The 106,886-nt window shown below is 42.9% G+C and overlaps 1 protein-coding gene across 5 annotated transcripts; it reads right to left on the reverse strand.

The window, feature by feature from the left end:
- Nucleotides 1-33,658: 33,658 nt before the first annotated feature.
- On the reverse strand, nt 33,659-79,753 carry LOC104926394 (fidgetin). Of its 5 annotated transcripts, none has more exons than XM_027291814.1 (3): nt 78,857-79,753; nt 64,916-64,946; nt 33,659-37,892 (listed from the first exon to the last, which is right to left on the reverse strand). In XM_027291814.1, the coding sequence occupies exons 2-3, from the start codon at nt 64,938-64,940 to the stop codon at nt 35,620-35,622; spliced, it is 2,298 nt and encodes a 765-aa protein (XP_027147615.1). In that variant the 5' UTR covers nt 64,941-64,946; nt 78,857-79,753; the 3' UTR covers nt 33,659-35,619. The 5 variants fall into 5 exon arrangements, with proteins under 5 accessions (XP_027147615.1, XP_027147614.1, XP_019112984.1 ...); XM_027291813.1 differs by lacking the exon at nt 78,857-79,753 and adding an exon at nt 65,892-65,898; XM_019257439.2 differs by lacking the exons at nt 64,916-64,946; nt 78,857-79,753 and adding an exon at nt 46,501-46,657.
- Nucleotides 79,754-106,886: the final 27,133 nt, after the last annotated feature.

Genomic DNA, 106,886 nt, shown 5'->3' on the forward strand with positions numbered 1-106,886 from the left:
TTTGTATTATGGTGGTTTTGCACGTGGATACAGTATGGGAGGTATTGTCCATAAAGGATGATTGTAAAAAGAGGTAAGTGGAATTGAATGAAAGTCTTAAATCTTAAGTCTCAAGGAAATCTTGACTTTTCCCTCTGTAAAGCACCGACGCCGTGCCACCAAATTCATTTCACTCGCTGTAGATCAGCTCGAAGGACAATCGGCACTTAGTATGGAGCAATTCGTTGTTGAATACAAGACGGTGAGTCCCGCCTGCAGGTTAGCTGTATGTGTCACAAGCACTGTGTGATTTGGAGCTACAGCAGATTTGACGGTAAAGACTTACAGCGACAGAGGCCGATGAATGAGGGAGGCATAATAAGCAAAGCGTGTTATTGTGCGTGCGTTTGAAAGGATGGAGATCTGTATTCTGTGAGCGTGTGCCGCCAAAAAGGCTTAGGGCTCTCTGTCCGCAGCACCTGAAAGCCTTATCCACAGGTGAACAATCAGCAACATAAGCAATAGGCCCCTTTACCCTAAGACCACATCATCCACCAGGCCAGCCATGCAGACCCAGGGTGCCGCTCGGAGCTTAGAAGGAGATTAAGGTCCGGATCTCATGAAGGAGGAAATGTATCATTCATAAAAAGCAACATATCCTAATGGTGTATGATCTCTACAGCATGTCTTAACCATTTAACCTCTGGCTCAAATTAATTCCCTCTCATGTTTGGCTGTAAAGATTTCACAGGGTTGTGCGGGGATTTTCACAAGAGGGTCGAACAAATCTGTGAAGTTATTTCTCGTCGATCGGTTCTCTCCTCAAATTGTTTCAGTTTAAGCAGCGAAGGATGTCACTGTTTCAGATGGAGGAATGATCCAGGCGTTTTCCCGTGGCTGCTCAATCAGCAATGGGGTCCAAAGAAACACAAACTTCTCTGCCAAAGTTGGAACATTTTGTGATTTGTCGCGTCTGTTCATGGGTGACTCATCTAGAAAAAGGTGACATTGCATATATCTGTGCACCAGCAGTTTTGCAACATTTGAAACTCTGATAACAGTGGGAACATATTGCCGGGCTGCTGTCTTAAGAATAACTTCAGATGTACTTTACATTTGATTGCTGCATATTAAATAATCTTTTGTCAAGATATTTAAGTTATATATTTATATATTTGAGACTAACACTCTTCAAATAGAGATTGTGTCAGAACGAATCATATCATTTTTTTTTTTTTTTTTTAATAAGATTATTTTTTTGGCCTTTTTTGATAGTACAGCTGAAGATAGACAGGAAGCAGGGGGCAGAGAGAGGGGGAGTGACACGCAGTAAATTAGCCGCCCGATGCGGGATTCGAACCGGGGCCAGCTGCAGCGAGGACTATAGCCTCCACACATGGGGCGGCCGCTTAACCCACTACGCTACCAACCGCCCCAACGAATCATATCTTTTGCACGCCATAGCATTTTGAACGCTTCATGTACTAAAACCTCCATATATTTCTCCATGGTTTTCTTATTTCCTACACTAATAATCATCTTCTGAGACTTCATCCTGTGACTCTTGTGGGACCCCAGGTCGGGAACCATAGATCTAGATGAATGTTTATGTAAGCATTAAAAACGAGAGAGAAATGTTAATTTGTGAAACATTTCTAGTGTTTTTGTTGAATTAATTAAATCATGTAATCTTTGTGTCATTTTAAGAACAGCTTAAATACATTATTTTAAACCCTGAGGGAGTATAAAGCAGGTTTGAGAGAAGGAGGAAAACGCACATTTATTCAACTCTGTGGGTTCGCACTCACTCTACAGTACATATCATGAAACCCACCTCGAGTGTTTGAGTGACAATCGGCAGCAGGGAGGTTTGTGGTGATGAGTTGGCCTTGATTTGAGAGTGGCGGTAATCAAGCTCTGTGTGCGGTTAATTCTATGTTCCATTATGTGCTTACATGCATAGGCACACCGTGAATGACTCACACACACACACACACACATACACAAACAGATAGAGCTCTATATGTGAAGCATCTCTGTCTCTCTCTACCTCGCCGTGAGTCATTAGCCATTCCAGACGCAGGGTGATCAGCAGAGCCAGCCTGGCCTGAGACAATTAGAGACCCCAGAGGTGGCTGCACATCACAATGAGCCCTGCGGCCATGATTAAAACATCAGCCGCTCTCTATGCAACGCTGACGGGAAGAGAGAGGGGGGGGATCGCAAAAAAAAAAAAATAGATGAAGGGATTGAGAGTTTAGTTCTATCAGCTGCCTATGTTCCTGATTAAAAGAAGGGTTTGTACATGATTTTATGAGCTGGAGAAAGTCATGAAAAGGGGGGTCTGGCTTCATTTATTCTTTGTACATACTGTAACCATCCCTCACACGTGTACTGTACACACACACACACACTAGAGGACTAGAATCTGATTTCTTCTCACAATAGTCAGATTCAAAAACTAAAAAAACCCAAAGACGCACTTGCATAAGACTACAACAGCCAGTGGATTACCAATGCCGCAATGCTGCTATCTCCTTTGACATTTGTGGCTTTGATATGTATCTCGGTGAAGGGAGATTTAGATAGCAAATCCCTCAAGTGCTTCATGAGCCAAGGTGCATACTAGCTTACAGAGACTACAACTGGAACACCACTTGAAACAGGACCCGAGCTTTGAAGTGACTAAATCATAAGAAAAAGAAAAAAGGAGGCCTGTCACTGCAGGTCAGGTCCTTAAAAAGGCCCATATGAATACAACTTCAAACCAGCATTTTATGTATTCATCTTATAATAACATTTCGAAATGTCTCAAAGTTATCTGGAGAAATTTTCCCATTAAAGCGAGACTTTGAAAACACACAATGCCACATTCAAGGTGCACAGCACAGTTGGGGTTTGTGTAATTCTATGGCGTTGTAGCTGATATAGCTGTAGATATAGGTTTGTTCTTTGGTGGTTGGTAAAATCTGTCCACAACAGTGGACGACTATGCTTCTGTGCCAGGATCCCAGTCTGCTTCTCCAAACCAGGACTCTCCCTTTTAAAGACATCTTTACCTGACAGAGGATTAGGACACAGCAATGAGGTAAAATGTCTTTACTTGTTGATTTCAATGAGCAATAAAACAATGAAATGCTTGAGACAGCTGACATTATCCACCAGAAACCTGTATACTGAATGAAGGGTGCATTTAATAGTGTATGACTTCAACTTTTGATTTGTAAGAAGAACGTTAGCTTTGAATGCAGCCTGGAATAAAGACAGGACACACCGACGCTGCATTATTATTATTTTTTTGGCTTTTTATGCCTTCATTGATAGGACAGCTGAAGATAGACAGGAAGCAGGGGGCAGAGAGAGGGGGAGGGACACACAGTAAATTAGCCGTCCGATGCGGGACTCAAACCAGGGCCAGCTGCAGCGAGGACTAGAGCCTCTACACACGGGGCGGCCGCTTAACCCACTACGCTACCGACCGCCCCGCGCTGCATTATTTTAAAGGATCCTCATTGCAACATCGGTGCCAGTTACTGAGAGCATGCTGTATTATATTATATCACAATAGACTGCTCAAAAGTTATAGTCCCATCCACGGCTGAGGATCCCCCTCACAGAGAGTTTTGACCAAACGCCAGATATGCGGTCTCTTAATTCAATACTGAATATATTCTGTTTTATATCCCAACATTAAAAAAAAAAAAATCCACAAGGCCAGAAATAAAATTCCCTGAGTCTTTAATTTTGTAAATGACCTCCATATATAGTGTGATTCACAATCAATGTGTTTTATGGCTCATATTTTAACTCTGTTTCGGTCATGTTTGTAATTTGTTTTCCTGCCTTCAGTTTGTTTACTCGTCGGCTTAATAAACTGCAGGGCACACAAATAAATTGCATTAAACCATCAGTCAAGGCTCTTTTTTAAAGTCGACCGGGATGCAACATATTCAACGAGGTCACTTTCAAAGGGCACTCCAACAATTTAACAATGCACTCTTATTAGGAAAAGGATTTTTTTTTTTTTGGTCAATGTTCAAAATTGAAGCAGCAATTGGAAAGAAAGAAAAAATCTTATAATAAAATTTGCAAGTGTCTTTTATTCTGCCATCTCTGAATGGTCAATGCCCACATCAACCAACAAGAAGTCCACATCCTGGGGTTTGTGTTAAACGTTCTCATGTCTTAAAATGTTCACTGTGTCAGTTTTATGGTGCTCTATTGACAGAAAGGCAGAAACTGTAACACCACTGTGTTTTCAATAATCACCTAAAATAAGAATCGTTATGATTGTTACCTTAGGACACCGCAGTTCCTCTGCCATGTTGAACCGTCATTGTTTCTACAGTAACCCAGAATAGACAAACTAAACTCCATTTTTTTTGCATGTTTTGCAGCCACCATACTTTTTTTCTTCAGCACGTCTCCATCACGTCACAGCCACAGCACTGTTTTGGTTCAAACCCCACAAGGAGCATTTCTGAAGCATTTTGCCCACCCAGACTGTTAACTTGCTCGGTTGTCGTCATTTCGTGGTTTGTGTGCTTCTAAATATGTTTCTCTTGTGGTTGTTTTTACGATCATAAACTGAATGGTGTTTTATTTTGAAAAATCGACAGCATTCTCTATGCCATTTCTGTGTCCGACTTCCAGCTCGAGCTGCTCTGTGCAGATTGAGATGGGCTGTTCGTGGCACTGCTTCTGAACCGGACCACTACTGGTCCAGTCCGGTGGCAAAAGGGTTGCAATCAGAAAGTACAACGATAAAAATCATACACACTGGACCTCTGAAGGTTCTGTTGAACCCAATTTGAGACAACAGATGACGACATCAGGGTGAGTTATCTCAGTGGTACTTATTATCGCCATTATTTTTAACTGCTCACATGCCTTTTTAGGATGACTGAAGTGGATTTGAAAGTTTTAAACAATCCTTAACGTACTGACATTTGAATATCGGCAGGTGTTTCCATTATTTTGTCCATCTCTGGTAGCTTTTCAAATTGTAGTGTTGTAGTAACAGAAGAAACGCTTGATATGACATTTGAAAACTAAATCCTACATCAGAGGCAGCGTTCAAATTATTATTGTGTCGCTCAAACATGCATAAAAAAAAAAAAAAAAAAGTCAATCTGTGCACCGTCAGCCAGCGCACCAGCTCCAACACTGGCTCCAGTCAAAGAAAAATCAACCTATTCACTGCTATTCCCACTGTGATCTGCCCTCGTATCCCCGGTCCTCACCGCCTCGGCCGACCCTCATCTCCCCCCATCCACCCCATCCTACTCCCCCCTCAAGAGCCTCGCTGTCCTCTGATCTGGAGCGACACCACCACTTACCCAAGGCAGCGGTCCTCCCAGAGTAGGCTGAGCTATCCCAGAGTCCCTGTGGTGTGCAGCCCTCTGTCCCTCTGTTCTTATGGTTCAGTCACCATTGAGCAAAGCCACATGGGAGCTCCACTCCAGCGCCTGCCTAACCCACAGTGGTCCCACCGAAAACTCCCAGCACGCCCACTGTGTGCAGTGTGTTGTTCTTTCGTGGAACCAGAGGGGATGAGATGCTGCAAGTTTCAACTTTTGGAGATGGATAAAAAGGAGGGAAGTGTTTGTGATGTGTCACACTTTTCAAAAAAACACTAATCCTAACGAAGAAAAAGCAATAAACGACGCGCAATTAAGCAGAAGCTCGCTGCTTAAACCCAAATGAAGGGAAAATAACGCTTGTCGGACGCAATATCCAATCTAATGCGTCTAAGTTTGCGGCTGCCGATGCTGTCTTGTTGCATTTGAGATGTTGCTGCATCCCCTCCTGTTCTGACACATGCTATAAAGGCTAATTAAATGTGATGGCTGGTATTATTCAATTCGGAAACAGTCGTACCTCAAAGAGCAAAGAAAATTACAAAATTGATTTGATGACAGCTAAATTGCAAGAGAAGGCCTTGATTTAACCAGCCAATGTAAATGAGTCCAATTTAGAATCGTGTAACGCGGCCGGGAGAACGCGGCGGAAAATGATCAGGCCGGGCCAGTCACAGATATTAAAATGAATTATATCTAATCGGAATTTTAGTCACGCTACATTAACTAATAGAAAGTTATTAACATTTCAAGAGCGTGGGGAGGAGGAGGAGAGAGAAGGAAAAAAAAAAAAAAAAAAAAAAAAGCTTTTGCCTGCAAAATTAACAGTGGCTGTGCTGACCCGTGGGCCTGCGGATGTGAACACTGTAATGACAGCATAATGGCATATTTACATTTAAAACCTCGCTGGCTAATATTCAGATTCGGAATTAGACGTTAAGTCAAGGAATATTTGGTTTGCCCTCCTGGCCTCTCCGCAGAGGGTTTTCTCTGATTTCAATAGTACAGTCTAACTTTTAATTTCCTTCACCATTTCTACCTAATCCACCCACGCACACCTCCCCCCCCCCAAGTCCTCCACCCTCCTCTTGTCATGCCGTCTGTGCTGTGGTTGTACGTCTTTCATGTGGCATGCTACACTAAAGTGCCATCTCCTACCCTTGTTCCTTCCTTTCATCCTTCCATTAGAGTATATCTATAGAAATATTGTGTCCCCAGCTTTGTTTGTCTCTGTCTCTCCGTCTCTCATGATGAGCCCAGTCTGTCATTAGGCTAGAAGGCCATCCCTAACAGCTATTTTACCTCTGGCAACGGGGACTTTTGTATTTTAAGTGTTTCACTTTTATATTAATTTTCTTTTGCTCACCAATATCACTTCAGTCTCTTATGTGTCTTCAATCCACTCCATTTTTTTTTTTTTTAAGTTCAAGGGCTGTGCAGAACAGAGGAGTGCTTAAAGACACAGCTTTTGAGGCTGTTGATACCTGCCAGGTTTTTGCTAATTTTCAAAGTACGGTGAATAACCATAATGAAACAGCATCCAACAGTCAGCCAAGGACAGCGCAGCATTCAACGCCGTTTCATCACTTATCACACACACTGCCCACCGAGCCATTAGCATTCACAACATATTAGAAGTTTCATGGACATCATACAAGACGATTCAGATGAACTCAAAAGCGTAGTCAATCCTTAATAAAGGCATCAAAATCTTTCAGTATTCACAGAGTTTGTTTTCATGACCGGGGGGTTATTCAAATTGCAGTGTTTTTTCCAGTAAGTGAATAGAACAATTTACAAGCACACAATGTGAACGTGTGTGTGTGTGTGCGCTTGCATCTTTGTGTGTTATTGTTTCTGGGTTTTTTCTGCCGGAGTTAGGCTGACCTCTGGCTCAACACGTTCAGCGCCAGACATCACCGCTCCTCTGCTCTCCCTCATTTCCACTCCTCCACTTGTCTGCAGCCAGCTCTGTTCATCCACAGCGAGCGATGAAATTTTTACATAGGACAGACTGTCTTTTTTATAATTTAAACGCAGTATGGGAGGAAAGGAGCAGGGATGGATAGCTGAGACTAGTGATGCGTTTAATGTTTGATAAAAAAGAAAGAAAGAAAGAAAGAAGAGGGGCTGTGCTACAGTCCGCAGGGTGGTCGTCGTGGTTTTGAAAGCATTCAGGTTTCCAGGAGGGAAAGGGGGGCTTTTGTTTGCATGTGGGAGACACACACACACACACAAGGAGGGACAATATCCTGGCTCATGTGTGTCAGGGTCGAATCATAAAATGTTCCCTTTGCAAAAATGTACGATGGTATTTGAGGGAAAACGTGAAGGCTTGCTTCTCGGTGTCCTTTCAGGTTGACACTTTTAGCTTTTGACATTCATATGGCGTCTGTGTGTGTGTGTGTGTGTGTGTGTGTGTGTGTGTGTGTGTCACTGTACAGTTAGTGTCTGTATCTGTGTGCGCCATGCCTGTGCCAGCGGTGGTCTGTTAGGAAAAAAAAAAGCAACAAAGAACGTCTTAGGCTCTGACGTCCAGCCAGCAGACCTTCCTCTCAGCCCACCATCTGCTCCCCAGGTCACCAGACCCCCTCCTCCTCCTCCTCCCCTCCCTGCAGCCTGCGAGCTTAGTAACTGGTTTCAATATGCACTGATGTGTGAAGCGCTTAGAGACTGAGCTCTGATTTTCTGTCGACTTAAAAAACTTCCCCCCCAATAGCCATTTAAAAAAAAAACACATCCCTTAGTGCAGGAAATTCTGCTGTCCGGCTACTTCCTCCGTGCCCAAACACCTCGCGCTGACCTTGGAAGCAGGCGTTTGACATTTTCAGATTCCTCAACAAAAACAAAAACATGAAGACACATAATGATCTGAAGCGTCTCTGTGGATCACTGAAGCTCAGATTTGTGAAAAATAAATAAATAAATAAAAAAATCACAGGAAATGTCCAAACAATGTGTCCTTGATTTCAGACAGAAAGAGACAAAAGCAGCCGACCGTTTTATGTCCGTGCTGGATTTTGTCGGCTCAAATGACAAAAGTCGCAATTAGATTTCATCAGCTGTAGTTACTGTAACTAGCGTAAGCTAAAAAAGTCCAGAGTGTAAGATTAGGATTTATTGGCAGGAAGGGAACACAATATTCATTAACATGTTTCTGTTAGTGTATAATCACCTGAAAATAAGAATTGTTGTGGTTCGGATGCCCTAAAAATGAGCCCTTTATATCTACAGTGAGAGCGGGTCCTCTTTCATGGTGTCCGCCATGTTGAACCGCCATTTTTCCACAGTAGCCCAGAACAGACAAACTAAACCCTGATCTAGATAAGAACTTTTTATGTGACCACACAGATGCAGTTTGAGGGTGAGACGTAGGAGAGCATTCAGTTAGTTGCGAATATGTAGTCATCAGACTGACTCAAATGACATCACTTGAGGCTTCGTGCAGCTTCCTCTGTAGCGGCTTTATAGAACTTTTTCATAATGAATTATACTCCCAATAACTGGAAATAAGTGTACAATTTGTGGAAGTTCCTCTTTAGATATGCACATGATGGCTAAGTAAATATGAGTCATCCCTCGCTATAACGCGGTTCACTTTTCACAGACTCGCTGTTTCGCAGATTTTTTTTGTGTAATTTTGCTTTTACTGTACAGTATGAACGCGCATTGTGTTCTGCGTCCTAAATTGGCTAAGGGAGAACCGCACATGTGTTCAGCGTCCTGATTAACTAAGGGAGTACTGTACAAAATGCGTGTAAAAGGTGTATAAAAGTGTGTGGTTAGGGGTTTTACGGCCTTAAAACCTTAAAATTTTTTTTTTTTTTTTTTTTTTTAAAATATAAAGACTGTGATATATATATATATATATATATATATATATTAAATATAAAGACTGTGGCTAAAGCTACATGCTACAAACAAACATGATCTCACAGGAATGTACACTAAAGTCTGATTATGGCAGCACAGTGATAGGTTGTTACTGTATGTAAGTGCTCAACGTGCTACTAGAACCTGGCCTATGTTAGCTAACATCCAAGCGCACCTATTCAAGCAGTTATCATTGGTCCCTGGCTTCTAGCTAAATTGGTGGGGAGTAGCTGGATTTATGAGCAAAATTAATAAAGAAGCCAAAAGCAGCACATGGAGAGAGCTTCTCTGAGGTGGTAGCATTTATAGAGTGTGAGGAGCACTGGGACCAGGTGCTCCCATTTGCACTAATTTGACAGCCCCGCCTACCAATTACCTGCAGGGCAAAAAGAACATCCGACAGGCCACGGGGCTGACACACATAGTCAGAAAAATACAGAAATACAGAAAAATGTGATTATATGAGGCCATTATAAAATAACAAATGAAGTGTGAAATGTTTTTTTTTAATCCAGATATCATCAACAGCATGTAAGATGGTGATTAAACTGTTCTGGTTGAAGCATGTTTTGTTAAAAGATAATAATGAACATACATTTAGCTTAGAAGAGGTCACTGAATATGTTGGAAAATAATTGCTGAAAACACGTGAAAAGACTTTGAATGATATATTTCTGAAATGTGGAGTTGGTTCATATAGTTTTTCACCAGTTTTCAGTCACAGGATTTTGTGGGCGGTCCTTAAAAGGTGGCTCGATGACACGCTGAGGGCACCCTGAGCAGAGAGATAGACAGTGACTGCTCCCGTGAGTGCTCATTTTTATCCCATTTTGAATTTCATAAACGTATTTTTAATCATTCAACTTTGGCTGGGTGGTTAATAACACTGTCTTCTTTAGTCCGACAAACTCATAACACATATTTACTCACAGACTTCCATGAAAAACAGGTCACTAGTGAGTAAAAATGGCACTTTGTCATCAAACTTGCCGGATAAAAACACAAAAACCCTCACAATACGAGTTCATATTCGTGGCTGCTGGCTTTCAGAATGCGTCAGCTACTCTGTTGCTCAGGTGATAAATGTGCAGACAGAAATATCTCCTATTTTGCTGCAATTGTAAAGCAAGCTACAGGCTGAGAGCGAGTCTGAATTTACCAGCAAACATCTTTAAGATGTTCAAAGTAAAAGTGCGCGCGAGGATTGATGCATCCTGCGGTCTCCGAGGTACGCCGTTGCAATTTAATTGTTGTTGTCTTGATGCTCTCTCTCTTTTTCAGCTTGAAAAGAAAACCATCTTTCTGTTTTTGCTTCCTCGCTGAGGTAGTTTGGAGATGTATGCAGCCCGTCGTAGTTACTTCATATAATTGCTTGTAATGGCAGGTTGAGGGGCTGCAGGAGCAAGACTGTGGAGAAAGTGTGGGCATCTGCTGATCTATTTTTTATGTCTCTGTGTATGTGTGTGTGTGTGTGCGCTGCAGACCAAGGTGAGCAGCAGGGCATGTATACAGTGTGTGTGTGTGTACAAGGATGCCTGTTTGTGTTTTTGTGTGTGTGAGCGGAGGTGTCTGCATCACAGCGACCACGTCCGTTAGCACCCTGTGGAAAAAAAAACACAAAAAAAAACAGTTTGTCTCCCCCCACCACTTTACAAATGAAATCAGTGCTGTGAGGCGGTGGATTAATATCATAAGGAAGGCCAGAGTGGGCCATTAGAGTGGTGTAATGTTGCTCCGGGGCCTTGTGATGGATGGCCATCGGCGCTACGGCCCTATTTGCACACAGTCACCTCTGTGGTGGCCGCCATTAGCAGGACATGGGAGGTAAGGGCTAAGGGATGGTGGTGAGGTGCCTGGACCCAAGGTTTTATTAGAGGTGTGTGTGTTTGTATTTCACTGCGTGAGTGTGAGTGTATGAGCGTGTTCATATTCCAGTGTTTGCGAGCTGAAATTATGAATGTGTGTTTGTAAATTGTGTGTGTGTGTGTGTGTGTCGACTCTTCAGCAGACAGATGTTGCGCTCCCCGCCCTCCACTCTATCTAACGTGTCTGTCTCTCTCAGTGGACGCTGGTGGTAGGCAGCAACCACACTCAGCGTAATTAAGACAAATTAGCCCGGATGGCAGCTTGCAATAACACCAACATATGTTGGGAGGTTTGTGTACAGAAGAATACAATCAAAATCATCATTAGCAAATCACTTATACTAAAGTGAATCACATTTTCCACCTTGGAGCTCTTGTAGATTAATATGATGCCTTGATTTCCCCTAATTTATTTATCTCATACTTCTTTTTTTTTCTTCCTCGATCTATCGCTGTCCATGATTAACCATCAAAAATCATCATGTTTTTTTTGACACAATGTGTCCCCTCTGACCTTAAAACTTGTTTCAGTCCCACATTTGTGTTGTAATTTGTAAAACACAGTCATATTTCATGACAAAACCTTTATTGATATGACGAACACAGTCATATTTCATGACAAAACCTTTATTGATATGACGTTTTAAGGGGGTTTCTACAGAATAAAGTAGTATTTAAATCGCAGATTGTTAATTGTAGAGGAAAAGACAAGGCAAACCCTTTATTTTATACAGCATTCATGTGGTGTTTTCATGTCAGTTATATATATATATATATATAAGATATATAAGTGTGTTTTGATGGGAAAAAAATACTTTTATTTTGCAGTAAAATATGGAATAAAACAACAACCTTAAACGTGAAATCAACAGTACTAGTCTTTTTACCGTAATGTCAGAAAAAGTTAGACCGCTGTAGCAACCCATGATGTAATAAATCCATTAATGTAATACCTGCCGATAACGTAATAATTTGGGCCATTTTGAATGTAATCAAGCCAATAACGTAGTAATATGCCAAAAATGTAGGTCACATGACCACTGTTCTCCTCCGTATTCCTCCATACATGACATTATGGATTTACATATCTAAGCCAATAAACAATAGTCTAAATAAAGATTTTGTACAACAAATAATTCTCAGATTGGCTCTTACAACCATAATTAATGAGCGAGTAATAACTTAATAACTTATTACATTATTGGCATGTTATTACCTTATTGGACTTTATTACATTATCGGTTGCTACAGACAATTCTACAATTCTGCTGTCAGTTTACCATAAAAACAACTTTTTTTTTTTGCAGTGAGTTGTAGATAGCTTGCATGAGCTCCTCCAGCTGACGTGTTTTTGAACGGAGAACCTGGTAAAAGGTTCCTAAATGTGCACACGATGGTTGCACACGATCGGACTGAGACTGAATCCACTTTCCACCTTGGAGATGAATTAAACCGAGCCGTGATTTATTTAAATTCATTTCTCTCGTTCTTCCCTCGTTGCATCATCTTTGTTTTTTTCGCCGTTGCCACTTTCTTTTTTAACTCATGCTCTCTTTGTTTCTGCTGTCTTCTTTCATTTTTTGCCTTTCTCTGTCAGCCTCCACGATTTTATAGTCGACTGCCATGTTTTTTTGGTCATTCTTTCAACTGTAGCAAACTAACACAAACTGATGCTAACAATAAAAAACGCCTTTAATGTGCACGCGATGGCAAAATACACCATGTGATGCTTTTTCTCTCTCTCGTCCTCTTCCCTCCTCTTCCTCTCCATCCCTCTCTGTCTTGCTCTATCGCTCTCCATGTCACTCCCGTTCTCCTCACTCCTCTCTCCATCTCCCTAAACATTTCAAAAGAATGAATTACTTTGGGCTGTCACTTGGCCCTGGCCAAGAATTCATTTTTGTGGGTCAAGTGTTTCAAACTGTCATCTTTGACAGGAACCATCTCATACAATAACTACATGGATGGACCTTGACTTGGAGTGCTTTCATTTTTTTTTTCTTCCCCTCCCCTCCCTCGCTCTTCTTCATATACATGCTAAAAAGATCTGGGCTTTTGTTTGGTAGAGAAGAAGGGAGGGATGGAAGCGATGGGAGAGATATGGAAGGTGGAGAGCGTTAGCTGTGAAAAAAGCCGAGATCAATACTGGATTAATGGATTCAACTTGACCACATGTAAAATGACATGAGAAGTGAGAATATAAAGGTAAAACTCCAGTGAGAGGATAAAGGAAGTCACGGTTCGCCAAGGTCTTTAACATAATTCATTAAAGAAGAGGAAATGGATGAAAAGATCCCGGCTCTGCATGTGAGATGCAGTAAAGATTACATTGAAGTGAACATAAAGCCTGTGCATGTATGTGTGGGTGTGTGTGTGTGTGTGTGTGTTTGCTGGGGACAGCAGGGCTTCAATGGCATTGGACTTGAGCAGACAATCTATTTACAGTGTGCTCAGGGGAGCTTATAAACAAATGTTGAGTAATTTCAGCCAGGAGTAATTACCCTTGCCGCTGACAAGGAGAGTGTGTTAGCACTCCCCTTCACCCTCGGCCCTGTCCAGAAGGCTTCGAGCTTGCGCGCAAACACATACACGCGCGTGCACACACGAGCACAGGCATGCACAGATGCACATTCACAAAGTGGAGAAGTTCCTCGCGAAGGCTTACGTGCAGCGTTTGTCTCCAGCCTCTCGGATTCACCTTCCTGCACGTCGCCCACACACCGGCGAGTCTGAGGTTTCCTATCAAGTTACTTTTAGAGTAACTATTAAGCAAGCTAATTTGAAGTGAAGCAAGCAAAAGTGCCAAAGTCTGCAGTTCCTTAATCGTCCACTAGAGGCTGACTCCAGAAGTGAGTCAGTCTCCATAAGTCCCCATGTTGAAATGTCCAACTTCACAGCAGAAATAAACTGAAATGTTTACAGCCTGGTACAAAAAACACTTTTGGTCCCTATAGATAATTTCCCCGTTCATGACAACTGTACTGAGGGCGAATTTATATACAACTCACCTGTTCACATTATATTAAGACTTAAAGTTATGTATGCTTTGACTGACAGGTAAGCTGCAGTTCCTCAATCGTCCACTAGAGGCTGGCTCCAGACGGAAAGAAGTGACTGAAGTCAGTCTCCATAAGTCCCCATGTTCAAATGTCCAACTTCACAGCAAAAATAAACATGTTTACAAACCTGGTACAAAAAACAGTTTTGGTCCTATAGTAATTCCCTGTTCATTGTACGGAGGGTGAATTTATATACAACTCACTTGTTCAGATTATATAAAGACTTAAAGTTATGTATGCTTTGACCGACAGGTAAGTGCCATTAAGAAGAAGAAGATATACTTTATTAATCCCACGAACGGGGAAATTCTTTTTACACTCTATTTTTATTTACATGCATTTTAACCCAGATACACACACATGCAGTACAAGGCATAGACATGCAATTTTGGAGAGAGATGGTGGAGTGATGGGCCCCCTGAGAAGCACCCAGGGAGAAGTTGGGACGGATCGGTACCTTGCTCAAGGGCACCTCAGCAGTGCCCAGGAGGTGAACTGGCACAGGCGTCTGAGTAACCCGGCTTCATTCGCCGCCACACTGAGCTTCCCAACAGTTTTTCAGAAACTCATAAGTGACATCACAGATACAACATCCATGTTTGATGCTGTCTATGGCTACAGCTGATCATCCTCCAGCAGCAAAGATTGCTGTTTAACCTGGAAGAACCAACGTGTCCCATGTGTCCGACACAGTTACACGTATGTTGGCCTAAGGATTAAACAAATCCGATAATATGTTAAATGGTAAAATCCTGCAGCGCTGGTAGGCATATTATTTTTCTCACTTTGGACAGAACCAGGGTAGCTATTTTTCCCCTCGCCGCTTCCAGTGTTTATGTTAATTCACGCTCAACGACCTGGCTGGCTACAGCTACATATTTAACAGAGTGAAAGATCTCATAATGTGATCTTTGGTGAATTTCTAATCTAGATAAAGCAGATCCGCTTAATTCACTTCTGCTCGTTCAATATTTAATTCAGATAAAAAATATATATAATTAATTAGCAGGATCTTTTTAAATGTTATCAGTCTCCTAAAATAAAGAACAATTAGTCTCAGTTTTATATAATATTACCCTTTAAGACGTATTCTTTGCCCACTAAAATCAATCTCCGATATCAGAAAGACACTTTAAAGCTCATTGTAACAATCGGCGTCAAGGATAAATTAAATAAAACACAATCATGTCTGCAAGAAAATGAACAAAACAACGTGAAACGAGGTTTCTGTAAGACATCAACAGCTTCATTAGGATTCTGTGAGCACGGTCATCAGATCATGTTATCGAATGGAAAAAAAAAAAAAAAACAAGCAATCAAAGTCACATTCATTGCTCCATTGTTTTACATTTTAATCATTTGCAAGACTTAATTACAGGATTGAAATGTAACTAACGAACAAGCAAATTAATTTTCACCTTAACCTTTGAAAGGCAAGCAGGCCAGATACAGGCTTTATCCCATCTGATCGATTATGATCTCTCGGGCTCAAACGGAATGGATTCCCATGCAAATTCAGACCCGGATCAATCCGCATTCCTGCGGGATCGATGGAACAGCTTTTCCAGACCTTCCAGAGACGATTGTATGATTAGGAGATGAGATGATAACGACCAGAGGAATAACGCGAGCTCAGAACAGATTATATTAAATCAAAACAGAGGAAATGTATCCGGTGCTAAAAAAAAATGTAAACTACTTCTCAGATTCAGCTCTTTAAATTCCAAACAGAGGAGCTTTAAAAGTCACAGTGGAGGCCCTTTCCTCCCTCATCCCGTCTCTGTTCTCCCTGCCTTTGATTCCTGCTGAGCAGAGTAAAGACGTGAGCGAGGTGGCTGCTTGGAGTGGCTCTCTCGACAACTGAGCGTCACATGTATTCCTGTGTCGAAGCTATTGAACAGCAATGGAGGTGTTGCATGTGACAAAAAAAATCTCCGGGATGCACAGAGTGGACAGGATTATATTTCTCTGCCATGAGATTTTGATTTTTTAAAAGTAAAATTCAGAATTTTGGGCAATAAACTTTTTTTTTTGTTGTTGTTACTTTCTTGCCAACAGTTCTGATGAGAAAATTGGCGCCACTCTCTTATCTGTAAGCTAAATGTAAAAGCTACAGCCAGCGAGCTCCAGGCAATGCTTCAGTCGAGACTTATTTATTTTTATTTATATTCTCTGCACAGAGGCGAGCGAGCTGTTTACCTGTTTTCTTTATGCTAAGCTAAGCCAAATGCCTGCCGGCTTCACCTACATACTTCAACCTACAGACATGAAAGTGGTGTCGATCTTTTTGTCTAAGTAAAAGTAAAAAATAAAAGTAGATTTTTTTCCAAAATGTCAAATTATTTCTTCAAAAATGGATTCTCTGACTGTGGAGCTCATTAGAGAGTTGGCCAAAATTTCCAGATATGAACATCTGGGAATCTCACAATTAAGGTCAAGCGTTTGCAATTACTATTGTTGTGTAAGAGGATTTTAGCATCGCCTCTACCTTGCAAAAAATTCAAATTTTATATATTATGTACATTTACATTTACATTCACAGACTTTTTTGGCATTTAAGGGCAGTTAAAACATGTACTGACATTAACTTTGATATGGGAAACACAGCATTAATATTTGGAGCCACTTGGCGCGTCCAGAGATTAAATTGGGCCGGAGCCCTCCAGAGCTCCCTCTGTTTCGGTGTTTATAATAATCATGGGCGTAGCTACCATTATACGACTTTTTAAAATCATTAGTTTGGACCGCCCCTCTTTTACCATGTCAGATATCATTATATATCGATATAATATGTATTATATTGATTTGATTGGTGTAGATTTATGGTGTGAGATGTAATTAACCATGTGAATTTATTGTGTGAGATGTAAATAAGTAAAGCAAATAATAGTGTAAATTGATGGGATGTTAATAAGTATTGTTAATATGTGAATTGATTACAAATTGCAGTGTAGATTGATGGTGAAATGTAGGCTAAATAATTTATCAATGTGTGAACTAATGTGAGATATAAATAAGTAGTAGTTATAAATTGATAAAATATGTATTAAACCGATGGTGCGAGGTAAATACAAATTTTTTGAGAGATAATGACCACTGTGAGTGACGAAGGGCTCCTCCTTCTTACAAAAGCCAATTTAACCACTGGGCGCGTCCAATATTCACTCTCCTTGTAGTTCAGTTTTGCAGAAAGAATAAAAAATATCTGCCTTTTTAGCTGCTAAATGCTCCACTGTGTACATTTGATTGGTTATTAACATAAAAAAAAATACTCATCGTAGCAGCTTTAAGTACATTTTGAGGATAATGCTTTTCAGCTCGATTACATATTCTGTCTCAGAGCTTTCTTCAATGCCAGTAGTAATTCTCAAGCAGCAACACAAAACACTTTTATTTTATTACCTTTGCCCAAGGGCAAACAAATATAAAAATACTAACTGATACTGAAAATATCATAATTTGTGTGTCACTGTACAGCACTTCAGATCATTAAAACCCATACCCATTAAACTCCATCCTGAGGACATGTCTTTAAAAATAGCTCCAGTCTTGATTTACCCGTGTCACAATGCTTACAGTACCTGGTTTACACATGTTGGGTTCAGACAGCTGAAACATATGTTTAGAAAACCTTTGCTCATTGTAGAAAACTTGCATCAGTCGTACCAGCTGGGAATGAAACTGAGGTCATTGGAAGGGAAAGTCACATTTTCACATTCCACTGAACCATTTCAATGTCAAACCTCTCCGCTTTGTCCTCCACATCATATACGGGAGGGGAAATATACACTATATCTCCCACTTTCCACTTTTAGAGGATATCATTTGCATTTTAACACATTGTGCTCGGCTCACATACTCCAGATCACTGCGTATACCTGTGTGTAAACGGACCGTTCCTGTATGTTTTCTGGAGAATGAAATGTGTACTTCTTTGTCCTCTCTTTGAACAACTTTTTTTCCCCAGCTGATATAATATGCTGGGAGGGTGGTGGGCTACGTTTAGCGCCATTGTGTTGCCTTGGCCGAGGACTGCAGGAAGTTGTGCTTGGCACCAGGCCCAGAAGCAAGGTGAGGACAAACACTCCCAGCAAACACTCACTGACATCCACAAATCTACTGACGCATATCTGCTACATATACACATGGGTAGTGTGTGTGTGTGTAGTAGGGATAAGTGTGGTGGGATGCATGTGGGCAGGTGTTGGGAGTGTGTGTGTGCACATGTATGAGCAGGTCCACCTTTCATCTGTGCCGAGATTTGGAAAGGCTTCACTTTGCACAGGCTCCTTAATTCTCCCTTAATTCATTTGTGCTCCAGATTCACTTGGCTGCTGGGATAACCTGGGAATGATAATGAAGTGGAGGTGGAGGAGGGGGTGGGAGAAAGAGGTAGACTGAGGCAGAGAGAGAGAGAGAGAAAAAGGACATGAAAACATCACAGCACATGGCTCCTTCTCCTATCTCCCCTTTGAATGTGTTCAGGAATGGATTTAGGGCTTTTCACCGAGTCTTTTAAAAGAAGATGGATCTTATTAGTGCTGATTGCTAGTCATAGGACGTTTTCTGCCGCGGGAACCCACCTTACTTAACCCTTTCACAGATGAACGGGGGACTGTAGCTTTACTCTGGATAGCATTTTATCGCATATGAATCCGGTATTGACTCCACTTATCAAATATGAGTCCTTTTCAAATGCCTATTGTATCCACAAGAGTCTGTGAAACCCTGACAACTGCCTTCTACAATAGTTACAACATACGACAGGGACTGATTAAGGCGAGAAAATTATATCTAATGCACGGTTAGGACTGGGCAACTAGAACACTTGGTTATGGTTTGGGAAAGATCGTGGTTGGAGTTAATAAAAAGGTAAACATTAGCTGACCTCCACACCTCGATTTTCTGCCTCACTACGTAAAGGGCACGCTGATGACTGCGTTGGCAGACTGAGCCGTGAGCTCAGCTTTCAACATTTGTAAGTAACTCAAAAAAAGAAAGAAAAATGGATTCAGAGATTCATCTGCCATCAGCTTTTTGTTGGCTGACCTGAAAATGAGACAGGCATCACGAGACGTGAGATGTTGACTTACTTTTGATAACCTTAAATTTCACAAGCCAATTTAACTAGGCTGGCTCCACACAATTCAGAACTATTAAGTTAATATACTGAAATCATTTTTTTTTTTTACGACGCACTTTAAAGTTTAACCGGAAGATTGGGATCATTTCTGTAAGGAGGAGTCATCACTCTGCGAAAATGCAGCGTCCAACGCTAGAGAGAACTATTTCAACTGAAGATCAAATGATCAAATCAAATATCAAATTCCTTTAATCGCCACTGTTTAGTCTGTTTGTTGGGAAAAGCCAACGAATATTTTCAACTTGAAGGAACTCAGATTTGAAGATTGATATTGATAGCAGGCTTTCATTACAGAACTGTTGTGAGTACAATACAGTAAGATACTCACTCGTATGACGGCTTGTAGGTGTGGAAATCAAACAAACATCTACACAACACTGAAACAAGTCCTTGTTGTGACTGAGATATAGTTTACTGGTGTTCTTTTACCAAGAAACACTGGGAAATCTACTGAAATGTTCCAATACAAAATGTTTAATTGGATGTTTGTTCAGCAGTTCCCCTCAGAACTTTTTTAGCATCTTTCAGCTCGTTGTTTTGGTTTTACTCGCTGCCTCACTTGTCAGGATCCAGAAACCCCCTCACTCACTACAACAAACAAATCTTTATTTAAATTATTCAAGTTTATTAAACAGCTGGCTTTTGTCAGGCAGCAGGAAGCAGATACTGATCATGGATTAGTGTTTACTGATCATGAAGAGCCTGAATAAAAAACTTGGATTATAACTTGTTATCCAAGTAGTTACTGCGTTTCTGTTATTTTGTCCACCCCGTCTGGAGCTTGTAATGAACATAGGAATAACAAAAAAGGACAACAAGGGACTGGAAATAGCACAGGTGCTTTGTAATAGTGTTGAAATGTGTTTTTAAGGTTTTAATTTTCCATTTAAATCAACGGCTTGTTGGGCTGAACCACAAGGCACATTCAGAGGGGGGTGAGGGGACGGTGGAAGATCTACCAAACTGTAAATATTTTGTTATTTATGCATGTTCTATGTTATGTTCCTGTCAGAAAATGCATTAAATGTATTCCTAAACTCTGTGTCGGGTTGTAAAAATCACATTAGTACATGGCGGCGGTGGCGTTGGAGTGACTTTAACGTTTTGAATCACTCTCCAGACGTTTTCTGTGAAAAAAGCTCCGATAAACTGGCTGTTTATCTGCACACCTGGCACAATGCAGTACAAAGAGTACATAAAATGTGCTTACTTTTTAATATTTCCATTTTGGGCAAAAATAGTTGAGGGTGTAGTCCATTTCAGCGTGATCCTTAACTAACTGTGAAAGCACAATTACATGTAGCTCTAATTGAAATTTTGCACACTCAATGATTTGGTCACTTTTTAAGGATGGATGTCGTGAATCACCTTGAATTTCCTTGCTTCGCCTTAATTGAGCTGTATGCATGTCTTGGTTAAATAAGTATTCAGAACGGGTTCAATTACTTCTCTGTAACTAATTGATCTCGCCTGAAACAATGGCAGCAACAGAGTAGTCCCAGCAGGACACAGGCCTCCCCTCCAGGAAAGCGAGCCGCAAACGCCGCCACTAATTGAAATTATTTCGATTAATGTGGAGCCTAATCGAGGCTAACTATGCGGCATCACAGTGGGTCATGCAGTCGGAGCGTATTCCCCGTTCCTCCTTGTCTCCGGTTTTGTACACCTCTTGTGTTTTGACAATCTCGGGGCCCCTCCTCAATACACAAAGCAACAATTCATCCTGCGGAGAAGAACGAGCAGACGCGCAGGAGGGGGAAAAAAAAAGAGAAGAAGAAGGAAAAAAAAAAAGCTGGCAGCGGGGCCGATCGATAAACAGAGTCGGAGCTGTGATTTATTTACCGCTGTGTGTTATGTAGAGGCGAGAGCAAGGGAGAAGAAAAGCCTTCTGATATGGCCACAGGCAGCCGACATAATGGGGCCCTCTCAATCTTCAGTGAGTGGCTTGTTGGATTGTCAGGCAGGTTTCCGCCAGTGTTCAAAAGCGCTATCCGATCAAACCCCTGAGACGCGAGCGACCAGACAGATGATTACTCACTGTAAACGATCCAGGAGGGGGGGGGGGGGGGGGGTAAAAAAAAAAAAGAAAAAAGAGAAATAACTACAGCAGATATTGATGACTCAATAGACTCAGTGACAGACGATTCCATTTGTGTCTAGATAAAGTGTTGACCGTCTCGGATCAATCATAATACAGGCCTCTTATTGAGCATAAAAACCATGTTTAATGTCATTAAATCCAGATCTAGCTCCCCCCCTTCCTATCCTCCTTCCTATCCTCCTTTCCTCGGAAGTGTACACATATCTGGCCGCCTGCCTTTCTACAGTACGAGCATGCGAGAACGAGGCAGAGACAGTGGGGGATGGGGATATGAGTTGTGTTGTTGTTGGTGGTGGAGGAGGAGGAGGAGGAGGAAAGGCATGGGTGAACAAGGGGAGATGGGAGAAGAAAAAAAAGAAACCTCGGAGGCAATCATTTCTGGCAGAGCGGTGGCAGTCAGTTTGGGTGTGTGTATGTGTGTTCTCTCTCTCTCTTTCTCTCTCTCTCTTTTTTTTTTTTGTAATTTCAGACACTTTGGACGTAGCCGACGCTCAGCTAGGGCCAATAACAGTTTACAGACTGCTGATGTCATCACATTTTGACAAACTTCTCAATCTGGAGTGACCTTCCTGGCGCTCACACACACTCACCTCTCTCTCTTTCTCTCTCTCTCTCTTTCTCTTTCTGCATCTACTCTACTCCCCCTCATCTCTGAAGCAGAAGTCGCCAGTAGTCAGGGGATGCTTGGGTTTATTACAGGGATTTCACAAGCGGAAATATACAATTTACATAATAGCCTGCTTTTATGGAGTAATGAGGAATATAGGCTGTTAGATAGCCTGTGAAATCTCTCCCGGAAAAAGTGTTAAAAGTTAAACCAGATCTACGACAGAGTTAGGTATTCCTATACAAATATTTCATTTCTTTTTTTTATTTATTTCTGGTAAATATCTCAAATGAACACATAAACAAAGCCATGATCTGCATGAATGCGGCTTGTTTTTCTTGAAATGACTGACCGCGCTCAGCTGTGTGACTGATCACTTTGATTTATTACTGATGAAATTATTAACCGTTGTAAAGCTGCACTGGTTGCACAGTCAGTCAGATCACATATAATTATATATATATATTATTTTTTGTCAAAACTCATCATGAATGACTTCAACAGCTCCTTCAAAATACAAACTTCTACTCCCACCATGTAAGAAAGAGCGCAACCACAGGTCCTTCATTCCAACAGCTGTCAGACTCTTTTTTTTTACTCCAAGTCTTTTTATACAAGAAGATACATAGATACAGGAACTTAAAGTGGTCAGAAATAATACAAATATAAACATCACCCCCCCCTCGCTCCAACAGAGCCCCATCCCTGCAACAATATTGCTGTACCAATTGACAATTCAATACCGATTGAACTTATAAGCAGACACTTGTACATATCAAAAGTACATATACAAAAATGTATATTGAAAAAAATGTATATAAATATATATATGAAGAAAAAATATAATAAATAATAAATAAATAATTAGAATAAAAAATAAAAGTAAAATAAATAAGTAATGAATTAAAGTTAAAATTCAATATGTTATAAGAAGCGGTCCTTATGGGTTGCAGATTATACACAATACAGGACCAGTCATATTAACACCGATATTAACGATATCCAGTTTTCTATATAACTTAAAAAGGTTTCCATGTGAGTAAAAATTTTTAGTACATCCCTTGTAGAGTAATGAATCTTCTCTAATACCAAGTGGTGTAGAAGGTCATTGATCCACATTTATAGGTTGGGGGGAGTTTCTCCTTCCACTTAAACAATATCAAACAATATCATCGAGATGCGAAAGCCATCACACTCTTCGCCTGGCGGTCAAAGTGAGTGTCGTGAGGAGTTACTCCAAATATGGCAGTAATGGCAGAAGGTTCTATAGGTACTCGGAAAACATCTGAAAAGGTTTTAAATATTGACTGCCAGAAATTGTCTAGCTTTGAACAAAACCAAAACATATGTGAGAGGGTGGCTGGTGTTTGCCTGCATTGATCACAAATGGGATCAATACTAGGAGTGAATTTTGCTAGTCTTACTTTAGACCAATGCAGGCGATGCATAACTTTGAACTGGATAACCGTATGTCGTAGGCAAATTGAAGAAGAATGTATTCTATCTAAAGCCCTTTCCCAGATATTCTCAGGAAGTTCAAGCCCCAAATCGCCCTCCCATTGAGTCTTTAATGATGCCAAAGGTTCCAAAGTATATGTATTTAGTAGGGAGTATATGTTCCCAATAATCCCTTTGGAGCCAGACTCTTTAACACCAGCATGACTTCGTGACTTTCTTCCATGTATTTCTTATCCGCCTTGTGTACACGAGCTGCTGTGACAAGTGAATTCCCTGGCGTGGGATCATTAAAGCCTGTCTTTATCTTAGAAAAGTACGATCTGGGACCGTATTTATCAAACTTCTAAGATAACACAAGGTTTGTCCCCTCTGGCATAGCATCACTCAACATATCACCTTGGTAACTGTGCATATGGGATGTCGATAGGAAGATGGGATGTGATCATGTGGTGTATCTGTTTATTTATGCACTGTGACAACACATTTCCTTAAAAGCACGACAAAACAAGTGATCTATGAAGTGTTTAAAGAGCCAGTTGAGGAATAAAGTTGTCTAAAAGTGACTTACCTCACTGTTGATGATCACATGATTAATCACATGCGAGCTTAGAGGAGGAGGAACGACCAATCAGACGCAATCAACATCTCCCAAATCCATACATGCTGATTCTAAACAGCTTTTTTATCATGTGTTGCGTTCGCGCTGGATAGATGACAAAATACAGTCAAAACAAATGAAGTACGGCTGATTTTTGATTGTGCTGTCGTCTGGCACTGTTCTCCCACAATGCCACCGTGCACAAAGGAAAATGGAGGAGCTGCTCACAGCTGCAGAACGTTCAAGTAAATTGTGGGCGGAGGTGACACAGCTCCAGAAAGGATGAAATCTTTGGGAAAAACAGTTAGATCTTTGTGAAGTTTAATTGGCAGTTCCAAAGTTGGATTACACACCCTCCGTACTGTTCGATCATTTCGACAAATGCTGTGTTTTTTTCTGCCCGAAAACGTGTGTTTTCAATTTTTCAAGAAGCCCGTTCATTTGTTTGAAACTAACTTCTCGTTAAATGTTCAAATCAAATGCAAACGCGTGTTTAAAACCGCCTCAAAACATGTCTCGGCCGCTTCGGATACCTGTGGAGCTCTGAGGTTTTGAAGCCAAAAGATGTATGATGAATGGAAGTGATGAATATGAGACAATAATTATGGAAGTGCTTCTGATTTCTGACGATGCAAATCACTACTCAGATGATGTGATAAACCTGTGGAGGAACCGAGGCTGACACTCACCCCATCAGTCAGGCCCTGTCCTCGCCAACCCCAACCCCCCTCAGACTTCCACCAGATCTCCCCTTTCCAACCCGGCCCACATCCCCAGCCCTCCCCCCACTGCCTCAGGCCTTCACCCTGGGGCCCACCTGACTGACAGCTGTTGATTTGGATCTCTCCATCACACACCAGATAAAAGAGGGATTCAGGACTCATTCCCTAGCTTCTCCCTCTGCTTCATTCCTCCCTCCAATCCCCGGCGCAAACGCAATTCCCAGGCACCGGACTTTCTACAGGGCCTCCTAATGAAGTCATTCCCAGCACACATGATTGGGTGAGATTGCCCGCCCCACCACCACCACCACCACCACCACCACTACCACCACCTCCACCATCACAGCCACCACCACCTCCACCACCGCCGCCTCTGCTGCTGCTGCCGCCACGACCCCCCATCTCCTGTGAGTGTACTCATGCGGAAACAGCAAGTGGTTGTGTGCATTTTTTTTTTCTCCACGTGCATCCGTCCCTGTGTGTAGGTGTGTGTGTGTTTGTACATCTGTGACACGTGCAGTGTGTGTGTGTGTGTGTGTTCTTAACTAAGCTAACACAGCCTGACTGGCTACTAATTGGATGTCTCCATCGGCAGTTATACACGATGTGGCATTATAGCCGAAGAGAAAATCACATAGGGAACTACACCTCCAACACCATACGCCGGTGGAGAAAATAGAACGAGTTCAGCGGCGAGGGATTTTCCTTTTGCAGTAAGAGGGTGGGAGAAAAAAAAAAATCAGATGATGATCAGATGATGGTGTTGGTACAGTATGTGCTGTTCTTAAATCAATCAGAGAGGCAGGAATTGAGTTATTTCAACCTGTCCATCACTGTCGACGGAGATGAAAGGCTTTGATGAGTAATGATCAGAAAAAAAGGTAGACAGCTAATGAATCTCACACAAAAAAACAACAAAAAAACACCCCCACCCACTTAAAAACCAAAAAAAAACTCTTTGTAGAGGTCTCTTGCACAGCCTAATGCACATCACAGTCCCTGATAGTTCACTCAGCGACACCTCCTCAGTAGGAATCCTCCAGAGACAACCTCGCTGGCTGTCAGTCGGTCGGTCTGCCACTCACCGCTAACACGACAGCCCATCCCAGAGTGCCTGTGAACACTCCACAAGCGTCGGCAATCTGACAACACGCACACACAAAATAAAAAAAAAATAATAAAAAAAGCAAGTGTTTCTGAAGGTACCCTCCTGTGACGCCGGAAAGGCTTGTTTTAAGTTTTTTTTTTTCCCCCGCCGAGGGAGGTGGGCATCGAGTGAGGATGACTCACGTCTGACTCCCTGTTAGCGAGGGGGCTGCGCGATCAAATGGATCTGATTTTTTTTATTTACTTCTTTTTTTTGCCGCCTTTGAATCTCGACGATGGCTGAACAGCAGCTTCGTAAGAGAAGCATCGATAACAGCCAGCTGTTAAACCCAAAGAAACATCTCTGATGTCGAATAGTGAGCGATACCCTTTAGATAAGACCTAAATGAATGGATGCAGTATTATGTGGCAGTTTAATTAGAAAATCACATGAATTATTATTTGTCCTGTTGTGATTTAGAATTTCTGATAAGTGTCAATTAATAAGCTTCAAACGTCGGATTTGCATGACAATAAATGCAATGCGTTATCAATATGCCAGAATCATGCATTATTAAAGATGAACACCATTAACATAATAATATATTAGCATAATCAAGAGCAACATTTGCATGAGGAATGTTCTTGTAAAAGCGCACGGGATCTCCGTGCATCAGCAAAAGGATGAAGCGCAATTCGCTTTTCTGCACGACGTCTTCGTCCTCGGCTTTGTGAGATCTCAGCTTCGGTTTCAGTCACACCGATGGACAGTGGTCGTTATTCTAATTCAGAGGATTCCCGCCGCCCTACTCCTTTAAAAAAGAAGACTTCTGAAGTTATTGCATGTTGGAAATGCTGCCTGAAAGGTCACGCTCCGACGGCAATGCCTGTGCTGCTGCAGCAGCAGCACCAACACTGAACTGCAGCGGTGGAAAGCACATTTAGTACCATTTCACGCTACTTTATACTTCTACTAGTTCACAAGAAAATATGTAGCTATACTAGATTTATTAGATTTTTGCAAAAACATGTGACAACAATGTCAAATCTAATGCATTATTATTGATGGAACCATCCAACCGTGTATAAAGTAGTTAAGGCTAGTGCCACCACGACAAGTTACAACATTATAATTCCACTTAGACATTATGAATCGCTAATAAAAATCAATACATTCTGCCTGCGACGTTTCAGCATGAGGCATGATCACTTTTTTCAGCTGCTTTGTGGGGAAAAGGTAGTAAAACAACATTTACATAGATAATTCTGCACAACATGTTGCATATTTACACCTGCAGCGGATACGGTATAACATTGGCATTGATTTGTAGTCATGTTTGTGATGAATCTAAGTAACATTCACTCTTTTTTTCTACCAACTCCTGAGAAAAATATCCGCTCGGTGCTCTGCTATGTTCACCACCTAGTTGCTACTTAAGGCCAACTCACACCGGACGCGGAACGGAAGCGGAACGGCACCGCCGCGGTCACCGTAGCAAATAGAATCCAGTCTAGTCAATGAGAGCTTTCCGCAGGATTTCAATTTTTTTCCGCGAGCCGCGGCTAAACCTCGTAAATTTCAACAGAGCACTGCGCACCAGACAGGAAATCCAACACAGAATCAACATAATAAACTTCCGCCCCCTTTCAAAATAAAACACAATACTCAGTTCATGTAGCTTTTTACAACTTCACATCAACGTTACGTCATGACCGGTGGCACCAGGTGATCAAAGATCGATCAAAGGGTCTCAACGAGAGACTAATTGTTGAAGTGGAACAACACACAATCATTTATGACACAACAGATGCTTTTTATAATCTCCTCCACGTCGGAGAAGCAAAGTCAGCTGTTTGTTGTTGTTGTTTTTTTTATACCCGGGGTCTCGGGTATGTCCAGGATTCTCGCGTGATCTCGTGATCTCGCGTGAATACGGCCGGCTCGCTCCGCTGCCGTTCCGCGGCTGATCCGCGTCCGGTGTGAGTTGACACCGGGCAAAGTACCGTTCCGCTTCCGTTCCGCTTCTGTTCCGCGTTCGGTGTGAGTCCCGTGTGAGAAAGCTTAAGGCCAACTCACACCGGACGCGGAACGGAAGCGGAACGGCACCGCCGCGGTCACCGTAGCAAATAGAATCCAGTCTAGTCAATGAGAGCTTTCCGCAGGATTTCAATTTTTTTCCGCGAGCCACGGCTAAACCTCGTAAATTTCAACAGAGCACTGCGCACCAGACAGGAAATCCAACACAGAATCAACATAATAAACTTCCGCCCCCTTTCAAAATAAAACACAATACTCAGTTCATGTAGCTTTTTACAACTTCACATCAACGTTACGTCATGACCGGTGGCACCAGGTGATCAAAGATCGATCAAAGGGTCTCAACGAGAGACTAATTGTTGAAGTGGAACAACACACAATCATTTATGACACAACAGATGCTTTTTATAATCTCCTCCACGTCGGAGAAGCAAAGTCAGCTGTTTGTTGTTGTTGTTTTTTTTATACACTGTTTATTGCGGGGTCTTGGGTATGTCCAGGATTCTCGCGTGATCTCGTGTGAATACGGCCGGCTCACTCCGCTGCCGTTCCGTGGCTGATCTGTGTCCGGTGTGGGTTGGCGCCGGGCAAAGGACGGGCTGCCGTTCCGCTGCCGTTCCGCTGCCGTTCCGCCTTCTGTGTGAGTCCCGTGTTAGCCATTCGTTGCTGGACAGGAGGCATACGGTTGGATTTCCAAAACAGCTACCGCCAAAAAGACAGTCACTACTGGGAGCGGTGAGCGTGAACCAAAACATTAAACCTACAGGGACCTGACACCAAAACAATGAGCTGAAAGGTGCTAAAATGCTCTGTAGAGCTGAGGGGAACTGCAGAATTTCATCTGAGGGTGACATCTTTCAAGACAAGTAGTCATGTAATATTATAAAATATTGATTGTTGCATGCTTTAAGAACATTATTTAATCTTTGTGAGTAAAGAATTCGAGAACTTCTTCGACAACAGCTGAATTCTTGATCTATAGTTGGAGTTATGAATATTGTTAATGGACTATTGTACTGCACAATATAGTTCTATTTCCCATACTGTTGTCCTGCAAGGACAGATCAACCACACGTGATGGAAACTAAACAATGCGATTAATTTCAATTGCACGTTAGAATCCACATTGGGATTTTTAGGTGTGGTATGGGTTTTCAAGTTATATTCAAAGTGAAGCAATGCGCCCCTGATAAAACAAAGCAAAGGCACTTAGCATGTGTTCGCCTAGTTAAGATTCCCTCTCAGCAGTAATACAATGTTTCTGAGTGTCTGCTGGAAAACAAGTGGAAGGTCAAGAACATGAACAATAGATGTTGATTCCAATTATGTGTAAAGCATTGAACAAGATGCGCTAATGATGGCGTTGTCGGGAGAAAAAAGGTGTTTATGTGCTACTCTCCCAAAGCCGGTGGAACAGTTTATTAGGCAAAGGCTTTATTTCCATAAAGGCTGATAAGACTTCAAATGATTCACTGAAAAACAGTCCTGGCATCAGCACAGCAAAGCGGCGTGTGTATTTATCTCTCCCGACGCTGGGAGACAATCAAGACAAAGATGATAGCACATTTTTTGAAATGCAGCACAGAGGCATAATGAGATTGCAGCTACTTCAGGAACAAAACCAGACAAAATGCTTTTTTTTTTTCAAAAAAGCCCCCTTTTTTTTTTCCCCCCCCAAAAAAAAAAAAAAAAAAAAAAAGGCCATCGTTTTCAATTAATGAAGCAGGGAATTGAGTCCGAGGTCCTGCGGGATATGGATTAACCATGATGGCTTGAGGGCCCAATCTCAAACTGAGTCTGCGCTGCAGTCCGCATGGAGGAATTTCTCATTCAAGGCCTCGACCAAGCACCCCCCCCTATCCGCAACACCACCACTAGCACCACCACCGCCATCACCTCCTACCTCCAACTCATCCATCCATTCCTCATCCTTAGGTGAGTTGCTTCAGCGCAGACCGCTATTAGTGGCGGGGGGAGATAAAACTGTAAGTGTTGCTCCCAATTAGTGCATCAGTGACCGCTCCGTGCTCTCCTCCCTCCCTCCCTCCTCGTGGTGAGGCCTGCGAGGAGGGAAGGGGAGAGGAGGTGGTGGTGGTGGGCCTCACAGAGTGAAAGATCGGAGGAGGGATGACAGGAAAGGAGAGAGAATGGCGTGAAGGCGGCGGTGGCGGCTTTGGAAAGGAATAAAAGAAAGGGAGTGGGTTATGGAGGTAGGCTAGATAAAGAGAGGACAAGAGATGAAACGAGAGTGAGGGGGGGGAGAAGTGACTAAAAAATGGCTTAAGCATTCATTTTGAGTGGCGAGACAGGTCCTATTAACATTTAACAGCGTTTGCGCAACTTGGTGTGGAGGTTAGGATGCAAATGAGGAGGAATTAAAACTGGCCAGAGGTTTGTCATTGATGGATTGCAGTCTGGCGGTACTCACCACTTCCTAGTGTCCATCACAGACGATTACTGTATAATTAAACCTTATTTCTGGACTCTCCCGACGCATAATTACTTGTGTGGGAATGTAACCATCATCTAAAAGCTCCAGCAAAATGCTTTAGCATTTAGTCTGGCAGGCTGCAGTCATTTCACAGACCGGTGACAGATAGAGCCATCTGATGATCGGCAAAAGAACAGTCACTTTTAATAAGAGGTGGGGGAAAAAAATATTAGGTGACAGTGTGCTGATTATAGGAAAATTAGGCTTTCAAGTGGTAAAGTCCTTTGTGTTATTTGCATAATTTATTCCTTCTTTACCCCCCTGTTCAACCACCTCTATTTTTTTTTTTTTTTTTTTTTTTTGCAAGCTGTGGGCAATTTCCTCTCATATTTGAATGGATCGCACATTTAAGACTACTTAAGGAAAATGATCACTTAGCATATTTTAATTGTCGCGCGAGAGGTGCGAGGCAAAGCTTATGGAAGGAGGACCCCTTTAAAGTGAAGAGGACACAGTGCATGGTGTTGTGGCGGATAACCTCAGGCTGCACATAGACATGCATGGGCTCGTCACACACACATACACACACAGACGCTGTGCTATCCAAACCTTTACAAATAAAGCTAAAAAAGCCTTTCCTTGAATGTCTGGCTGCTGCGCCGTGATTTGGATAAAAAAACTCGCAGGTCAGTTAGTCGATAATATTTCCTGTATCACTCCCCCTGCTGTGTCGAGCCGAGACCAACTGCAGCTGTGTGAATACAGGTTATTTACAGACCAGCTTGCTGCTACAGTATTTATGAAGCTCAGTGCAAAAAAAGGTGAGCGAAATAATCAAGTCTCTTCTCGCCGTCTTGTCTTCTAGGCTCAGAATCTGAAAGGAAAAAACATGACGTTTACACGCTTTATAAGTGATGGACAAGGAAAACAGAAAAAAAAAAACTTGTGTCATAAATTATTTCTGATCATGGCTATAGCATGTTTCAAAGTGGAAAAATAAAGAAAACAGCAGCCCTCGGTCACTCTAACCTCTTGTGAAGCGTTTGAGTGTTCACAGATAATTATAGAGGCTATACAGCAGCTTCCCACACCTCACCGGCAGCTATATAATGATACCTTGGAAATGTAGTGGGCAAATGCACATCATTTTCATTAAGAGTACTCACGTAACCCAAATTCTTTGCGATGGAGAAAGATAATTAATGCTTTAATGTTTTGGTCTTGCCACTCGTACCACAGCAAGAGAAATGAATTGTTACATTTTAATGAGAGAAGCGACAGCGCCGGCTTCCCGCGCAACACGGATGATTTTATAATTGCACACAAGGGTGACTAACTCAAGGCTCATTAAGGCGATTTTTCAGCTGGGCTATTTTTTGGCAGGACAATACATATATTTTCCCATTTTTACCGTTAAATAAATTCCGTTATTAATCTTTTTTTTTTTTTTGGAAATGTTTTATCCATCCCTCAGCGCTTTAATGTGACCGGCAACACACACACACCAAAAAAAAAAACAAGATATACAAGATATAATCTCCCAAGAAAATGTCTTTAATGAATCGTTTGTTGCTGCTTGTACCTAAGATTACATGAAAATACATTTAAGTTGACTGCAAGTATGGCAACATATTCACACATATAAACAAGTGGTGCATTTTGTATTGTATGTATAGGTATGTACAACAGAAACACGTTACACTCTGGTTTTAAAGTTGTGCAAGTGTGTTATATATACTAACAATTTATAAAATTCAACACACTAAATAAAAAAAAGAGGAGTGTGCCCACGTATATACACATTCACACGCGCACAACCACAGTAGTTCACAAAAGATTAAAGCAAATGTATTGGATTATACATTTCCAGGTCGCCTTCAGGTCGACCCCGGGCTGTTCCTTTCTCACAAATCGCTTGTGAGTGTGTTTTTGACGTCAGCGTTATCAGGTGTGTGCGTGTGCGCGCGCTTTTTTTTTTTTTTTAGCCTATAGCTCCAATCTGACACACAGTGACAGACGCGCACGCACACACACACACACACACGTACACACACTAGGCTATGCTGCAGCCTGCGGTTGCACCATCAGCTAAATGTTTTAAGTACAGTCATCTGAGGTAGACTGCGCAAAACTTCATGGTGTTATTCTCTCCATTTCTTCTTCTTCTTCCTCTTCTTCTTTTTTTTTTTTTTTTCATTTTCAATGCATTTTTCACAAATGTCTGACATTTGGAAAGACGTAAATCAAATACCACGTGTGTGTTTTTTGTAGCCATGAGGTAGAAATGCTTTAAAGAAGAACTTTAGCGTCTGTTCAAAGAAAGGTGTTCCCAAAAAAAAAAAAAAAAAAGGGGGAAAAAAAAAAAAAGCTAGATTTAAACACCATGTAGAAAAAGGTCAAGACACAAAAGAAGGACCACAGAACACGTAACAAACAAGCGTAGCGTTGACCGACGTGTTTCAAGTCATTTGTTCTTGGGCTGTGTGTGGAGAGAGAAAACGCCTGTGCTGTTGATGTGTGCTCTGAAGTGCATTAGTAGGTTTTTCTGTCTAAAGGGACTCTCTCTCCAGAGGATTTGCTGACAGAAGGAATTCTGGTACAGATTGTTTTGAGGGTGGTTTTCTGACGGACCACATTGCCTTCCCCTCTTGTGCTGCCGCCGCCACACTGCCTGGCTTGTCTTTCCTTTCCGTCAATTTTGCTGACGCTCAGCAGAAACCCCCCCCCCACCACCACCACCGCCCGATCCCAACCCACCCCACCCCTCCATGCCCACCCACCCACCCACTTCAGGTGCTGCACCTAGACCAGAGATAGCAACACAGTGTGGGCCTGCATGTACAGTATGTAGCTCCTATTTTTCAACACTGATATTCTAAAAAAAAAAAGAAGAAAAAAAAGATGTACAATAAAAAGTGTAAAAGTGATCAAATGAAAACCTCCTTCAGGATAAATATCAGACAAAACAAAACAAATCAAGCGCTGCCAGTGGCATCGGTACATTTAAACAATATCACACACAAAATGCTTTAGTGCACGTACAATAAACTACCTTAAGTTACCCCCCCATATCACAACAGCAGAGCTCAAGGACGGCGTCTTACACGGTGACAAAGAAGAGACAAAGATACATTCCAATACAATGGGCGACAGATGACTCTCGGGTAGGACTTTTTAAGACTAGTGCCAAAATTCCTCGCTCGTGTTACAAAGCTTTTCCATCAACTGAAGGATGAACCTGTGTGAATATAGTGAAAAATAAAACCGACAATGCGATTACAGATGAGAAAAAAAATGGGTTTGAATTGGATTAGTTAGTCTGGGGGGGGGGGGGATACATCTTTCATTAAAATCAATTTTAATTGTAACTTAAATAAATTGTATGTGTCTGCTGGTTGGACAGGACTAATCATAATACTAACTGCATTACAGAGATGTCAACCAGTCAGAATTGTTATTATCAAATGACTTCTGACCTCTGGCAAAAATAGTAATTTACTCTTGATTTTCTAAATTATACACATATATGTATGGACGGTTGACCTCGCCTGATTTAAATGACATCCCATTCTACAGCTAATCCAGTTCAAATGCAGCTGAACAGCGTGAGTGACAAGGCAACTTTGCAAAAAATCAAGTTCAAGTGAAATCTATCAAATCCAACTGAAAAACTTAGAAAGACGTCTGGAATTATCCCCCTTGATCCTCGTTCACTGTTCGTAAAACATGGTCCCTAAACAGACGAGCTGCTTACTTATCCAATACAGCATTTCTGGCTGAAACCAAACTAGACCAAATGACATTTAAGTCCAACATTTAATTCAAGACCCACACAAAGAGATACAATAAATTGTCTTTGATATCGCTGTGATTTAAAAGAACAGCTTGACATTTTGGGAAAATACGATTTTGAGAGTTAGATTGACACCACTCTCATATTGGTCCGTTCAATATAAGGCTACAGCCCGTTAGCTTAGCATCGCATTAAACCACAGATTGTTGTTTGAAACAAACAAAACATAAAAACAATTTTTGTTGTGGCAGCCGAGTTAGCTGCCATGCTATGCTAAGCTAAGCTAAGCTAAGCTAACTGGCGGCGTAATTGCCAAAATGTCGAAACGTTTCCTTTAAAACATTTTTGGAGGTGTTTTTAGCATCTTTACGTCAGAGAATACATTAAAAAAAATGAGCTGACTTTTTTTTTTTGCGCAGAAGTTTAGCTGACAAACTGATGGAGCCTCCATGCAGCCTAACCATATAGCCTAGATCACATAATATAAACAATGTTGATTATGGTTGTTTTTAATAAATATACAACTCCCACCACCCCGACTCCTGCCCCGTCTCTTAAAACCCCCAAACGACAAAGCTGGGCAACACGGTTTGAAATTTTTTTTTAAGAGCAATGGAAATAAGCTTCAGGATTGGTCAAGTAGAAACAGGTACTCAAAGCACCTGCTGTGAGGAAAAAGAAAAAGAAATAATGTTTTTACTCTCACTATTGATTATGTTCCATCATTCCAGAACATATCTAGTACATTCATTGTCACCTCTTTGCTATTTATCCCAGCTAGTTGAGGTACACCTAACACTGCTTCGCTAAACTGCCAAACTGCCTCGGGATTCTCCAGGTCAGATCTTAGTGCTTTTTCGTCAAAATATCTTGAGGTACTGTACAATTCACAAACGCTTTCCTGAGTTTTGTTTGTTACGTTTGTTTGTTTTGCAGACACGGGATCAGAAGAGATGAGTGTGAGTCAGGGCCCAGATTACTGTCGCCCCGATGGATTACTGCTCTCAGCAAGACAATAAAGAATGATTGACCATCGCCGATGGCGAGTGTCAATCTCTGTTTTTCAGACTCGCCGCTGAAGTTTTAAAGCTCTTAATAATCATCAGCTCATGCCATGGATGTAGATTGTGAGGCAAATAAACAATGAAAGAAACTCAGAAAGCACCACTTCAGGCACTTGGATAGCCAACTAAATCTCAAGAACAAGAACATAAAGATATATACACAGACACTGGGGCGTCTCTTCTGAAGCCAACTTGCTTGCAATGTGTAAACAATGCCTGGATTTCTGGAGTGTCAAGCATTCAAATTAAAATTCTTGCTCATTAACTGCAAAACTGCCAGTTGTCTCATCAAACCAGGTCTCTCAGTGCGTCTAAACCCTGCTTGTGAGAACTCAGTGGGCTTGTGTTGGCCTTCTGTGTGCCTTTCCCTCCAGCACACTGCTTCTGCCCTGAGGGGAGGAATTGTGGATGCCTCTATTTCTCAAGGGCGGAATCTATCATTTCACTGGCTGCAGCCGAACATTTTGTTCCACTCAGTGTACGTGTCAATCTCTTTCTGCGATATACTGGCTTGGAATTTACAAAAGACACTCTCAAAGTCCTGGTAGGTGAGGGGCCTGACCTGTCCCCTGGGCATCATACCCGTCATGTCCATGCCCTGTGCAGAGACATGTAACAGACCAACGAGGGCCTCCTGGCAGAGTCTGGCCAGGTCCAGTCCGGAGAAACCCTCGGTACGCTGGACCAGCAGCGCCAGCTCCTCCTCGCTCAAGCAGTATTTGTGCTGAGATTGAGCCAGGAGCTGGTTCACGATCTGGTGTCGGGCTGTGCTATCCGGCAGGGGCACGAGGACCCTCCGAGCAAAGTACCTGCGCAGCCCTTCGTCCATATCCTGGGGTCTGCTTGTGGAGCAAACCACCAACACTTGGTTGCCTCCGTCCTCTCCTGAGCCCATGAGAAGCGAGTCCAACTGGGCAAGGAGCTCCCCCTTCAGCCGGTTGATGGGACTTTCTTCACTGAGGTGGGCTGACAGGAGCATGTCCACCTCACTAATGAACAGTACTGAAGGCTGCCGGCAGCGAGCCACCAGGAAGGACGCTCGAATAATTTTTTCTCCGTCTGACAGCCACTTCGTGGCCAACGTGGAGCCGCTGAGCTGGAGGAATGGTGCGCCCAGTTGGCTGGCCAGACAGCGACCCAGCAACGTCCTGCCACTGCCCCTGGGGCCAAACAGCAACACGCAACGTGGGGCAGGTCCCAAACTGCTGAACATGTCCGGGCGTAGGATGGGCCACAGGACTTCCTCCTTCAGGGTTGCCTTGGCCAGTTCTAGTCCTGCAATGTCACTCCAATCCACTGGGGGCCCCTGCTGAACGATTTCAGAGGTAACCATGTCGAGGAGGTGAGGGTCACTGGTTTTAAGCTGCTCTTCGGCAGGTCTGGAGGAGGAAGTGGATGAGGAGGAGGTAGTCCCTGGTGCTGAGTGGGAAAGGTGAAGACGGTGATCATCAGCACCTTGCTCACTGAGGGAAGGGGAGGTGAAGCTGACTAGGGAATCTGCAGAGCGGGAACCCCCCAGGGTAGAGGAGACGTAGGCTGGTGGAGTCAGTGGCCCACCTGATGCCTGGGTGCTGTACTTCCTCTGCTGCTGCTCTGAGGACATCGTGGACTGCTTCTGAGGATTAAAAGGTAAAGACGACTTTTCAGCACTTCTGTCAAATCCACCACCGCTGGAGCCTCCGTTTGCACTGCTGCTGTCCGCTATCCGGTACATGGGGCTCTCAGCCGAGCTCCGAGCCTGGCCATAGCCAAAGTTACCATAACTGGAGTCTATTTCTCCTTGGCCCGTCATGTAGAAGGCTTTCCTCTTCAGTGAGTTGGAGGAGCTACTGTTGAGAGGAGTGGGAGCAATTGGGGTCAGGTTGTGGCTCTGGTATGGGTATCCAGGTAAGGTAGATGAGGGGGGGAGGGGCGTAGGTGCAGCAATGCCTGAGGGGAGGTATGAAGAAGGAGGGGGCGCTCCCCCAGGGCTGTATCCTGGCCCAACTGAGCTCTGAGCTGGGTAGCCTGCTGGGGGGTAATTATAACTAGACAAGTTGGGGGAGCCTCCGTTGTAAGCTGGGACTAAAGTGGGGTGGGAGGGCGGCGGAGGGGGCGGCTGCAGGAGCCCAGAGCTGTGCAGTGGGGAGGGAAGGGCTGGGGCGGGGGTAGACTGGGAACTGTAACTACTGTGCAGGTAGGAGCTGCTGTACGCAGGGCCGTATTCCTGAGAGGGCATGGAGGAGGAGTGGAGGGCGGTGGCAGTGTGGCTCCCACAGCTGCTGCTTGAGTAGCTGGGCTCACTCAGGGTGCTGGAGGCCAAGCCCGGGGAGCTGCACATGCCAGACACCACCTCTGACGCCGCTGCCACCCCTCCCTTTCTGACAGAAACCCCCTCTGGGATGCAGCTCATGGGGTAGACACCATCCTGCCACGGCTCTGATTCACCTTTCCGACCGTTCATCACTCCCGGGACCCCTGGAGCTTCAGAATAGGCCCCCGGCATCTCCAAGATGCCGGAATACTTCTCGGCATACTTCTTGAGCAGGTTGGAGGCGGTCAGGGCCGAGATGTCGTCATTGGCCCAGGCGTACTGGTAGGTCGCAGAGCGCTGCAGGTGCCCGGGTACCGCCCTGTAGGCCTCAGCCTTGTGGGCTGGAGAGCGCGTAGTGGAGGAGATGTCGAAATGCTGTTCGGCCCACTGGCTGTGCTCGGGGGTCCACTGCATCTTTAAGCCTGAGAGAGATGGAGACACAGACAGCACATGTGAACACACGGACATGCTAAAATCATTTTTAGCAATAATTAAAATGACAACACCTCAAATTGGCTGGGATGGAAGGTGGTCAATTAAAAAGGTGACATTCATCTGGAGGCCTGTTTGGCGAGGCATCCTTTATTATTATTTTTTTTTATGTTTTTGTGTCCAGCTCCACATGAAATGTTAATTTCTACACATCATCAGGAGGACAGAGTGTGTCTGCAGGTATAGTGCAGTTCAGAGGGATGCTGGGGTGGCTGGTTACGGCAGCCTAATGCATCCCGGCCAGACCAATAAGACAGAGGCATTGAGGGTCACTCTATAATCCCCGGCTCATCTGAGGTGGCTGGAGATGGGTTTGAAAATGCGCCTCGCCGAGTGCCACAAAGCAACACACACACACACACACACACACACACACCTCCACCCCTCCCTCTGCTCGTGGTGCTTTCATCCAACACACACACACACACACACATGCACAAACACAAACCCCTGCTCAGACACACAGGCGTTTAAAAAAAAAAAAAAAAAAAAACTATCTATGCCTGCACTCAGGCGTGCTGACGTGCACGCGCACACACACACACACACACACACACACACACTCACATCCACTGACCCAGACGGACAAACACACGGGCACGCACACAGGAGCTGTAGCGAGCAATGAATTACAACACATTGTGTCTCAAGCTTAGTTCCTGTCTGCACAGCTCCACCTTGACCCCTTCTCTCTGCGTTCTCTTTACCTTTCTGTCTGCCTCTCTTCTTTATGCCTCCCTGCTGCCTTGTCTTTCCTCCCAGCCTCTCCTCTTTGCTTTTTTTCTGTCGTCCATTTTCCACCTCCCCTCCTGCCCGCTCCTTCTTTATTCCTCTCCTCCTCCTTTTATTCACACTCCCATCTATTTCGATATATATCTCTCCTTTTCATTCCCTCTCTGCTCTTTCTTCGCGGCCAGCCCTCCTCTTATTTACTCCCCCCTGTGTGCGGCTCGCTTCGCCTCCCTCCCCTCCTCCTCCTCCCCGTCCCCTTGCTCCCATCTCATCTCAGACACACTCACCTGGCTCTCCCCCCTTTTATTGCCTCGGGAGGCTGGAGAGCCACTGTTTCCTTTAATCCCAGCCAATGCCATCTGCAAACACTGACAGTCACACGGGCGACTCCATCGTTGTCTCACTATCAAAGCCGTGGCGCTATCAAAGGCTGGACGAGGGGCGCAATCACAGCAGCCCGCGCGGCAGATTGAACCCCCCGTTTGATTTGACTTAGCGCACACAAATAAAGGATAATATCGGTGTCATTTAGGCTGCTTCCTCCGACTTATTGACTGGCAGCGGTTTGCGTGTAGGGATCCACAGTTGGGGGTCTAGTGAGCAGTGGCTGCTTCAGAATTGGTTTATGTGTGTTGTTTTCGTGCTTGTGCGAGTAGTAGTAGCAGGCAGGCAGGCACAATAAAATCCATTCACGGAGGAGCAAATCTTCCCGTCCTCCCATCCATTTATGTTACTGCAAACACAGACACACACAAAAAGAAAGGCACAAACACATAGACGTTCACACTCCCTTGCTCTCTTTTCTGAGGCCCAGTGTTTGTTTGGTAACAACACAGTGTAGGGAGGGGGGAATCCCCAGACTCCTATTTCCTCTCTGATTCTCCTCTCTAGCCATCTCTCGGCAGACGCCAGTGGCTAATTAGCAGAATGGCGATCTGCTAATTGTGTTAATTTACAACATTTTAGCCGAGGGGAGTCTAGCAGGGGCTGGCAAGCCTGTCACCCTCCCAGTGTAGCGAGCGGGGAACGCCTCAGACAAAGAGCTGAGGCGCGGGAGGGGAAAGTTTTGTATTAGCTGGGAGGCTCCTTTAATATTGAGAATATATTAAGAGGAAGCAGCGCTATGAAAGGGCAGTATTTCAAGGAGAAAATTACAAGTCTGGGAAAACTAGACAAAATAAGAGAAAATGAGGCGTTAGGCCAAACACAGGCTTCACAGCAATCCTTCACAAGCAGCCTAGTTTGCATACATTATTGTTACGTGCCTTTTTTTTAAATATTAAATCAATAATAATACATTACAAGGACCCAAAAGAGGAGGTTTTTCATCCAGTAACTGGCAGGCACGCTTTTATTTTGTTATCCCTCTAATACTACTAATAATATAATCCAAACACGGTATGAACAAAAAAAGATTCATAAATAAATGATATCATTGTTGACCTGTTGAACAGTAAATCAAACATTTTTAACGGCTTTTAAAGTTCTCAGGATTCTGTTCTCAAGCTACGTGTTTGATCCGCAGCCAGAGAGGCAAAACACTGGTTTGGCAGAGCACATGGAATCTCTATTAACTCTTCAGCATTAATAGAAAAGATATCTATATATAGCTTAGGAGAGAGTGGAAGACACGCGGCTCTGAAGCCACATCCGGCCATCATGCACAGTGTCTAGTCGTGGAGGTTTGCAGAAACAACAACTGGCTCCACTGACCACCATTGTTGAGTAAAGACCTTGGCTCATAACTAACATAATCCTGTTTTTATAATGCGGACCTGACAGACTTATGAGGTGAAGTTGTCATGTGCAGTCATCACTACAGAGAGTGGATCTGTATGAAAAATATGACGCTAATGTATATTTTACATGGACGTGGCATTTTATGTTTGCATCAACTACAAAAGCTGAATCAAAAGAGCAAACCCTAAGTCAAAATAAACAGTAAAAGTACAAATATGATAATACACATATGAAATGTGAACTATGAAGTTCAAGTTTATTTTCAGAAAACTGACTCAAAACATGTAAAACATTCACCAGTTTTTTTTTTGGCTTAATCTCAATCAGTCTAAATAATCGTCCTAAAAAGGCACAGTTAACTTGAAACACCCTTCAATCTTCAGTGTTACTATTTCTGTAGTACAAGGCCCCGTTTACACTTACACGGGTATATTAAAAACTGAGACATTTCCCTTCGTTTGTACCTATCTTTTACACGCAAACTGTGAATTCGCCTCTGAAAACGAATATTTCTAAAAACTCCGGCTAAAGTGGGGATTCTGGAAAACTACGGTTTTGCGTTTGCGTGTAAATTGAGATAAACGGAGTTTTAGGCAGCTGATGCGCCAAAAGTGCGACCAATGTTTACCTTTTGCTATGACGATGATCATGGAAGCAGCCGGCCATAGGCTTGGCGTAGTTATGATGCCGTGGTTATGCGGGTTGATGTAGACGAAAACTTTTTTGAAAACGATGCTATGTGCACGATGTTATTTTGGAAAACGGAGGGAGGGAAATATTCGTTTCTCAACATACCCGGCTATGTGTAAACCAGTGCTTCTTAACCTGGGTTCGATCGAACCCTAGGGGTTCGGTGAGTCGGTCTCAGGGGTTCGGTGGAGCCTCCGCCCTGGAATTTTTTATACCATTTGTTACAACATATCTTTGTGAGCAATCGTTTTTGGAGGATGCTGGACATAAAAACTAAGAAAAGGAACAGACTTTGCTGTGAAAATGACATGAGACTGGCACTTGCCAAGGTGAAGCCACGCATATCTGAACTGGTCTCTCAAAGGCAACAGCAGAAGTCACACTGAGGTAAGTTGTTGTGAGTTCATGCACTGTGTTGGTTTTGTTATTTGAACAAGGTGATGTTAATGCACGGTTCATTTTGTGCACCAGTAAAAAAAATCATATTTTATTTTTTACTAAAGAAGGGTTCGGTGAATGAGCATATGAAACTGGTGGGGTTCGGTACCTCCAACAAGGTTAAGAACCACTGGTGTAAACGTAGCCTAAGACTGACCACATTTTTTAAAAGTCTGTCAATGCACTGAGGGGATTTTTGTCTGCCGTCCTCACTGACTTGCAATCAAGGCGAGAACTTCGAAACCAGCGTTACGCTTGTTTCAAGACAAATATCGGTTGATTTCACACAAAGTGAGAACAAACAGCTGCACTTGGCGGCAAACAAGTGAGACTGGATTCTTTGCACCGTCATGATGAATACGGCCCGTTTAGGCTTCATTTTAAAGTGTCAGCACTGTGGTTTGACTTTCCGGGAGCTGGGATGGAGAATGAAGGAAGTTCTGGAGGGAGAAGAACAAAATAAAACAAGCGCACACTCTTCTGACGCTCCATCAAACTCCGATATGTCCTCCATTTAAAGAAACATGAATCTTTCTAATTCCGTCATTAATAAAGATAACATATATAAAAGAGTGTGTCAGGCTCCATCAGGGCTTTCATCTCTTCTATAATGAGGTTAATGCAGAGACGCAGTGATTACCCCAGCAATGCAAATGAAGGCCAAATGATAACTTGCACTATTTAAATAAGGTAATAGCGATTACTCTACGTTATTCAAATGAGGACAGATGCTTTGAACTGAGCGCTTTGAACCCGTTGCTCCTTCTCCAAAACATATGAAAGCGATGGAGGAGGATTGACTTTGGAATCATTCAGTGTGTACCCTCTAATTCAACGTGATGTAAACCAAGGGCAATGAGCGAAGCAAAGTCACTTAATGTGGTGGTGCAGGATGAGCGGGGGGGGGGGGGGGGGGGGTCAACTAGGAAAAACATTCAAGGTAGTCTGACTTACTACACTCCTTTACTCACTTTGAAAGACATTGAGAGTCGGTGAAAAGCCCTTGAATTCATTGTCAAAGCGGGGGGGAGAGAAGAAAAAAAAAACATATTTCAAATATGAAAAGAATTCTGATACTTGAGGAGCCCAATTTGCCTGAGCTGTACTGTTGAAATTAATGTTTTGGCCCTCATCAGGGTTACGTGTTTAGTCCATGCAGTTAAAATCCAAATGTTCCGAAAGAGTAGCCATTCATTCCTTCTTTTATTTTCTGATTATAGCACCTCGACGGAGTTGCGAGCCTTGCAGCATATCCACTTATTTGATTTCCTCCACAATCTTTCAAGGGTTTCTTTTTTTTTTTTTGTTAAGGCCTGAGGGAGATTTGCAAAGCATTTTGGACGGACACATGCAGCAACGTGTTTGAGTTAAAAAGCAAAGAGGGATGTGTGTTTGTGTTGCAGAGAGAGAGAGAGAGAGAGAGATCGTGCACTCAGCTGAAACAACATCCAACAGAAATCTTCTCCACCTTCTGAAGCATCAAGTCTGCCAGCGCTTTTTTTTCCCCCCTCCTCTCTCCCTTCCCTCCCTTCTTCCTCCCTCCTCCAGCCTCCACATACAGAAGCCTAATCATTCTCATTACACTCGGCGTCCATCTGCATCAACAGAGCTGCCTATTACCGAGTGTGTGTGTGTGTGTGTGTGTGTGTATGTGCAGTAAACAGCTCTTTAGAGAGAGCTAATGAGCTCTTTTAAGTCTGTCCGCTGTGTGATTCTGCAAGCGGGGTGTCAGAGCAAACTGCCCATTTTGGTAACGTCATAATTAAGCCATGTGTGTGTATGTGTGGAAAAAAGAGATGCCGGCACACGTCAACACCAACATGCCAGCACATACAAACACACGAGCGAGCGCCGGAGACCTCTAAAAAACAAACTATCATGTCATATTTTTTATAGAAATCTGTCTGCGGGTTGAGTGTGGGAGGAGGAGGAGCTGCATGACAAGCGATAACTTCATCAGGAGAGACCTGTTTTCACACACCACCGGGGAAATCTAAGCAGCCAGTTATTCAAATCCTTATCAAATACACCAGAGGGCATCTTTTAACCTCTAAATCGCTGCATGTAGGAGCACCCCAAAATTTTTTTTAAAAAGGATGTGCTGCGTATGTAGCTATTGTTTTATGAGCGTGTGTGTGTGTGTGTGTGTGTTTGACAACCTCCGGACCACCTTGTTAATGAGTCCAGCACACTGTGACTAAGCCACGGGCTACGCTGTATTGGCACACAACCTACAGTAGAGAGTCAAATAATGTGATTAGGTCCTCCAAAAGGCAATTAATTATGAAATTAGTCATGAGCTGGTGTCACACACACACACACACACACGCAGCAATCAAAACCCTGCGTTGGTGAATTCATCTTCTCCTGTGAAGAGACAAAAAGCTTCAACACACAATGTGTCACACAAAATGAATTTAAAAAAGACAAATGTGTGTTAAGAGAACAACTAAATTTTCTCTCCCGTCCCCGCTGACAGACAACAAAACTGTTCCCCGGGTCGACTTCTCCTTCTGAAAATAACCAACAAGCTTCCGAATCCCGTCGTCTTTGAAGGCGGGCTATCCGAGCTCAGCCCCGCAGGCTTTACCGCTTACAACGACTAGTCTGTCGCAAAGGCAACAAACAACAACAACAACAACAACAACAACAGACGAGGGAGTAAACAGAAACGAGTTCAAAGTCTAGACGGCGAGCAGTGACCGGCAAGAGATGAGCTGTCACTAACTCAAAGACAGTAAAGGGGCGAGGGGATGGGAGAGGGGGGGCGAGCGCTGTAAAGATGACAGCTCCGATCCGCGGCATAAGGATATTTGACAAATGACGGCATCTTTAAAAAAAAAAAAATCAAAATATTCATTGTAATCCGCGATCTCTGACCCCGTGATAAGTTTCCCCCGAGCGGCTTTCGACCATTAAACTTTTGAAACCGTCGTCTTTGTTGGATGAGAGTGATGAAGCTTTAAAAAATCAAAAAAATATTAGGGTATATTTAATGATGACTCTAAATTTAGCTCGCAGGAGGAATCAGACTAAACCGCCGTAAATCTCTCTCACTAAATTCCAGAGGCGTATCATCGTCGCCCCTGCCTGCCAGTATCAGATCTTCCTCAGAGCTGTATAAATTGACACTGTCTAAATTTCCTTTTACTAGACAGACTATTGAATGGGTGGGTTAAATGGGTAGGGCGCAGTTAAACAAATGCTCCGGATCAAGGAAATTGTGCGTGGCTTCTTTTGTCATTCAGAGAGGAAATTGAGAGATATTCGGCGGGGGCTCGGAGCCGCTAACGCATGGCATTCATCTATAATGCACTCGGCCTGTCCGTCAGCTACTCCATTTCCTGTGACTAGCGCAGCGTGCCTAATCACCCGGCTCGATGCGGGGTTCCTTTTTCTCAAAGACAGGCCTGCACACACACACACACACTCAAGCGTGGTCACACAAGCAAAGAAGGAAGGCAGACACATGCAGGACACACAAACACGCATAGAAACATCAGGCCCGCTGAGGCAAACACATTTTTTCTTTTTTTTTTTTTATCTGCTGAACAAAACATCTGTAAGGACTCACAGTGCCACCGTGCCAGGAGAACACACACACACACACACACACACACACACATACACACACGTGGCTGAAGGACACATCTGTCTCGCGGTAAGTGAAGTGTGATCACTGACTTCATGTTTCATTTTTCATTGAATTAAATCAAGACAAACCTGTGAATAATATTTAAATAGGATAAACTGCAGCTCTTATTAATGGATTATTACAGACCTGTGGAGCATTAATAAACAACTTCATGAAGCCAACAGTAACAACGTCTAAACCCTCAATAAGGCATGCTTTATGAAGGGGTCATAAGTCACTAATGTGATTATCAAGTTAGCTGCATTATAAGCATTAACAAACTGTTGACATTAATAACATTTCAACTTCTACTTATTCAGGCATTATTAAACTGAGTGACTTTATTCAAATCATATTTTTTCTTTCTAATCTATAAACATGACATCATTTATTATCTCTTCACCAGTGGTGACGACTTACAAACTCTCAATAAGGCATGCTTTATTCCGAGTTATGAAGCCATAAATTGTGGTCAGCTTTAACACTTTATTAACTGAATAAAGACATTAGTAACAACTTATGAACATACTAATTCAGATATTATTAAAAGGTTATAAGTCGATACTAATGGCTTTATAAGTTGAAAATTCTTATTACTTATCTATAAACATCAAATCATTTATTATATAGCCAGTAGTGACGACTTATAAACCCTATAAGTTTCCACTACTGCCATTATTAAGTCAGTCAATCATTTAAATCATAAACATCAATCATAAGCCTTATCACTGATCTGTAAACCTCAATAAACAATTCATTCAAGTAACCACCACTGACTTTATTAAAGATTATAAATAGTTACAGATAGAATATGTTTTTAAATAATTTATGAATTCATATTACAGTTCTATAATCATTAAGAAAACGTTTGTCATCTTTATAAAGCATTTATATTCAAGCATTCACATTCCTATTAAAGTTTATAAGTAGTTAATAAAGTCTTTATTAATTCACATAATGATCTATTAACGCTGATCAACGATTTATTAACTTAATAAAGTATCACTAACTAATGAATCATTCTTGATTGAATGTTTATGACTTGTCATTGATGGCTTTATTAACTTATGAAGCACTAATGAACTTTTATTTATGAACAGACTAATAACAAGCTCTAAGGCCTGAATAAGGTGTACTTTAATTCATCTTTAATAAATAATTAAACACTAATAACTAAAGTATGCCTCAGTAGAGCGTGGTACCATTCTCAGCTCATACGACGACAGTCTAAAGTAATGTAACTCTGCTCGCAAAGTAATAACTTCCTCCTGCTCAGCTGTCAATCAAAGCTCCACTGTCCATACCTGCCGTGTTTGTCACGCCACAGCTGGAACATCTGTATTCCCCCCCAAACAGGGCTGCCGCCGATGCGCTTCCACCCGAGGGGCTCTCTCAGAGTGGCCCCCGAGGTTAACACGGGGCCACGTGCTATCAATACTCCTCTGACGCCCGGATCCATACCTGCGAACCACCAGCACTTTGTTTACCTGTGTGTTCGGTAATTAAAATAGATTTCTGAGAGGGGGTCTAATCCTTTTAGAAATGACATCGATCCTCCCTCCCTCAACGCTCCCCTCCATACGAGCAGCGGCGAGGACGTTACCCCCCCCCCCTTCACACACACACACACACACACACACACACCGCCTTCCTCCTCGATTGGAAACTTTGGAAAGTCCTCGACATGAAGGACGTCATTTAGGGCCAGGCTGGGAAGGGGAGGAGGGTGGCGCGGCAGAGAGGGGGTGTCAGGTGGAGATAATAGAGAGGAAGCCTCTAACCTCGTCTAAAGCTGTCTGTCTTCGTAAATAAAATGAGATAATTATTGAGTGAACAACATTATACGCCGACGACGCACTCTTTCTTCTGCCCCCCCCTCCCGCCGGCGCAGTTGTAAATCTCAACAAACACGGTGCTTTTGGACATTAAGTGCTCACTAAGCACAGTGGATGCATCATATTTCAAGAGCAGGCGTTGTGTGGGTGAGGAGCTGGGGAAAATGGAGTGTAATGGTTATCCATTATCTTATACGGCAACGGCGGCGATGATCATTTTCAAGTGACTCATTTCTGGAAGTACCTATCTATTGGCCACTTCGAGAGAAGACTTTGATGGCTAATCCAAAACAACTATTCAGAGGTCATTTGCTGCAGCAGCACCCGAGACACTCTGCACAAGAGAACGCTCCAGCCTCCCTCATTATTCAAATACAATCCTCAGGAAAAGATCTACATCACAAACAGCGGCGCCCGCCGCCGCCACAGCCCCAAGAGTGGGCGATTACCTACACAGCATACTCAGGTCCAGAGTGGAAACATTAACGGTGCATCAACAAATGAATATATCACGATCCAAGTAAAGAGTTTGAAAAGCGCACAAGCGATATTTGTCATGGGAATTAAATAGTGATACTGTGAGTGTATTAACATATCAATGATCCCGCTCGGTAGTCAATAACATCCAGATACAAGTCGCGTCTGTGAGGGAACTTTCATTTTTATTCCGTCTTATTATATTTTTCCCTGCCGAGGTAAATATATTTTTAGAAGTGTAGGTGCGATGTTTGTTTGTGTGTGGTCTCGGCTCCACATGAATGGTTACTTAACACCACACTGATTTCCCCTCAGCAGTTAGAGAAAAACCAGCCGATGCTCAATGATGCATCACCGTGTTTGTTGCCGCCAGGCTGTGTGTACGTGTGCGCATATGTCTGTGTGTGTGTGTGCGTTATCATCGCTGGCACGTAGACAGACAGCCTAGGAGTGACTGCCGGAGTGTCACCATCTGTGGATGCATTATGTCTGTCTGCACAGGGCTGTGTATGTCTCAGTGTGTTTGTGTGTGTGTGTGTGTGTGGGTGGGTGGTTTGGAAGGAGAAGGGAAACGGTGTGTGTGTGTGTGTGTGTTTGTGGGGGGGGGTTGCACTCAGTCAGACAGTAGACTGGACCACGGCTCCATAGTTTGCTGCTTCTGACAACAGCAGGCCGACTCGGTGCCAAATACTAACTACACTGCAAAAACTGTCAATTTGAAAACAACTTTCCTTATTTAAATGAAACTCTTGAAGTCATATATCATCAAATTAATTCAAGGACCGAGCCAAAAAGTTGAGAAACTGCACAACTTTATTTCAAAAACATCTTGAAACGAGACAAATCTCCCTACTTGGACTAATAAAAATCATATTTTTAAACTGTCATTTCATCCCCGAGGATCGAGCTTTCAGCTAAGTTAAATGACTCTTTAATGTGAGTTTTTGCAGTGCACGAAACACTTGGCAAGTAAGCGAGATTAGAGTTCAACAGCAGTTGGTGGAGATTAACGCCCGCCGCGAGTAGAGCACGTGCAAGAGGATGTGTGTGTGTGTGTGTGTGTGTGTGCATGAGCCTGTGGGGTGTGTGTGTGTGGATTAGAAGAGGCCCTGGCTGGGATAACCTCTACCCCCAGCCTGTGAACTCGCAGAATCCTTCACCGTGCATGTTTGAAGAGTCAAATCCTGCACACTTCGTATAGATTCTGGCAAGATCTGCCAACTCACACCTTCTCTCGCTGTGTCCCGATAAACAGGAGAAAAAAAAACAAAAAAACACACACGTTCTTTTTGGCCTTTTTTTTTTTTTTGCTTTAATATCCCACGTGGAATGAAATCAGGAGGGAGGGGGAGGTTAAAGGTCGTCGTTTATGTATTCAAAAAGGGGAATTTATTACGGAATATTCCTGCTAAAAATTGAGTTTGGAAGTAACTTTATCTAAATGTCACACCTTTGGCTTTGTGTGACGGTGCGGTATACAGGATGTAGCGCGGACTGACAGGATAGGTGAGAGGGGAACAGGAGGACATGTCGCTTAAGGTCACAGGAGTTGGGATTCAAACTCAACCCGAGCCACGAGCTCCAGCCCACGCTGAGTCATCAGGAGGCCGTGCTCCAGCTGCTTATTCTCCGTCTGAACTCACACATCTGGAGGTGTTATAAGAAGAAGCTCCGGTACGGACGGACGGTGACGCGTGCACCTTGAATCCTAGGCGTGCTTGCGTCTTTAAATCCACTGTGGCTCGCATTATGCTGGAATTCACACAGGTTGTCTAAACAGTCAAACAGCCCGATCAATACGCCCATCGATCGGTGGCATTGAGACTGAACCGGTCGTGTCGAGGGGGCAGGAGATTCTCACTAGAGCTCTCTGCTGGAGGACGCACGTACACACACGATCGCAGTGGGAACACACACACACGCTGCACATATATATATAGATATATATATTACACACCGCTCGAGGATGCGGTGTTGTAATCAACCGCAAATATTTGTGTGCACTATCCTCACGCCAACACACAGCGGTTGCTCCATCTCATATGAGCAAGATTCAGGTCCTGTCTGCTGAAGTCGAGCAGTCTGCCAGCAGTTTGTCTCCAAAGTGAGGGCATCCAGTCAGCTTCAGCAGCGGAATATCAGGCTGGCTGCCGCCGCCGCCGCGCGTCCTCCTCTCCGCTCAACTGACACAGTCGATGCTCTGCATTATTCTGGGGGGGTGGAGGGGGGCGATGAGATTGGGCCTCTCTCTCTCTCGCTGAAGGGCTGGATTTCAGCGGTCTCAAACTTTACAGGGGGCTGGCGGACGCGTGACACCTTCAACAACTGCTTATCGTCAGCGAAAATGACAACGCGGAGAAGGGGGGGAAAGGGCAGCTTTAAAAGGAGGGGGGGGGGGGGCAAATTCAAAAAGGCAAATTTGTAGGATTTCAATGAGACTGTGAGTTTGACATGATAGTTTGAAGACCCCCCCCCCCCACCCCCCCCCCCCTTTCCTTTGGAATAAAAATAGCCTCGCTCTGAGAAATAAAGCACATATTAGGACTCTCTTGTCAGCCGCGCTTGTTTCCTATCAAGTCAATAAACACGGATCACAAAGTTAACACGAAAACCCGAAGCGTCTAATAAAAAGAAAACAAATCATGATTTCAAATGCTGCTCATCTGCGATTTCCATTACACAGACTAAAGACATCAATTAGCCAAAAAAGAAGAAGAAGAAAGACAGTTATTTGGAGTAAATCAAACAAGAGAGAACCAGAGGCGATAAAACACGTCAGGCTGCTTGATATCAGATCTCGGAGGAGAAATTTGATGGGCACCGATGAGCAGAAGGCATCTCAGGAGGATTGGACAGAGGAGAGATTTAATGTGATCATAGGGGACGCTCATCTTTCAGGGAACGAGGTAATAATGAGCAATCAATAACGTCCTTAACAGAGTTAGAGCGAGTGGCTGACAGCAGATGTAAGGCTCCGGCTAACAGGCTACGTCTGATCTCACATTACCACACTGGATCTGGGTTTTAAGACGCGCACGTACACACACGCACGCATGGCAACACGCGTGCACGGACGCCAGCATATGGACCACGCACCAACATATGGACGCACGTACACACTCTGTTTCTTTCTGTGCGCCTTGTTTTTCTCAGTCACACACACACACACACTCTCTCCTCAGGTGACATCCAACAGCATCGTGTCATTGTCTATCGATCAATAGCTGTAATCACATTCACAGGCGATGAACACGGCGGTGGGCTTCTCGTTTTTTTTTTTTTTTTTATTTATCCGCCGACCTGCTGATTTCACGGGTTTCAAATGACAACCACCGCTGGCAGATCCTATCAGCTGCGCTCGTGAGGTAATAAAAGGAAACATACAGTATTTACTTATGAGGCAAATAAAGCTGTGTACTCGGTGTGCCGCTGTCGAGGACACTTAGGCTCAGCTGACATCCAGACTCAAGAGGTTCAGGGTGGCTACGCCTGAAAATGTCATACAATTTGTCACATACGGATTATTAATAACAATAAAGGCTAGATGTGCTGTTTATGTGTCAAGAGAGGGTGAGGGGTCTATATAATAATGTTTATGCCCTGTATATATTAGGGGTGCAGAATAAAGGCATTGAATTCCACTGTATTTGTGTTATTTAAAAAAGATGGGATATCATATTTTGTCAAATTTTAATAAAGTGTTTGTTCAACCTCTTTTTTTCCATTCCTTTAGGGTAACTGTAAACAATGATGAGAATAAGAATAATTCTTTCAAACCATACACCATCAAACTGGAGTATTTTCTTAGACTGTACCATAGAAATCTAAAGAATAAAGTTGTAAACCTTGTGTATATTTTCTACGGAAGCCCCAAGTGGTCATTCATTCATACATTTTATTTCCTCTTATTTTCTCGTGATAACAGGTTAGTTTCATTTCTTTTCTCGAGATCTGTGTCGAAAAAACAAAGTATTGTTATCGAGATCATTTTCTTGAGCTCTCAAGATAGCTAAACTTTTTTCCCCAACCACATAACGACATAATTCATTTGTGATCTCAAGAAGGCAAAAGGAGAGTGCAGTATATTAAATCATTGCAGGAAATTCAGAGTAGCAATTGCAATGATTTAATATACCTATCCTTTAGTTTTAGAGAGATCGAGATCGAGAAAATGATCCCGTTATATCAGGATAACAATATGTGTCATTGTGACATAATGACATAAATCTGGAAGAAGAAGAAAACAGATGAAATTAACTTGTCACGAAAAAATGGATGAGATAAAAAGTACGAATGAATGACCGCTTTGGGCTTCCGTAATATTCAACAATATCTTTAATAGTAAAGGGGGGAAAAAACACCATTGCCATACAGGATCACTGACTCTAGTACGACAGTCTGTCATTTAATATTTATATGTAATGATCTGTTTCAGTTCGTTCTCAGTGTAAAGCTCTGCAGGTCGTGCCTCGACATACCCACTGCATGACCTGTGATCTGTTTAGGCTTTTGTTCTCTTGGCTTCACGCTGAAGCTGAACTCATAATCATGACACCAAATCACCCGAGGAAACATTTAGGATCAAATTAGTGGATACATCTGTTTGCAGAAATATCTGTATGAATGCTATCCAATGAAAACTGTACGTGTGATTTACACTCTGTGGCATCCTTCCTTAAGCACGCATTATGTAATATCGAATCATATACACATAATGGGGGAGTTTATTTTTCCAGTGGTGTCTGTCCTTGCAGAATGATATTATCATTTTTGATGAATTGTCTGGTCTACAAAAGAAACTTTTTTTGGTTTAACATTCTCAGATGTCACAACGAAGGCCGCGTTACAATGCCGCTGCCAAAAAATGTCAAATGTTGGATAAAGATCTGGACATTCCAGTCAGTGCTGAACTTGAAATGTGACCTGTTGGGAGTTTGTTGCTGTTGGCTAAAGGAGCTAATATATGTACAGTAGCTGTCGTAATGAAATACATCACACTTGGGGACGTCCAAATACATAGATTGACAAGATATAACCTCATGAGCAGTAACTTCCTGCAGAGCATCTTTACTCGAAGCAAACAGAAAATGAGATATTTAATACCTCTGTTCACTATTCTGCATTCTCCCTCCAGTTCTGCCTGATCTGAAGTGAGAAAGACCAGGACCTTGATAACACTGTGGATGTGATGTTTATGTGTGTGTGTGTGTGTGTGTTTGTTGGCAACTTAATGCACTTTCACATATTTTCCGTGCAATATTTCTCACAGCAGCAGCAGTTAGAAAGTCTTGTTTTCACTCTTACTAAATAAATAATTACAGCTTTATTACTGTGGGGCGCAGCTCCAGCCCTGAGGCTAACACAGGATCTGTGCTTGTTTGTCATCTGGAGAAAAACCAAAGTGCTGTATCTCTAAAAAGAGCGCGCTCCAATTTTGGGAACTGAAACATTTCCTATTCAGATAAGACGGGGAGCTGTGCTACTGATACTCTCGTGACGCTTTCTTGAGATTTTCATCGCACAATTCAGGGATGAAAATGTTGCAACCGGTCCGTGCACAAGCCAAGAGAGTCTGTTCTATACATAAAAGACGGGAATATGATCAGGTAGAGACGTGGACGAAGAGAGAAAAGGATGCGATCCGGCAGGGAGACGAGGACATGAAGTATTTATTGAAGAGATGAGCTGTGACATAAGATAAGGAGTGACTCCGCCGTCCTGTTGGAAGATGAATGTCATTCCACCATTCAGGTCCCAGGAGGGAGATGAGTCAAGGCCGAGGAACGAGAGGAGAAAGAAATTCAGCCTGTGATATTTTCATTTTTGGAGTGGCTCTTTAATGATCTTAAAAATCTCTAAATGAAGACTTCACACGCCTGTAAAACTGATTAAGTCTACGGATGGCTTCATTTTGTAAACACTATCACGCTGTTGCGGATGCTCCAACCTTTGTCAACAACTTGTACTAACAGCTGACCAGATGTGTCCGAGGGTTTCAGCGTCTCCTAGCAACAGTGAAACGTTCTGGCCCTACAGGCAAATCTGAAAGCACGGCGCACATTTCTATACTGTGTCATTTCTAACTGTCAAATAATGCTGCCCACTGTAAACACCAACATGAAGAGGTTCTGTGTTTGTTCTAGTGGACCCAGATCAGCGAGTGCTTGAGCAAAGACCGCTTCCCACGGCTTAATCACGCCTTCAGCTGTTCATCAAGTCGCAAGTTGCGTCGGGGGGGGGCTCTCGGACGTGGCTACGGGGCCTCTTATCTTATCAGTCAATCGGCAACAGCACGCAGGAAATGAGACGCACAACAGTGATACTGCCAACAACGCTCATCTGTCAGGACACAGTGGCTCAATTACCATACTGTAGCACAAAGACTGGTACAAAACAGGCCGCGGCGGTGAAGCGGATAAACTGAACCACTGACGTTACACAAGCAAAGTCATTAGTCGTGTCCATATAGGGGAATGGGAAGCACGTCCGGACGAGAGGACGGTGTATTTGGTGTATCCGTGCAAAAAGATGGGAAACTTCTCGCAGCTCGGACATAAATCTGCATTTTTTTTCCAATCGCGTTTGTTTCTGACGCAGCCCCCTTCATATTACTGTACTTGTTTGCTGCCTCTGTCTGGAGGTAGAGGGAGGGAGGAGGGAGGAAATGTATAAAGAGGAAGACAGACGGAGACAGAAACAGAATGGGAAACAGATCCGCTAAGAGAGAAACAAAGACTGAGACAAACACAGAGAGAGAGAGAGCTAGGGAGGGATGCTGGATGTGTGTACTGCATCCCAAGGGATCACTTACTCAGTATAGACACAGTACTGGAGGACAGAGCACAGCAAGGGTTCATTGGCCAAAATCTCTCCTCTTTACACACACACACACACACAATCCCTCCAAGCAATATTCCTGTAAGCACTCGTCCGCTGAGAATAACCGCATTGACTGAAGTGGAGTCAATGTGAGAGGACGATAGAACGAGGGGAGGAGGGAGGAGAGGAAAAAATAAAAAAATAAATAAAACGGAGGGATCAGGAGGAAGCAGCAGGAGGAGGAGTGTCCACCTGGCCAGTGTCCAGGGGAATTAAACAGTCTGTTTACCGCTCTCAGCGCCTCAGCAGCGCCATGTTAGCCTAATGGCACGGACATGAAGCCAATTGATTTGTGGACCAATAGACCTGTCCCACAGCACAGGCAGATTACCTAGATCACTGGCTCGGCATCGAGTAGACATCGCTTCTCATTCGTGCCCCACAGGCAGCGGAATGTGAACAGGGTTTAATGTGTGTCTGTGCGGGCATGCTTGCATATATGTACACGTGTCCTTTGAATTAGAACATGAAACAACTGGGCCGGCTTGTGTCTGTGGGGGTTTATGCTCTACTCGCATACTGTCGCCGTCAGGTGAAAACTTTGGCCTCATTTATTATGTTTTTTTTTGTTTTTTTTTGGATGATGATATATGTTCCTCTATGGACTGGACCCAAATTAATAATTCCAACCAATTAATTAAAACCTGACAAAATTGGTTAAAGATTTGGTTTGTGAAAAAAAAAAAAACTCTTTTACAGGGCTGAGCAATCTATGATTTAATTGTGATTATTAATCTAAAAGGATCAGATGAAATACAGTGGTCCCTCGTTTATCGCGGGGGATACGTTCTAAAAATAAGCAGCAATAAACGAAATCCGTGAAGTAAGTTTTACAATTATTATACATGTTTTAAGGCCGTAAAACCCCTAACCACACACTTTTATACACCTTTTTACACGCATTTTGTACAGTACTCCCTTAAACAGGACACAGAACACATGTGCGGTTCTCCCTTAGCCAATTTCAGACGTAGAACACAATGCGCGTTCATACTGTACAGTACGCTGTAAAAAAAAAAAGCATGCAAAATTACACTGAAAAAAATCTGCGAAAAGTGAACCGCGATATAGCGAGGGACGACTGTAATGCTGCTTTTAGCATTTATTTATGTATCCAATGAATACTTGACCTTACAGTACTTAGACATATCTGAATTCAGTCTTGACGTAACGTGACAAAAGTGGCAAACAGCTATGTAGATGACACGTTACAGCAAAAATGACAAACTCCTAGCACGTTATGTCTGACAATTTGATATTAAACAGAAAACTTGCTGCCAACAGCTCAAGCCAACATTAACCTTCATCATTGCGTTGTCACTGAAGAGTGACATCACAGCTGGAGGTCTCAATTATGACACTGTTGTAAACACAAGCTAACGTTTACGTTAGCTTAGGCAGCTAACGTAAACGTTATCATTAGACTGACACTCCAGCTACTTCCCAGCTTCAATTACGAGACTTTAATGCGATGAGTTTAAAATCCCTTTAAACAACTCACTTCTGTCATGCAGTCAACAACCGCAGAGCTGCTCGCTAGCTAACGGTATGAAATTAACGCGAAGCAACGCCGGAGATCTTTTCCCCCCCGCTCTGTTAGTCGGTAAAAAGTTTGTTTCATCTTCACATTGGCATTAAGAGAGAATAATTAATTAATCAACTTTCAAATTGTGAAAACATTTTTAAATTTAACTCTAATCATGATTTTAATATAAAAACAATGAACTACTCAGCTCTATAGTCCAAGCAAGTATATATATTTTTAAATATTCGTCAACATACTATCATGTACCAATTTCTAAACAGGACAGCTCTAATGGATCCTTCTCAAACCCAAATTTGATTAAGTAATAAAAAAATGTCTGTTTGTCCAGCTAAAAGCTCAGGGTTCACATTAATAACTCACGGACAATATGCAAATATAACTGAAGTCGAAGTGGGTGAGTTTAGTGGGTAATATTTTCCCACAAGGATACACTTTTGTGGCATTAACAGTCTATATTCTTCCAAATTGAATGACACACTCAAATAAAAAAACCTTGCAAGCAGGACAATGAAAGACCACACACACTTGAAACTACAGTTGTCCATGTGTACGGCCGAGGAGTGAGAATAATTCCACATTCTCCACAGTTTTCACTCACGTCAGTGTCCGAGTTGATAAGCATGAAAATCCATTTATCTACAAAAGAACTGTATGGTCTATATTGGACAATGTCTCTTTCATGGTCCCTTGCAGGCCCTTTTTTGGTCCACAAAGCCACCCAACTGACTCCACCACGTCTGTAATAGGCCACATTCATTTGATATGGACACATCAAGGGAGATATTGCAGTGGTTTTGCCGTGCATCAACAGAAGTGGAAGCTGGTTCACAGAAGCAGCAATATGCTCTCAACATAAAAGAACAATGGGGACAAGGCAGATGCAGTTAGGCAGGCAAAAAAGAAAAAGAATAAAATACAGTGGACACCGTGCAGGCCTGGACATGAACATCAACATGTTTTCTAGGATGAGTGCATGGATGAGAAACCATATGGAGACGCAGCCAGGCTCAATGTCATTATCATTCATCCTTTTTCCTCCCTTTGAGAGTTGCTCTCCGGCGCCTGCAGCGCGAGCATGAGGACGGAGATCCAGATTTAGGCCTCCGAGGAGGAGGTGGAGGAGCCGTCAGATTACAGATTAGAAGGTGGGGAAGTGCTGGGATTAAACACGCCGCGTCGAGTATGGGTAGCCCGACTAATGCAGCTGAGGGCGTTGTCGAGTTTTAGTCCTGTGGATTACACCGTCCGCTGACGGAAATTGTTTCAAAGATGAATCTCTCCTGGAGATTCTTATGGAAACACTTTGCACGGTGGTCAATATTCACAGCTCATCTAATCCATATTTGTATAAATGAGGTTCACGGAGCTTTACAACACACGGCGGACACAGAAACCTCTGAGACGCTGGTATTAACAATGATGCTTACGTCTTAACCACCTTCTGGCTAATGCAGCTAATGAATGAGAAAGCACTAGTAGGCTAACGGCTCTAATTCTCCTTCACAGGCTATCATGTTGCAGCCCGGAGACAGATCAATACCATTTGCTCAACACACAGGAGGCCTGGGAATCTATAAAAGGGCTTTTATTGAGTAATTAAACACCCATTACTGTCCCGCGCAGCCAAACAATAAATTTGATCAGCCTCTCAGGCGCAGATCCAGCCGTGATTAATACTCAGTGCATGCATGACATAAAAGACCACAATGACATTTTGTTAAGTCCTGTCTTAGACCCCCTTTGACGGTGCAAGGGGGGGGCAGGAGTTCGGCTGCACACGGCAGTGATTTCAAGGTTGTTTTTGTGTGTGGACGGACCTTAACACTGTGTGTGTGTGTGTGTGTGAGGAGAGGGATGGTGTGTGTCTGCTTCAGCCCCCTTCGTTGGCATTGGATCCAAACCCCCAGCAGCACCTGCTGTCCCGAGGCCTCGCGTCCTCTGAGAAAAACTCCAAAAGTCATCATTTAAACTAAAAAAAATACAGTCAAGATACGACTTCATGTAGCATCTGCGTTTCTAAATGTCACTTTTATTATATTCTAAAATCATAAATATTCCAAACGAATGTGATATGAGGCTTAAAATACATATTAGACACGGCTTTGGAAATGATATGTGCTGTGTGCACGTGTAGCTTTATTTAACATATTTAACAAGCATGCCCTAAGCATATATGTGTCAAATTAACCTGTTACCAGATATAGAATATATACAAAGGAGATGTATGAAGTTGAAACTTTCTTTATAATTGTGTAAATGTGTCATTTTACTGATGCTTGATGAAGAAAAATAGAAAACTTGCAGGCACCGTGAAGGCTATTTTGACAAATACTTCTATTCTTGCATGACTTGAAGTATAAATAAAGCGTTTGCAGCACAGCGGGAGCACTATCATGTCACTGTACTATTCACCCCTTTCAGAGTGGCTAAAGGGTTGACTGTTTTTCTCTCTCTCTCTCTCTTTCCACCAATTTCCCAACGTCCCCTTTTTCTACACTCGCACAATTCAAAAACCTGTTACAATCCCATCCTTGTTGGAGAATATTTAGCGTTGTTGAGCCAACAATATGGCATCTGGGTGATTCTCCTAAATATGAATGGCCCATTCACGGGGCTCAATGGAGTCGCTTGGCAATGGCCCTTCTTCCCCTCCCTCCTCCATACTCAAAACAATATTCAGCGCAGCAGTCTTGGCACTTTTCCCCGAAATCAACAAAAGAGGAACTCGAAGCTGTCCCTGAAACCCTCAAAGCATTAAGCCTCTGTGAGATGCAAGTACTTGGCACAAGCAAAGCGATTTAACGACAATGAGCAAATCATACAGTGCTTTGTGAGATTTAGGGGATACAATAGCACTCCCGTTTCCAAAGCACACATTAGTAAGCATGTCATCGGGACCCCCTGGGGTATTTGAGCAGCCTGGAGGATTGTGTAGTGAAGAGGATAAATATATGTTACCGGGCAAGAAGACGGACCGCTGCCAACGCCTCCCCTCCCTCCATCAACCCATCGCGCAACATACCTCGGATTATGAGTGCGTGGAATACATAAACAGATTAATCGTCTGCGCACACAAACTAACCCGCAAACTGAACCCATTTGGCTTGTTAGGCGTATACATCGCAAACGCATCCAAAATCAATTTACCACCATTTAGCAGAGCTCAAGAGGTGCGGATGAGGAGAGGTTCTCGTCTCGCTTAAAAAAAAAAAAAAAAAAGAACGAGCTCCTGCCACGAAAACAAACACACACACACACACACACACACACACACGCGTGTGCAAAAAAAAAAAAAAAAAAGACTTGTTATAAATGTGCGGCGCTTGCAGCCATGCTGACCTCTGAGTGCTAAACAAAACCAACAACGGACAAGCAGACACCCACTCAAAAGTCAATACCATGCGTGCCTCCTCTTCCTCTTGTATGGTTAATGCATGATGCCAGGTAGGGGAGACAGACGGAGAGTAGGATCTCATTATACGCTGCATGCTATCATTAGCTATCTACCACATGTGTCCATCCTGCCAACAGAGTTGTACAAGCAACACCCTAATGCTCTCGCGCCTGCTTCCAGTGAGGGAGGGGAACTTGGCCCCTATGCACACACACACACACCATGCATGCATGTACACAATCACAGGTAAGCATGCAAACATGCAGGGCCTGGGCGCACACACACTTTTTTTTAAAGCATACTAAATATTCTCTGCTTCCAGCTGCTTTTCTCAGCTCTATATGATTGTAAACCAAATATCTTTATGTTTTGGGAGCTGTCGGCGGGCTAAAATAAGATATTTAAAGACGTCAGGTTGCATTCTGGGAAGCTGGGATGGCAGATTTATTCCATAATAAAATAAATAAAGTCGCAGCCCCTGATTCAAGGCATGACCACAGACACACAGTGTTTCACTGAAGCCAGACGAGAGCTGAAACAATTAGTTGGTTAATTAATAAGCTTCAGTTTCTCAGGTTCCAGCTTAAACAGGAGCATCTCCTGCTGCTCCAAGTTGTGATTTTTGACATCCCCTATGATGAATCAGAAAAGAATATCGGCAGCCTGATCGATGGCGACTGTGATTCGTCGCTCGCTTGTAGCCGTCCGACAGAAACGCGAAGCTTTGTGGCGGTTGTTTTTTTACGCTCTCGCTTCCCAGTTTGTGCCCATCTCTCAGAGGCCACAGGCAGCTCAGTGATGCTGTGCCACACGCCCAGCCACTCAACATCCTTTGTGTCCATCCCCTGGCAGCCTGCCAAGCTCAAACACACACACACACACACACACACACACACACACACACACCAATCCCTCGCACCCAATGAGCCATTGTTCATTAACGCGCATGCACACCTTTGCCGCGTCGCCTCGACCAAAAAAAAAGTGTCCCCCGACTTACTTGAATGATGCCTCGCTAATCAAGACGTTCAAACTGAGCTTGCAGACGTGGAAGGGGTTGAGGGGAGGAGGAGGAGGTGGTGGTGGAGGGTGGAGGGTGGTGGAGGGCACGGCGGGTAGCAGACGGCCACTATCTAGCCAAGGCTTTGCTGTTAACAAAATCAGATCATCCAAGCCAGAGCCAGAAAAGAGAAGAGCAGCGGCGGCGAGAGATTACAGTCAGATCCATCGTCTCTCCTCGCTGTCATTTTCTTTGGCCCTTGTAGGAAAGGAAAGAAAAAAAAAGAAAGAAAGAAAGAAAGAAAGAAAAAAAAAAAAGGCCCTCGTCTGCATCCCCCATCATCGGGGCCAAATGATTGGTGAGCGTCTCCGCATATCAATGCACAATTTAACTTAAGACTTCCATGGCAATAACCTAATTAGAAACGGCGCCTTCTCATTTGAAGGCACAATGTAAAGGATAAGCTGTGCGCCGCCATGTCTATTGAGGTCTAATGGTGCGGAATATTCCAAAGTGGAAGTTAGATTTTTTCTCTCTCTCTCTCTCTTTTAATAAGTCCTTAGCATATTTAACGCTTCCACATGCTGAATGTTTTAATATCAGCCAGAGAATCCGGGCCACGGGTGTTGGAGATTGCTGGTAAAGAGTAAAAGGGAGGTGAGCGGGGGTCTGCTTAAAATTCAGGAAAAAGGGTTCAGCGGATTGCAAAGAAGGTAGGAGGAAAGGGATGGAGGGAGGGAGGGAAAAAAATCTACAGCTTTGATTTGATTAAAAAAAATAATAAAATGACGCGTTACATAAACCAAAGAAACTTCAAACATTTGGAGGGGATTCGGAGTTCAAAGAAAGTCAGATAATGTTTTTAATGCTGGAATTAACATGGAAATGAATTTAGCTGAAGAGTGTGGAGGTGGGAAAAGTCCAGTGACACTGATCTCGGATCAGGTTTGGCTCCAGAGGTTCCCAGCTGTTAGTGAACTGAGCTTTCGTTCACACTGAAACTCACATTTGTGACTTTAAATGCGACATTTCTTCACTTTCATCTGAACAACATCACAAATCCAAAAAACACACACACACCCCTGATCTCTCAAAGTGTTGCCACGATGCATAAAAGCATTATCACAGTGTCGGGCATCACAGGTTACAGCAGGGTCCGCAAGCGCTAAGCTGGAAGTATTATTCCACCCCTGAGTCAGTCTTGTGTGGATACCCCCCTCGCCTTAAGTACACCCATCAGATTCTGACTGGATAATAACCAGTCAGCGCTGGGAGAAAGACGTGAGGGCAGGAGGAATATAATTTGAAGTGTGTGAGGGCGTGTGTGTGTTGGAAAAAACTTCAATTGCAACATGCGGAAGAAAACAAAAAACCCATCAACCGGCAACTGTCAGTCACAGCAACCCTCCTCCTCCTCCTCCTGCAAGGCAACAAAATCCCAAAACCCCCATTAAAGAACCCCAGGAAAAAAAGTGTAGTAGGAGAAGGATTGAGTGGATCACGGTGTCAAGGATTTTAAGGAATTGACGTCCACTCATCTACGGAGAGAGGAGGAACGGCGTTTGGGCAGCGGCGTTCGTTCTACCCGACAGCTGCCTGCCGTCTCCGGGAGAGGAACTTCAGATCGGCGAGGAGGGGCTGTCAGCGAGCATGCAGGGAAACACACAAAGACTCACAACAAGCCTCGCTACAGTTAGCTGACACACACTGGCCCCGGCACTGCCTTCTGGGACGGAGAGAGAGAGATCGAGAGAGAGAGAGAGAGAGAGAGAGGGAGGGGAAATAAGTGGACAAAGAGTGAAATAGATGAGAGAGCAAGGAGACAAGACAGGCTGACGCACTGTCGAGCAAACGTGGAGAGAGGAAGAGAGAGTGATGGGGAAGGAGGGGAGTGAGGGTGGCGGTGGTGGTGGTGCTGATGGTGGTGGTGGGGGGAGAGAAAGATGAGAAGACAAGAGAGAGAGATGGAGAGAGTGAAACAGACAGACAGGTCCGAGAGGGATTTGTTCTATTTGCATGCGCCGGGGGCTCCCATGGGGTCCGGCATCGGCTCGGCGAAGCCCAGAGCACAAAAGATAACACTTAACATATTTGCTAAAAGATGACAACCCTGGGCTGGATCTTGTTTGAAGAGGGGCCCTTTTTTGTCAGACAGGAGAAGAAATCCACTGATACGGACGCAGCGGAGACTAACAAACGTCTCACTAAGTGTGTGTGTGTGTGTGTGTGAAGAAAAAAAAGCACAATATTTCCCCACATCGCCTTACATCTGGCGGAAGTCCCACGGGGGGCAGGCTAGATCGCACACCGGCGGTAAAACAGCTTTTAATGGTAAACATTACAGACTGATAGAAAGTGTCAGGATAATTTATTTATACGGCCCCACTGGGAGTAGCTTAGCCACCCTCGCAGCACACACACTCTCTCTATTCATTTGAGGGAAAAGTCCGTATTTAGATAAATAAAGGCAAGACCAAAGCGCTGCCTGTTTGTAAAGCTGCCTCTCTTCCCCCCCACTCTTCTATTCCTATTATCTCTCCTCTCTCTGTCCCTATTAGCTGTATATCGGGGGGCTGCCGGAGATGTGAGGCGATATGTTATGTGTATAATGAGGGGGATTATTGCTACTGTCACTGCAACAAGCGCAGACAGCGGATGCGGAGGGACGGATCTTAAGCCGGGGGACTGTAGCAAACAAATAGACTTAGAGGAATAAACAAACCGCCGAGGATCTACATTATTTACATTACACACCCAACCGACACACACACACACACACACACACACACACACGGCTGAGCCTGGGTTTCCTAGAGTGTTGCACGAACTCACACACACACACACACACACACACACACACACACACACACACACACCTGGATTTCTCTTATTTAACACAAAACAGCGGTGAAGCGAGCTGACAAGTGAATGAGGCTCCGTCACCTGTCCTAAAAAAAAAAGCTGTGGCGTTCTATGCATCGTGCGCCCTGTTTCAATGTGTGTGTGTGTGTGTGTGTGTGTGATGGAAAATGTGATGACAACACCTGAGGTTCAGAGGGAAGCGGTTCAAGTTCGACACACACTTGCACACACACCTTAAAAACACAAAAAGGATTCACAAGGTAGAAAATGCCGCATGTGAGAGGAGGAAACAGCACATGACGTGAAGGAAATAACAATGTGTGTGTGTGTGTGTGTGTGTGTGTGAGTGAGAGAGAGAGATCAGAGGTGAGAGGTCGAGTCCTCGCTAATAAGTGCAACAAAAACCAAGAATGTGCGATCGTGGAAGTTGCTCCTGCGCGCGTACAGAAAGCACTTTGTGTGTTTTTTTTTTCTCTTTTCCTCCCAGCGTGATTATTCAGGAGAAAACTATCCTCCTCCTCCTCCGCCGCCGCCACCACCGCCGCCGCCTCTCGCCCGCCTCGCAAACGAGAGGTGGGATGGTTATTTTCAAATTTCAACAATCCACCATTGTTCTTACACGTGAATGTGGAACACGTTTCCTCGCAGCTTCAGCAGGAATCGGCTTTTTTTTTCTCCCTCTCTCTCTCTTTCTCTCAAAATCTGAATGGAGCCAGGTGGAGTGTGTTCTTGCAGCAAGTTGTGGTCATTAGCGCTGCTTCCTGTTAATATTCACACACAGGCGTGATGTTAATAATTATCAGCTTGAACTTAATAAAGTAAATATGAAATAAAAGTGCAGCTGATAAACATAAATATGCATTTGGACTTTAGCGCTGATTAAGGCCTGCACTCGTTCCGATAAACGATGAGTGAACGTGTGTGTGTGTGTGTTTTTTTACATCCGTTTTCACGGGAAAACTGCACTTTGCATCGTGTGTGTGTGTGTGTCTGGTGTGTGTATGTGTGTGTGTGTGTGTGTGTTTTTACATCCGATTTCACGGGAAAACTGCACTTTGCATCGTGTGTATGTGTGTGTGTCTGGTGTGTGTATGTGTGTGTGTGTGTGTGTGTTTTTACATCCGATTTCACGGGAAAACTGCACTTTGCATCGTGTGTGTGTGTGTGTCTGGTGTGTGTATGTGTGTGTGTTTTTACATCCGATTGCACGGGAAAACTGCACTTTGCATCGTGTGTGTGTGTGTGTCTGGTGTGTGTGTGTGCGTGTGTGTGTGTGCAAAAACAAAAAACACACACACATGCAATCTATCTTTGTGACGTGCAGGTTTGGTTATTAAAAAAAAAAAAAAAAGAGTTGAAGAAACAAAATTTAGGAGCAGATTTCCCACATCCAAAAAAAAAAAAAAATCTCATTAGCTGCTGCACATGTGTAATTTAAATGTAGCCCACTTATTATATTAATTACCAGCTCTGTGTGTGTGTGTGTGTGACAGAGGGTTGTGTTAATATGATAGGAGATGGAAAATAAAGCTGCAATTTTGAAATTGAAAGATTCCTCCCACAAAAAGCACATTTCGAACAGCCAGGCGAATGGTGTGAACGCGCACACCAGTGTCACACGGTGTCAGCGATGTAAACACCTGCTCCCGAACTCACGTGTGCATTTATGAAACATCCATAAAAACATTTTTTTTTTCCAAAAAAGTAGGAAGTTTTTTGAACCTACCATAGACGCTGCTGCTGCTGATCATCTCGTGCTGAAACAAGGAAAAGGAAGATTAATTAGTGTTTTTTAAAAAAAGAAGAAGAGGAAGAGGAAAGGATTCCCCTCTCTTTAACAAAAAAAAAAAAAAAAGGGATTTACATTACACACTTTTTTTTTCTGCGTCCACCTCTTGTTCGGATTTCAAGCTGTGTGAAAGGTGGGCCCTTCAAGCAACTCAATAGGAGAAGCATCTAACCTACATGCATCTCATTAGAAAGTGGAGCCAGATGACAGCACACACACACACACACACACACACACACACACACAAATCAACTGGTAGCAGCAGCACACACACACACACACAAAAAAAATAAATAAATAAAAATAAAAAAGCTCTGCAAATAACAAGTTCAAATCTCTTGATGACGCCCTAAAACATCCGAGCCTTTAAAAAATACATGCTGCCGCGGTGACATTGGAGCCGCTCTCCGCACACACGCACGCATTTTTGGGCAACTTGTTGTAACCGTATCGCCGCCTGAGGAGAGAGAGAGAGAGAGAGGAGGAGAGGGAGGAGGAGGAAAAAAAGCGTCCGTGTGCATGCAAGTTGTGTGTTTTGTAGCCTCGTCTTATAACGAGAGAGAGTATGCCGCACAGCCCGACACACACACACACACACGCACGTACGCACGCACGCACGCCTCTCTCTCTCTCTCTCTCTCTCTCTGCGATGGATCCGTGGCGCAGGTGCGCTTCTTGCGAAATAATAATAATAAAAAAAAAAAGAAAAATCACACTGAGATGAACGATCACGAAAAAAAAAAAGCGATCCGCGCAACTTAAATCACAAAGTGCACATGCATTATTCCCGAAAGAAACGGCGCAGCTCTCCGGTACAGACGCGCAAAGCCCTGGATGGAGACAGTCTGCCCCTGACCACCACTCTCGTCTAATTGCAGACGCAGCGGATCCCCCACACTACCCCTCTCCTTACCTGCTGTTTTTTTTCCTCTTTTTTTCTTCTTTTCTTTTCTCTCTCTCTCTCTTTCTTTCTTTTTTTTTTTTTTTTTTTTTTAGGTCGACCTCTCACGTGGAGGTAGGGGGGGTTAGGGTCGCATCGATCCCGGGGATGAGGGGTGGTGGTGTTGGCGGTGTTCTGTTGATGAGCGCGCCGCTGAGGTTAAGCCGGGTTGCTGCTTGCGAGCTGCTGAAACCATCCCAAGTTAACGCAGGAAACACTGACCACAGCCACTGCCATGTTGGAATTTCACCAGCCCTGAACAGCTGCTTCTCACACTGACCAGTACGCTGACGACTGCGCATGCGCGCAAAGGGGTAAAGGGAGAAAGAGAGAGAGAGAGAGAGAGAGGAGAAGAGGGGAGGGCGGTGGGAGAAAAAAAAAAAAAAAAAAAAAAAAAAAAAAAAAAAAAAGAATCTTCAGTTGCAATTATTGCCCATAAGCTTATTATGTGCGTCTGGTTTGCATGGCAAGGTTTGCACTGTGAGTCCAAAATGTTGCAGAGACATGAAGCATTAACAGGGGAAAGTGTTTTTTAGGAGGCAGAGATAGAATGAGGACACGCCGAGGAGCCACCGCACTGCAGGAGATGTGCACTTTAACAAGTCACTTCTGCTGAATTTGGCCCAAAGTAACAGATTAAAGGTGAGACTGACATTTTTTTTTTCTCCTTCGGTGCTTTTACACCAAATATTTCTATATAAAATGCTGATTTTTCTTTTTGTGTGTGTCGAGGTGTGACCGGGAAAGCTGTTTGGATGTTTGGACATTCTAAGGATCCTTAGAAGCAACCTGGGCGAAGTGTAAGTGAACACGGAAGGATGGATGGTGGAGGACGGTGGCGGTGGGTGGTAGGGGGGGCCAAATCTGCACACCCGCCTCCGCCCGCCTTGCCCCCCGAAAAAATCTCGCCGCAGTGTCCCCGCGTATCTTCCCAGTGATAATTATAGCAGCAATATGGAATTAGCAATTGAAGCCCTAATTAGAATGAAAATGTCCCAGTTAGCGAGTTATCAAAGCGTCAGCGGGGAGAGAGCAGCTTTTAAACAAGACATCAAAGATGGAGGAGCTGTCAGTTCATTGTTTCCTAATCACCCCCACCTCTCTCAAAGTACTCCTTCTTAAAGGTGGTCCAATCGGATTGCAGGTGGGGTTATGAGACGGAGGAGGAGGGTAGGGGGGGGTAAATCGTGCACGGGGTGCGACCCGCGCTGAGGTCAAGGCCCCCCCCTCACCCCCTCCGCACGTGCACGCGCAAACATGATGCCCTTGAGTCAGCAGCGAGCGGAAGATTCTCCTGCAAGGCCTGAGATCAGCATCCCTCTCTCTCTCCTCGTTCTCTCCATTGTTTTGCACTAATTGTCTGTTTTCTTCTTCTTCTATCAATTCATTAAATTCGTCAAGCCTGTGATGCAATCAAGGATTTGTTAGCTCAATTAGAATTGATTGAAAACTCGACTAATCGCCGTGTAAATAGCTTTGCAAAAAGAAACCCCCCTCAAAAAAGTGTTGTTCTTTTTTTTTTTTTTTTGTGTTACGGCGCTAATTATTAGTTAGTAATTAGAAAAGGCCTTAAATTAGCGTCTTTAATGTTTAAGTGAGAGAGAAAACAGGCCTTTGTAGTGTATCACAGCGCGCGGATACATCAGCGAGCGCCGCTCTCATTTACATACGGAAGCCAAAAGGTATAATTCAAGTGTGTTGAATATGCAGTGTTGCTATAAAAAGGCTCCCCACATTGATATGGAAAATCTTATGTGGAGTCACAGGGACGCTTTCAGGTTTAATTCGATGACACGTTTTTCTGATTTGTGACCGACGCAAACTGCATACGTGTGTGTGTGTGGGTGTGGGTGTGGGTGTGTGTGTGGAGATTTTAACGGCAACATAAATCTAAATAGATTTTAACTCATTAGCCATTGGAGAGGTAATGATGTAAGTCTGCCACTAATGAGCTTAAGCTCTTAATTGAATAGGAGGAAGGAGGGGGGGGGGTTAAGAAACACACACACACCGACACACACACTGCATGGACACCCACACAATCCAAAGTACACAAAAGGATGCACACACACACACACAACTACAAATACAATCCCGCCTCCTGTGTTCGTATGGGGTGTTTTTTTTTTTTTTTCCTCCTTTCTCCCTCTTCGGGGTCATGAGGGAGGAGATGTAGGGAGGGAGGGAGGAAGGTAGGGGGGGAGTCATAGTCACATGACCAGCTAAATTTCAACTCCAGTGCCTGCGGACTTCAGTGTCGGCCCTCATCACTTCACCACTGCACTTTTTTCTTTGCACACACACACTCCAAAAAGAAAAAGACAAACAAACCAGATCTCGCCCCCCCCCCCCTCCGTGTGTTATTTGTGAAATCACGGCTCTAAATGAAGTACAAGCAAAGAGAAAAAAAAAAGGGGGTTTTCACAATAAGAGCCTAATCAAAGGACGTCACGCTAATCAAACCTCGACTCCGAATGTTCCATACTCGCGGTATAAGAGGAAAAAAAAAAACATGCAACAAACCCCCGCCGCTTTGATGTCCCCTCTCCGAGACACATTTCATATTTTTTATTCATCTCTTCCAAATAATTATCAGCACTTAACCCGTCATGTCTGCCAAGACGTAACGACGTCGGAATCAATTTGGCTGAAAGAAGAAAGCTTATAGGATAAAGTGTCCATTCTTTAGAAAGTGCACAATACATCGAGGATAGTCCGTGTTCCCCTGGTAATACAGCCTATGAAAATGATGATATCCAATTTCTTAGTGTCTTCTATCAAATATACCCTGATATAAACAAAGCCCCAGTGAATGGGGGACAATCTCAAAGCAGGAAATCCAGAGGGAGACAGAGGGGAGATTAGAAAAGCCCAGACAGTGTTTCCAGTTGCTCAGATAAAGAAGAGGAGGAAATAATGTACGGGAGGAAAAAAAAGACTAGGATGAGTCGTCTTTGCTCAGAGGCTATAGTGTGTGTGTGTGTGTGTGTGTGTGTGTGTGGCCAATCCACTTTTATGAGCCCAGACTAACGCCCTGATGGGACATGGCGTAGATTTGAGCAGAGCCTATTGAGCATAAGCTGCTAAATTTGGCAATAAAGGGAATGTGATTTACTGTAAGCTCCAGTGGGCCGAGAGCGACGCAGCCGACGGCGTGCACACACACACACACACACACACACCTGAGAGCATAAAAACACACACACACACACACACACTAACAATAACTCACTCACTCTGTTACTGTCTCTTGCTCTCTCACTCATTCTCCCCGACACACACACACACACACACACACTCACACGCACACAATGCGAACGCCTGGCCGCCTTTGCCTCTGAGCCCCGCACTCTCGCGCAAGCCACTCATGCGGCTCAGCGGCAGTGACTTTGACAAATAACCAGGAAGTCCTGGTGTTGGCTTAAAAACTCCAACTTGTTCAGTTGCAATTCTGCATTTGTCCTGCTTTAATGGCTGTGGAAGTGGCTTTGGAGGTAATCTGTCAGTGATTGATTAGAGCCCCGGACAAATCCCCCTCACTGAACGCATTGGTAGGCTGCAGGCCCGCCTGCTATACTGTGTGAGAGGAGAAGACAGGAGGATGGGAAACGTGGTTCTTCTCTCTCCCCGTGTGTGTGTGTGTGTGTGAAGTCGGCAGCAATTCAAATGGCAGCAATCACCTGTACATATAAGAAGCCAATAGATAATACAGGATCAATTTCAAAATAAAATACAATCTCATTCATTTTTCCATCTGACCTTATTTGTGATGACATCATAAAGGCAACATTTTGTAATATATACACTAATGCCAGACCTTACTTTGTTAATACTAATGTATATATGTATATATGTATGTATGTAATGACTGTGGGATTTTGCTGGGGTCCGCCACAAAAAGTAGATTTTTAAAAAAAGAAATATGTCATTTTTTCCAGTGGACGGAAAAAGTTCAATTCACTTTCATAATCAAATGAAATGAAATATATTGAAGTAATGACAGCTGATGACATAAACAGAACACTTCTTCCTCGCTGACCCACCACCCCGCTCGGGCCGGTTCTGACACTGCTGAAAGTCACAGAGCCAAAAACAGCAAATATGTCAGACTTTGAATTAAATGATGATTTAATAGTGCAGCTTTGAATAAAGTGGAGCCAAGGAAAAAAGTTTCAAAGAATAAGTAGGTAAAAAAAAAAGCTTATTATGAAGGACGAAGTGTCTTCTGTCATTTATATTTCCATATATTTGAAGTATTATTAGTCAAGCACCTCTAAGCAGCATTTTAATATTGCCGCTGGAGATGATCTAACAAATTACTTATATAATAAAATACAGTCATATTCATAGTTCATCTTATATATCTAAATTTCATCTGATTCCATGTGGAGGATTCTCCTCAGGCAGGAAATACAGCAAAAAAACAACAGCAATTATCCTCCATATTACAAGAAAGAGACGTTTTATTGGCTGCACAGATTTAATCAATTCTTACATTTCAGTTGATTACACTTCCACGTGATGTAATCATCACTTTATATATATGCGAGTTGATGCATATGGAATAAATGAAGCTGCTTATGTTGCTGATAAGTAATCAAGGCGGAACAATAATGGATTCAGATTTGTGTTAAATGGAAACGTGTAATATGGAAATAACGTCCGTTTAACATTACCCAGAATGCTCTGCGATATCGCCGTCTCTTTGCAGATCACTCGGGAACTCGTTTCGCGGCAAAGATTGTTTTGTTTCTTCATCTTTCCCTTTCATAACCCGAGTCCTTTTTGCCAAATATGTAGAGGCTCTGACCATGAAAATGTTTAGCATGAATCTTAATATCACTTAAGTGATAATTATTCCGCTCGCCACAAACCTGACTAGCAAAATGGAATTCAATCAGAGGCTGCGCATAATGACAGTCATTATGAAAATAATGAATAAAAAAGTAATAATGACATCCCTGTCTGTATTCAGACCTCTTTTTCCTCACATCTCCATGGTGATCTGAATTATTTATTTATTTATTTATTTTTTCAACTCTACATTCTGGCTGGCCCATGGCCGCTTTATTCACATTGTTTATGGTAAACCAAGCGTTGTGTGGTAGCTCTATGCTTGGACTCATTTAATTAACCACTTGAGAGGTGTAGCCGAGTCTACAGTAGTCCAGCGTTGTCTCCTGCAGTGGTGAGTGCAGGGTTATTGTTGCTGACCAGTCCATCTCTCAGCAGCTCACTGCAGCTCTCTCTGTTGGCTCTTTGAAATGAGACAAATCTCCCTCCGAGTAAGAATTTGCCTTTCCACCGCTAATGTGAATCAACGTCTGACAACCAGGAACAATATAATTATGAGAAAAACATCTCACCGGGGTTGTGGAGGAACAGATTACACATGCTGGGAATCACTGGCTGCTGCTTCATTACAGCCTCTGACAGCAAAATGTCTATTTCACTTCAGATTCTACAGATTTATATTAACTTAATAACTTACATATGTCCATTATTATCATTATCAAGTGTGCGTCTGTATCTGTGTGTCGCTTATACGTGTGTGCATTTTCTTTCTTACCGTCCACGTTCAGGAGATGTGTGTGTGGTGGACCATGTCCTTGAGGTTTACTCTTTTGATTCAATAGCGCTCCACATGGATGGACTCAATCAGATACCTCAAACCCAGTGAAGGGTGATGTTCAATGGAGCTGAAGTTACACTACGGCAGCTCCTCGGAGAAAAGACGGCCTGGTTCTCAGACTTTGTTTACATGCATAGACACTTCTTTTCCCCCCTTGTAAAACCACAGAGATGCTGAATTTTAAGCGCGTAAACAAAGCCATTCCGACTTGACACGAGTCGTCGCTGATAAATTGCTTAATTGTTGTCAATGGCACGGAAACGTACCGGAGCAAACAACATATTTAGATGCATTTCTTGCATGGTTGGAGCATGTGAGATTCGAGGCTAGACTTAAAGCAAAATCCTCAACTGTCAACCCGGTTTTAAAGCTTCATATTTAAATATTTAAATCATCAAAGATGATCACATCATTTACTTCTCCTGAAATCAGATTTAGAGCAGATGTAAAGCTTAAAAGGGATTGGAGGGATGTCAGCAGATACAGCTGCAGTTAGCTGTAGAAATCTTTTCAGTATTCTGTCCTGTCTCCCAAACACTTACACGCAGTTCCTGAACAATAACTAAGGAGGTCTGGGCAAAGAACTTGAAATGGCCAACAGGGTTTCTGGCCCTAGAAGCCATTACTCCTTGAATACCTTGAGGATAATGAAACTGGGCCAGGGGAGAGCGGAGATGGAAAACTGTGCTGTTGGAGTGCACTGAGCCATTGCACATTTCTGTTTGAACCCATAACACTGTGGCCATGTGACAAATGATAGCAAACACAGAGCCGGAGACACTCGGAGAAGATTATAGTCTGAGTTCAACTAAAACTCGAAAAAGGTGCATTTTCTTTTTCTGGTTGTGGGATTTCACTGTTCACGTTATGTTTGCAATCATTAGTTAGCCCAGTTCAGCCGACAAGAACCTATTTGTATTTCTGCAACAACCTGTCAAGTCAAATAACCTGAAGGGAATAGTGTGATATATGTTCATTTGTTTTTTGATTTTCTTCTGAAATATGAAGCTACAGGTGCACCCTGGCAGCTCACCTGGTAGAGTACAAATGGCAGAGTGTGTGTCCTTTGCTGCATGTCATCCCCTCTCTGCATACTTTCCTGTCTCCCTACATGCTATCCTATCAAATAAAGACATTAAAGCCCCGAAACTGCACTTGAGGCTGGCTCCACAACTGAGTCAAGTCTCCATAAGTCCCCATGTTAAAATGTGAAAAAGCCACAACACTGAGCTTCCCAACAGCCCTTTGGAAACCTGTGGATGACGTCACGGAGACTACATGTTTTATACAGTCTATGGTACCGACATTAGCAAGCTAAGGATAACTGGTGTCCACTACCACAGCATTACAGCTGTTTTTGACTGTAATGCAATTGTGACAACCAAAAGGGTCCTTGAAAATGTTCAATGATGGCTCTTCAGAAGCCTGGGAGGTACGTCACGGAGACTACATCCATGTTTTATACAGTCTATAGCAGTGTTAATTTCGTCAAACGAGATGAAATATGTTCGTCAACGAGCCTTTTTCCCTTGACGAAGACGAGACGATATAATGTTCTGAAAACACTGACGAAAAATGTGCCAATGTGCGACGAATAAAAAAAGACGAAAATGTCATGCAAGAAATAAAAAAGAAACAAAAACCTCCTTGTTGTTTTCGTCTACTATATAAGAAACAAAGCAGCATCCATTCCTGCTGTCATGTGTTTGTGCCAGCACTTCTTTTACTGTAGCAACATCACGGCTACACGTTTGAGATCCTCTGGCTGCTCTCGCACCTGTGGCTTGAAAACAAACAGCATGCAGGAAAAACGCGGTGTACGGACAGCACAATCTAGAGCATGAAACGGGTCTTAGAAGTCAGGCCCGACCCGGCCCGGACCCAATAGAATTCGACCTGAGCCCAGCCCGGCCCGTTTTGATTGACAGCTTTGTAGAGCTTGAACCCGTTTGCAGCCCGACATTATTAAAATGTGCATATGGCATAACAGTCAAGAATGAGTCTAGCCTCCCCATTAGTGCTAAACACTAACAATGATGGACTCTTAATTTGAACATTTTAGTAAATGCAACTGGCATAAAATCAATTTATTTATATTGAAATTTAACAATTGCATGTAGAAGATGACAGAACATGTCATAATAGGGTGTACCTGCTATTAGTAGATTAAAAAATGAAATCAAGTGCATATTAAGTGTGTATTGAAACAACAGACAAGACACTTAGCAAAGTTGCATTGAAGATGAATTCATTCAATTCAATTCAATCAAGACATTAAATCAATGTGTTAGCTGTGGAACACAAGTGAACTGGAATTAATAAACAACAAAAAAATCCTGAAATAAATAGAAGAAGACTAAAATGTTTTGACTACAACTGGACTAAAACACCCTGTGTTCACGTTTGACTAAAACTGAACTAAAACACCCTGTGTTCACATTTGACTAAAACTAGACTAAAATACCCCGTGTTCACGTTTGACTAAAACTGGACTAAAACACCCTGTGTTCACATTTGACTAAAACTGGACTAAAATACCCTGTGTTCACGTTTGACTAAAACTGGACAAATATTTTGAGACTTTTAGTCGACTAAAATATGACTAACAAAAATGATTTGTGAAAGACTAAAAGTGACTAAGACTAAGAATGAACTTTGAAACAAGACTAAATTGAAAAATGGGTGACAAAATGAACACTGGTCTATAGCTACAGTGAGGAGACCATTACTGTAAGACTGTAAAAAGTGGGAAACAGCCTAGTTTTCAACAGAAAATACATATACAACATATATACACTAAGAAGTTTTAAAAAGTTGAATTTCTTTTATCTGTTTTTAATGCTAATAATCTCCAGGCTGCATTAGACAAACACAACATGAGTAAATAACACAAGTCATGAGGGAGGACATAATCTATTCTTACAGTAAAATCCGAACATTGATCTCCTCGGAATAGGGAAATAACTTTTGTTGCACTTACAGCATGAAGGACTACCCAGACTATTTCTGCTGCGAGTCACATGTCAATTTGTGCCAGTGCTATCTGAGAAATCAACATTGGCTGGGAGCAGACTTCCTGATTGGTCATTTTGAAGCCGAGAAATACGTCTGCATGTCCTGACCTCTGCCCGTTGTTTCTTCATGCTCTGCTGTATAACAAGACCATCACAGAGCATCCGACGGGAGACGGGTCTCAGCTGCTCGCACTCTTATCAGAATGGGCTGCGCGGACCGAGGCGCCTCGAGGAAGTATCAGTAAACAACGCTATAGGGTTCCAGTTGCTATACGCTCAGGCACTCATGCAAAATTCAGCACTTTGTATGTAGACTGAGACGGAGCCAAGGCAGCAGGCAGGGGTTATGTTTTAACTGGTGAACCTTCAGAACTCCACTATTCCCTCTCTAATTCGGACGGAAGTGTTTGCGAATTTGACCTGAGAGCGCGAAACAGAAATATTAATTGCTGCACTTATACATGAAGAAACTCAAACAGCTGCTGCTATAGCTCCAGTTATCTCTCGCAGTCTCTCTCTCTCTGTCTTCCTCCCAAGTCCTTTAATGGTGTGATCGCCCTTAACTCCACTGTAAATCTCTCCCCAACGGCTTATGGTTCAAATTAATGGCCCTGCCATAAGTGTTTGAATTTCATGAATTGTAATAATACTTACATCACAAGACACATGAAGTCATGTCTCCCTCTCTACAGTGGAGATATGATACATTTTAGAGGGATGCACAAAGTGGTCCCCTGGTACGGTAGTGATGTATTCTAATAGACTGTGCTGGCCAACCCCCGGGTGCAGATATTCATGATTCATATTTGAAGGCTGCAGAACATTTAAATGGGACATTAAGTGGCGTGGAAGATTAAAACACTGTTGGCTTTGTGGAATAACTGGGACGTTCACTGGTCGGGGTATTATGCCTCTTTTCTTCTTTCTGTTTTGTACCGGTATCCGCGTGTTCTGAGCAGTCAAAATATATCAAAGTGCGTCTGAATTTTGAATTTGTTTCACTTTTTATGTAAGGTAATATAAATTATGATAATGCTCCAGTTATTGTGCATATTTTATAGAGAGGATAAAAATGGCTGTGGACAAGTTTGTGGCCACTGGGGAATGCAGTTCCCATATATCCATATTTAGCCTACAAACATAGGATAAGGGACTTACTATCAGCCAATAGCAATTGAAGTCATCATTCAACATTTTCAAGAACTGTTTTAGTTGTTAAAATTGCATTACAGTCAAAAAGTGGCAGCTGGCAAGCTGTGGTAGTGGACACCCTCATTACAGTTGTCATGAACGGGAAAATTATCTATAGAGACCAAAACTGTTTTTTGTACCAGGCTGTAAACATGTTTATTTCTGCTGTGAAGTTGGACATTTGAACATGGGGACTTATGGAGACACTTCTGGAGCCAGCCTCAAGTGGACGTTTGAGGAACTGCAGTTTTTGGCACTTTGGCCTTGGCTTCATTTCACAGGTTTGCCGCTTGTTTAGCACTGATTCCCAGTGGCTGTTACTTTTTCGCCCGTGTTATATCAACACCAGGTGAGTCATCGGCAGCTCGTGCACACTTAGTGCTGTGGGGGTTTATCAGCCTCCCAAAAAAATAAAAAATAAATAAAACGCTTGGAGAATAAAAATGCAGGACACACTGTTAGGAAACTAAAGGAAAATAAATAAGACTTACATTTCTTCTTTTTGCCTTCCTTTAATACAATTTGGACCCAATGAGCACAAACACCAAAGATAAATATATATTTCAGCAAAAATATATTTACATTTCAGTTCTACCTTCTCTGAATTTGTACTGGCACTACAGAAATCTGACAATCTGTAAGCCACGAACCAGGTTAGGAAATGGACAAATATATCCGTGTCTGTCATAATGATCTTACAACTCTATCTAGCCATTATTAGTATAGGTGCATGTTGTGTGTGTATGAGAGCGAGTGCGTGCAAGCGTAGATGTGTGTGTGTGTGTGTGTGTGTGTGTGTGTGTGGCGGAGCGCGAGGACAGACTTGATGATCCCCTGTCTCCCGGTGACTGTGTGGAGCCAGCCAGCCGTGGCGAGGCTGCCATAACTACCAGTTGAGCTCTGTCAGGGAGATGACCCACTCTCTATTCAACAAGACCTGCCACCCTGACAGACAGACGGACGGACGGACGGACGGGCGGAGAGCATGACGGACAGTGAGACAGGCGGGCGAGGAAAGACAAAAGACACAGCATGTGAATATTTTAACTCTCCACTGAATCCGAGAACTCGCCGTCTCGCTGCAAACAGTTGAAAACAGGAAAAAAGCCGTAGGTGTAATTGGACCTCAGCAGCGCAGGTCAGGGAGTCAATGGTCTTATTTGAGGGCTAACACCATTTAAGACTAATTTGAGACCGTGTGTTATTGTGCCTTTAACTAAGTTTCTAACCTGATCTGTATAGAGGTTCATTGTGCTTTTAAAAGAGACCTGCTGCCCTGCAAAAGGCCATCTAATGGTTTTTTCAAACCCACAGTATTACTTTAATGTACTGCAGATCAAAGGATAAAACAACCGCTCCTCCAGATGAGGAAAAAAAAAAAAGCTGAAGTGCAGAGAAAGATTTTAGATTTTCTTTACGAGAAGCCCATTTAGGTTCTCACGGTTACCGATGATTATAGTCTCACCAACGATTAAAAGGCACTTAAGCAAAAAAAAAAAATCAGAGCCCGTTTATCACGTAGCTTACCTCGCATGTTAAAAACACGCGGTATATTTCGCACGGCGATAAATGATTAATGTAATGAAAACACATTCACCGTTTAAGTTGAACGCATTACGACAGTAAGTTTGTAAAAGTCTTTCTTCAAGTGGAATTCTCCGCATTAGCGCGACCTTAATTGGGTTTCTCATTACAGAGCAGGAACTCCCATGTAAGGGCGTGCTCGTACCGTTTGTGTGTATTCGGGCGCTTGTTGCTTCGGCGTACCCGCGCGAGCCCGTGCGTTCATTTTGTCATCGGTGTTTGTGTGCGCGTACCGAGGTCAGGACCCGGGCTGGAGGCCCGTCCCTCGAGATCTTGCCTCCAGCGTGACCAACTAACACAACAAACAATTAAAAACCACCGCTGCCTCGCCCCCTAGGGCGTTCGGCTTCATCCAGCTCAGGTCGGAGAGAGGAGAGGAATCGCTGCTGCGCTGCCGCACAAGATTCCAAACTAAACCCTCGGTATCTGGTCTATAACGATGCCGGGCAAACGCAGAAGATGGAGAGGCAGAATCGATACGGCTACAGCCTGTGGACCAGTGTGGAGACAAGGGGCTATTATTAGGACGTCCTTTCTTTACCACCTGAGCCACTTACACACTTAGGATAGTCACACACACACACACACACCACTCCTCCTCGGTCAAAAGCATGTAAGAGCAAATGATGCTTGTTCCGTATTTGGATGAAAAGCCAAATATTCACATTACAAAATCAGCAACATGTCACGAAAACCGCTTGAAGTGAAGCAACGCCGCTGCAAAATTAATCCCAACTTTGAGAGCAAACAAATAATTCAGACTCGGTGGTGTTGCCTGATGCAATACAAGACAGTGTCTGCTACACAGAGTGGGGCCTTATGTCCAAAGCCAAGTCTGTTTGAATTAAAGGATCTGAATTTATTAGCGCCGTGGACACAGTTAGTGGAGCAGCCAGCCAGTAAGATAACCAGTCAGCCAACCGGTTATCTCCCTGGGCATATGCTGTGTCCACTGCTCCAGAGCAGCGCTGTCAAAGCCATTGTGAATCCTAATGATCATAGTGCATCCCAACCGGTCAACAAACACACACACACACACACACAGACAGAGAGAGAGAGAGAGAGAAACACTCCCCGGTCTTCGCTCTAGGGGTCCTGACAAAACAGGAGACGGCGGGGACTCGTCAGAAGACAGCGATGCCGGTGCGCTCCACCTGCTCACTGATTCTTACGCCTGGAGGAGCCTGAAGGCACTGCCATCACACAACCTCCCTGTCCATGGCACACACACACAAATCGATAGACACACACACACATAAACACACGGATGCCCACATTCTTACACACACACACACTGTAGATCCAAAATGCACATATACACCCTGCTCCCCTAGTCTCCTACTTACTTACCTCCCACCTCTTTTCTTCCCTAGCATCCTTTCCCTCATGCCCCCTCCAATCCGACCCTATCCATATCCTGTTGTTTGTCCTCCTCCCTCACCTCCTCGTCACCCCCCCCACCCCCCTAGCTGCATGAAACAACACACGCACACACACACACCTACACACACCCTCACCTGTCAGGTAACATCAGAGAGGGGGAGAGTTGAAGAGACGTGACAGCGCGCTGAAGGAATCGTGTGCCAGGAACACAGACCTCTCTCCGTTCACCTCGGCTGTGCTGGAACACAACGAGAGCTCCAGCCCCTCACCTTTGTTAAGGATCAGACCTGTTTGGAGAGCTGCTGGAGAACCTCCAACAGTCAGAGCAGAGAAGACACGCTGAGCAGAGGAGGTAACATATCTGTGTGTGTGTGTGTGGAGGGGAAGTTCTGATAATCAATAGGCACAGAGAGTAAGTCAGAGAGGAGGAAACGAAGACGGAAAAGAAGGAAAGGAAAGCATGGGGTAGGGAGGGCCAACACATGCAGCCCGAAGGCCTTTTCACTATCCATCAAGTTCAACAAGTTGGCCCGAAAGCTTGCAGCTGCCATATGTGCTGAACCATTTACACAGTCAAGTCCAACAAGTCAGCAGCAGCCCGGCAGATTATTTGTTGGAGAAAAAGCAGGAAAAACTTCAGCGCTGTTCCAGACACGGCTAATGGTGCTGCACTTCACGTTTCTGGGGCTGTTATTGTTGATTGGTGCTGTGTCTTTTTTTTTTTTTTTTTTAGACGTGGAAAACATGGACGAGGTTATGTCGGCGGTTGTGTTTGCAGCAAAGAACGACAAGAATTTCTTCAACTAAATGGAAGAGAAACAGTTTGTCACCTGATTTTTAGTTTGTTTTTATAGAAATCATCAGTTTTTATTTATTATTTTTCTTTCAGCAGCTAAAAACATCAAATGAACACAGTCATATTACTTTAGCACACCGGTTCTCAAGAACCACTGGTGGTACACGTGCTTCCTTCAGTGGTATCTCTGAAATATCTTCTTTTTTTAAATGAAATAAATGAATTTAGAAACATTTATCAGGGTCATAAGACATCATATTCAAGGATATCCAACGTTCAGAAGCTGATATGTACAAGACCACATCTACCTTTCCGTGTATGGGGCACAGGGAATGTCTCTGAAGTGACTGATTTCATTTGGCAGACCAAAACTACCCTAAACCTGGCCTAACCGGAGTAAACTCACGTGCATGTTCATGCAGTAGCCTACATCTGTGACAGGGAGATGGTGCATGGAGGTAAAATGAAGAGAAGTAGCTCTGTTCGAGATTTAACTTTCCTCCTGTGTGAACCGTCTGTGGCTGAACAGAATCAGCCTGCTGTATTTTAACGTCTGTCATACCGGTGGTACTCAGAGAGCCGAAAATATCCCGAGATGGTGTAAGAAGAAGAAGAAAAAAAAAAAAGCTTTAGTGAACATCGAGTCATTTCGATGGTTGACATCCAACATGAATGCACTCGTTATTTTCCACGAGGCTGCAAAGCTGCAGAGATAGCCGCTTCGGTGTTGAATGCACAGCCCTGAAAATGTTGAATGAAATGAAATTTTATGTCGGAGCTGTTTTTGTCGCAGCTTTTGTGTTTTGTCAGTTGAATTGCAGACGAATTCATTTCATTTAAGAAGCACTAATGCGTTATTCAGGTCATTAAACAAGACTTTTATAATTTAGATTCGACTGGTTGACAGATTTTGTAACACGTTTTTAAATTTCTTGATTCCAGGCTGAAAAACAGGTTGTGAACAAATATTTTTTTGCATCTTTGCACACTCATTTAAACCCACGTCTGAATTTAGCCGTGGGCTCTTTTCGGTAAGGCCTTCTGGGAAATGTAGGAAATCAAACAAAATACAGTACAAGTAGAGAAAGCTCGCCTCTTCAAAGGCCAAAAATGAAAAGATAAGTACATAAATGAGAAATTTTCTGTAATGCAGATCACAGACTGGCTGTATCTTGACAGTGACAGAAGAGGCTGCACAGAAATCAGATTTCTCTTGTATACACACACACACAACATGCACGCAGGGTTCATGGTAACAGCATGCACAGACCTGTAAATACTTCAGTATCTTTGGAATAAATTGAAATAGATCATTGAAATGAATGTCATTGACCCTGTGACAGATTGGAGAGCTGAGGGGGTCTTCCTGCCTTTCCGCACACAGTGAGGCTGATATAAAGCACACATGACCATGGAGGAGAGGACTATAAAGAGGAAAAAACTGGCAATATCTGAAGCCAATCGGGTTTTCCTGTCCTGAATGTTTGTGTGTGGTCGTCAGCACAAAATAAATATGTCCAAAAGCACACTGCATGCAAAACTCAATGTATTCAAGCCAGGAGAATGAATTAGTAATATGTCTGCATGCGCTGGCCTTGGGAAAACATTCCCTCTTTATAATTAAGCCACTGGCAGACTCCAGCAAAAACCTCTACGTCTCCTCCTTGGTTTGAGGCGAATGTTAAAAGCCGTCGCAACTAATTGGTTCCCCTGCCTCCTGTTTGTCATGGGAACAACACAACAATCGACGGCCCTCCATCAACTCCTCCGGAATTGGGAGGTGAAACAACAGGGTGGTTGTCTCGTGTCACGCCGAATAGACTGACGGCCAGTCGGGGTATTAGTGAAGACTGATGTCACGCATTAGTCACTTACAGGGTGGGGTCCATTTCTGGCCATTGCCTGCTCCGCTACTTCTTCTTCTTCTTTGTTTGGGCATATACATGTTCAATTATCATAAAACAAAAAGAATCCCAAGTCCTTTGTTTGTGCTCCCCGCGAGTGTTGGATTAACTTCTCGCACTCAGCAAATGTCTCCTCTAATTTCTTTACTTCATTTACTTTAAGGGAGCCCTCCAGCGTTTCATATTAAAGAAAAAAGCCCTCCACGCAGATTTGAGGGGGCTATTTGCAAGTTAGAGAATGCCACTCGAACAATAACTACCCATCTCTAGTGTTAGTTATCCTCTGTGTCCATAAGAGCCATTCGCACAAAGGGGTGGGGGTAGAATGATTTTGCTTCATCAGGAAGAAGTGGATCTTCTAAAAACAGTCATTTTGTTTCCCTTCCTCCTCCAACCCCCCTCCACCCCTCCGCCGCCCTTACATCTCGAGAGACGGCGCGGGGCTGATTCTCTCTCGCCTGAAGTGCCTCTCCACGCTCTCCAAACTTACATCGCGCATTGTTTCGACGGCAGGCATGTTTTTCGCGGGGCTCTTGGCCCATTCGGGGTTGCTGGATTGAGTGTGTGTAGGTTAGTGGGTGGGAAGCAGGAGTGGGTTGCATGCGAGGGGAAGGGGGGGGAAGCGGTAGATGCTGGAATTCCTAATAGATGGTAATTGAAATGAGCACTTGGGAGCCGTTGGCTGGTATTTTCCTCATGCGCGATGGAGGGCCGCTGTAATCATGTGCTAGACTGTTGCACTCAACATGCAATGGCTCATTAGTGGAAGCATTGTATGGAAGGAAACTTTCCAAGAATCGTCGTCCATGCTGAGGTGTTTCTTTCACGGATATCGCCTGAACTTTTCGACGCTGGTGGGCAGAGAGCGGCGGCCTTGAAAAGTTTTAGTGAAATATGACAGAATTCAATGAGCAGGCTGCTTGAGAATGTGAAGTGGATGGTTCACTGAAAGAGCCTCCACTTCAGTGTTCTTACACTCTCCCTTCCCGTCTTTCTCCAGCTGTCTCTGTCCGCAACAAACGGTGCTTACTTTTGCCACCTTTAGACCGATTTGAGCAGTCATTGCAGGCTTTCATTCAACATAACGCCGCTATTTGTTTCTATTGTGTTCTGGTCCGGTGTGTGGACAATGTAATCTGTTTACGGGGCACCTTCAGGAGTGGGAACTTGATTTAAAAAAGAGGAGACAAAGAAGGGAGGAAAAGAGCAAGAGACACCGAGAGGAGCTCCCTGAGAAGTAAGAGTGCACAGGCAGGGGTCATGTGATCTTGTTCCAGCTCTGATAATCCACACTTTTAAACGGTTGGACAGCGATGGAACTGAAATTCTATATAGCCATCCGCCTCACTCAATCAGCCGCAATATCTTGCTCCAGCAAACAGAAGCTGTGGTGCTGCCGCTTAGCACCAGGATAATGATCAGATTAAAAGCTTTGACTGGTGGGACTTGGACTAATGCCAGGTGATGGGAGCAATTTGCTGCCCAATCAACGCTGAACGAAGGAGGGAGGAGTGCACCATTGGCCACCAACGTCAGCAGGGAGGGGTTATGGGGGGGCTAGGGAAGAGGGTTGGAAGCATCCCAACCCCAAAAAGCAGCTGGTGATTCAACAGTTCCTATTGTCAGATTCCATTACATCCCCTCTGTCTTTGTCTTCCTCCGCCTCTGTTCCCTCCATCCATCTCTCCTATTGGCCGTCTAATCAAGTTCTTTTCCCTGTCTTTCTCACTTTCACTCAAAAAAATGGACGGTCAGCAGAAGGCCTTTTTTTTTTTTTCGCTGAAGAGTATTTCTGTTTGGCTTCAGTCGACGCACGCACGCGCACACTTTCAACCAAATCCAATGCGGCGATCAAACGTAGAGAAAAGACACACAGGGCAGGATGAAAGGAGGAATAAAGAAGGAAGTGCGGATAAGAGAAAAAACAAAGACCAAGCAGAGACTGAGGAGATGTCTTTGTCAGCGAGAGAAAGACATGAGTGGGCCGGCGCGCTAATCATCGATCGGATGATTAAGGCAGATGAGGAGGGCTTTTTCCCCCAGTGAAGGCTCTGATTGTTGGTCTCCTCCCGCCTGGTGTCCAGGGAGCACGCCGGCGGCAGAGGCTCAGGATCAATACACTCAATCACGGCTGAGAGGGGCAGCGTCAGTCATGCTGTGCCAGACTATTAGGACCAAGTAGGCAGACAGTGAATAACTCCATGCTTCCCTAGTCCCACCTCACACCTCAGGGGGAAGCGATGAACTGGCTGGCTGGCTGGCTGGCTGGAATGTGTGTGTGCAGTTGTCACACCTGCTTCCAGTTTGGTTAAAGGAAGAGTTCAATATTTTGGGAAATATGATTTGCTTTTTTGCCGAGAGTTAGATGAGAAGATCGATACCGCTCTCTGATCTGTCTGTATGATACATCTTGTTTAAAGTAGGGGGGGGGGGAAACCTTCTTTCTTTGATTTTACCAGAGTGTTTCACAAAATTGCAAAGTATTTAAAGGAAAACTTCCATGTGAAAATTTCCACAATGGATCTTTTTCACAGCAACCATTTTGACATGCTAACAAACCGGCGTTTTCTCCTACGTGATGCATTGACCGCTTTGGCTTTCTCGCCAAAGGGTCGCAGTTGAGTTGCCTCGATTTCATCCTTAAATTCAAGTTCAGTTCTCTCCATAATCTGTAAGTAACTAGCAATCATGCTTAGTTTTATTGAATTAACGTGGAAGACACTTCTCGAGCATGAATGTACGCTCAATCCACAGCAATCCACAGCCAATTGTGCAGCCAATTTGGTTTGGTTTTGGTTTGGCGTCGCAAGTGGATCCCAATGAAGTTAGCAGCAATAACTAACCCACAGGATGACCTCCTGGTTTTACTTTCATTCGGACTCACAGACAAGTGTTTTAAATAATGGGCGGTGAGTACATAAGTTGGCTTGTCCTCTCTCGTCCACTGTGTTGGCTGGGATTGGCTCCAGCCTCCTGCAATCCTGGAGGAAATGTGTTGTAAAAGTGTTTTTATTCATAGGTGGAGTAAAGATGTCAGACTGAAGAATTCAACACTTACTTTTTGTGCCATTATGTGAAGAGAAAAAAAAAATTCAATAACTGATACTTGAGCTGCGCATTGTCCTCGTAAATATTGCAGCACTTCACCAGTTTCACTGACTTTGGCAACAAGAAATAACCATCGCTTGTACTGCCGTACCCTTCACCTTTTCACACTACTCCCTTTAGATTCTCAAGTCCCAACTCTCCAAAATATTACATTGAAAAATAATTTTTCCTCTTTTCAGACAAAAGGAAATAACAAATCACTGTGAGCCTTGCTGCTCTGACATGATGTCAGAAAAAAACATATATGCACTTCACCGCACATGTTCCTTCTGATTCTTGAAAACCTTGTACATTGACAGGAACCAACCCCCCCCCCCCTCCTTCCCCTATAGGAGGTATCATCCGATGCAGAGGGTGAAAGACTTGTTAGCTGCGTTAGAAAAGGAGGAGCAAGGAGGACAGCACTTCTCAGACAGCTGTGTCCCTGACAGACAATGGATGGCCCGGGTCCATCTGGATGCAGCAGCCCTGGACCAACATGATGTATACATCTTCACTAGCCAATGGGTGCCATCAATCCCTCCTTCACCATGGTGACCGGCGGTGACAGCGAGCCCGAGGACCACAGCCTCCGTCTGACTATCATCTATCTGTCTTTATCAGTTCTGTTAGGGATGCAAACAAATACTATTTAGATATGAAAGATGATTTTTGTAATAAGTGCAGACACGCTAGATTAAAGGAGGAGGATGTATGTCGATCAAACTGTTACTGTAGATGACGCTGAAGTTAGGGACCGTCTCAAAAGTGCAAGCAAAATGGGGGAGGGGTCAATTTAGTGTCAGGTTTATATATATTTTTTTCTTTTGTTTGTTTGTTTTGTTTGTTTTAACCTGTTTTCATCTGGATCTGTTGCAGTTTTCTTTTCTTTTTTTTTAAACAAAACAAACAAACAAACATTTTGGCTCTAATCATGCAAATGAGCTCAATTAACAGCTTTAATTTTTACCAACAGTTACACCTTTTATGTAGAATCAGCTTTAGCTTTTTTATTTTGAAAAGGCAGGACTGACATACACATATCTATCTATGTTCTATTTTCCCACCTATTTTTTTTTTTTTTTTTTTTTTTTTTTTGCTTTAGTTCAATATTATCCTTTTAGTAGAGTCTGCTTTTGAGTTGAGTGTTTGCAGCGTTCCTCTCTAATCTCCATCTTTAAAAAAAAAAAAAAAAAAAAAACATACCAGGCACCTTGTCAGCCGAGCAGTGGAGATGCAAAGAGGGATTGGAGGAACGGCCTTGCTACAGGACCATTCTGAATATGTTAACAGCGCCGCTTCCCTTGAACTGTCACAACTTGAAAATCCACCGTGTTAAGAGCTTCACATGCAGGCAGCCATGAATATCTGCCGTTTCCATAGACTTGGCCACAGAGGCGTTTAAAAAGCACTTGTTGTAATACATGACCAATTCCCCGGCAGCGAGTGCAGGGGAGTATTAACATCTCCTCAAGCCTGGTCCGGTTTTAATGTGATGGAGATGTTATTAGAGCCATCACAGGCCCAAATGAATGGCCAGTGGAAGCGCCACAGCAGGAGAGAGAGGGGGGAACACATCGACCTTCGCCTTACCAAGGACAAGGACACTTGTGCTCGTAAAAAGGGGTGGTCCAATTGTTCACACCAGCCATGGCTGCTGAACCAAGCCTTGGAGTCAGGCTCACATGTTCATATTACGCCGCGTTAGTCAGCTTGGATTTCACATAATTCCTTTGATTCACGAGTTTAAGACGCGCCCGGCTAAATAAATGTAGCTTCTTCTCAATCCAGCATTTGATGATCACCTATTAAATACCATCAATAAACTGCAAAAAAAAAAAATAGAAAATGTTACAGGACATCTGCTGTGTTAAATAATTGTAATTTATGAATCAGTTCTTGGTAGGCCTAATCCAATCATTTAGTTGTGATATACAGGTGTTCAGAAATGTTAATTAATATGTGGTATATGTAAAATTGATTATGATTTAGCACTTTAACTTGTGAAATAAAAAGACTTTAATATCTCTGCCATCCATTTGATTAATTTTGCCGTCCTGCATTGTTGTGTTAAGCAATTCTGCCCGTGACAAGAGCCGCTCTCGTCTTTGAACAGTTATCCTGCCTCCCATGCTCCTTTGAAGTATAATTATTTTGCTTTAATTAGAAGCGAATCATGCTTAGTAAACACAAAAACACGGTCTCTTCAGATTAATAAGCCGGGGTAATGCGTTAGACACGAGGAGTTGCTTTGAATGGGCTTTGGCTCTGCTCCAATTCGGGCATGATTCTCATTGTGCAGCAGCTCCCAGCCTTGACGAACTGACCGGTGACTAGCAGTTTGCAGAAGGGGGAGAGTGAAGCCCATGTCCGACACTGAATTCTGCTATTGTTTCAACACAAAACATGTTGTTCTTTGTTGTCTTGCTATTAATAATACATTGGCCAAAATCTGTAAGTCAAATCCAAGCAGAATTTGGCATGAGGCACCTTGTTGAACCGAGCGTTACATAACTTATGAGCACGCAGTGAGACTTTTCCGTCATGGAGAATTTGAGATTTAAGATTTAAAGTTGCATCCTGTTTGAGACCTTTCTGCAAAATATTTTACTTTCTTTTAGGGTTAGGGTTAAGCCTGTAACCCTAACCCTAGGTTAGACTGCAGTTCAGGCCTTAAATTTAAGGTAATTTGGTGCATATCTTTTAAAAACTACAGGCTTTGTAGTTCAAATCGTCTGAGTAAAACATCCTTTTAGCCAAACATTGCACAGTTGGACTATTTCATATCAAACAATCTTCAGATGAGTCTAGATTACACGAAATCCGGCAACCTTTCCTCAGCACATTCAATTATACTATCAAACTGAAAAGATAAAATCCTCTAATATTTACTTGCCAGTTTCAGCAGCAAATGCGGAGGGAGGGAGGGAGTGGAGGAGGGGTGGAGGTGGAGTGGGGGGATGTGGTGGGGGGGGGTGTCGATCTCCCAGCAACTAATTACTTAAGCAGTTGTCAAAGGTTTGAAGCTCGCTCTTGAATTCCAATGAACACTGTCCATGGACAGCGGTGGTTTTGCATATATTATGAATATTTCAGCTTCTCCCAGTAACCTTGGTGTCGTTTGGCAGATAGGGGCTGGCAGAGAGCCATTTAAAAGCTTCTCTGTTGCAGAAGGGAGGAGACAGGGTATTAAGCTTTATCTATACTTGACATTTCCAAGCATTTGTAATTAATTCATATAGGAACCCCCCCCCCCCCCCCCCCTTTCTCTAAATGACTGGCCATGAACACTCCGCAGCAAAGGCTATTGTTTCTGTGATGGATGCCACATCAGAATAACATATCAAAATATGCTGGAAAACACACGAATCATATGTTTTGTAAACCAATGGAGATTCATAATAAGCTCATATAGACAACTCTGTTTACATATGCTGTTCAAGATTCAAGGTAAGAGCTCACACAAAGCCGGGCCCTGAATACAATCGCAGAGGTTTTGAGATTCTGAGTGTGAATAAAGATGCGCGTGTAAATGTTAAGAAAAGTGAAATGTGAAAGCGCAGCCAGATGGACAAAAGTATAGTCTGTCTGCGTGTCACAACTCCTGGCAGGGAGCCACACACACACACACAGGTATGTATATGTGTTTGTGTGCGTGTGAGAGAGAGAAACTCCATATGCATTATGATGATAAAGAAACACACCTTAAATACTTAAAAACTGTGTGATGTATCACAGAAAGAGAGGAATCTTCATTCTGAAGTACTTAAACACAGGACTCCGACCTCCAGGTAGACTCAACAATGCAATGTGGCCTTGCATGGAATATTTCAACAATCCTTGTCCACCGCAACTGGCTACCAGCAAACGTTCCTATAATGACGTTGAAAGCCATTATAATAACTTCTTTACAATATACAGATTCTTCCATCATGGAAGAAATGGTGAAGACGTGCATTTCACAACATATTTAACTTGTCAAACAGCTAGGTGGCTAATAAATGAGTAACTACATCTTGGTATATTAGCTCAAACGTTGCAAGAAGGTCGGCGATAGAGAAGAGAGAACAGAATTTCACTTGGATAGCGTTGTCAGACAGGTGTTATGTTAGTATATTTGGTTAAAATGTTAAATGAAAACCACTGTGCGATACCTGCCCACCACCAAATCGAAGTCAAAGGCAAGCTTAGCGACTAGCTGGGGAACAAAGTGGAGCATTTGGCAGCTAAATCCCTGAAATTTTTCCCAGAAGTTGGTGGAGAGCAAAAACTGAGCTAAAAGGAGAGGGAATACTGGGCCTACAATTAAAAAATGAATACGCTAACACACACTAACATAATAATTTTAGGCTGATATGTCAATGTTGTTGTGTTTCCAGCTTACTTTGCTGCCCCCAAGTGGCCACAAAAAACAATAATGCAGGCTCAGATATCTATCAATCAACAAGAGCTAATTGGAAAATGTAAGCTTCCGATAGAAGCAATATTTCTTTTAAAGACTGAACCGTAGTATTCTGGGAATTGTGCATTGAACGCCATATCAGGATTAGAAATCCTCATAACTCCCACTATAGTATGCGGTTCAATTATAAGGTGGTAGTAATTTATGCGTGAGTTTTTGCTCTTCCGTGTTTTAATCTGCACATGTTGTCGACTGTACTTGTTGTTCCAGATGAATTTTATCATCCCACCTACACACTGCATTTCCAAAATATCCATTGTGGGTTTGAGATCTATGACTGTTAGTAGCAAAAGATTGTCTTAAAAATAAAAAAATCCCTCGGCCGCTCAGTGAATATTTAGATATTCAAACTACTCATGCGTCGGTGATTCAATAAACATCACATCCTCAGTTTTTCTTAATAGACACTTAGCCCTGATATTCCCAGCAGCTCAGACTCTTCCCTGGAGGTGATGTCAATCCACTGAGATGACTACACAAGTGTAAAGACTTCAATCTGCGCCTGTGCCTCATCTAAAGCCGAACCCATCCACACCATTGTGTCCATTTTCTAAAAGAGTGAGCGAGTTAGAGCGGCGTGGGGGTAGCGAGCGGGTCTCTTGAGTGTGTTTGTGTGTGTGGAGGGACTGTGTCTGTCCAAGAGGTTGCCAACTGGCATTAGGGGAATGTGAATCAGTGAGGGACCACCGCGGTGGTATCCAGTGGTGTTGAGAGTGTGTACCCCCCCCCCTCTCAACGCACACACACACACACACCATGAACTCCCCCCACCGACTCAACCCCTGTGTTCTCTTTCACAACCCACCCCTCTCCACTCCCCCCCTTCCCCGTCCTTGTCCCTTGTTTCTGCCTCCAGCTTTAGCACTTCCTAGTTTAGTTCTGCCTGAGCGCAGAGCAGCTCTCTCTCCAATTTAGTGAGTGGCAGGGAAGATGCGGACTGACACCATACTCATTCAGACAAGTGTGTGTGTGTGTGACTACACTGCAAAGATTGAGAGAGGGGAAAAATAAATAAAGTTTAAGTGTGTATATGAGCAGAAGTGTAAATTAGGAGCTCGGCGATATCTTGATTTCACCTCTGTATTTCTAAAATAATCAGCAACTGTCGCCACATGACCTGTGCGTGTCGTCGCTAATTAAATCACCCGTCCATGCGGGAGAAAAGAAGACTAAAGGAGGCTTTAAAAAAAGGATCAAATCATATCTTCCATCAGCTGCGATGCCGTATCTCTAAATCCTTCCCTTTTCATAGAGAAGACTGGTGTTTGCACAAGGGCCTAGCTTCCATGTGAAGCCTGTATGTGTAGAAAAGCTATAGCTCTCTATGAGAAGGCCAGCGCTCAGTCTTCAGGGTGCCATCCCGTGGCAACATCAGAAGAAATGTCAAAGATTTTGAAGGCTTGGTTAAATACGACTGGATTTCTTTGCCTTAAACCTTCAATGACATTTTTGGCTGTCGGAAAGGTCAGCGTGCAGCTCCTGTGAAATGCTAGCTCTTTTGGGGTGAACTTCAATACAGGATAATAAATCCCTCTCTCTATTTTTCCCCCCATACTTCCAGCGTTACAATAGCCCGTCAACAAGTAGGAAAACATACTGACGGATATTTCTGTGCATTCTGTGTCGCTGTGTGATAAATCCCTTTGTCCTGAAGCGATTATGATATATTTCCACTGATCTCCGCCACCCAGCTGTACACCTGAGGTATTAATATGTATGCCAAGTCATTAAAAGATATTATTGAAAGTCAATTTTTAGACGGAATTGCATTTACCTTCAACTTAATGAATGTTTCTCATCTATGAGGGTAAGTGCAGCGTAGACACGTCAGTGGTTATTAAACCAGCTCACGCTTTATCGACAAGTATCCGCAAGTTGATTTACAGGTGGATTCACACATTTGAGCAGTAACATTTCACCTCCACCAGTTTATTGTCATTTTGGTACGTTGAAAAAGCAAGTAAATAAATTACAGTTTTCATTCTTGACCTTGGAAACAGCAGTTGCAGTAAATAAATCTCCCTAGAGTTCAAAATTTAGTGACTGAAATGACCGAACTGAATTGAGTTGTCATATTTTTCTTCTTACTTGACTTAACCGTTTGAATTGAGTTGTCATATTTTTCTTCTTACTTGACTTAACCGTTAGCAAGATGTGTAACGTTAGCAAAATGGCTTGACCTTAGCAATCCCGTTAGCTGTCTATACACCAAGCTGGTTTAATGATAGCAAGCCGGCCTTCCTTAAAATGTCAAATTAACATGTCAGAGTATTAAAAGCACCGGTGTAAACAGTTAGTGATGTCTGTCATTGCTAACACCTGCGTTAGCTTCTATTTCACGTGAAAATGGCTGCTGCGAAAAGGTCTGTTGCGTCTACTATCTTATTGAAACACTTGAACAGAACTGAGCCACCGTTAATAGTATTAGTTACACTCGTCTTAGCTGACCTACTAACGTTAGCAAGCTGACTTACCAGATGTGCTGTGATGTGATGCCAACATCCAGAAATTCGCTAGGTTTGGTAGCAAACTCAAACACTGCTTCAGAAGATACCGAACCGTGTGAAATGACCCGGAAGTATTAATGTAGCTAAGATAAGAGTTGTTTGAATTCTCGAAAGGAGCTCCAATGCTTCCTTTATTATCTCCTTTAGCATAGGACACCCCGGACCATCCTTTACGAAAGGAAAGGAGGTAATGCCGTCCTACAAATCCTTGCGGCAGCGACAAAATAATCGATGCACTGTTCGGTCATTCACAAGCAGACATAAGAAAGAAAACATTATTATTATTTATTTAAACAATGTGATGCAGACTGCAGCATAAAAAACACTTTAAACCTGTTCTGTTGTTGGATGCACATTTTGTAGTCCATCTTCTGAACTTTGTAGTTTTACCACAGATTGCATCAATAACATTCGCATCATGATACAGTCTAGTGTAAGTGCAGTCAGATTCTCCGAACGCCGCGGCCGTCTTCTCCTAACTCCTTGTGAATTCTCCTTCACATCTTTCCTCTTTCCGTTTTTCATTGAGGTCAAGGAAAAGTGGTTAGGAAAGGACTTATTTTTTATTTTTCTTACTTATTTTAGGAGCTTATTTTTTCACTATTCGACCGTACCCAAGGAACTAGTCAGGTCAACACAGGTGTTTCCAATGATGCTAATTAAGGTTCAGTTTGCAGTTTGCTGAGCTGATGTGAGTATTGTTATGTAATGAACTCCGAGATATTCAACTTATAATTGATTTTATTTTTACATGTCACATGGTCAAAATTCCATACTTAGGTGATGAAAAAAAATATATAATATATAAATATATATATATATATATATATATATATTCTATCTTATATATATATATATAAAGTTAGTGTAACTGAAATAAAGAGTCCAGTGCAAGAGGAAACTTCTTTACCTTCCACTTCTGCGTGAATAAACATATTATTGGTGAAGGAGCAGCACTGTGGTACTTTCCACAAAAATGTAATTAAAATATTGATCATATAGTCAGGTATCGGTTTACAGTCACTTTTCATTAGTTGCAGTTGTTTTCACTGTTGTGGCTGCGGCGCCTGAGTCACTTCTACTGAAAAAGAACATTAGCACAGCAAACAGTCAGCACAGAGAAAAGACATAATGCTGGAGGATGACTCATTTATAATGTACCTTGGAATTAAAGTAATCAACCTACAACTTCATTCATATCATATTTTGGAGTTCAGCTGTGCAGCTGTAATTTTACCTCCGGCTTTACCAGAGGATGTTGCACTCCACCATCCACAGTGATGCACAATTACTCCTTCAATATGATGCCACACAAAGACGATTTGGAGAGAGGGAGAATCTGATGAAAAGCATTGAACAGGAATTAAATCATGTTTTCCACACCATAGGTTCAGAAAATGGTGCTTGAGACACTGGAGAGCCCAGCGGCGGATTCCAATCTGTGGTCTGAAATTGGAAATGAACAGCGGTGCCGTCTCCATTCTGACAGCCTCGTGTCAATAAAAGTCAGTTTCCCTCCATTGCTTCCCATCGCTGACCACAAAGGGACTTTGGGCAGCTACAGCCAAGAGCGCCGCACGACTAATATTGTGCTAACGTGCAGAAAATGGTGATTGCGTTTCACGAGCAGCGAGATTTTTGCGATTAATCTGAACGCACAGGTATGACGCTAAGCGACAGCAAGAGGAAAACAAAGTCTTTAAAACCTCCACCTGTGCCCATAAGTGCCATATTATACAGCAGTGAATCGCTCGTTTTCTGCACTCGCCAGCTCCCCGTGCAGGGGAGATCATATAATGTGATTTATGGTTCTGGAGTGAATTATGGAAACACTGACCTTCCCTTTACATCCCATCAAACAGATAACTGGCCAGTAAGTTGCTGTTATGATAGGAGAGGGGAGGGGGGGCAGGAACACTGTCATGCCTGTTTACATGTTCTGATGCAGGCGAATGGCAAATAGGACTAGATTCATATCGGACTCTGCCTTTGATGCATGAATACGAGTCCAAAAAAAATAAATAAAAAAATTTTGGCGAAACTCTTGAGCGTGTGCGTCTGACAAAATGCCATTAAAGGTGGTATCTCACATTTTTCCTATTCCAACAGAATGTCATGACAAAACCATCTGAGATTTAAGAAAAAAAAAAAAAACCTTCATCTCCCCCACCTTTGTTTGCACTTTCAATTTGCATATCAAAGAAATCCCATCGGGACCTGCTTTGCATATTTACATCTGATTAGTAACTTTAAATGAACATGTCAAAAATGGTCGAGTTTTTCTTTTTTGAATGTGCGAGGACTACCTTAGCTTGTATAATTAGTGCCAGCACGTGTAACGTAGCCAAAAAACAAAACAAGCTGATTTCAAACAACACGAGAGGCACCTTTTTTTTATATTGCCTTTCATTAGGCATACTCAAATATTCCTGTCTCACCTTAGACCCCGAAAGCTTGCTCAATGATAACTCCCTTCGAATGATAAAGACAAAAATATGTACTGTATGTTTGTGGTAATATTTCTTTGCAATGACATTAGGTCTCGTAAAATTCCATCAGTTTGCTTCTGATGGGAATATTTTTAGATGTACGGAGGAAGAGTTTGAAAAGAGAACGCTCGGGGGTTCAAGGTCACTTAGTTCTGTGACAAAAACAATCTGTCTGCTTACCGTCATATAGTTCAAAGTCACAATAGGGTAAAGTGATATTCTGTCTTCTTACCTGACAGCAGAGTATGTCTCAATGCTGACATGTTATTCGTCTCATTCTGGAGACCGCGAGCGAGATCTGAAACCAAATTTAAACATTTTTATTTTGCCTGTTTTTTTGTCACACGACACACTAAAGGCCCCGTGCTTTATTATTCCCACCGACTTGAAACTTGACATGTTTGAAGCTTTGTGTGTGTGTGTGTGTGTGTGTGTGTGTGCATATGTCAACCAAACTTTTCCCTGCTGAAACTTCCGTACGGTTGAGTTCCTGCAGGCCACACTGTGCACACAGGGAGCCTAAAAAAATGAACTAACTATGTGATTATTAATTGGAGTCTATTTTGATTCAGTATTCCACGCTGCATATCGTCACGGGTCCTCAGTGGGATTGTGTCTGCATAGCAGTATGTGTGTGTGTGTGTGTGTGTGTGTGTCGGGGAGGCCAGTCTGGAAGACTGTGCCGTTTGGAGCACGGCTCGCTTACCCGCGCATCGGCATACCAATGAGTGGGGTTAAGAAGGCACGGCTCCTCGCGGAGACACCGTTCCTTCAGCAGACCCAATCCGCCAAGTCTCCACGGACCTATTTCCAAAAGCTGCTCCTAATGTGGGCCTGTGTCAATCACCCCCACAGACAGCTCCCCCCCCCTCTCCTGTCCATATGAAATAGTCATACATTAGGAACCAGGGGAGAGCACCTCACTGTCTAGGAGTCCTCATGTATTCTAATGCAATTCAAAAGCTATGGGTAGTTAAGTGGAAGACAGTTGCTGGATGTTACGCCCGCTCAGTGGAGGCGCTTCCCTCTTTTTTTTTGGTGGGGGGGCGGTTTTCAAAGAGTTGAACGTGGACATGTAAGAATTCATCTGTCTTTTGTCTCCGTTTGTTTGTTTGTGAAGAGTCACACTGTGCAGGCGAGGAGAGGATTTAACAGAGGAAGTGTCGTTCTGTCAGCCAGTGGACGGGGGCTAGATATTGGATCTCTAGCGGTGACATGTTTATGAGACAACAATCACTTGACAGCTTTGACACTCCATAGACAAACACCTTCAAAAGCATCGGCTGTACTCAAAAAAAAATATAGGGATACCTTTTTGCTGCCAAATGTACACCAAGTTGACGGGCTCATTAAGTTATTTCATACAACAGAGTTAAGGTTTGGAGTTTATTTGAAACACCATCAAGGTTATATCTGACAAATATATGTTGTGTACCGAGTGACTGATGGTTGGTCGCAGTAGATAAAAAAAAGTTGAGCGATCAGTCTTTTATTTTTCTGCTCACCCCAGATTTCTTTTTTATTTTAGCCTTCCTTTAATCTGAAAATAGTTAATTCAGTCAGTTCAGTTGAAAACTATTGTGTTCCCTTTTACAATTGTTCAAGTCTTTATGCACATTTCCATGATTAAGGCCCTGGAAAAACCTCAAACCTATTCATCAAATCAAGCATATCTTCAGGCGTGCTGGTCCCAGTAACAAGACACACCTGTCTCTGATCCAGCAATCATTCCTGCTGGTGAGGAGATCAGGAACTGTTCAGGGCCAGGTGATCCTGTTTCCAGCTTTTTCTTACCTTTCTATTGTTTTTGACACTGAGATTCATTCAAAGTTCTCAAGTGAATCCTCTGATCTGCTCGCCTTACTTCACCTTGCCAGCCAGCCCTCAACCACCTCCACCAACACCTGCTTTTTGTCTTAATTTTACTACTACTGGTCCAGAAACAAAGCCAAAAACGTAACGACAACGCCACAACTGTCACCGTATTTTGATTGAAACATAAATCTAAAGCTGAAACCTGATCAGCGTTTGAACCCTGTCCACTTCAAATCAATCAGAAACACGCACAAATACAGAAATCCTCCTGCAAACTAAGCAAAACACAAAATGGTGCGCTCGCGTGGGAAGCTGATTGAAAACATCGGTTTTAAGGGTTGTTGGATAATACAGTTCTTGGATATAGTAGCTTTTAAAAGATGCTAATGAATTAGCTCAAGCAGATGGGCACTGTAGTTCTTTTAGTTGGCAAACGGTGGCACAAAGAGGAATAAATAGTGCATTTGTTCGGGACTGTTTTCAGCCTTGGATGTGGTGCATTAGCGAGTTTTTTTTTTTAAGGCGGCAGGGCAGTGATGTGGGCGCACCTCAAAATAACCTGCAGTGCCTACGTTGATTTTAACGGTGTGTTACCGGACAACAATGAAGCTCCATGGCACAGAGAAACAAGAGACACATGCAATATATATCGGATTTATTGATAATTAGAAAAATATAGAATATCACCAAAGCAAATAAATAAGGTGGATCATCCTTTCTATCTTGTATTGACTCCTCATTTATTGCAGCCTGGACTTTTATCACTCTACAACTAACACATTATCCCAGGAGTCGTACTGCGGTGCCACGGAGGCAGCTAAGTTCCCCCATGACCAAGGATCCAATCTCCTCTGGGGTCAAAGTACATAGGGCTTCCATGGCTGGTCCAATAGCACCATGCTTGGTTGAGTGCAGCCCACGCTGGGCCAGAGGTATAGTGGCAAGTCCACGGGACGTGAGGTGGGATGAGTAAACCACAGGGATCTGAGTGGATTTACTCTCCTGCCAGCATCCTTTTTGGTCGGTAGTGGACCTATTGTACTGGCTCAATATGTTATAAGCAATCCAGAGACAAAGAGGGAGCGACAGCAATCAAAGGCAGGTGGAGGGATGCGCTCAGATGCTTAGAGATGTGGCCAACAAGGACAGTTTTTGTTTATTTTTTTTTTATTTATTTGTGAAAAGTGGCTCATACAGCAAAAATTAAATCCCCTCATGGAACAAAAAACTGAAGGCCATCAAGCTCGAAAACGATCAACACTTGAAATATACTTTTTCCGCTTCATGTTTAGTCACGCACAATATGTCTTCCAAACTTAATTTAACATATGTGAAAAGAAGTTGATAACCCAATTAACTGTGAAGAAGTCTGCCGCGCCGAGAATTCGGATTTCTTTTAAATAGATTCATTTAAGATAAAAAATAAAAAAAAATGTTGAAGGCTATTCTTCAGAGAATATCATTCCACTCTGAAAATTACCTCCGAAATATGCGTCCAAAAAAACTTAATTGATTTGTTCACATTTATTGTTCTGACCTGAAATTAAGTTTTAGTGCGCTGTCAACGACATAAAGCATCACGTTAGTGCTAATTTATCTAGTTACAGTGTGATAAAGCTACCTCTATATCAGAGTCTTTTCAATTTTTTTTTTTTTTTGCTGGAATAAAAAAAGAAGGGTCACGGGAGGATTATAAAATGTTCCCTTTGAAGAAATAGATTTTGGAAAGTTGTTTCTTTATGATGCCGAAACCTGAAATATCCACACAGAATGTCAGGAGAAAGTTTGCTGAAGCTCAATAGTGGCAGCAGTAATGAACAGCTCAGACTGGCTGTTTGTGCCTCCTGCTATTGTACGTTCTGATTTATTGAGAAGCGTCAGACTTAGCCTACCTTTCGTCTTCACCTTTGTCTGCTCATTCCGAGTTATTTTATTCATTTTCTTTTTCAATTCGGCGAGGTTCAGCCGCCGAAGGCTGATGTTTGTGTTTGCTTAGTTGTATTATGTTTCATTTTATGAACGTCGCCGTCTTTATATATGAAACGCCGTAGTGATTGGAAGACAGCTCACATGGGCTTTGTTTCATTTCAATAGGATGCAGGCTCCCTCATGTGAGACATACAATACTACAATCAGACTCTGTTTGTACAGTTTCTTTCCTGGGAATGAAGCAGTAGATCTGAAAATATGTTTTATTTGAACAATAAACATAAAAGAATGTTAAGAAAAGTGCATATAAGGGACTGTACTTAAATTATTAGGGGGGTCATAACTTCTAATGTGCTTCTCTTTTTTTTGCATTCAGAGTCAGTGGTGAAAGAAGTATTCAGGTCCTTTTAAAGGATGAGTGTGTAGGTTCTAGTGCAGTGATTCTCAACTGGTGGGTCGCGACCCAAAACTGGGTCGCGGACCCGTTCTCAGTGGGTCGCGGGCCTTTGCCTGGGAAAAAAATGTTAAGAACAAAATCCTGTGCTTTTATTTTGAAGTGGATTTTTTATGCCGCGGAGTGCCGTCTATTCACAATCGCCACAGTAGGTGGCGATAAAGCCTTGTAATGTTAATAGACACCCACCAAACTGCACCATCTTTTCATTAAATAAATTTGAGAAGTTGAAAATTTTCCTCAATTTGGGTCACGGCTTGTCCTTTAGGGGTGATGGTGGGTCCCGAAGCCAGACCAGTTGAGAACCACTGTTCTAGTGGACCCTCTGCACTCGCCCTCCTGTGTGACGTGTGAAGGAGAAACTCTGTTATGTGTGAAAAATGCAAAAAGCCAGAGTTTGGTTTGTCTCTCCTGGGCTACCGTAGAAACACGGTGGTTCAACATGGCGGACAGCGTGGAAGAGGACCCTCCGTGTCTGGAAATATAAAAAGCAAAAAAACAAAACCTTACTTAAACCTTCTCCCTGTGTAATATGCTCACTGCTGGTTTTTACTCTACATCGACAGCATGAAGTTTAAAATGGATCACTATTTTTAAATCCTTTGCGCACTTTTATGATAGAACTTCTGCCCATTCAACACTTAAATTCACTTTAAGATATTAGGTGAGGACATTAGGAGAAGTGTCGCAGTGTGTTGCAAGTCAAAGAGAGTCAGTTGAATATTTTAATGAAGCAAGCAAGAGCCTCCTTTTTTTTAAAAGCAAACCACTACAATCACTAATAATTTCACCACAGTCCCTAATGTTACTAACTAAAATTAAACCCTGTCAATTGTGCACTTTTTGCAGAATTCCATTTATTATTATAAGAAGACCTTGAATTCAGCTGGATTCACTCCTTTCTACTGTGCACAGTGTTACTATATAGCATGAAGCCGAATGGAAGAATTTATCATTACTGTGCAAAGCCTAACGGTATGTGTGCTTTTAAAATTAATGACAGAAGCACTCTGACTTTTAGTCCATCTAAAATTTTCATTAAATTTCATTATTCAGCTGTCTCTGTGGCCCTGAATTAATAAACTCCAGGTATCATACCATGAATTCATATTACATTTGAGACAGTTGGAGTCAGGTATGTGCCCTTTTTTCCCCCTATTTTATCCTAAAAACATACAATTAAAAGTACGCACTTTCTTCAATGCAAAACTTCGGCTGTTTCCTTGAGAGGAAATTCTGATAAGGTGAAGACAGAGCTGTTGCCTTGTAAGTCTTACACACACATGCAGAGAGAGGTTCAGGTGCTATTTTTGTAGATGTTCAAATCAGTGGTTCAACATATATCACTCAGCTGGCTGTAAAAGATAAATGACAAGGCACAACATAAAGATTTTGCTTCAGTGGCTGAAAACGAGGCGATGTTTATGGTTAAAACTTAAATGAATGCAGCATAACGCGCTCTGAATGCTCCGTTTTAATTCGTGACAACACGTGGCGGTACTCGAAAGAACACTCGCAATCCTCGACAGATGCCAAATTTGTCGCAATTAACTGAAACCACTCGAATTTAAGACGAGATAAGCAGCAGCAGCGGGAGTGAGGATTCTTTTCTTTGTCAGTTATGTGTGATTGGGAAAGGAACGTTCAAACTTTCTCCAGATAAAACGAAACAATGTAACTGGCAGGAGTCACTGGCATGAATACAAATTTAACTTGTGGGGCCACTTTGTCACTTTGTTTTGTTTTTTACGTAGAACATCTGTATCTTTACAAGGTTTTGAGATGTCTATGTTTGCCAGAGATCTGAAAGCATGGGAATTTTGCATTAAAGTCCATATACAATCACCATTTCCTGCACGCATTCACGGATTCTGAATAGTTTCCTGCTGTGCGTAGGGTTCATGTTTGTTTACCCTAAGAGTGATGGCGCCGAGGTTAACGCTACCTTTAGGCTCTATAAAGAGCCAAAGCTGGAGGGCAACGTGAACACCTGTTAATAGACGGCTTCTCTTCAACAGACTGTGTAAAACGAGATCTGAAAAAGCGGCGCCGATCGTTCTCAGGCTCTGAACCTTTCCACCTTAAACTCACAGCCGAGATGGACGTGAAGTTTGTGCAACAATGGGCCGAGATAAGAAAGAAGGAATGGTGTAAAGTGTGTGCTTTTCAGAGAGGAGGTTTGGTTTCTGTGGAGAAAAAAATAAAAATAAAACGTAGCTCGGGTTGGGCAGTCGCTGCTCGGGCCCCGGTAAGAGGTAAACTCAGGAAACAGTTATCAACACAGACTTCAGGTGAGAAAAGTCATTAACTGCATTCAAAGATAGTCTTTTATCTTTTCCCTCTGGAAGTAAACTGCCTCTGTGCTCCCGCTGGCCTAGAATGGATTCCCGCCAGGTCTTTCTTCCCTGTGTCCCTCTCGTTTTAATAAAGGAAACAATATATTACTGACACTGTGTGTATATAAAGAAATAAACCACATACTGTTGTTCATTCCTGCAACACAACTGGAAAACAGCTTGTGGCTGCACTTCTATCTGAAGCAAAATATGAACCTGAGAACTAATCCTAGGTAGCAAATCAGTGAGGTCTTAATAAGCACTGTGAAGAAACCCCCTTCTGAAAAAGGAGTACCAGGTGTAAACAGCACCAAAACATCGAAAAGAATACCAGCACACTGACAGGATACTGATTATAAAGAGGCTTTTCAGATGGGGGAAAAAAAGATTAATTTATCAGAAGTGTGAAAGAAAAGTGAACCTTCAGATAAACAGCACTGGGCAGCCAGGAGAGAGGTAGGAAGAAGGTTTCTGTCTGTGGAGAGGAGCAATGGGAACAGGCAACGGAGGCAGCGCATGCAGCATCCATTTGTTTATCCATGGCCTGACGCAGTTCAAGGTGCTCGATCGATTGCATTTCAGCCGCCTGAGCGCTGCAAGAACATTTCATCAAGACAAACTTGATAAAAAAATATTCAATCTGTGGCGTTATTTTCAAAACTGGGATTTTTGGGGAGCAACTAAACCCCACACCAGACGTGAATAACGACGTAAACCTGGGTATACAGGTTTATACAGTCGTCCCTCGCTATATCGCGGTTCACTTTTTGCGGACTCGCTGTTTCTCGGATTTTTTTAGTGTAATTTTGCATGCTTTTTTTTAGAGCATACTGTACAGTATGAACGCACATTGTGTTCTGCGTCCTGATTGGCTAAGGGAGAACCGCACATGTGTTCTGTGTCCCGATTAACTAAGGGAGTACTGTACAAAATGCGTGTAAAAAGGTGTATAAAAGTGTGTGGTTAGGGGGTTTACGGCCTTAAAACATGTATAATAATTGTAAAACTTACTTCGCGGATTTCGTTTATTGCGGGTTATTTTTAGAACGTATCCCCCGCGATAAATGAGGGACCACTGTATTTGGAAACACTACCGGCACGTCAGTTAAAGGGGAACTCCACCGATTTTATACATGAAAGTCCGTTTCAAGTGTCTCAGGTCAAGCCTTTCGTGGCTCCAGGGGGAGCTCTGAAGTCTGCACTGCCTCGAGTGATGTCACTTGAGTCAGTGTCGGTTAGGTCTCAAAACTACAAATTTGAAAATGAATGAGACTGGATACTGTTAGTGTGCAACACTAGACACTTTTTTTTGGCTACGTAGCGGACAACCGACATTGTTAATATGGTGGCCGAGGATGCTCCTGGAGATGAATATCTCAGTCTACAAATGTAACATGCTTTATATTATTATATTATATTTGGGGAGTCAAATGTTGGAGCTAATGCGCCTCCTGGTTGCAATTTGGCAAAGAAGAATAAACGGTAAAATGTTGAAATTGTCCGGTTATTTTGCAGAAATTAGTATAAGTACGCCAGGAAGTACATAGTGTACACAGTGTACTACATGGAATTATATGGATCTAGACACAACTTATGACTGAACGGTTGGTGGTAGGGTGGAGCATTGTAAGTAGGAGCCAGGTTTCGACAAGGGAGAAGAAAGTGTGCATCAAAAAAGAAAACTCAGATATATGTTAAAAGAAAAAAAACATGTCGGACGAAGGTCTTTCCAAAGAAGCAGAGATGTTCATTTTTATCATAATGTTACCATGAAGAGTTTTAATTATACGTACATTTTTTAAAGTAAGTAACTAACCCTTTAAAAAAGCACATCCCCGTCCAAAGCCTGTGATTTCCAAATCATTCCAGTTTGTGTTTGCAGAATTCTTCACGCTCAATAAACAAGCAAAGTTCTTGTGCTTTTCCCCCTCAACAATATAAATCAGTAGCTTTGTCAACATTCCTATAAACCATCCGAGCCTGCGCAAAGTCCAAAGTCAATGAGCAGTTATTGTAACAACATAGTCTTCTGGGTGAATTCCAAGAACACAGAGCTTGGCTCAGAAGAGGAACTGCTTTATCAATGTCATGCTTTATACATTCAACAAGCTCCTTCCAAGAACGGCCGTGTGTTTGAGACGTTCCCCGTTAACAGCGTGTTGAACACCTTGACTTTTGTGTCATATTTTTCAATAAAAAAAGACTGGAAAACTGTACTGTAATTAGTGTTAAATGATCTAATTCATCTATATGAATTTAAGCCATAAACCTGAAAATCCGGCCCGAAGGAGCCCATGTATGTCACAGAGAACGAGACAAGCACGAAGACAGCCGAGACAAATGTAACTAATTGTCATATAACCTCAAATTGGGGGGCACGAAAGTGTCTAAATAATGGCAGCTAATTTGCCTTGTATTGTGCTTTCTTGATGGCTTTAAATTGAATGAGTCAGGATCCATTCTGGCGTAATGTGAAAGCCGGGGCACTGGTTCACACCGGAGACATTCAAGGTCGAGCTACTCCAAATGAAGGGGTGACTGGGCGGGGAGGCGGGGGGGAGATTTAAAGTAAGGCAGCTGAGTCAATGGACGGCCGCGGTGCAGATTTGGCAGCGTATTCATGTAACCTTGAATTATTGGTTGTTGTTTTTTTTGTTTTTTTTCTTGCATTGAAAGCTTTTCTTCTCAGAAATATATCCTCTTTTTTTTTTTTGTCACCCACATTAATGGCACAATCAGCCTGAAAAAAATTGCAGCCACAAATTATTCATTGTAATCTTCCATTTGAGGACCCTAATGCCTCTAATTGGGCTTTTATGACTTACAAACTGTATCTTCCTCTCTTTTTATTTTTTATTTCTTTCCCCTCTGGCGTTTGTTTTTCTTCCTTCCCGCCATGCTGCGGAGTGACATTGAGCCTCTCCCTGTCGGGGTGCTCTCTTGTCTCACTCCAGTGCACATTTTCGCTGTCCCCATCTCCTCCTCCTCCTCCTCCCCCAGACAATGAGCTTTTGACTGAATACATTATCGGAGCTGTTGTTCTGTTTGTTGTTGTTTTAGCATCCAAGAAAAAGAGATGAATTATTAATGATCACAGACACAAAAAAAAAGAAAGAGCAGAATAAAAGTCTGATATATATATATATATATTTTTTTAGGAATGCTGCCCGAGTACTGTAGCTCCATCAAGAGGCCTGAAAATAAGACTGTAAAAAGTAAGTTTTAATGACTTAAAATCATTTTGTTGTATGAATTAGATAACAATAAAATATTTACTGGTTCCTATACGGGTACTGGTGGTAATTAACACTTGTTATTACTGTGAAATTACAGATCACATACCCTGTTCTTACTGTGTAATTAATGATTTGTTCTTATTGCGTAACTGCGGTTCGCCAAATGTTCTTATTGTGTCATTAACATGTATTCTCACTTTGTAATTAAAGTTTATTTTTACTGTGAAAATTACAGCTCACAAACCTTGTTCCTAATTGTGTAAGTAACACTTGTTCTGACTGTGTAATTCCAATAAATAAACATTTAAGTTGAGTTTGTTCCACCTCCCACTGTATGTTATTTTATTATTTTACTCTATGATGGTTTATGACAATAGAATCTTTAATGGCTGTGCACTTCATAAACTGAAGTTAGTTTTCTACTCCGGTATAAATGTTCTGAGCTGTACAACGTTCTCCTGCAAACCGAAATAAAGTTCATCATTCGTGTTTTATGTATCTTTATTTATTCTCTTTATTTTTGTTGGATCATTTTATCCGATTGCCACAATGACACTTTTATTCTATTTGATCTAACGCTATAAAGAAACACTAAACTGTAGTCAGTCTGGCATGCTGAGTCCCGTATGCAGCAGGATGAGCCTCAAGTTCTTCATTATTAATATTTGTACCTATTTCTTTGAGCTTCCTGCCTCAAAACAATTGAAACATAACCAATATATTTTATGTTCTCCAGAATCCCTGCAGCATATTGCAACTGTAAGCGTAAAGCACGTTAAAGCTCGTTCTATTGTTCCCCACAGTCTTGTTTTCTTCCACTGTACCTACAGTGAAGTAGCAGTGAGTGTTTTATTGGTGCCTGATTGATACTATAAAATCTCACTGTAAGTCTTATAAACTCTTATCACAGTCCATTTAAATTGGCTGAGCAGTGAGTGAAGGCAGGTGAGTTTGACATGCAAGAAAATATGGAGCGCCGTTCACTCCCACATAGCTCATAATCACATCTTGGAGAGCTCCTTAACGAAGTGTGCACAATGATTCATAACACGAGTTAATCCACACTCATTGCTGACCATTCCTGGACTTATATATCTCAGCACCGCCATCAGAGTCGACGTGTTCGTCAGGCTCGTAATGTCAGTGATCTGAAGCAGGGATTACTGTGCCCCCTCTTGGTTCTAAATCAGCATTGCATTGTCATTCATTACAAGCTTCACCAGCAACTCTCTCTCTCTCTCTCTCGGAGAGATTACAGCCCAGCTGGCGTGGTGATCATTAGTAGTGGTTAGACTCGAGCGGTGGTAAAGTCAAACGCGCCCGTGTCGGGACATTAAAAGTGTGCGTTTGTATAGAATCCGAGAGCAAGAGCGGTGACAAATGAACTGCTGTGATTGTGTCAGTTTGTCACCGCGTTTGAATTGGAGGCGTCCGCCATTCATCACGGGGAAAGAGCTTCTTCTTTTCTTTTTTTTTTCACCCTCCTCTCAGGATTCAGTGATAAGGGATGAATGAAGAAAAATGACAGAGAGATAGGGGCTCGTCCGCTATCTATCACAGAGCAACAGGGGCCCCCTGTCTACTGTACGTTCAGGCACCAAACACTGCTTCTAGGTGCTTGTTTTATATAGTGCTGCCAAGCATCATGAATCAAAGTGGCTTGACTTTGTGGTTTGTGTCAGAAATGTCTCACTATGTCCTTTAACGTACGAGCAAGCAGTGGATCATGATTTAAAAGGCCGGAGTTTGCTGCAGAGAAGTCTAGAAATGTGATTGATTTCAACGCCGCGCGGCTCGGCTTTAAAACATCTATTTTTTTCCTGTTGGTTTGTATTTATAGCACATCTTTAAGTCCTTCTTCCCTCAACCAGGGGAGAGCAGGCAGGGAAAAGGAGAAAAAAAAAAAAAAAGAAAAGCCCAGCCTGTTTGGAGTTTACAGGATCAAAGAAGAGGTAAATATCATTTCCATAACATTTGAACCAGTTAACCACCAGCACAATGCAGATAAACACTACTGTAAGCGCCTGACAATGCCAATGAGGCAGGAACTCTGTGATTTGCCGCTCCGCCAAAGAGGAGGGAAGCGAGCGCAAACATGGAGGAGGTGAGAGGTCAACTGTGCTCTCCCTGCATCCCTTTCCAAGCAGCCCCCCCCCTCAAGCGCTGGTGATGTTTTAGGCAACCGTTGCCTCACTTTGGGGGGAGGCCTGATGGATGCCGTTCCCAAGGTGAGTAGGGAAAGAATAGCATTAAGCTGCAACCACACTGCCTGGGGAGAGCTCCACTGCTTTAGGTGATTCATCTATTGATTATTTCTACCCAAGCATGGAGGTGCCATGTAAACACACATATATTAGTAGTCTACAATGCACATGTGCGCCCCCTAACACACATGCAGACGCGGTGGATCGAGCCAAAGCACGCCTCGGGCCTACTCACTGTTTTATAATCAGATTCCAACTTCTAGCAGCTCGTGGGCATCTTCAAACCACAAGGCAGATGCGGCTGATGGATAACTAAATAGAGATGAATGAAGAGATGAAGGAATAAATAAATGATAAATGTGCATTACCGCTATTTGTGTGGGCTAGCTATTGTGTTATTGATCTGAACTATTTTTTTTCTGTGTGTGTGTGTGTGTGCGTGTGGACTCGCAGCAGGCTACAGTACGCTTGCCAAGTCAAATTGTTATGCTTATTCTGTGCTATACAAAAATGTGTAGATTTTTTTTTTATACAACTGGGTTGATATGAATGTTTAATTTGTGACTTTTTTTTTTTATTATCTTTGTCTAGGACTAAGGCTTTCTGCAGAACTTTCCTCTGATATGAACTTCTTCCAGAGCTACTTGATGTAAAATGAGTTTTTAAGAGAGCGCCATAACCTGTTGGCATCTTAAACTCGTCCTGGTTTCTCTCTTCTATTAAAAATCAACCTTTAAAACCTTGGACTGGAGGTCTAATGACCTTGAGTGGCAAACAGTTTGGAACAAGTTAAAATCTAAAAATCCTGATCTCAAACTTAATATACATAAATCTGAATGATTGTGTCCTGTTGGAGACGAATATCTTCCACTCATGTTCTCCCAAATGACTGCAGTTAATTAATGATCCTACACGCTAATACATATTTATACTGTCCTACTGTGT

The sequence above is a fragment of the Larimichthys crocea genome, chromosome XIX (assembly GCF_000972845.2).
Source record: "Larimichthys crocea isolate SSNF chromosome XIX, L_crocea_2.0, whole genome shotgun sequence".
In the NCBI taxonomy this organism is placed as follows: Eukaryota; Metazoa; Chordata; class Actinopteri; family Sciaenidae; genus Larimichthys; species Larimichthys crocea.

What these genes read in the sequence shown, in the direction of transcription:
- LOC104926394 (XM_027291814.1), bottom strand. Translation starts at nt 64,940, where the DNA reads ATGATCAGCAGCAGCAGCGTCTATG. An exon ending in CAGCAGCAGCAGCGTCTATG is followed by an intron (nt 37,893 to 64,915) that starts GTAGGTTCAAAA and finishes CATCTCTCTCAG; the next exon opens with GCTTAAAGATGCAGTGGACC.